This window comes from Oncorhynchus mykiss, chromosome 27, assembly GCF_057628025.1.
Source record: "Oncorhynchus mykiss isolate SJ-2025 chromosome 27, ASM5762802v1, whole genome shotgun sequence".
NCBI lineage: Eukaryota > Metazoa > Chordata > Actinopteri > Salmoniformes > Salmonidae > Oncorhynchus > Oncorhynchus mykiss.
This window is the reverse complement of record NC_143048.1, coordinates 7,292,431-7,397,825: the sequence shown is the minus strand read 5'-3', so window position 1 is coordinate 7,397,825 and position 105,395 is coordinate 7,292,431. Positions and strand designations below refer to the sequence as shown.

General features: G+C 43.3%; 4 protein-coding genes, 1 long non-coding RNA gene and 1 other non-coding gene across 18 annotated transcripts; 5 read left to right on the top strand and 1 right to left on the bottom strand.

Annotated features, from left to right (window-relative positions):
• The first annotated feature begins 6,841 nt into the window (after window positions 1-6,841).
• On the top strand, window positions 6,842-60,415 carry LOC110507413 (protein phosphatase 1 regulatory subunit 37). Of its 3 annotated transcripts, none has more exons than XM_036965562.2 (14): window positions 6,842-7,131; window positions 7,961-8,736; window positions 38,849-38,946; window positions 43,341-43,386; window positions 43,479-43,579; window positions 45,366-45,485; window positions 47,073-47,223; window positions 47,330-47,485; window positions 47,772-47,884; window positions 53,004-53,145; window positions 53,307-53,473; window positions 53,697-55,671; window positions 55,809-55,907; window positions 56,067-60,415. In XM_036965562.2, the coding sequence occupies exons 2-13, from the start codon at window positions 8,016-8,018 to the stop codon at window positions 55,895-55,897; spliced, it is 3,879 nt and encodes a 1,292-aa protein (XP_036821457.2). In that variant the 5' UTR covers window positions 6,842-7,131; window positions 7,961-8,015; the 3' UTR covers window positions 55,898-55,907; window positions 56,067-60,415. The 3 variants fall into 3 exon arrangements, with proteins under 3 accessions (XP_036821457.2, XP_036821456.2, XP_090080431.1); XM_036965561.2 differs by having other exon boundaries at window positions 6,845-7,131; window positions 7,966-8,736; XM_090224305.1 differs by lacking the exon at window positions 7,961-8,736 and having other exon boundaries at window positions 6,845-7,131.
• A 3,677-nt stretch (window positions 60,416-64,092) lies between these two features.
• Window positions 64,093-69,991, top strand: LOC110507422 (uncharacterized). The gene is made up of 5 exons (XM_036965610.2): window positions 64,093-64,364; window positions 65,236-66,045; window positions 66,181-66,552; window positions 67,962-68,418; window positions 68,523-69,991. The coding sequence occupies exons 1-5, from the start codon at window positions 64,214-64,216 to the stop codon at window positions 68,839-68,841; spliced, it is 2,109 nt and encodes a 702-aa protein (XP_036821505.2). The 5' UTR covers window positions 64,093-64,213; the 3' UTR covers window positions 68,842-69,991.
• Window positions 69,992-75,035: 5,044 nt separating this feature from the next.
• On the top strand, window positions 75,036-75,122 carry trnastop-uca (transfer RNA opal suppressor (anticodon UCA)). The gene has a single exon. It is a non-coding gene; the product is annotated as a tRNA-Sec (tRNA).
• A 380-nt stretch (window positions 75,123-75,502) lies between these two features.
• On the top strand, window positions 75,503-77,603 carry LOC110507420 (large ribosomal subunit protein bL28m). 2 transcript variants are annotated; one of them, XM_021587406.3, is made up of 6 exons: window positions 75,503-75,706; window positions 76,014-76,328; window positions 76,436-76,588; window positions 76,729-76,863; window positions 77,052-77,138; window positions 77,288-77,603. In XM_021587406.3, exons 2-6 carry the CDS (start codon window positions 76,041-76,043, stop codon window positions 77,381-77,383), a joined length of 759 nt encoding a protein of 252 aa, XP_021443081.1. In that variant the 5' UTR covers window positions 75,503-75,706; window positions 76,014-76,040; the 3' UTR covers window positions 77,384-77,603. The 2 variants fall into 2 exon arrangements, with proteins under 2 accessions (XP_021443081.1, XP_021443080.1); XM_021587405.3 differs by having other exon boundaries at window positions 75,507-75,706; window positions 77,049-77,138.
• A 7,984-nt stretch (window positions 77,604-85,587) lies between these two features.
• On the bottom strand, window positions 85,588-93,060 carry LOC110507414 (transcription factor RelB). 2 transcript variants are annotated; one of them, XM_021587397.3, is made up of 11 exons: window positions 92,885-93,060; window positions 92,358-92,369; window positions 91,947-92,134; window positions 89,979-90,311; window positions 89,107-89,273; window positions 88,813-88,904; window positions 88,572-88,703; window positions 88,294-88,398; window positions 87,830-88,045; window positions 87,654-87,725; window positions 85,588-87,457 (listed from the first exon to the last, which is right to left on the bottom strand). In XM_021587397.3, exons 1-11 carry the CDS (start codon window positions 92,916-92,918, stop codon window positions 86,970-86,972), a joined length of 1,839 nt encoding a protein of 612 aa, XP_021443072.2. In that variant the 5' UTR covers window positions 92,919-93,060; the 3' UTR covers window positions 85,588-86,969. The 2 variants fall into 2 exon arrangements, with proteins under 2 accessions (XP_021443072.2, XP_021443073.2); XM_021587398.3 differs by lacking the exons at window positions 91,947-92,134; window positions 92,358-92,369; window positions 92,885-93,060 and adding an exon at window positions 90,809-91,158.
• A 60-nt stretch (window positions 93,061-93,120) lies between these two features.
• LOC110507423 (uncharacterized) lies at window positions 93,121-96,254 on the top strand. Of its 9 annotated transcripts, none has more exons than XR_016492616.1 (5): window positions 93,121-93,447; window positions 94,240-94,744; window positions 95,030-95,071; window positions 95,190-95,327; window positions 95,424-95,789. It is a non-coding gene; the product is annotated as an uncharacterized LOC110507423 (long non-coding RNA). The 9 variants fall into 9 exon arrangements; XR_016492618.1 differs by having other exon boundaries at window positions 93,125-93,447; window positions 94,240-94,727; window positions 95,190-95,245; window positions 95,424-96,254; XR_016492614.1 differs by having other exon boundaries at window positions 93,125-93,447; window positions 94,240-94,727; window positions 95,424-96,254.
• Window positions 96,255-105,395: the final 9,141 nt, after the last annotated feature.

Sequence of the window (105,395 nt, the reverse complement as noted above, 5' to 3'; positions counted from 1 at the left end):
TCCATTCAGACAAGAGCATTAGTGAGGTCAGGCACTGATGTTGGGTGGTTAGGCCTGGCTCACAGTCGGCGTTCCAATTCATCCCAAAGATGTTAGATGGGGTTGAGGTCAGGGCTCTGTGCATGCCAGTCAAGTTCTTCCACACCGATCTCAACAAAACATTTCTGTATGGACCTCAATTTGTGCACGGGTGCATTTTCATGCTGAAACAGGAAAGGGCCCTCCCCAAACTGTTGCCACAAAGATGAAAGCACAGAATCGCCTAAAATGTCATTGTCTGCTGTAGCATTAAGATTTCCCTTTACTGGAACTAAGGGGCCTATTCCGAACCATGAAATACATCCCCAGACCATTATTCCTCTTTCACCAAACTTTACAGTTGGCACTATGCATTGGGGCAGGTAGTGTTTTCCTGGCATCTGCCAAACCAAGACCGAGCACGCCCCCATTCTCATCAACGGAACTGTAGTGGAGAAGGTTGAGAGCTTCAAGGTCCTGGGTGTCGACATCACCAACAAACTATCACGGTCCAAACACACCAAGACAGTGATGAAGAGGGCAAGACAACGCCTATTCCACCTCAGGAGACTTAAAAGATTTGGCATGGGTCCTCAGATCCTCAAAACGTTCTACAGCTGCACCATCGAGAGCATCCTGTGGTTGCATCACTGGTATGGCAACTGCTCGGCCTCCAACCGCAAGGCACAACAGAGGGTAGTGCATACGGCCCAGTCATCACTGGGGCCAATCTTCCTGCCATCCAGGACCTCTACACTAAGCGGTGTTAGAGGAAGGCCCAACAAATTTCCAAGGACTCCAGCCACCCTAGTCATAGACTGTTCTCTCTGCTACTGCACGGCAAGCGGTACCGGAGTACCAAGTCTAGGTCAAAAGGCTTCTTAACAGCTTCTACCCCTCAAGCCATAAGACTCTTGAACAGTTTCTCAAATGGCTACCCGGATTATTTGCATTGTCCCCACCCCACCCCCCATTTGTACACTGCTGCTACTCTCTGTTTATTATCCATGCATAGTCACTTTACCTCTACCTTCATGTACTTATTACCTCAATTACCTCGACTAACCGGTGTTCCCTCATCAATCAATCAATCAATCAAATTTATTTTATATAGCCCTTCGTACATCAGCTGATATCTCAAAGTGCTGTACAGAAACCCAGCCTAAAACCCCAAACAGCAAGCAATGCAGGTGAAGAAGCACATGTTGACTCTGTACCGGAACCCACTGTATATAGCCTCACTACTGTTATTTTATTGTTGCTCCTTAATTATTTGTTAGATTTCTATTTTTCTTTTTTTCTTAGAACTGCATTGTTGGTTAAGGGCTTGTAAGTCAGCATTTCACTGTAAGGTGAAATGTTGTATGTTGTATTCGGCACATGCGACAAATAACATTTGGTTTGATTTGATTTGGTGAAGCGTGATTCATCACTACAGAGAATGCGTTTCCACTGCTCGAGAGTCCAATGGAGGCGAGCTTTACAGCACTCCAGCCAACACTTTGGTATTGCGTATGGTGATTTTAGGATTGTGTGCTGTTGCTTGGCCATGGAAACCTATTTCACGAAGCTCCCAACGAACAGTTATTGTGCTGGCGTTGTTTCAAATCTGGTATTTTTTTCCATAATTGGTCTTTTGACCAATCAGATTAGCTCTGAAAAAGATCTAATATGAAAAGATCTTATGTGATTGGTCAAAATATCAATTAATATAAAAAAATGCAGAACTGAGCTGCCTGTGTAAACGCAGATGTGTGGATTTTAAGAAGACAGTGTAGAGATGCTCAGCTATTTAAAATGATTAAGTACTAATAATGTACAAGGTAGTGGAAATGTGGTCATAATTCATTGTCAAGGCGCAGCGTGGTGTGCGTACATTCTAATTTATTAAAAGAATGAACATTGAACAAACGAACAAAACGAGCGAACCGTGAAGCTAATATGAATAGTGCAGACAGGCAACTAAACATAGAACAAGAACCCACAAACACCAAAGGGAAATGGCTACCGAAATATGATCCCCAATCAGAGACAACGATAAACAGCTGCCTCTGATTGGGAACCATATCAGGCCACCATAAACATAAACATACAAATACCTAGACAATACAAAAACTAGTGTATCCACCCTAGTCACACCCCGACCTGATATCTCAGGTCAGGGCCTGACAGTACCCCCCCCCCCCCCCAAAGGTGCGGACTCCCGGCCGCAAACCTGAACCTATAGGGGAGGGTCTGGGTGGGCATCTACCCTTGGTGGAGGCTCTGGTTCTGGATGCCCCCCCCCCCCTTTACGCTGATCCCTCCGCCTTTGTAGAACCAGACCGTGGATTATCGCCGGAGGCCCCGGACTGGGGATAGTCGCCGGAGGCCCCGGACTGGGGATAGTCGCCGGAGGCCCTGGACTGGAGATCGTCACCGGAGGCTCCAGACTGGGGATTGTCGCCTGAGGCTCTGGACTGGGGATCGCCGTTGGAGGTTCCGGACTGTGGCCCGTCGTTGGAGGTTCCGGACTATGAAACGTCGCCGGAAGCTCCGGACTGGGAACTGTCACCAGAAGCTCTGGACTGGGAACTGTCGCAGAAAGCTCTGGACTGGGAACTGTCGCTGAAAGCTCTGGACTGGGAACTGTCGCCGAAAGCTCTGGACTGTGGAGGCGCACTGGAGACCTGATGCGTGGTGCCGGTACTGGTGGTACCGGGCTGAAGACACGCATCTCAGAGCTAGTGCGGGGAGGAGCTACAGGACGTACGGACTGTGGAGGCGCACCGGAAGCCTGATGCGTGGTGTTGGCACTGATGGTACCGGGCTGGTGACACACACCTCAGGGCGAATGCGGGGAGCAGGCACAGGACGTACTGGACTGTGGAGGCGCACTGGAGATCTGGAGCATAGAGCTGGCACAATGCGTCCTGGCTGGATGCTCACTTGAGCTCGGCAAGTGCGGAGCGCTGGCACAGGACGCACTGGGCTGTGCAGACGCACAGGAGACACAGTGCGCACTTGCCGGCATAGGATATCCTGTTCCAGGGAGGTGTACTGGAGATCAGGCGCACTGATCCGGCACCATCCGTCCTGGCTGGATGCCCATTCTAGCCCGGCAAATGCGAGGAGCTGGAATAGAGCGCACCGGGCTATGAATGCGAACTGGAAACACCGTGCGCATCTCTGCATAACACGGTGCCTGACCAGTCACACTCTCCCCACGGTAAGCATGAGGAGTTGGCTCAGGTCTCCAACCTGACTCGGCCAATCTCCTCGTGTGCCCCCCGAAAATAATTATTGGGGCTGCCTCCCGGGCTTCCGTGCTAACCGTGTCCCCTCGTATCGTCACCGTTCCTCCTGCGCTATCTCCACCTGCTTCCATGGCAGGGTCTTGTCCCCTACCATTGCCTCCTCCCAGGTCCAGGATGTCCTCCACTCATCTTTCTCCCGGGCCCAGGATGTCCGCTCCTCATTATCAAGCTGCTTGGTCCTTTTGTGGTGGGTTCTTCTGTCACGTTCGTCCTACGAATGAGACCAAGGCGCAGCGTGGTATGCGTACATTCTTATTTATTAAAAGAATGAACACTGAACAAAATAACAAAACGAACGAAACGTGAAGCTAATATGAATAGTGCAGACAGGCAACTAAACATAGAACAGGAACCCACAAACACCAAAGGGAAATGGCTACCTAAATATGATCCCCTAGTCACACTAGGGTGGATACGTTAGTTTTTGTATTGTCTGTAACCTCCGTTGGAGGTTCCGGACTGTGGCCCGTCGTTGGAGGTTCCGGACTATGAAACGTCGCCGGAAGCTCCGGACTGGGAACTGTCACCAGAAGCTCTGGACTGGGAACTGTCGCAGAAAGCTCTGGACTGGGAACTGTCGCTGAAAGCTCTGGACTGGGAACTGTCGCCGAAAGCTCTGGACTGTGGAGGCGCACTGGAGACCTGATGCGTGGTGCCGGTACTGGTGGTACCGGGCTGAAGACACGCATCTCAGAGCTAGTGCGGGGAGGAGCTACAGGACGTACGGACTGTGGAGGCGCACCGGAAGCCTGATGCGTGGTGTTGGCACTGATGGTACCGGGCTGGTGACACACACCTCAGGGCGAATGCGGGGAGCAGGCACAGGACGTACTGGACTGTGGAGGCGCACTGGAGATCTGGAGCATAGAGCTGGCACAATGCGTCCTGGCTGGATGCTCACTTGAGCTCGGCAAGTGCGGAGCGCTGGCACAGGACGCACTGGGCTGTGCAGACGCACAGGAGACACAGTGCGCACTTGCCGGCATAGGATATCCTGTTCCAGGGAGGTGTACTGGAGATCAGGCGCACTGATCCGGCACCATCCGTCCTGGCTGGATGCCCATTCTAGCCCGGCAAATGCGAGGAGCTGGAATAGAGCGCACCGGGCTATGAATGCGAACTGGAAACACCGTGCGCATCTCTGCATAACACGGTGCCTGACCAGTCACACTCTCCCCACGGTAAGCATGAGGAGTTGGCTCAGGTCTCCAACCTGACTCGGCCAATCTCCTCGTGTGCCCCCCGAAAATAATTATTGGGGCTGCCTCCCGGGCTTCCGTGCTAACCGTGTCCCCTCGTATCGTCACCGTTCCTCCTGCGCTATCTCCACCTGCTTCCATGGCAGGGTCTTGTCCCCTACCATTGCCTCCTCCCAGGTCCAGGATGTCCTCCACTCATCTTTCTTCCGGGCCCAGGATGTCCGCTCCTCATTATCAAGCTGCTTGGTCCTTTTGTGGTGGGTTCTTCTGTCACGTTCGTCCTACGAATGAGACCAAGGCGCAGCGTGGTATGCGTACATTCTTATTTATTAAAAGAATGAACACTGAACAAAATAACAAAACGAACGAAACGTGAAGCTAATATGAATAGTGCAGACAGGCAACTAAACATAGAACAGGAACCCACAAACACCAAAGGGAAATGGCTACCTAAATATGATCCCCTAGTCACACTAGGGTGGATACGTTAGTTTTTGTATTGTCTAGGGGGTTTTGTATTGTCCAGGGGTTTTGTATTGTCTAGGGTTTTTGTATGTCTAGGGGTTTTGTAGGTCTAGGTATTTGTATGTTTATGGTGGCCTGATATGGTTCCCAATCAGAGGCAGCTGTTAATTGTTGTCTCTGATTGGGGATCATATTTAGGTAGCCATTTCCCTTTGGTGTTTGTGGGTTCTTGTTCTATGTTTAGTTGCCTGTCTGCACGATTCATATTAGCGTCATGTTTTGTGTGACTAGGGTGGAAAATATAAAGAAAACAGATATCTCAGGTCAGGGCGTGACATTCCTGCTCAAGGGGTAATCCTACAGATTTACATCTTTCAATGAGAAACTGATTTTAATTTGATCAGTTAGGGGTATTGTACCTTGTTGTCATATAACAACATTAACATATATTGCTTAGAATGTCTGAGTAATGTGAGTACCCTAGCAGGTCTCAAACCCAGGCCACTAGCACCAATAACAGATGACCTAACCACTGTCCCAATAAGGGATATCTCTAGGGAATGTGCTTATCAGGCCAGCATAGTAAGGGCCTGTCCTGAAGCAAACACCAACCCCTTTTCCCTAGGCACTTGTGTAGATCTGAAACAACTGGATAGGTGTAAGCAACAGGGTGAATGCGCATTGAAGTAAATCTCAGCTGTTAAAAGTACTCAATAAAAATGTTTTATTGATCATGGTGATTCAGGATTAACATTAAAACAGGGTGAAATGCCCCACCAACATTAGACCACCATACAGAAAGCCTTAACATTGCTATAATAAGTGAATCACATTAATGATGAGAGAATAGTCAGATGAACTGCTAACTGATGCAGACATGGTGGCGGAGCAAAAATATTGGAATGCTGTGAACCTAGGAAGTTGTGAGTTCAAATCCCAGGTGAAGACATACTGAATAATAATTACTGTATAAATGAACATTTCCAGTCATTCTTATCCAGAGTAATTTAGGTTTAAGAGCCTTGCTCAAGGGCATATTGACAGAATTTTCACCTAGTCAGCTCAGGGATTTGAACCAACAATCTTTCGGTGACTGGCCCAACACTCTTAACTGCTGGGCTACCTGCCACCCACAATGCAATCATGTATGTTAAGTAAGTCAATTGAAAACACTATGTTAAAAGTGCTGCGTTTGTCCCTAACCTTGGCAACAGACTGAGCACTATGAATTAATCAGGGCCTTGATGGGCTCTGCAACAGTAAGAAGGTGTGATGTGTAATGAAAACATCAGGTGACGTGTTCTGAGAACATTGGCAACCATGTCCTGCATATGTTTGGTGGGAAGTTAATGGAATATTCTCCTAACCCTCAGAAAATGTTATTGTCAGACAGCACATCAGCACACAAATATTTGTAGCATATATTGTGACAGTAAATATCTATGATTCAACTGATTATGTTTTTATGCGAAAGTACTTACATCAAATGACCAGCAAGGGGCATAATAATTTTTGCATTTTATAACGCTGCAAATAGAAATAGAATATAGGCACTAGAAGTGTTCTGTGTCAAACGTATTAGCGATCCTACGACCGTTCTATGTATTACATTTCTATTTGCAGCGTCCTGCGACGTAACGTGTCCTGAACATGCCCCCCCCCCCCCCCCCCCCGGTCGTCACTAGTTACCCTGGCCACAAAGTAATAAAACCTGTCTATTTCTACAATTTGTCTTCTTAAAATCTGATGTTAAACCTAACCCTAACCACACACCTTATGCCTATCCTTAAATTAGAACCAACAATATAATTTTGGTTTCAATGTTTTTGACATAACTTTGTGGCTGTGGTAACTAGTGGAAACACCATGCCCCTGGATATGCGATGACGTATGGACAACAAATAGTTGTTGGACTCGAGTAAGCTAACGTTACGTTAGCTAGCACAAGGACGAGGAGAGAAAACAGCGTCTTTGCATTCAAGCGCTTCTCGGGGAACGTCAATAAGCGGCATGTCTTTGTTTTAAAATAACAACCAAAAAGGAGATTATTGTTCAACAGTTAAATCATTTGGGTACGAGGACGAAACATGCTCCGGACTATGACGCTTGTTTTTCTCCTTGCCTAGTCGAGGATTGTGATGCGAGGTGCTCTGGTGAGACCACGAACGACATTCGGAAATTATTTTTCTTGAACTAGAATGATTGACTCAAAAACAAAGCATTTGGGTTTACCGAAAGGTGCATAAAACTACACCGGTCTAGATGTCATTGTTGGGCAACTACTTTAGCTAGCTTCATGCACATTAAATAGTATTTTGCTAACGTAATGGAGGCACCGTGGGTACAGTTTTAGCTAGCTGGTCACCCAAAATATAGCTATAACGTTAGCTAGCTTCCACATCCACTTTTAGAGTGTGCTGACCAACAAAATACAGAATACTGTAACATAAAACGGCTATCCATGCACTTTGTCGATATCTATCGTGGTTACCTAGCGTTAAATTAGCTAGCCAAACAAGTATAAACTAGATTGAGACTAGCAGCAGAATACATTGTTTCTCGGTTAGGAGGATTTGTCACGGTCGTTTGACACGAGGTGTTGCCTTTATCTCTTGATAATTTCACAACAATTTACCGTTCCTGGACATGTGATATGGTCAATTTATCAAAGGTTTTCTGAAATTACAATTTCAGGCTATAAATATCCTGAACTGCAGGCACGCATCACGTGTCAAACCAGTCAAATTTGCTTGCTTGAAAGTTGTCAATAATGTGCGAAATTATCTCTTGAAATAGCTGTTTTGTCAATCAATTACGTTAACACTCAAAAAACACTTATATTGTCATTGACAAAGTTGTAAACATTCTTGATGAAAGCATTTATTTTACAAATTATGTTAGCTATTGGAGGATCAAAGACCAACATTCAAAGGTTAGACTGACATCTACTCAAAGGTATCACTTTAAATATCTTGTGTCAAGTACAGAGTTCTCGAATCCAGTCAATTGCCAACACTGTCTTCCTGGAAATGAAAATATGAATGTCGAGGAGCAAGCTCTGGATTTGTGCAATGTCAAAAGGAAGAATAATGTTGGTGACAATACTACCAATAACTCGGAAGAGATCATTCCCCGGCTTTCGGAACTGATGGATGGAGATTTGTGTAAACAAGGCATTGGCAACGAAGCCGCCAACACGTCCTCTCTAGCCAAGCTCACAGACAACCCGCGAAGGGAGGACAACCACCGGTCAAAAGAGACACTAGAAATCGACGAAGTGAATGGGAATAAGAACAACAGCGTCCCAGATACCTCTGCAATAGTCAGTTCTGACTTTCACGTTTATCATGACGACCAACGCCAAGATGAGAGTATCAAGGATACAACGCCATTGTCCCTCATGTTTGCTATTGAGGAAGGGGATGATGGTGGGGATATGGACATTGGTGTGGATTTGAGTCTGGATGAAAGTGGCATGTTGGAGTCAGAACCTACAGACCAGGGACCATCCCTAGCAGAGGAGGCATCCTCAAGCAGTACCAATCCAGATTCATCGACTCCAGACGCTGTCACCGACAAGGAACCTGAGAAACCCTCAGAACAGGAGGACTCGCCACCTGTCACTGCCCCAGGAGAGGTCATCTCTCCAGCCCTGGATGAGGGGGATGATAAACACAGAAATGGCAAGAGGGTGACTTTTCCTTCAGATGAGGATATTGTCTCTGGAGCAGTGGAGCCCAAGGACCCTTGGAGACATGGTAATTTCTAACACTGTTTTCTAAGCTATATCTGCTTATGTTACTCATATGTTTAGGCCTTGTATGTGTGGCGTCCTTAGCCTTGCTGTGACCTCAAGCTGGGGATGCCATACAGTGCAGACTGGTGCTCTTGAACTCTGACTGGCAAAGAGGGACACTGTCACGGTGTACCTTTCTGTTGTCCCTGGCCTAATAGAGGGTTTTGACGCTCACTAGACTTTGCATTTTTAGTGTTGGATTGTAGGGTTGGCGTGATACTCTGAAACATGAAGCAGATATAATTCATTGATGAAAACAGTCTTAATGTTAATAACAAACAGCATTATGTCGTCACCTAGAGTTACATTTGTTTATTTTGCAAGCTATAGCACCCACAGTTTGACAAAGTAGGTGTTTATAGGGCCATGGAGTTCAGTCTAATTTGGTGTTTTCTTCTGCCTTCCATAGCAACCATTAGACCCCAATCTGCAGTCACACCATTGTCAATTTCATCCCCAGGCAATACATTTCAATTTGAGTCATTTAGTAGACGCTCTTGTCCAGAGCAACTTACGGTACTGAGTACCTAGGGCCTATACAATACCTAGGATTTATATAAATCTATCAGACTCCCTTGTCAAAATGAAGAATTTAATCATCTTACACAGATGGCTTGACATATGAGAATACAAGGTGGGTAATGGTTCCGCATGGGCTTCTCCACCAGCTCAAAATGAAGTGAGTTCCCTTAGACGTCTCTGTGTCTTCTTCATGAGTCAGACCAGGCACTCCTTAAATACATGCCGTTTTAGTAGTGGGCACTGTTTATTTAGGGAAAACGCCTCAGTATTAGCCTGTGTTGTTGTATGTGGCTTGTAGTGATATTCCTTACATCTGCTATGTGGATAGAGGTGTATTAATTCTGAATGGACAATTTGTCTTTCTGTTTTGCATACAGAACAAGTCAAGTGTTTGTATGGCTGTGGGCTTATTTTTATAAGGATGCTGCAGTTTCTCTTGATTGAACATTTCCTGTAGGCACCCCAAGCACTTGCAGACCAGGTTCTTTAATGTAGGAGGGTCAGGTGTGGGTGGGGAGATTTCAGGGGATGCAAAAAAAGCAGCAAGGTTGACATACATTTTCAATCTCAATGTTCAATTGACTTGAAATGATCTGGATAGCTTCATAGTACTTTAACACCAAAACAAACCTACTCCCACCAAAAACAAACCTACTCAGACAGTTGTGTCCAATGAGGGTCAAGTGGGTGACCTTTACCATGTCACTAACTGAACACAGTTCAGTTTGTTTTACATGAGTTCCCAGATAGGAATAGAAATACCCTAATTCGTGCAATTAGATTTCACATCAAAACAGGAATTATCTCGATGGGTGGGGAAAATCCATGGCGACGTCTCTCCCCCCGTTACATCACGGCAGCTCCTGAGGTTACGGACATGGTCGCCAAGAAGTTATCGGTTTCAAAGGTCCAGTGGCCGGAGAGGGAGGGTGCCAGGGACATCACATGATTCAAGATAACATTCTGCCATCTAGGGTAGATGCATGACTGATATCTTGATTAGTGTGTGCATTCCTATATTTCTGTCAATACAATACCATCAGTCATGTCAGTTACACCGCCAACAGTAAATAGGACAAAATGGTGGTAGGGCTGGGCGACATGGACAAAATATCACACCACGATGTCTTTGACATTTATGATGGTATTTATGTTTTTAATAATAGTTGTAAATATGCTTTATGCGTAGTTCATGACCCTAGGTGGGCCTTTCTCCATTTATAGTGTTCAAGCCTACTCCAAGCAAAAATAATTTATAAATTTCTGCATTTCCTGCACTTTTAATGATAATTTCCACGCTGTGCCACAAAGTATGATATGGGCAAACAATATAGGCCTAGTTAATTGGTGAACTATTGGAATCATGGAAATATAATAATTATTCTGATTCTATAGTGTTAGGCTCTAAATAAGCAGAGTAACACTCACGGACGACGAGTAAAGCTCAGACCAAGTTTATTCACCCACTGGACCATGCAGCTGCATAAGACAGACATATTTACACAAGCACTGGTATTTAAACTTTCCTCCTATGCGGAGTCTCCTCACAAATCTGGACAGCCAATACATATCTGTTGCTAGACAGGACTTTAGCGATGCCTGTTCTTTCTCACTTCATCTGACCTGACCTCTGCCTAAATTCCTCACTCTTCCCAAACTCACGGCTGTCCTGTTGACTTGTACGAGACTGTGGCCCTTCTCCTTTCCATAGGATGTCTAACAATAACATGCTCTGACAATGTAAGTGTTCTGCATTTCCGTCTCCCACAGTAACATGAATAAGGATATTTCAAGTTTAGAAGTGAGAACCCATCAATAGTTAGAATATAGTGGTCAGCATCTTGAATTAAACCCGGGAGGAATTATTGACAGGGTAAGAACGAATGTCTTGGTCAGTGTTTCCATGTGACCCTAATTAATGTTACATGACATGTTTTCTTACTTTGTGTAGCTAGCTAACATTCATGCTTCGCCTATTCCTCTCTAAGATAAGATACCGTTGTACAACCATGCTTATCTAGGCCTACACCAGCGCTGGTACCAGACAGTATTAGTTAGCTGCGTTTGCTCTGACTCTTGGAACATTTAGCAATCTAGCAAGCCAGCTAACTAGTGATTAGCATTAGTGGCTATCACTATTTTTAGCAACACCTTGCAAAGAAAAGACAAACGAGCAGATAGTTTGCAGACCATAAGATACACAAACGTAATAGTGTATAGCAGTGGTTCCCAAACTTTTTATCGTCCTGTACCCCTTCAAACATTCAACCTCCAGCTGCATACACCCTCTAGCACCAGGGTCAGCGCACTCTCAAATGTTGTTTTTTGACAATATTTATTAAACACTAGAATGAGTGTGAGTATTTTTTTTCTCTGGAAAGTTCCTCCGTAATTGCGCACCTAGCTCACTCGGATGCTTCACTATATCACATTTGACATTGTCCGTAAGCTTGAGTTCATTTGCACACAACAAATAATACATTGATGGAAAGACCTGTGTATTGTCCTTGTTAATGCAGGCAGAGAAGAGCTCCAACTTCTTAATCAAAGCCTCAATTTTGTCCAGCACATTGAATATAGTTGCGGAGAGTCCCTGTAATCCTAGATTCTGATCATTCAGGCGAGAAAAAACATCATCCAGATAGGCCAGTTGTGTGAGAAACTCGTTATCATGCAAACAGTCGGACAAGTGAAAATGATGGTCAGTAAAGAGAACTTTAACCTCTTAGAGCTCTAGGGGCGCTATTTCATTTTTGGATAAAAAACGTTCCCGTTTTAAGCGCAATATTTTGTCACGAAAAGATGCTCGACTATGCATATTCTTGACAGTTTTGGAAAGAAAACACTCTGAAGTTTCAGAATCTGCAAAGATTTTGTCTGTAAGTGCCCCAGAACTCATTCTACAGGCGAAACCAAGATGATGCATCACCCAGGAATTAGCAGAATTTCTGAAGCTCTGTTTTCCATTCTCTCCTTATATGGCTGTGATTGCGCAACGAATGAGCCTACACTTTCTGTCGTTCGCCCAAGGTCTTAGCAGCATTGTGACGTATTTGTAGGCATATCATTGGAAGATTGACCATAAGAGACTACATTTTCCAAGTGTCCGCCTGGTGTCCTGCGTCGAATTCGGTGCGCAATTGCCAGCTGCTTCCACTTTACCATTTGATTCAGGGGAGAAAGCATGTGTCCAAGAACGAGGTATCAATGAAGAGATATGTGAAAAACACCTTGATGATTGATTCTAAACAACGTTTGCCATGTTTTCAGTCGATATTATGGAGTTAATTTGGAAAAAAGTTTGCGTTTTGAGGACTGAATTTATGGATTTTTTTTGGTAGCCAAATGTGATGTATAAAACGGAGCTATTTCTAATACACAAGGAATCTTTTTGGAAAAACTGAGCATCTGCTATCTAACTGAGAGTATCCTCATTGAAAACATCAGAAGTTCTTCAAAGGTAAATGATTTTATTTGAAGGCTTTTATGTTTTTGTTAATGTTGCGTGCTGGATGCTAACGCTAATGCTAACGCTAAATGCTAACGCGAAATGCTAACTCTAGCTAGCTACTTTTACACAAATTATTGTTTTCCTATGGTTGAGAAGCATATTTTGAAAATCTGAGATGACAGTGTTGTTTACAAAAGGCTAAGCTTGAGAGATGGCATATTTATTTCATTTAATTTGCGATTTTCATAAATAGTTAACGTTGTGTTATGCTAATGAGCTTGCTGATAGATTTACACAATCCTGGATACAGGGGTTTTTTCATAGCTAAACGTGACGCAGAAAACGGAGCGATTTGTCCTAAACAAATAATCTTTCAGGAAAAACTGAACATTTGCTATCTGAGAGTCTCCTCATTGAAAACATCTGAAGTTCTTCAAAGGTAAATGATTTTTTTGAATGCTTTTCTGTTTTTTTGTGTAAATGTTGCCAGCTGAATGCTAATGCTAAATGCTACGTTAGCCATCAATACTGTTACACAAATGCTTGTTTTGCAATGGTTGAGAAGCATATTTTGAAAATCTGAGATGACAGTGTTGTTAACAAAAGGCTAAGCTTGAGAGCTAGCATATTTATTTCATTTCATTTGCGATTTTCATGAATAGTTAACGTTGCGTTATGGTAATGAGCTTGAGTCTGTATTCACGAACCCGGATCCGGGATGGGGAGATCAGAAAGGTTAAGCTCGTCTCTCAATTAAAAAAAAAAATGTGTCAATTAAAAAAAAAAAATGTCTATTTTGCCCCTTGATAACCAGCGCACTTTTCTGTATGTTGTAAAAGTGTTACATGGTCGCTGCCCATATTATTGCATAATGCAGAAAATACACAAGTTCAGTTTTCTTGCTTTAACAAAGTTAACAATATTTTCACTAGTGTCCAAAATGTCTTTCAAGCCGCCAGGCATTCCCTTGGCAGCAAGAGCCTCTCGGTAGATGCTGCAGTATACCCAAGTGGCGTCGGGAGCAACTGCTTGCACGTGTGTTACCATTCCACTATGTCTCCCTGTCATGGCTTTTGCTCCGTCAGTACAGATACCAACGCATCTTGACCACCAAAGTCCATTTGATGTCACAAAGCTGTCCAGTACTTTAAAAATATATTATATATATCCTTGTTTGCAGAAGAGGATGTCTTCCTTAATTGACTCCACATAAATGTAACGGACATATACCAGGAGTTGTGCCAGGCCCCGCCATGTCTGTTGAGTCATCCAGCTGTAACAAATATAATTCACTGGCTTGTATGCGAAGCAGTAATTGTTTCAAAACATTTCCTGCCATGTCACTGATGCGTCGTGAAACAGTGTTGTTTGATGAAGGCATTGCCTCTAGCTTTTTTGGCCTTTCCCCTCCATCATTGTCCCAGCCTTATCTGCAGCAGCAGGAAGAATTAACTCCTCCACAATAATATGGAGCTTGCCTGTCCTAGCCACTTGGTAGCTCACCATATAAGACGCTTCTAGCCCCTTCTTATTAATGGTATGTTGCTTTTATACATGTCTTACTACTCGAAAGTTGTATTAATTCTCGCTCAAAAAAACTCCTGTGGCGTATTTTTCAAATGGGCATGTTTCCTTTCAAAATGTCGTGAGAGAGTAACGGTCAATGTGATTGGATGTTTATTGTTTGACTAGGCTACCTTACCTGTATTTGACATTGTGTTGTTATTTTGCCTAACACTAAATGGTTTAATTTTATTTTTGGCAGTGAAACGAGGCTAAAAAATCTCACTCAAATGTATAGCCCCGTTGGAAAATCTAAATGGACAGTTTGAAAATGTGAATCACGGTTTTATTTGGTGTACCCGCGACGGCATTGCCTACCCAGCTTGGGAATAGCCGGTGTATAGAACCCTTGTGGAAAGTAGCACGCCACCAACATTGTTGCATGTTTATTTTTTAATGTAACTTTTTTTTTTAAACTAGGCAAGTTAGTTAAGAACAAATTCTTATTTACAATGACGGCCAAACCCTGACAACGCTGGGCCAATTGTGTGCCGCCCTGTGGGACTCCCAATCATGGCCGGCCAATCACAGCCTGGATTCGAACCAGGGTGTTTGTAGTCACACCTCCAGGGTGTTTGTAGTCACACCTCTAGCACTGAGACACAGTGCCTTAGACGGCTGTGCCACTCGGGAGCCCGTCGGTCTGACCATGCAGAGGGAACGGCAAGAAAGTGCTCGTTACTCCGTTGTCGAGCAACTGCTCTATCCTCGAGTGACAGTGGCATGCAACAGAGGGGGAGAGATGACTGAAGTAGCAAATAGCGTAAACTATAGAAACTGACATTACACGCCAGAGCTGCGTATCACATTTAACAAACCAAACATTGAAATACCGTTATAGAAGGTAAAGTAAATACTCAAAGCTATCAGTGCATCAATACCTGTATAGTCAAATACGGTATACCACCCAGCCCTAAGTGGTAGATATCTCGGGCCAATGTTAAATGAGTTTTAATCATGATGATAACCCGTCTATCGTAAGTGCTGCAGAAGACTGAGCGATGTTGTCTACTGATGTGTTACTCCCTCAACACGTTCATAATTTCCATTTTCACCATCTGAAACATCCAGATCTAGACATCCCAGGAAGTTTGAGGCATGGGCCTAGTATTCATAACAAGCGTGCAGTGTCCTCGATCCCCATCCAGTATCCTTGTCTGCCTTTTGTCTTTCCTTCCTCTTCTTTGATATTGCATGAAGGAGTAGGCCTAGCCTAGATCTCTCTGTCTGTGCGTTTCTTGGTTCAGCTGTCTTTCCCAGGGTCATGTTCACTCATGGAGAAGTGTGTCTTGAGCGGGTGTGATGGGCAGTGACTGATCCAACCGTGGCCCAGGAAATGAAACGTATCTCCATCCCCGCCCCCCCCCCGAGCCTCTTCATGGTTCATTTGGACTCGATCATCGTCACCATGGCTCCGGCCTGGAGACTTCCTTGTCTCACAGGTCTAGGATCAGCTCTTCACTGCCCAAACATCATCTAAGCAGTCAGGAGGAACAAACTTGGCCTCAAGTGCTTAGTGCTGCTCTCTCCACCTGGTGCAGACCCAGAGACGGGATGCTTCTCCATTTTATTCACACTGTGCTAGACTAGAGGTAGGCATAAGATGAATTCACTAGGTGTGATATTTTGACATAAAAATCAATCAAACTGTAGGCTCTTATTTCCATAGTGGTTTAGGCCTGTTTGTAGTAGTAGCTACAAGTCATGAAATTGTATAGCCTTTCTTTGTTGTCTCACATGCTGACATGTTCAGAATGGTCATAGTTTATGTGGCTTCTAGGATACAAGATGCCTTACGAGATGGTGTCTGTTTAGTTTCTGCGGCGCTTGTGGATAGATGTAGGTAGATGTCACGATGTAGTTTGCCATTGAAATTAGAGGTCGACCGATTAATCGGAATGGCTGATTGATTAGGGCCGATTTCAAGTTTTCATAACAATCGGAAATTGGTATTTTTGGGTGCCGATTTAAAAAAAATATATATATATATACTATTTAACTAGGCAAGTCAGTTAAGAACACATTCTTATTTTCAATGACGGCCTAGGAACGGTGGGTTAACTGCAGTGGTGGGCCGTCAGGGCCAGCAAAGCCTTCTCTGCTGGCCTAAACATCATCAGAATATACTTTTAAAAAATATATATTTTCCCACAAATATATATACAATTATTCCCCAGAGAGTACTCTTCATTTCATAGCTTTCCTCTTGGTTGCACTGCTTCCAGCCCCAGGTTGAGATTTGGAGGGCTGGTCTTTATGTTAGATCTTTTATCCAATCATATTCAGCCATCATGTGTTGCCAGGGGTCTAAAATCTGCCCTCAGGCCTTCAGAATCAACAGTGCGGGCGCTTGTAGCTTAAAGTGTTACACAGGAGCCAGCTAGCAGGCGTAGTGCGTGCACGTCTTTTGATTGGATTACCAATATTGAGAGGCAGGTCCTTTGGGCAGGTCTATGCAGAACCTCAGAACTAGGAATCTGAATTTGATAAACAAATTAATTTGCGTACTACTAAGCTGTTTTTTCAACCCACAATGGCGGAAGGACGAGAAGATATCGATTTGGTCGAGGATATAATTATAACGCCATTCTCAAGACAAACTTTTCAAGAAAAGTTAGACATTTTAAGGAGAGGTCGGCCGACGCTACAAAGCCTGTCACAGGCGGGAAAGGGGTTTGTTTGCCACTTTCAAAGTTCCAACTACGAGCGGTATCAATGGCTCACAGGCTCCGAGAAGCACTGCAATCTGTACTGCTGGGAATGCCTATTATTACAATTGAGCGAGAGCCTGTCTGTTACGCGAATGCAATAGAAGCCAGGGTAAGTTGCTAGCTAGCATTAAACTTATCTTATAAAAAACAATCAATCAATCATAATCACTAGTTAACTACACATGGTTGATGATATTACTCGTTTATCTACCATGTCCTGCGTTGCATCGATGCAATGCAGGGGGATGATTTAACAAAAGCGCATTTGCGATAAAAGCACAATCGTTGGACGACTACCTAACCATAAACACCAATGCCTTCCTTAAAATCATATTAACCTCTTGAAGCTAGGGGGCACTATTTTTATGTTTGGAAAAACATAAAACTGTCAAAATATTGTCTGTGAGTATAACAGAACTGATATTGCAGGCGAAACCCTGAGGAAAATCTAATCAGGAAGTGCCTCTTATTTTGAAACCCTTCTGTTCCTATGCATGCCTATCCTCCATTTAAAGGGATATCAACAAGCATTTCGCTACACTCGCATTAACATCTGCTAACCATGTATGTGACAAATAAAATGTGATTTGATTTGAACCAGATTCCTTTTTCTCTGGCTTCCCTAAGGTGTCAACAGTCTTTAGACATAGTTTCAGGCTTTTATTTTGAAAAATTAGCGTGAAAGATCACGTAAGTGGATAGGTGGGGGCTCTCAGAGGGAGTTTTGCGCTACAGAGTAAAGCCGCCATTGTTCCTCCCGCTGTTATTGAAAAACCTACACACTCGGTTGATATATTATCGAATATATATTTTAAAAACTACCTGAGGAATGATTATAAAAAACGTTTGACATGTTTCTGTGGACATTATGAAGACTATTTGGAATTTCCGTCTGCGTTGTCGTGACCACTCTTTCCTGTGGATTTCTGAACATAATGCGACAAACAAACGTCGGTATTTTGGGTATAAAAATAATCTTTATGGAACAAAAGGAACATTTGTTGTGTAACTGGGAGTCTTGTGAGTGCAAACATCCGAAGATCATCAAAGGTAAACGGTTAATTTGATTGCTTTTCTGATTTTCATGACCAAGCTTCCTGATGCTAAGTGTACATAATGCTATGCTAGGCTATCGATAAACTTACACAAACGCTTGGATTGCTTTCGCTGTAAAGCATAATTTCAAAATCTGAGATGACCGGTGGATTAACAAAAGGCTAGCTGTGTTTTGCAATATTGCACTTGTGATTTCATGAATATGAATATTTTTTAGTAATATTATTTGACTGTTGCGCTATGCTATTCAGCGGTTGCTGACAAATTATCCAGCGACAGGGATGGGTAACGTCAAGAAGTTAATGACCAAAGGCTTGTTATTCTGTGTGTTATTATGTTATAATTAAGTCTATGATGTATTATTATTTTTAGTTTTTTGACCTTTTATTTAACTAGGTAAGTCAGTTAAGAACAAATTCTTATTTTCAATGACGGCCTAGGAACAGTGGGTTAACTGCCTGTTCAGGGGCAGAAGACAGATTTGTACCTTGTCAGCTCGGGGGTTTGAACTTGCAACCTTCTGGTTACTAGTCCTATAAATACTATAACTACAACCTAAAACCTCTTACCCTGGAATATTGAAGTCTCATGTTAAAAGGAACCACCAACTTTCATATGTTCTCATGTTCTGAGCAAGGAACTCAAACGTTAGCTTTCTTATAAAAAAGAAAGCTAACTTTTACTTCCCCAACACTTTGTTTTTGCATTATTTAAACCAAATTGAACATGTTTCATTATTTATTTGAGGCTAAAAATGATTTTTATTGATGCATTATATTAAGTTAAAATAAGTGTTCATTCGGTATTGTTGTAATTGTCATTAATACAAAAAAAATAAAAAATCTGCCGATTTAATTGGGATCGGCTTTAAAAAAAAAAATCATAATCGGTCAACCTCTAATTGAAATACACATCCACTGGGTGTTGTAGAGACTAGCCTCGATAATATTGAAGGGGATTTTTTAATCTGAACAAATTGATAGATGAAACTATTCCCTGCATAGTGTCACCCTGCAGTGAAATTGTACAAGGAGTCCTAGCCTCTTTTGTCCTGGAGCACTTCCCCAGTCCTGGCTGGGGATTGGATGTTGCATAATTTCCTCCAGATTCCTGAACTTCCCATCATGACTCTTAGCAGCTTTGCTTCCTCTCCTCCCTCCTTATTCCCCCTCCCTTTCCCTCTCTCATCCTTCCCCTTTCCCTCTCTCGTCCATCCTTTCTCCTTCTCTCGGGCATTCGTGGGAAAACCATGTGCTGACCCCTTACATCAGTGGTTCGTTCCCAACCTTTTTTGTTTACTGTACCACCAACTGAGTTTAGCTCTGCCCGGAGTACCCCTGACGTACACCCTCAAGTGCATTAACATTTTTACTAGTAAGCCTACGGTCTCATTAGTCTTCTCAACTACCCCTGTGGTTAGGCCAAGTACCCCCAGGAATCCCCTGGTTGGGAACCAGTGCCTTACATTATGCTAGAAGCTTGTGGGCTATTGTTGGTTCTTCCATTGACGTATCATACAAATGAGATTAGTTGATAATAGTAAATATTCTGATTCTGTTAGCTACACTGTGTTTTGTTATAAGTGAAAGCAATTTTCCCCTGAAGAAAATAATAAATTGAATGCTGGATCTCATGTCAAAACAAAGAAGGCCCACTTGGAAATTGGCACCAGTAATGAACTGACCCTTGAAGTCTGATTATCCTCTTTAGTGACGTTAGGCTATGTGATGTGCCTCTGGACCAGAGTTGGACCTGACAGGCCTAAACACTTTGTTGTTGAGCCTGGGCCAACGCTTTTACTTGGCTGCAGTTTGTAGTGTGTTTTTTGTACTGTCTGTCCTGCTCTGCCCCTGCAGCTTGAGGTCATGACATGAACCCTGCCCTTTTAACTGTGTATGTCTGAACTTCAGTCATGGATATTGGGACTGTAGCCAGTGTGCTCAGAGGCCACCATTTTGACCAGCGTGTTTACACGGGGTAGCTGCTCTCCTCCACTTATGAAAACAACGTACCTCTAGGTAGAGGTCGACCGATTAATCGGAATGGCCGATTTAATTAGGGCCGATTTCAAGTTTTCACAACAATCGGAAATCGGTATTTTTGGACACACGATTTGGCCCCCCAAAAATTACACCTTTATTTAACTAGGCAAGTCCGTTAAGAACACATTCTTATTTTCAATGATGTCCTAGGAACGGTGGGTTAACTGCCTTGTTCAGGGGCAGAATGACAGATTTTTACCTTGTCAGCTCTGGGATTCAATCTTGCAACTCTACAGTTAACTAGTCCAACGCTCTAACCACCTGCCTCTCATTGCACTCCACGAGGAGCCTGCCTGCCTGTTAAGCGAATGCAGTAAGAAGCCAAGGTAAGTTGCTAGCTAGCATTAAACTTATCTTATAAAAACAATCGATCAATCATAATCACTAGTTAACTACACATGGTATTACTAGTTTATCTAGCGTGTCCTGCGTTGCATATAATTTATTATATATGCAACGTAGGGGATGATTTAACAAAAGCGCATTTGTGAAAAAAGCACAATCGTTGCACGACTGTACCTAACCATAAACACCAATGCCTTTCCTAAAATCAATACACAGAAGTATATATTTTTAAACCTGCATATTTAGCTAAAAGAAATCCGGGTTAGCAGGCAATATTAACCAGGTGAAATTGTGTCACTTCTCTTGCGTTCATTGCACACAGAGTCAGGGTATATGCAACCGTTTGGGCCGCCTGGCTCATTGTGAACTAATTTGCCAGAATTTTACGTAATTATGACATAACATTGAAGGTTGTGCAATGTAACAGGAATATTTAGACTTAGGGTTGCCACCCGTTAGATAAAATACCGAACGGTTCCGTAGTTCACTGAAATAATAAACATTGTGTTTTCGAAATGATAGTTTCCGGATTTGACCATATTAATGACCAAAGGATCGTACTTCTGTGTGTTATTATGTTATAATTAAGTCTATGATTTGATAGAGCAGTCTGACTGAGCGGTGGTGGGCAGCAGCAGGCTCGTAAGCATTCATTCAAACAGCACTTTCGTGCGTTTTGCCAGCAGCTCTTCCCTGTGCTTCAAGCATTGCACTGTTTATAACTTCAAGCCTATCAACTCCCGATATTAGGCTGGTGTAACAGATGTGAAATGGCTAGCTAGTTAGCGGGGTGCGCTCTAATAGCGTTTCAATTGGTGACGTCACTCGATCTGAGACTTGGAGTAGTTGTTCGATGCTTCGAGGGTGGCTTTTGTGGAGCGATGGGTAATGATGCTTCGAGCGTGGCTGTTGTTGTGTTCCTGGTAAATAAATAAAAAAATCGGCAGATTAATAAATTAATCGGCATCGGCTTTTTTGGTCCTCCAATAATCGGTATCGCTGTTGAAAAATCATAATCGGTCAACCTCTACCTCTAGGAGTTTACAGTGTTTAAGCTGACAACCATGTTATTGTCCCAAAAACTGTATTCTTCAGCCACCTCCATTCAGCCACCTCCATTATTTTTACCTATTACATTGGTTGTAGTTGCTGAGGAGGACTAGCTTCCCACCTAAAACACTTATCACCCTTCTTATCTGTTTTAAACGGTGCTGGCCGGCGCTCGTCACAAAATGCCTGCTCACTTATAAATAGACAAGGTCCTGTGGCGAGCCAGTTCAGTTGTACTGTTTTAAGCCCATGATATCACAATCCCTCTGTGCCTGACAATGCCTCAGCTACAGCGTTGAGGCTCTTTGGCATCACAATTACCGTGAAGCCGTCTTTTAAATTGAAATGTCGCTTGTTGTCACCACAATTAATAACAGATCAACAAGTCACTAAGATGGAAGAAAAGGTTTCTCTTGCCTCCTCAGGAGGAGATGGCTCTTTATGACCTGTTATAATGACACATGTTAATTCACTTATAACGGATGTTATGAACTTTAAATTGATGTCAAATGCAACAGTTTGCCTGCGTCTGAAGGTGAAATCGCCCCATATGGGCACTTTCTCACTCAGGCAGTGAGAAAAACAGAAGTTTGTCCATTTCCCTAACATTAGTCTCTCCGTTAAGTGCCCTCTGTTAATTATTGACCAGCAGGCTAGCTCTGAATTAGCACGGAATCGTTTCATAATCACATTCCATGGAGCACTTGATTCCCTGCTATTGCTAGATTCACATCGCTACCAAATCCAGGACTGCTGACTTCTCAGGCCCCCCTCCAACTTTCTCCCTCCTGAGGCGTCATTGTGGTTGTGTTGGTTTCTTCTAGACAGCCTGGCCTGGACATTCTGTTCTTGTTTCTCACAGTCATGTGTCCCTGAGTGAGTGAGTGGGGCCAGACGTGGTCCAGGGGGAAAAGCAGCACTCAGAGATGGTCAGTCAGCTGCTGGCCTTGGATCAGCCCAAGCATGTCAGCCCAGGTGTGTGGGTGGGGGGGGGGGGGGGGGGGGTGTTAGAAGCTAATCTTCCTTATTGTTAAGATTGGATTAAAATAACCTAAACAAAATTATGTGTGTGTTGGGTGGGTTCCTACCCCGTATACCGGGGTATTTGGAAATAGCCACAATGTTTTTTTCAATACACGCGATACCGTTAGCTATTTAATCAATTTTTATATTTGTTGCTTCTTTTTAAGTAAATACCTTCAGTTTACTTGTGCAATACGATGAAGCAGATTGTGTTCATTTCACCTGTCACATTATTTTACGTTATGAAGCTTACCGTATTTTGTAAATAGCACAATGGGATAAAGTGGGAGCATGTGAGTCCAGCTGTTTATTGAAGGGTTGCGTTTTATATTGATTCAATTGAGTGATCAGGGACATGCAACTATAGTTTTCCTTCACAGAAAATGCATTATCGTAACACATTCGCCAGAAAATAGCTTCGTTTTCATCAGATGACAGCAGAAGTGCAATGAGTTTACAATGGAAAAACAAATATATTTTCCGCAGACCACGCGTAACCACGCCAGCCCAGGACTTCCACATCCGGCTTCTTCACTTGCAGCATTTTCTGAGACCAGCCACCCAGACAGCTGATGAAACTGTGGGTTTGCACAACCAAATAATTTTTGCAGAAACAGTCTCTGGAAAGCTCATCTGTGTGCTCGTCACCCTCACCAGGGTCTTGACCTGACTGCCGTTCGGTGTCGTAACCGCCTTCAGTGGGCAAAAGCTCACCTTTTGTGAGCCACGGGCGAACGGTTTGTTGTGAGCAGACTGCCCCATAGTGGCGGTGGGGTTACTGTATAGGCAGTCATAAGCTATGGCCAACGGTAATTTGAATGCACGGAGATACCATGACGAGATCCTAAGGCCCATTGTCGTGCCACCATCACCTCATGTTTCAGCATAATAATGCACGGCCCCATGTCGCAAGGACCTGTACACAATTCCTGGAAGCTGAAAATGTCCCAATTCTTCCATGGCCTGCATACTCACCAGATGTCACCCGTTGAGCATGTTTGGGATGCTCTGGATCGACGCGTATGACACTGTGTTTCAGTTCCCGCCGCCATCCAGCAACTTTGCACAGCTGTTGAAGAGGAGTGGGACAATATTCCACAGGCCACAATCAACAGCCTGATCAACTCTATGGGAAGGAGATGTGTCTCGCTGCATGAGGCAAATGGGGGTCACACCAGATACTAACTGGTTTTCTTGTCCACTCCCTTACCTTTAAGGTATCTGTGAACAGATGCATATCTGTATTCCCAGTCATGTGAAATCCACAGGGACATAGTGCATAATTAATTTATTTAAATTGACAGATTTCTTTATATGAACTGTAACTCAATAAAATCTTAGAAATTGTTGCCTGTTGCAGCATTTATATTTTTGTTCAGTGTACAGTTCCTATTGTTTGCCTTAAAGTTAATATTGCATTTTACTGGAGAAATGTATGCTGGCTACACCAAGAAAAGTAGCTACACCGTCAGCTGTCTGCTGATGGAATGCCGTTAGTGAATTCTCATCCGAATGGAGAGGTGCAACTGAAGCACAGAGTTTGTCTGATGTCTAGCAGAAATGACAATAAGAAGCATTTTAGATCTGCATAAGATATTTCTTGTGAGTTTTGTCTTTAAAAATAATAATAATAATTTTGCTGCGTGAAAAAAAAACTGCAGAATTCCGCATTAACATGACCCCTAAAGTTAACTTGATAGTTTTATAAGTAAGTGGCAGAATTTAATAAGGTGACGGGGCATCATTGTGCTATCTTTTCTGCAGTGTTTGAGAAGGCAATTCCCTTTTGCATGAGTTATTTGTATCTTGATTTCCTCTGTTCTCAGCCCGTCTGCTCCTCCCCCATCGTCTTCGAGCAGAGCAGACGGGCCCTTTGCCCAATCGACTCCAGACTCCACACAATCACAGCGTGTACACATGCTGCTCCAGAGCCAGTTCCTCCGTCATAAAGCATGAGTCAAAACTTTGCACGTTCACATTCACTTCTAAATGTCCTAACTCACCAAAAATGACATTCGGTAGCTCCTGCGTTTGGAAAGTATTCAGCCCCCTTTTCCACATTTTGTTACGTTACAGCCTTATTTTTTAAACAGATTTTAAAATAAAAAATCCTCATCAATCTACTCGCAGTACCCCATAATGACAGGTTTTTAGACATTTTTGCAAATTTATAAAATTGAAATACCTTATCTAAATAAGTATTCAGACCCTTTGCTATGAGACTTGAAATTAAGCTCAGGTGCATCTGGTTTCCATTGATCTTCCTTGATGTTTCTACAACTTGATTGGAGTCCATCTGTGGTAAATTCAATTGATTGGACATGATTTGTAAAGGCGCACACCTGCCTATATAAGGTCCCACAGTTGACGGTGCATGTCAGAGCAAAAACCAAGCCGTAAGGTCGAAGGAATTGTCCGTTGAGCTCCGAGACAGGATTGTGTTGAGGAACTGATCTCGGGAAGGGTACCAAAAAATGTCTGCAGCATTGAATGTCTACCTAGAGCTGGCCGCCCGGCCAAACTGAGCAATTGGGGGAGAAAGGCTTTGGTCTGGGAGATGACCAAGAATCTGATGGTTACTCTGAAAGAGTTCCAGAGTTCCTCTGTGGAGATGGGAGAACCTTCCAGAAGGTCTGAGGAAAACCTGGCACCATCCCTACGGTGAAGCATGGTGGTGGCAGCATCATGCTGTGGGGATGTTTTTCAGTGGCAGGGACTGGGTGACTAGTCAGGATTGAGGGAAAGATGAACGGAGCAAAGTACAGAGAGATCCTTGATGAGAACCTGCTCAGGACCTCAGACTGGGGAGGAGATTCACCTTCCAACAGGACAACCACCCTAAGCACACAGCCAAGACAACGCAGTAGTGGCTTCGGGACAAGTCTCTTAATGTCCTTGAGTGGCCCAGCCAGAGCCCGGACTTGAACCCAATCGAACATCTCTGGAGAGACCTGAAAATAGCTATGCAGCGACGCTCCCCATCCAACCTGACAGAGCTTGAGAGGATCTGCATAGAAGAATGGGAGAATACAGGTGTGCCAAGCTTGTAGCATCATACCCAAGAAGACTCGAGGCTGTAATTGCTGCCAAAGGTGCTTCAACAAAGTACTGAGTAAAGAGTCTGAATACTTATGTAAATGTGATATTTCTGTTTTTTTTTATACATTTGCAAACAATTCAAAATGTCATTATTTGGTATTGTGTGTAGGTTGAGGGGGGAAAAACAATACATTTTCGAATAAGGCTGTAATGTACATTTTTGGGGGATAAGGTCAAGGGGTCTGAATGCTTTCTGAATGCACTGTATGTATAACTTCATGAGTTTGATTACCTGTCTTTGTAGTTAGTTTTTAGTTTTCACCCGTTAGCATATTTCACTAGCAGCCTCATGGATTTTCGCTCTTACTTGCGTTCATTTTGTTAGCATTCTTGTAGTAGACGTCTAATGGGCTTTTTCCCTGTTTTTATGGCGCCCCCTTCTGTACTAAACGCCCCCGCTAATATCATAAACCCTACAATGAGAGGACAATATGAAAATCTGGATAAACCCAACCCTAGTTTCTATTATGTAAAATTTACTTAACTACCTCAACAGGTGTTTCAGATGGATTCAGGTATCCATCCACCTATTTTTCCTCCTATGTGGAGCTGTAGGGGGCTCCCTGCTTTGTGAGATGTTTTTTGTCCACCCTGACCCTCCCCCAGCTGTAGGGCTGACCCCATTTAGTCGGTTGTTTGGCTGTTGGGCGACGAAGATTTTATTTTAGACGAGCAGTTGCAACTATATATATTTTGTAATGCACACGAGACCTCTCTTTCATTCCTGTCTGGACTAATCCATTGCGATGACACACCACTATCACCAGTAGTACATTTACCGTTAATTCCTATAATTTCTAATCTACAGTGTTTGTTTGATTACAGTCATTTCTGTTAATGCATTCAATATTATTATTAGTCTTTTATTGTTCTCATTGTTTGAGGACCGCACAACGTAAATTGACGAGTTGTCAATTTATTTGTTGTCTTTTGTTTGTAGCCTCCTGTCAATCTTGAGTAAGGACGACAACTGATTATGCATAGAAGTAAGCCTAGGCTACCTGGCCTGCGCGCAAATCTAGGCCAATAAATGTGCCCATTTGGGGATCTTGATAGTATTTCTGATTGAGAAGCTCGGTTAGGCTATCTTTATCTCTTGCTCACTCTTGTGTCTTTAAAAAATACATTTAAAAAATACATGTTTAAAAAATTTTAAACAATAGATTGGTCGAAAAAACGGACGACTCTAGGTCGAACAAGATTTTGTTTAGTCGGGAACAGGCCTATCCAGCAGGCATCCATCCAGGCCACTGTCAGTAGAGCTCTGCCCCGTAGCATAGGCCTTTCTCTCTTTCATGGACCATGCGTTCCTTGCCCCCTGTGACCAGTCAGCTGTCATGTGTGAATGACGCTGCTGCCACCCTGTGCAGCATGGTGGTGTGAAATGGCAGGGATGGGGACGGGGGAGCAGGGCGCTATTTAAGACTCTCAACACTCAGTTGTTAAGTAGGCTGTCAGGTCCAGTCCCAGCTCCGCTCGTCCAGAGGGCTCCCCTCATTCCACACAGTCAATGGCCTGTGACTGCTGACTGATTGCTTCACCAGGCCCAGTCCTCCTGTCGCTTCCCTCTGAACCCTACGCCCAGTCCTGGGGACCTCTCAACCCTTCAAAATGGCTGCTTTGCCATTTCTACTCCTCCTTGTCCCCTCAATGCGGGAGCCGATCGATACAGGTCACAGAATGAAATGGAGTGTCTATTGAAGAACCTGTGATGTTGCATGCCGCAGTGTTGCATGGATTTTCTATGAGTGACAAGTGCAGTTCCTCATCAGGTGTGCATGGCTCTACACTTCCTCTCCTAGTCTCCTTTTCGTCTTTTGTCAACCTTGATCATTAAAGACCACCATGCCGGTTGGCATGGCGTAGCATGTCTGTGTCACCATGTCATCAACACCCTGAGTCACAGTCAGTGACCCTTCAGCCACAAATGATTAGCTCAGCTGACTTTCACTTTCCATCGTGCACTGACTATCAGTCATTCCATGATTTGTCTACCACGCTAATTTATGTCGGTCATTGCAGAACGGTAATATTAATTGACATCCGAGATCAAAGTTATTTTTCAGAAGAGATGATTTACCACAGAACATCAAAAGTAATATGCTGTTATCGTCAAAGCAGCATTCAGTTGTTCCCCCTCGCTTTCTTTCCTCCTCCTCCCTCCCATTTGATTGAAAACAACGCTATCCTCTGAAGTCTCAGTCCTACATGCGGTCCGCAGATGACTCGGATGCTCTTGCTAGTGCAGACTGTGTTCATCTGTGGTAGCTTGGCTGAGTCAGGGACACCTGGACCCAGTCCTAGTCCCTTCACAGACACCGTGCCCAGCATAGAATGAGTAGAAGGGACATGGCTCTAAAAATCTACAGGGGATTTCACTGTCTGCTCAATAGAAAAGCATTGCTCCACGTGTAGAACTCTGAGAATCAGCCCAATTCTTACAGGTGTTTGATCAACTAACATTCAAACATTGACACGGCCGGTCCACCTACCACAGAACATTGCTTTGAATCTACCAAATTTAATTCTATGGCACCCAGAGACTGTCCCTCTCAGCACTGATAAGTGTCTCCACACTCCCCTCTACGCTCCTCCCAGCCGCTGTGGTGAAAGGGGGAAAACGCAGAGGAGGAAGGAAGGGAAGGGGTGATTGACACACAGGGAGAAATTTTGGTCAGACTGCACTTGGATTCATTTAGGATGCAGCTAGCTTGCGCAGTAAACCCTTCTGAATGAGTAGTCACGTAGACGTACTCCAGAAATGCCATTTTCCCCCCTGTAAAAATATTCAGTGGGGAGCTTTAGGCTGTATCTAGAGGTAAAAGGAGGCATTACTGTCAGCTTAAAGGTCAAATTTGTTTACAGCCTGATTTAGATGACCGCTACAGTGCCATCTGAAAGCATTCACACCCTTGATTTTTTTTAAAAGCCGGAATTAAAATAGATTTAAATTGAGGTTTTGTGTCAGTGGTCTACTCACACTACCCCCATAATTTCAAAGTGGAAATATTTTTTTAATGAAATGTTTACAAATTAATTAAAAATGAAAAGTTGAAATGTCTTGAGTCAAAGTATTCAGCCCTTTGTTATGGCAAGCCTAAATATGTTCAGGAGTCAAAATTAGCTTATGTCACATAAGTTGCATGGATTGTTGAATAACTACCTCATCACTGTACCCCACACATACAATTATCTGTAAGGTCCCTCAGTCGAGCAGTGAATTTCAAACACCGGTTCAACCACAATACAAAGTGTTGTGTTTGGGGAAAATCCAACACATCACTGAGTGCCACTCTTCATATTGTCAAGCATAGTGGTGGCTGCGTCATAATATGGGTATGCCCAGAATATGGGATTACCCAGAAACACTCACAGCTGTAATCCCTGCAAAAGGTGATTCTAACGTGTTGACTAGGGTGTATTTCATGTTCAGTAAATTTGCCAAAAATAAATGAAAACATGTTTACACTTTGTATTTGTGCAGTATTGTGTGTAGATGGGTGAGAAATAATTTTGTATTTCTTTATTTTGAATTCCGGCTGTAACACAATGTGGAATAAGTCAAGGGATATGAATACTTTCCGAAGGAACTAGTTTTACTGCAGAATATAAAATGACCACATAGACTCTAATTGTTTGTCCTCTTCATATGTCAAGGATTATCCCTAGCTAAGGTGTGTGCGCGTCAGTGGATTGGCCTACTCATAAGGTAGCCCTTACAGGGCCTCCCGGGTGGCGCAGTGGTTAAGGGCGCTGTACTGCAGCGCCAGCTCTGCCCCTGGGTTCGCGCCCAGGCTCTGTCGTAACCCATCGCGCCCAGGCTCTGACGCACAATTGGCCTAGCGTCGTCCGGGTTAGGGAGGGCTTGGTCGGTAGGGATGTCCTTGTCTCATCGCGCACCAGCGACTCCTGTGGCGGGCCGGGCGCAGTGCGCGCTAGCCAAGGTTGCCAGGTGCACGGTGTAGCCTCCGACACATTGGTGCGGCTGGCTTCCGGGTTGGATGCGTGCTGTGTTAATTAAGAAGCAGTGCGGCTGGTTCAACCTTCGTCTCTCCCGAGCCCGTACGGGAGTTGTAGCGATGAGACAAGATAGTAGTAGTAGTAGTAGTAGTAGTAGTAGTAGTAGTACTACAACAATTGGATACCATGAAATTGGGGAGAAAAAAGGGGTAGCCCTTACAATATGATCGGATGGTTATGATTTGATTAGGATCCCCAGTAGCCAACGCCAATGGCGACGGCTTGTCTTACTGGCAAATAAACAGACAAAAATTATTTTCATCCATTTCAAACATGAACAGACATTTAAATATAACATTTAATTTAAAGACAAATGTTGTGGGAAAGGTTGGTTTGACCACTTGGGGTTTTACGTCAGTACAACATGACAAGCTATGTCCCATATTCGACACAGTATATTTGACTTTCAGCTTGACTCTTTGCTGTGTGCTTAATGTCTTCTCTTCAGTTGTGTTCAGAGGCACGTTTTCAAAGCCACGTTTTCCTGTGCTTGTTGAGGCCTAATCGTAAAGTAAAAGAAGAATGTTATGAGACTACTCTCCCTTTTGGCCTGTGCTTTCGTTCTAGTTCTCCCAACCTGGCTAGTTAGTGCAAAGGCAGTGGTGGAAAAAGTACCCAATTTTGTCATACTTGAGTAAAAGCTTAAGATACCTTTTTAATAGATACGGACTTAAGTGAAAGTAACCCAGTAAACTACTACTTGAGTAAAAGACTAAAAGTATTTGGTTTTAAATGTAAGTATCAAAAGTAAATATTATTGCTAAAATATACTTAAGTGTAAATAATTTAATTGTCCTTATATTCAGCATCATTTTCTTGTTTCAAAAAAGTATTTATGGATAGCCAGGGGCCCGCTCCAACATGGACATTGTTTACATCGTTTTTATTTACAAATGAAATGTGTTTAGGGAGTTTACCAGATCAGAGGCTATAGGGATGACCAGGGATGTTCTTTTGATAATTGTATAAATTAGACCATGTTATTGTCCTGCTAAGCATTTCAAAATGTAGTGAGCACTTTTGTGTGTCAGGGAAAATGTATGGTGTAAACAGTACATACTTTTCTTTAGGAATGTAGTAAAGTCAAAGTCAAAGATATAAATAGTAAATTACAGATACCTCCAAAAACTACTTAAGTAGTACTTTCAAGTATTTTTACTGAATTGCTTTCCACCACGGTGCGACGGGATCAGGGCCAAGTGTCGAACGCTTTCTAGGCTAATTCTATGCCGCACCCTCGGTAGAAATGCCGCCTTCTACCCTCTTTCTCAGTGCCCTGCCTGTATTCCCTCCATTCTTCACCCCTGCCTCACTTCCACATCTGCTTACCCTCTGTTTTCCTCCTTCCCCCTGTTTTTCTCCCCCTGAATTCTGTGTATTGACTCGGGGTTGAAGACTTAACTAATCAAGATACTTTTGTGTGTATATATAGTGTATGTGGACACCCCTTCAAATGAGTGGATTCTGCTATTTCAGCCACGCCCGTTGCTGACCGGTGTATAAAATCGAGCACACAGCCATGCTATCTCCAGAGACGAGCATTGGCAGTAGAATGGCCTTACTGAAGAGCTCAGGGACTTTCAACGTGGCACAGTCATAGGATGCCACCTTTTCACCAAGTCCGTTTGTCAAATTTCTGTCCTGCTACAGCTGCCCAGTGTAAGTGCTGTTATTGTGAAGTGGAAACATGTAGGAGAAACAACAGCTCAGATGCGAAGTGGTAGGCCACACAAGCTCACAGAACGGGACCACTGAAGCGCATAGCGTGCTTAAAACGTCTGTCCTCGGTTGCAACACTCACTACTGAGTTGTAGTGATTGCCTCTGGGAGCAACGTCAGCCCAATAACTGTCTGTCAGGAGCTTCATGAAATGCGTTTCCATGGCCAAACAGCCTAAAATCATAATGCGCAATTCCAAATGTCTGATAGAGGGGTGTAAAGCTCGCCGCCATTGGACTCTGAATCTGGGTTTGGCGGATTCCAGGATAACGCTACCTGCCCGAATGCATAGTGCCAACTGTAAAGTTTGGTGTAGGAGGAATAATGGTCGGGGGCTGTTTTTAATGCTTGAGGCTATAGGCCCCTTATTTCCAGTGAAGGGAAATCTTAACGCTACAGCATACAATGACATTCTAAATGATTCTGTGCTTCCAACTTTGTGGCAACAGTTTTGGGAATGACTTTTTCCTGTTTCAGCATGACAATGCCCCCATGCACAAAGCGAGGTCCATACAGAAATGGTTTGTTGAGATCGGTGTGGAAGAACTGACGTCAACCCCATTTGAACGCCTTTGGGATGAATTGGAACGCCGACTGCGAGCCAAACCTAATCGCCCAACATCAGTGTCCTACCTCACTAATGCTCTTGTGGCTGAATGGAAGCAAGTCCCTGCAGCAATGTTCCAACATCTAGTGGAAAGCCTTCCCAGAAGAGTAGAGGCTCTTATAGCGGGGGGGGGGGCTCCTTGTTAATACCCATGATGTTGGAATGAGATGTTCGACGAGCAGATGTCCACTTACTTTTGGTCATGTAGTGTGTTAGTGTTTTTTTTGTTTTTTTCAAGATTATTCTTCCATTTTGAGTTTTTTTCGTGTAGATAAAAAATACATCTGTTTTAATCCAAATTCGTAACACGAGCTTCATAAACACAACCAAATTATTATTTTTGCCATAGCATATATGAAATTATTTAGACTGTTTTGAATGTTGACGTCCAAAATATGTCAATGGCTTGAAGGGGTCCCTCAAGGCCTTTCTCGTGTTAATTTACGTGTTGTAGGCCTATTGATTAGAATCAGCAAGCTAAGCTCACGAGCTGGGAGAGGAGGTTTGGCAGCAAAACTTGACGGTTTTATGAAGGCTGGCCAATACCTACAGTAGTGTTGTAATCGCATAGCAGCCCCAGAGACTGACTGTACAGGTTCTCTCATATCTTTTGTTCACGCCTCGCCTGGCCACCTCACCACCGAGGTGAATTCTGTCATTTTTTAAAAACATGTATCCCAATCAGGGGCCGTCTGTTGATGAACAACGTTAGCTTGAGCTCATAAAATATGGTTCAATGGCTGAAATACCTGCATTTGTGGTGAGCATTATGGGCTACATTATTCCTGATGGCATACATTTAAATAGGCCTAACTGCGTAACAAAGAAGAATAATGAATAAGAATGCAAATAATTTATCTTTCACAACAGCGCCAACAAATCCCACAGGTATTTTCTTTTATGGCCTTTGTGCAAACAGGTTATTAATGCCGGCTATAGGTAATCCTGTTTGGGTTGTGCCTGCTGCCTGCACATTTTTTTTGTCTTTAAGGAGGGGTAAAATGGTGTATTTGGCACAGTTTGGCTTGTCCTCAGAGCTCAGACAGACAGCATCTCCCTTTTCAAGCTGTATGTTGGTTTTTGAAGTCTTGTTTAGCTCCAGGAATTGTGCAATACAGCTCACCCCCACCTTCTCCATACAGTCGGGTTAGTGCTGTAGGATTGGAGGATAGTACCATCCTAATTGGAAATCAACTGTGTTTGACAGACATCGTTGACTGCAATGAATGGAAGCAAGTCCCCGCAGCAATGTTCCAACATCATCTAGTGGTGATGTTAGAACATATCATTTTTTAAATGTTTTTTTTTTTAACACATGATCGTTTAACCTATTTAAACTAGACTGGAACTGCCAGAGTTGGGTAGCAGGCAGCATTTGGCGACATGCCAAATGGCCTACCTATTTATTTTTCTATAAATATGTAGGTAGACTTAGTCTACTATTTAATGAAATAAGTAGGCCTACAATATAGATTGTAGACAGCGGAGAGTGCCAAAAGATGCATTTTCCCTTCTTGTCGCCATTTTATTTGATTGTTGACTTGTTGGTCGAAGCATATCTTTCATGATCAACATTCAAATGAATTTGGACGACCGTAACAGAGTTTTATATCTCAGAAAGTTGTGTTTGTGAATAGGCCAAATAAAAACATGATATGGTAATAATGAGAGAGAACCAACAAAAGTTTAAACAAACGTGACAAGTTTCTGGCCTCCGCCTGACCAATGTTTTAGGAAAATCCTTGCAAACCAAACAGCCAGAATTATAAGACTAGACTACTGTCAATAAAATGTGCAGTTAACGTTACTTGTACAAGTTAAACAGATGTGGATTTATTGTGGAAGTGTTTTATTCATATCCTTCAATTATGCAACCGGCATTACATAAGCTCTCACAGCAGCGCTTATGGGAACAAAAAATAAATGTTGCCTATTAAAAATACAAAATAAAACATTTTAAGCTACAAAATAAATAAAGTTAACAAAATATGTATGACAAACTTATTTTCACTGTAATTTATTTGGTTAAGACACAACAGAATATTCTAGCCTGGCTACATTTATTTTGAATAAGACGCATCTGTGAATAGAGGCTTTGAAAATGAAACCGAAAGTGCAATAAAGAACCATTTGGACTGTTTTTCTTGTCATTTTATATTAACCTACCTAAAGGTTTCTGGCAAGGAACACAAGAATGTTCACCTTTTTCTGTCTTTAATAGACTGCGGAGTGGGGTAACAATATTACCTGCTGTGAGGTCTACTGAAAACAAGTTCAGACGGAACGCTTTTCCCACAGATGTAGATGGTATTTGAGGGCGACGCTGGCCAAGAGCGGAGAGCGACCCTCATTCCCTCACTACCCTGCCAGTGGGTCATCATCTCCTACGATTCCATTTCAGTGTAACTTTGCTTAGCTCTCCCAAGAGACTGCCCAGTTACGTCTTCTATGGTCGACATGCGCGCTCGATCTCAGTTGAAATTGTTCTTAATCACCACTGAAAGGGACTCGTATCACACTGTCGGCTTACAACGTTTGGTACCAAATCATCGTTCAAATTTATCGTTACCACATATCACCATATGATTGGTTTATTTATCTATTTGCCCACAAGAAAATACAATATTGGATAGACGATTTCCACATTGTAGTCTAATTATTTAGATTTTAATCGGTGGTTTGAGTGACAGGCTGCATTACAGATTGTTTACTGCGTTGCTAGGCAAGGACGATCAACCCCCCCCCCCCCCCCCCCCCATCAACGATGTTTGGACAGGTAGATGGGGTGACGTGTCATTCCAGGCATCAACCAACCCTATTGTGCTGCTTAAAGGTGAATTAGTGCTCCATGCTGTTTGCAGTAAAACTCTCAGATTACTGGGGGATGGGAGCAGCCCAGACTTTATGACCCTGTAGCTTTTATAGCACATCTTTACCTGCTGCTATTTACCTTGAGCAGTTTCCGGCCAGGGAAGCTGTGTGGTACACAGTGTGGCCCTGGCTCCTGGACAGAACACACTCTCCCACTCCTACTCCAGTGCCTTACTTGCTGAGAACTAGTTTTCTAGAGGACTGAGAATAGGTAACGAAGTGATTGTGTGTGAGGCGTGCACTGAGAACCAGGGGAGTTTCTCCACCTCTGGGCTGTTGGAATGTGCTACCTTCCTGCGACTCACGTCTCTTTCCCCCCTCTGGAAAGAGTGTACACTCACTCCTGCTCGACGACAACCCTGCAAGCTAGGCCTAATGCTTTCCCAAGGACACGTTGTACACCTAAGCATGCACGCACACACACACACAGAGCGTTGACAGGAGCTGACATGAGCCTCAGGGCTGTTGCAACAGGAGCCACAGGTAGAGCTGAACTGAAAGGGTTTGTGTGCAGGGTGTAATTGGGGTTAACAATTGAACATTAAAAAAAGCAGGTAGCAGTATTAAGTGTACATGAAAATGTTCACTGTCCTGACCATTTGGAGGATGTGTGATATGTCTTTGAATCTGCTGTAACAATGTTGGACACACACACGAGGAGGCTACACTTTGTAGAAGGAAAGCAAGCGACATGTTCTATGGTGAAGTTGAGTGTTTTGGGTGTGTTCTGTTTAAGTAATGGTCTTAATGTGAGGGAGAGGGATGGTGAAGGTGATTTCACAATCAGCTTCTGGATATTTGTTTTTGAAGGGAGATGCTCGATCTCCGTCAGTTTGAGGAGATCTCATAAGAGACACTGTATTGTGTTTTGGAGACGGGCGACTATTGAGCCAGGTGATTCTAATACAATACAGCCCCTCCTGGATCAACAGGTGTGTACACACACAGAGGTGGACAAGGCAAGCACACACGCGTAGCCTACACTCTTTCTTTCTCACTCTGTCACACACACAACGCACACACACTCAATCACCCTCTTTTCAGACGCATTTTGTTTTGACTGCTTTTTAAAGCCTTATCCCTCTGTCGTCTGCTCCGCCGTATCCAGATCAGTCCTGATATAGCACAGCCTGGGCCTAACAGTTGATGCCCTGAGCCTTTTTCTCAGTGTGTGAGTGAGTGGTAGGTGTGTTGCATAAGCAGCGCAGCTGTGGCTCTGTCTGTGTGCTTTCCCGGGCCCTTTTAGAGCAGCCTGCCAGGCTGTTGTTCATTCAGTCTGCGTCTGATGGCAGGCAGGGCAGAGCCTCATGATGCTGATCACTGGTTGGGCCTGTCTGGCCTGCAGGAGAGCTTTAGTTCTGCTTCTATCTGAAATGGACTATCTATTTTGAATGAATGCGTTCGAGGGAAAGCTTAACAACTGCACTACTAGGTGTCGAGAAACGTGCACACACACATAGTTGAAGTCGGACGTTTACTTACACTTAAGTTGGGGTCATTAACTCGTTTTTCAACCACTCCACAAATTTCTTGTTAACAAACTGTAGTTTTGGCAAGTCGTTTAGGATATCTACTTTGCATGACACAAGTCATTTTTCCAACAATTGTTTACAGATTATTTAACTTATAATTCACTGTATCACATTTCCAGTGTGTCAGAAGTTTACATACACTAAGTTGACTGTGCCTTTAAACAGCTTGGAAAATTCCAGAAAATTGTCATGGCTTTATAAGCTTTTGATAGGCTAATTGACATAATTTGAGTCAATTGGAGGTGTACCTGTGGATATATTTCAAGGCCTACCTTCAAACTCAGTGCCTCTTTGCTTAACATAATGAGAAAATCAAAAGAAATCAGCCAAGACCTCAGAAAAAAATATTGTAGACCTCCAGAAGTCTGGTTCATCCTTGGGAGCAATTTCCAAATGCCGGAAGGTACCATGTTCATCTGTACAAACAATAGTAATCAAGTATAAACACCATGGCACCATGCAGCCGTCATATCGTTCAGATGTGTTCTGTCTGCTAGAGATGAATGTACTTTGGTGCGAAAAGTGCAAATCAATCCCAGAACAACAGCAAGGAGGCCTACAAACCTGACTCAGTTACACCAGCTCTGTCAGGAGGAATGGGCCAAAATTCACCCAACTTATTGTGGGAAGCTTGTGGAAGGCTACCTGAAATGTTTGACCCAAATGAAACAATTTAAAGGCAATGCTACCAAATACTAATTGAGTGTATGTAAACTTCTGACCCAGTGGGAATGTGATGAAATAAATAAAAGTTTAAATAAATAATTCTCTCTACTATTATTCTGACATTTCACATTCTTAAAATATAGTGGTGATCCTAACTGACCTAAGACAGGACATTTTTACAAGGATTAAATGTCAGGAATTGTGAAACTGAGTTTAAATGTATTTGGCTAAAGTGTATGTGAACTTCCGACTTCATCTGTGTGTGTGCGTATATATATATATATATATATATATATATATATATATATATATATCTACACACACACACACACATGCACACTTACCCCAGTGCCTGTGTTTCTATCTCTGTAACACACAGCGTTGATGTCTGATGGTGCTCCCTGGTCATGAGTTATTTGGGCTGTGATTTTGAGAATATGGAGACATGCCGAATAACATGTTTGCACACATCCGTGCTCTCTAAGCCTAACTGTGGGATGTCCCCTGGAGACTCAATGCTGTTGTTCGAGTGTCACTTGACCATGGAGGGGTTAGAATGACTGATAAAATCCTCAGGTTTCTTCAAAGCCACTAAGGACAAAGAGTTATCTGTGTGATGTGGATGCGTTTCAGAGGGCTTTGATGGGTGAAGATCCCAAGCTACAAAAATACCACGGCACCGCCCTGAATGTCTATGGTTGAACCATACTGTATGGAGTCGAACCGCACGGAGTCTCTGTGTATTGAATTTCTTTCTTCAACGTTCACCGTCTTCAACAATCCTTAGCCTGGTCCCAGATCTGTTTGTGCTTTTGCGTGATCCATTGTCATTGGCAAGCTGAACATGACAATTCCATTAGGAGTTGGCAGGAGAGCAGAAACAAACTGGCACCTAGGCTAAGAGGATGACCGTCCTGCCACTCGGGAGCGGGACTAGAATGACAATGCAGGATTCAGATGAAGGGTGGGGAAGGAGAGCGGGAGGAAGGCAAGAGAGGGAGGAAGGCAAGAGAGGGGACATTTTGTCTCACCTTAGCGTAAGTAGCCAAACTGCTGATGGCAGGACAAAATATCAGACCTTTATGTCTTGTGTGCGCACACAGACTCGCAGCATATGCATATTCTTGAGACACACACACACCTGTCTCTTTGTCTGCACATCTCTCATTAGTCTATCTGAGCTGAAACAACGGGGCTGAATCTGCACCTCAGTCGTCTGAGCAGTTAGCCCTGAGAGCGAGGGTCTAGGGTGGCAGTGGGTCTCTCACACACACATACGTGTGCGCGCTGGACTCTGTAGAAAGCTGCAGTACAGAGGCACCTCGGAGGGTCTCCACGGTGTGCCCCTCTCTCCACTGATGAGCCAGATGCAGTCTGACTACTCACCAGCCATTTATAGCGAGGGGATCCGGTTGGCTTCGTTTCCTGTCCATTAGCTAAGCAGATTGCAAATCCCATATACTTACTGTGTCTCAAAATACCACATGCTCTCCTTGTGTATGACTCACTCAGCCACCAAGGGAGATGTTTGTTTTTTTATGTGTGATATCGCTGAACGTTTTTTACAGATTTTCACTCGCCAGTTGCATGTGTTTTTTAAAATAAAAAAAAATTATATAGAGGTGAGAAGGTAGCCAGGTAAATGTGAAAATGTTATGTCACCATGTTGTCAATCGTGCTGTGCTATAATGTCTGTGACGCAAACTGATGTCGTCAACAGGCCACCTTCTGAGTATCGACGTGTGTGTGTGTAATCATGTTGTCACCTTGTTGGTCTAACTCTCTCTTGTTTTTCAGCCCAGAATGTGACGGTGGATGAGATTCTCTCTGCCTACAGACAGGCCTGCGTGAAACTCAACTGTAAACCCATCCCCAAAGTGCTTAAACAGATGCAGGTAAACTTGAATGAAATACACTTACACACACACACACACACACATACACACACACACACACACACACACAGATATAGAGCTCATATCCAAAGAAGAAACCCACTCAGGTTAGCCCGAACAAAATGTAGGCTTTTAATAGTTTGTGGATCCACAGTAACACACACACACATTCTCCATGCCACTATTTCAGTAGCCTAATAACAGCACTGAAACACTAGACTTAATTCAGGCTTTCTTAGCTTTTAGTCTTGTCGTGGAGCTGGATTAAGCCTGTATCTGGACTTTTAAATCCCCAACACCATCACCACCTCATCAAAATCTGGTACCAGTGGAACCCTCTCTCACCCTGGCACCCAATCAAACACCACCTGACCTCAAACCACCCTGCTGGGGCAGCTCACTCACACCCACCGTGGGGATTGTCATGGAGCTAGCTGGGCTTTGCTGACAGCAGCAGGGGGATTTATGTGCTGTGTCTGTCTGGTTTGTTGATGTTTGTTGTTTTCCGTTTGGTCGGTCTTGTGCTCTAATCCCTAATAAAAAGTAGCTCCTGGGGTCTGATAGGGAATGCCTCGACTCCGTTTTCTTTTTTTAAATACCGGTGCCGTGTGTGTGTGTGTGTCCACACATTAACGTGTTAATGCAAGAGTGGGCATTGTTTGTTTTTCTTTCAGTTGAAAGCCTGTTATGTAGACACTTTGTCTTGGCAACAGGTATGAATGGAGAAAGGCCCTTTTCACCTCAAGTGTCTGGGCAGAACAAGGGGAGGGCTCATGGCTGTTTGTACTGGGCTTATCGCTGTCGTTCTACGGTCCAGTAGTCTTCCTTTCCGTTCGCGTGAGAGGTCGACCAATGCCGCATTGATACCATGATGTTTGCTTGTGAAGAACGAGAGAGACAATGGACAAAAATGCAATCACAGATGGAATGGAAGGGCAGATGGAAATGAAGAGCCAGACCGAGGCACAGCCATAAGTAGCATAAGAGCGGGGGTGTGTGTGTGTGTGTCTCCTACTGTAAGTTGCCGCGGTTTCCTGTCCAGCAACCACACACTCCAGCATGTCTCTGTCTGCTGTGCCATGTCATTGGAAAGTTTGAGTGTTTGCGGAAGTGCTTGGTTAAATAAAGGTTCAATTTATTTATATATTTTTAAAAATATATATTTACTCTTCAAGACCCACCCCAGAACTCTTTCCGCCCATCCACCTTCCCTTAACACACTCGCGCATACACTCACACATGCACACAGACATTCTCAAACACACACCTTTGCACAGTACACACACACACACACACACACACACACACACACACACATGCATAAGCTAAAGCAGCCTACTGTTAACATTCTATCTGGTCAATAGCCTTCTGTTGGTGGTCAATACACACCCTGTTGCTTGCGTACAGAAGTATGGGCGTGTTTTTTTTTTTTTTTTTAAATACCCACTGTAGCTTCCTGAAGTCTCCTGAGCAGGTTTGTCTTTCTCTGTTGTGTGTCTCGTCTTAGGAAGACAATGGGCGTCAGGGTGTGTGCATGTGGGATGGCGGTTTAAATCTGCAGTTGTGTGAGGATGAGCTCATAGGGAAGAGTCAGAGGGTGAGTGACAGAAGGGGCCGGCAGCGGGATGGCGAGTGCAGCTACACGTGATCAAGTGTTGTCGTATTTGTCACATGCGCCGAATACAGCAGGTGTAGACCTTACCGTGAAATGCTTACTGACAAGCCCTTATCACTGTTGAATGTTTGTGGTTCGCAAACACACACACACGTACTGTGCAAACACACATGTTCTCGTGGAAGAATTGCCTCCCTTTCCTTCTCTCTCAACCCCTTGTACTGTCTGTCGCCTGTCTACCCCTCCTGCACCTCTCTACCTCGCGCATTCCTCGCAAGAAAAACCTTTCTCAATCCGCCTCCTCTCTCTCGTGTGTGTGTGTGTGACGGAGGCTCAGGGAATCTCCCGTCACCCCACTCAGGCGGTGTTTAGTCATTGGTGAGAGAGAGGGTGACATCGCGCACACTTGTGGAAAGACTCATCACTGTGCTAAGCTGGCCTTCTGCTCGTGCCTTAAATAAAGCCCGGGTAACTTTCCACTGTGGGGTTAGCAGCCAGTGAATACAGCGTCGTCAGTGTGTTGGCTGCTGGTCTGCTCTGATCCACGGCCCGGTTTTTCTGCTTAGTCATCCTTGAAAGAAACGGCTGTATAAACATACCCGCCCCCACAAAAAATGGCTGCCAAGAAAGATGTGTTTTGTTTTTTTCCCCCCCTTTTTAAATACACTTTTTATTTAGTGTGTACTGTGCACGTGGTGTCCGGCCAGGGGCCTACAGGTTACCTACATTAAGTGTGTGTGTGTGTGTGTGTTTAAGGGGCTCTAGCCTATTTCAGCGTATGTGTGTGGAATACCTGAGCCTCAGTAGCCCCAACCAGAGCCCCTGGGCTTAGACGCTTGGCAGCACTGTGTCACATTTCTGTCTCCGCTGCTCCCCGTCGGCACGAGGACATTCAATCTCCCCCTCTGTCACACACGCACAACTATAGATGTGTACGCCCATGTGCACACACGCACAACTATAGATGTGTACGCACATGTGCACACACGCACAACTATAGATGTGTACGCACATGTGCACACACGCTCAAGAATACGCACACTCATAAGGCCACAGATGTTCACTTTGGCGTGCTCGTGACTCATTCAGGTGTATAGGACTACTCATTATTCAGGGACAGACATACCTGCGGCCACACAGTCCTATTGTATCCTATTGTGGAGGCCTGTGCAGTGCCGTATCGTGTTCCCTTTCCGTAGTTTCTCGCTCGCCCCTCTCAGAGACACACGCGCACACACACAATCACCCCACAATCACCCCAGGTAGAAGAGTGGAGGACCTGCCAATCCCAGAACGCCATGGAGGGTCACACACCATCAGCCCCAGAAAGTCGCTCACTCAGATGAATGTATCTGTACCTGAATGGGTGACACACACACACACACACACTATGCAGTACCTCAGTGGGTCTTACACGCACTCTCACATACCTGAATAGGTCTGTCTTTCCTCTCACACTGTCACATTCACATCCATCTGCTGTAGGCTTCTGGCAACATGGTATATTGTGCTAATGGCTGTGTATTCTTCATGGCAAGTGACTAAACCAGCTGTAGTTTAAAGTACAATGACTTTTTAATTTTCTCCAGAAGGGTGTGTTTGTCTGGGCTGAAGTGTCTGTCAGTATCGCCTGCAGACAGTCAAAACCACCTGAAGGCTATAGGGCCAGGGGACTATTTACTTTGGTCTGTTTTTCTGCTGTCTGTAGTTTCTCACACTCTGTCTGGCTGGCTGGGCTGTATTCAGGTCCTAGCAGAGCTTCAGAGCCTTGATCCATTCTTAGCTATCTATCGCTGCTGATCTTGGACAGACTTAGCTGTATTTCTCATCTGCAATTTTTAAGTATTGACCGTAACCTGGCCCTAATGTTGCTCTTGGTTGTGTAGATCACATACCCTGAAAATACACTTCGGTGTACTTTGCTTTTGATATGAGGAATTAGGTCTGTTTAGCTACTGTTATCAGCGGTGACTATCTGACAAGCAGCCCCCCCCCCCCCCCCCTTTGAATGCAGCGGCGTTATGACACTAACTGTGAATAGAATAGAATTGGTTGCTGTGGAGTGAGGACACTTGCGTCACGTAAACAGACTTGTGGGTCGTATAGAGATGTGATTGAGGGCAATACCCGCCACGGGCCTCTCTAACACACTGTAATCACAATGTGTCCAGCTCAGGTTTCATGGACCTGCTACATTTTAGATGGCACTATTTCCCTTTGATTTCGTGCATCTTATTGGCACAAAATGGTTGCCGTGCGTCAGCCAGGTGTGTGTGTGTGTGTGTGTGTGTGTGTGTGTGTGTGTAACAACACACACACTGAGTTTGAACGGGAAGAGTCAACCTTTACCTATGTAGGGATCTGGGACGTTCAACAGATAAAATGCTGGATATTATTATTGGCCATCCTACTATGACACTGGTTCAGATAAGAGAAGAAATGCTTTGTCTGCTATTTTCCTGTCTGTTCAGGCAGGTCTTGGCTTGATGTTGTACTCTGCTGACGCAAGAGCGGGCGCACACACACACACACACACACACACTTTAATCCCCATTGAGCAATCGTGTCCTGCCGACCTGTTCTTTGTATCAACGGTTTAGGTCTGTGTACACAGGAGTTGTTTTTTTTTCCCTTTACGTGGGTTCATATTGGTCCACTTTTTATGTGATGAAAGTCAAAGTCTGTCTCTATGGTGACATTGTCCTACTGTGTTGTCTCTCTGAGTGATTGGCTTTGTGTGTCTTACTGAGGGTTGTTCTGTTTCCCTGCGTTTTCTTAGGAGCTGAAAGACCTAACTCACCGAAATGAATGCTTGGACCTTAAAGGTAAGCGTATACTGAATACACACGCACCGCGTACAACAGACACGCGCGCACACAGGTCTGTCTTCAAGGCGTGACCTCTTGTGTCCCTCCAGGTGAGAAGCTGGACTATAAGGCGTGTGAGTCCTTGGAGGAGGTGTTCAAGCGGGTCCAGTTTAAAGTGGTGGACCTGGAGCAGACCAACCTGGATGAAGATGTACGTTTATCCACACCTCTCACTCTCCTTCCCCCTCTTCTCCCTTCCTGGTTTTCCCCTCTCATCTTCCTTTTAAACTTTTTTTACCCTCTTTCCTCTCTTCAACTCCTTTTCCTCGCTCTCATTATTTCCCTCCTCTTATTTCCCTGTCCTCTCGTTCCCCCTGTCTGTTTCCTGTCCCGCTCTCCTCTGGCAGGATGTGCAGTGTCTCCCAGGGTCGCGCGATTACTCTAAGAGCTCTGTGAATGTAAACACCATTAGATGGGGTTGGGTTGAGACGTGGACAGACAGGCGGTCAGACGCAGACAGACCAGGCGGTCAGAACCGGAGCTCTGCTGTAGGCCAGAGGGACACAAACCGACGCTGCCTAGTCTGACCACTTCTTATTTCCTCAAACACACATTTTGTAGGCTTGGCTCCATGTGCTACTCAGTCAAGTGCTGTAAATGCACACACTTTTTGTCCATGCTTGCACAGACTAAACTGTAGACCTATACGTGAGTGCACATTCATGCACGCGGAGAGGACGGTGCATGCCCCCATTTGCTATCCACATAAGCATGTTCATGCATGCAAAGATACACTGACAGTACTAAACAAATACATTGTGTATGAATGCAGGCGCCCCCCCCCCCCACACTCACTGACTGCCCTGGAAATGTCACGCTGAGCTCCCACACACTCGCTCGTTAAAGACATTCTTTTTTTAGGGGCTCTTTTAGTGGCTCTCTCACGGAGTTTCTCCCCCCACCGCAGGTCATTATAGGGGAGAGAGAGTCGAGTTTAGATGGGGACAGTGGGTTTGTCGGGCTGGCTGTCACTGGCCTGGATGTGGATGACCCTACCTGGGCGACAGAGGGAAAGGGAGCGAAGGAGTGGGTGAATGAGAGGCAGTGGTTGAGACAGAGCCATGGATCAGCCCAGTCTCTCTGTAGTGGGTTGTGTTACCCTTTTCCAGCTGCCTCACTTCATCAGGCTCTCTGTTAATGTGACTTACTGTAGCTACACCAGCCAGCCAGGGGCATCCGTCAGGACTTATTTGTTCAGTTTCTTTACTTTTGGACGGTCGTGGTTCTGGTCGGATAGAACCTGAGGTAACATCGTCTTAGCGCGACTGTTTTGTCTACTTATTTCATTCGAAGACCACGTTTTGTTTGATTTGCGTGAATTAATTCCAAAGGCACGGTATTATTTGCATGAATGATTCCACAGTTTCTAATGATTTCTGGAGGGTTGAGGAAAGGTTCCCTGTGCAGATTGTGCTGTCCTGGCCCCAGTCATGTGCTGATTCCTAGACTGAGGTCAGCATGCAGATTCTGCAGCCAGCCAGATACTTACCCACCGGGCTCATGACTTGACTATTTCTGCTGTTTCAGGCAAATGGGGCCTCTGCCTGTGTGTGTAGATTCCCTTCTACTCACAATGATCGCCTGCTCATGAGTATGCTGGGTGTATGTTTCCTGGTTAAAAATCCCAGGCCTTTTGGAGTGTTGATGTCTGAGTAGTAGTGTCAGCTTCTACCATATAGGCCTATTTCTCTATTTTCCTTTGGTCCGTCTCTCGCACCAACCAACCAGTGGTCTCACCCTTGAGGCGGTTGGCCATTTCCATAGTAGCGGAGGTTGTGCACAACACTGTCGGCCCTTCCTCCCATTTTAAAACGTATGGCAACACTAGTAGGGAATATTTATCTTTCATGATCTTATCTTAGTAGTTGGGATGTAAGGCCAGTGTAAAGTGTGGCCTAACATTTGATCCTCCTCTGTCTCTCCTCTCTTCCTCCCAGGGTGCGTCCGCTCTCTTTGACATGATTGAGTACTATGAGTCGGCCACACACCTCAACATTTCCTTCAACAAGCACATCGGCACCCGCGGCTGGCAGGCCGCAGCCCACATGATGAGAAAGGTGAGAGGTCTTGACCTCTGGGCGGGGGGGGGGGGTCGTCGAGCGATGAATTTATGGCAAAATAGTACAGGAAGGCACCATTTTATAGTCCAAAATTTAGACTTTTGGGGATTAAGGGTCAGGTGTTTAAATTGTGCAGTATTTAGCCATTAAAATATGCATGTGATGGGCGTTTTTTTTAAAGAACAATGAGTAGAATCCAGCAGCATGTTTAAATTATTGAATGCATTTCGATCGACTGGATTTGCAACGTAGTTTCATTAACACTAAACCCATGTGGGTTTAGAAAGACATCTCCCCTGGGTATGTGTGAGGATGAGACATGCCTGCGGTCTCCACTGATGCACCCCCTGGGGCTGCAATCGGGCGCTCAGGCATGCAGGAGGTTTAGTGTACGTACACAAGTGTGCTTTTTAGCTTGTGTGTTTGTGTAGCAGATGGGGATATGTGAAACTCAGTCCTCAGCCCCTTGCGCAGTTAAAAGGTCTTTTTCAATAGCGTGACGGGTAGAGACGCTTCAGGAGGACGGTCATGTGTTTACAAGGCAGAGGTCCTGAGTTCCGAGGCCTCTTTGAGCCACATCACAGGGAAGCAGTACTCTCCAAGCAAGCCGCTTGACGTCCTTTGCGTTTGCAGTGGTACTATACATTCCTGGTTGTGTGTATAGGTGTGTCTGGATATGGCTATGCATCATCGCTAGGCTGGGCGTAGCACGTATTTGTTAGAGAATAATGTCTCTTTCCAGTGACAGCAAGGTGTAATGCTCTTAACTGGCGCTGTGACGTGAGTCATCACTATCAGAGCTCCAATTACAGATTACGGGAAGTTCCTGGATTATGGAAGAGAGGTCAGGTCACAGTTAAACCCAGTGGGGGGGGGGGGGGGGGGTGTTCCCATTCCCATTCCCAGGGATGCTGGGAGGATTATCCAATATATTTTCCAAAGACATCCTCTGTACAAGTCTGTTTGTGAGCACATAGGTGTTCAGATATAATAATTTGGTGGGCACTTATAATTGTCCTATTTCACAAATGTGTATTATGTGCAAATTAGATTTTTAATTTTTTTTTGCATATCCCAACTCTCTCTGAGACACCCTTGGAGAATGGGGTCGCGGCCGGGGTCACGGCCAGCGCCACTGGAGGGCACGTTGACATATTTTTTCCCACCATGTCATCTCGGGGAGTCAAACTAGCAACCTTTTGTTTACTGGCCCAATGCGCAAACCGCTAGACTACCTGCCGTCCATATTAGCCACAGCTGACAGTACGTGGGCTGCAGATCGCAGGCCTCCCGAAGGCACAAGCAAAACTGTGTCTGCCGTTATGGGTTAGTATGTCTACACGGAGGAGACCATGTTTTTTTTCTCTCTACCCTTTTGATTGTAAGAAGAATGTGCCAGTGACTCATGATGACGTGGGTATGAGATCTAGAGAATGAGGCTCTTTTCTTTGCGCTCACAATTCATACAAATAAAGTGGTTTTAGGCTGGGTATCTGTAAAGCACTTTGACAACTGCGGATGTGAAAAGGGATTTATAAAATACATTTAACTAGAAATTTTACTGCATGTGTTTTCTGCCCCCAGACGAGCTCTCTGCAGTACCTGGATGCCCGCAACACACCCCTGCTGGATCACTCTGCCCCGTTTGTGGCACGGGCGCTCCGCATCAGCGGCAGTCTTGCTGTGCTGCACCTAGAGAACGCTGGGCTCTCTGGACGACCACTGATGCTGCTGGGTAACGCTGCTGGAAGATGTGTTAACCGAGAAGTTTTTGCCTCCATTTCCTCATCCTTCACTCATTTGCCTCTCCTTCCCTCTCTCTCATCTCTCCCTCTCTCCAGCCACGGCTCTGAAGATGAACATGAACCTACGGGAGCTGTACTTGGCCGATAACAAGCTGAACGGCCTGCAGGACTCTGCCCAGCTGGGCAACCTGCTCAAGTTCAACTGCAACATCCAGATACTGGACCTCCGCAACAACCACATACTGGACTCTGGTAGGGATACAGCTCACTGCTATCATCTCGCTCTCTCTCTCACCTTCTCTATCACGTCATGACAACCTCATAAACCAGTGTTGAGTTTTCCGTCTTGCAGTCCAAAGTACAAAATTAGTGCCTCTCCGTCTCTTGTTTCCTTGTAACAAATCATCTGGACACGTTTTAAAGAACGGAAGAACCGCATTCTCTAACCACAAATGTCATTTGAATCACAAACTAACCCCACGCTCAGCCATTACCCCTAACCTCTTTCTTTCTACCTCTCCCTCTGTGTGGTGCGCAGGTCTGGCCTACGTCTGTGAAGGCCTGAAGGAACAGAGGAAAGGCCTGGTCACTCTGGTGCTCTGGAACAACCAGCTAACACACAACGGCATGGGCTACCTCGCAGCTGCACTGGTAAACACACACGCCACAAAATGAGATGCAGCCATGGGGTTGAGGAAACTGTGGTTTGCGTGTGCTCCCTGGACTCTGCTGATTTAAGCAGTCCTGTGTTTTTGTGTCTGGAGCCGGCCTCACATCTCTCCCACAGAAACTATGTATAAAACAGACAAGGAATCCCTATGGGTTCCCTGTGGAACCATAGACATGCGTTGGCAGTTACATTGGACACCATTCTGTACATGAGGTTCATAACACTGCAAGTTGTACAGTTAATTGAACTCGCTCGGAAGAATCCCACTCGTATGGCTAATGTGACTGATGTCGAGTCAAGTTTTACTTCCAGTGATATCAGCAACTGTGCAATGTAACTCCTTGGTGTGTCCTTTCCCTCCCACTGCTATCGCCCCCTTCCCAGCCTGTCTCTGCTCGTCCTATCAGGACAGAGAAGCTGGGTACAGGCCATTATCACTGATCCGGTTGCCAGGAGAACTGGGCCTAGCTTTGAAGGCCCAGTGCAGTCAACATTCCAAGATCGAAACGGCTGCACTGGGCCTGTCTTTTAGCACTGGGCCTTTTTTAGTTAAGCGTGGTGGTGACGTCTATATCCGGGCCTGTCGGTCAGTGGGAGGGTGGCTCATGCACATAGTAGTGGTGCTCCCAACAGTCCTTTTATCCTTCACATAGAGAATGATACTGTTTTGACCGCGTGGATGACTTAGTCAGCAGGCCTGAGGGAAAGTGTTTTTAGGGCTGGGTGGATGATATTCTGAATATACTGTATATCACCCAACTAGAATGAAGCCTAGTCGGACCCCCAGGTGGACAGGTTTGGTACGACTGATACTTCCTTGTCATATCAAAATACAGAAATGAAATTGCAGCAGCTGCTCTTTAAGAACTGAGGAACCTAGAATGATGTCCCTTTTTAGATGTCCCTTTGTCGGGACGTTGAGGGGTGTTTGGAATACAGAGGCCTTCTGGGAATGTTGGCACATAGACACGAGATTCCGGGTCTTCAGAGAGGCCTGTCGGCTAGCGTTCCCATCACGGACTGGATCTAGTGGTGCAGAACACACGCTCTGGACATTCATCTAACGCTCATGCACGAGATCCCATGACTGCCTCCGCTACATTCTCATAATGGGATAGACATATACATATAGGCACCACGTACAATACATTTGTTTTTACTGATATATATTTTTTATATATATATATATATATATATATATATATATATATATATATATATTTATATATTATATATATTTTATATAATATATATTTTATATATTATATATATTTTATATAATATATATTTTATATATATATTATATATAATATATATATAAAATATATATTATATATATATTATATATAATATATATATAAAATATATATTATATATATTTTATATAATATATATATTATATATAATATATATATATATTATATATAATATATTATATATATTATATATAATATATTATATATATTATATATATTATATATATATATATATATATATATTATATATGATATAATATATATATATATATATATATATATATATTATATATGATATATATATATATATTATATATGATATAATATATATATATATATATATATATAATATATATAATATATATATATATATATATATATATTATATATGATATATACATATATATATATATTATACATGTGTCCAAATTTTGACTGATACTAATATACAGTATATAATATATATATTATATATATTATATATATTATATATATATATATATTATATATATATATATATATATATATATATATATATATATATATATATATATATATATATATATATATATATATATTATATACTGTATATATATATATATATATATATATATATATATATATTATATACTGTATATATATATATATATATATATATATATATATATATATATATATTATATACTGTATATTAGTATCAGTCAAAATTTGGACACCTACTCATTCTGGGTTTTTCTTTTATTTGTACTATTTTCTACATTGTAGAATAATAGTGAAGACCTCAAAGCTATGAAATAACACATGGAATCATGTAGTAACCAAAGAAGTGTTAAAACAAAAATCTAAATATATTTTATGTAACCACCCTTTGCCTTGATGACAGCTTTGCACACTCTTGGCATTCTCTCAACCAGCTTCATGAGGTAGTCACCTGGAATGCATTTCAATTAACAGGTATGCCTTGTTAAACGTACATTTGTGGAATTTCTTTCCTCAATGTGTTTGAGCCAATCAGTTGTGTTGTGACAAGGTAGTGGTGGTATACAGAAGATAGCCCTATTTGGTAAAAGACTAAGTCCATATTATGGCAAGAAAAGCTCAAATAAGCAAAGAGAAATGACAGTCCATCATTATTTTAAGACATGAAGGTCAGTCAATCCGGAATATGTCAAGAACTTCAAGTGTAGCCACAAAAAGCATCAAGCGCTCTCATGAGGACCACTACAGGAAAGGAAGACTCAGACTTACTTCTGCTGCAGAGGATAAGTTCATTAGAGTTACCAGCCTTAGAAATTGCAGCCCATATAAATGTATCACAGGGTTCAAGAAACACACATCTCAACATCAACTGTTGAAATGGAGGCTGCTTGAATCAGGCCTTCATGGTTGAATTGCTGCAAAGAAACCACTACTAAAGGACACCAATAAGAAGAAGAGACTTGCTTGGGCCAAGAAACACGAGCAATGGACATTAGACCGGTGGAAATCTGTCCTTTTGTCTGATGAATCCAAATTTGAGCATTTTGGTTCCAACCGCCGTGTCTTTGTGAGACGCAGAGAGTAGTTGAACGTTCCCACTGTGAAGCATAGAGGAGATGGTGTGGGGGTGCTTTGCTGGTGACACTGTCTGATTTATTTACAGCATTCTGCAGCGATAAGCCATCCTGTCTGGTTTGGGCTTAGTGGGACTACCATTTGTTTTTCAACAGGACAATGACCCAACACACCTTCAGGCTGTGTAAGGGCTATTTGACCAAGATGGAGAGTGATGGAGTGCTGCCTCAGATGACCTGGCCTCCGCAATCACCTGACCTCAACCCAATTGAGATGGTTTGGGATGAGTTGGGCCGCAGAGTGAAGGAAAAGCAGCCAACAAGTGCTCAGCATATGTGGGAACTCCTTCAAGAATGTTGGAAAATAATTGCAGGTGAAGCTGGTTGAGAGAATGGCAAAGCTGTCAAGGCAAAGGGTGGCTACTTTGAAGAATCTAACATTTAAAATATATTTTTATTTGTTTAGCACTTTTTGTGGTTATTCTGTGATTCCGTAATGTTGATGTCTTCACTACTACTATATGAATGAGTAGGTGTCCAAACTTTTGACTGGTACTATATATACACACACACGCACACACGCACACACACACACATACAATGCCTTCGGAAAGTATTCTGACCCCTCAACTTTTTCCACATTTTATTTTGAAATTAAAAAGTTTTTTTCCCCCCTCATCAATCTACACGCAATACCCCATAATGACAAAAGGAAAACAGATTTGGTGAAATATTTGCAAATTCATGAAAAATATTAAACTGAAATATTACATTTACGTAAGTATTCAGACCCTTTACTCAGTACTTTGTTAAAGCACCGTTGGAAGCGATTACAGCATCGAGACTTGGGCATGACGCTACAAGCTTGGCACACCTGTATTTGGGGGGTTTCTCCCATTCTTCTCTGCAGATACTCTCAAGCTCTGTCGGGTTGGATGGGGAGCGTTGCTGCACAGATATTTTCAGGTGTCTTCAGAGATGTTTGATCAGGTTAAGTTCGGGCTCTGGCTGGGCCACTCAAGGACATTCAGAGACTTGTCCCGAAGCCACTCCTGTGTTGTCTTGGCTGTGTGCTTAGGGTCGTTGTCCTGTTTGAAGGTGAACCCTCGCCCCAGTCTGATGTCCCGAGCGGTTTGGAGCAGGTTTTCATCAAGGATCTCTGTGCTTTGCTCCGTTCATCTTTCCCTCGGTCCTAACTAGTCTCCCAGTCCCTGCCCCTGAAAAACATTCCCAAAGCATGATGTTGTCACCACCATGCTTCACCGTGGGGATGTTGCCAGGTTTCCTCCAGACGTGACGCTTGGCATTCAGGCAAAAGAGTTCGCTCTTGATTTCATCAGACCAGAGAATCTTGTTTCTCATGGTCTGAGAGTCCTTTAGGTGCCTTTTGGCAAACTCCAATTGGGCTGTCGTGTGCCTTTTACTGAGGAGTGGATTCCGTCTGGCCACTCTACCATAAAGGCCCGATTGGTGAGTGCTACAGAGATGGGAGACTCTTCCAGAAGGACAACCATCTCCACAGAGGAACTCTGGAGCCATGTCAGAGTGACCATTGGGTTCTTGGTCACCTCCCTGACCAAGGCCGTTCTCCCGTGATTGCTCAGTTTGGATGGTCGGGTCTTGGTGGTTCCAAACTTCTTCCATTTAAGAAAGATGAAGGCCACTGTGTTCTTGGGGACCTTAAATGGTGCAAAATGTATTTTGTGGTACCCTTCCCCAGATCTGTGCCTCGACACAATCCTGTCTCGGAGCTCTACGGACAATTCCTTCAACTTCATGACTTGGTTTTTGCTCTGAAATGCACTGTCAACTGTGGGACCTTATATAGACAGATGTGTGCCTTTCCAAATCATGTCCAATCAATTGAATTTACCACAGGTGGACTCCAAGTTGTATAAACATCTCAAGGATGATCAATGGAGAAAGGATGCACCTGAGCTTCATTTTGAGTCTTATGGCAAACGGTCTGAATACTTATGTAAATAAGGTATTTCTGTTCATTTTTTTTAATACATTTGCAAAAAAATAGCTTTATCATTATGGGGTATTGTGTGTAGATATTTGTTTTTATTCAATACATTTTAGAAAATTGGCTGTAACGTAACAAAATGTGGAAACAGGAAGGGTTTTGAATTCTTTCCGACTGCGCTGTGTACACATACATTTTCAAGGGAATGGATACAGCCCTCTGTTTGTAGTGTGTTGTACTTTGCATCATACGTCACAGTATATTTGCTGCCCCCTATCCCATGCTATGTGTAAAATCTGTTCCTCTCTCTCTCCCTCTTTAGCCCTGTACCCAGAGTTTGGAGACCCTAAATCTGGGCCATAACTCTGTGGGGAACGAGGGGGTCCACAAGCTGAAGGACAGTCTGATCGCCAACCGCTCGGTGCTCCGGCTGGGCCTGGCATCCACCAAGCTGTCTTGCGAGGGTGTGTGTGTGTCCTTATTTAGCTATTTACAGCTATTTAAAATAAAAACCCTCATTGTCTATGTAAACGGAGCTGTTAGTGTGTGAAAGGGCATTGAGCTGAGCCCTGTACCACCACCTCTCCTCCTGTACCACCACCTCTCCCCCTGTACTGTATGTCAGGTGCCGTGGCGGTGGCTGAGTTCATCGCCGAGAGCCCCCGGCTGCTGCGTCTGGACCTGAGGGAGAACGAGATCAAGACGGGGGGCCTCATGGCCCTCTCCCTGGCCCTCAAAGTCAACACCTCCCTCCTACGCCTCGACCTGGACCGAGAGCCCAAGAAAGAGACTGTGAGAGAGAGGGGGGAAATGGGGAAAGGGAGATGTACAGAGATAAGTGGGGACTGTATGCAAGTTGTCCTTTGTAATACATTGTCAAGATGAGTTGTGTTGTCCAAGAGGGAAAAAATTGTCAAATTAATTTGTAGGGAAGGGTTGGAGTAGACAGGGAACATCAATATAGAAAGCCCTGATCTCACCTAGTTCTCATTCCTGTTTTCCTTCTGCCTCCCAGGTGAAGAGCTTCATCGATACGCAGCGTTCCCTGCTGGCTGAGATCCAGAACGGCTGCAAGCGGAACTTCATCCTAGCCAAGGAGAAGGAGGAGACCGAGCAGCAGATGCATTCGGCCTCCATGGCCGAGATCGCCACCGAGGACAGAACCATAGAGGAGGATGGAGCTGATTCCGGCGAGCTTGTTGATAACGATGGGAAAGACAGTGAGTGTGAGGGAGGAGAGGAAGGAGTGAAAGACACTGAGCGCCTGACTGAAAGCCAATTGGCAGCGAGCTCTGAGGGAGTGGTGTTGCCTTTGCTTTTGGAGTCCGACTCGGACACGGACGAAGAAGAGGATGAAGAGGTGGTTCTCTCTAAAGCTCCCTCCGTCTCCCCCGCCCCCAAACACACTGGTCCTTCACTCCGGGCCGCGACAACTCAGCACCCCCTCAATGCCTCACAGACACCCCCCGTCCCCTCTGCCTCACCAGCTACGGGGTCTATCATTTCAGGGATCACCGTCACAGAGTCCACGGGGGCCCCCGGTACGCCCCCCTCTCCGGGCCGCTGTATCTCTGTGTCGAGCCCCGGGAGGGGCCACAAGATCTTCATGGTGACCAGAGTAGAGAGCCCATCTGACCAACAGCAGTTCCAGGTCCTGGGGAAGATTGGCCTGACCAAGCCCCAGGTCTCCAAAGAGTCAGTGGTGTCACTAGTGAAGGAAACCACACAGCAACCACATCCTGGTTCACAACCCCCACAGGAGGAGGTGAGAACACAACCCCAGGCCACGCCCACACCACTGACACAGGAGCTGGTCCAGAGTTCAGACGACCCACAGACAGTCAACCCTAAACCGATGGAGCAGAGTCCTGTTGCGCCAGAGCAACCCCCTTCAGAGGAGACCGTAGTAGAGACTCCTAATAACCCGTCGGAGACGCTAGAACTACCATCCAACCTCCTAACCCAGCCCGCTGAGGAGGAAGTGGAGGACGTTCTAGACAGTTCTCAACCTGTACTGGCGGAGCAGAGCTCATTAACAGCAGCCCAGACATCACACTCACCCTCCCTTCCTACAGAAATAGCAGCAGCAACACTAGCATCACCCCAACAGACAGAGCAGATGGTAGAGACAACTACAGAGCCCCGGCTAGAACAGTCTGCTGTTGAGCAGCAGTCCACTGAAGCTGCGCTGGAAGGAGAGGAGGGGGAGGAGGTGGTTGTGGAAAAGGAGGAGAGTCAGGACCCAGTAGAAGAGACACTTTGTGAACAGGCGGAGTCTCAAACCGACACAGAGGAGGAAGATGACATGCAGTCAGAACGGCTTCCACAGCAGGACCAGAGTCCGGAACAGGCTCGTGACACAGTTCAGCAACCGTTAGCGCCACAACAGTTAGCACCTCAGCTAGCTACACAGACTAACACGAAGCCCCTGGGGAGTCTGCTTCTAACAGCACTGCTCCAGTCACAGCCTGAAACAGTGCAGCCAGACTCTGAGCTTCTGCCCCCACAACAGGAACCGGCAGAGACACTTCCACGGGCACAGCAACAGGTGGCGCCAGAGAGTCCGCCGGAGCAGGGAGCAACGGAGAGTGTAGCAGAAGCAGAAACTGAACAAGAACTGTATCTGTGGGAGGAACAGCAGCAACTAGCACAACAGGCACTTCCTGTGCAGGTGGAACTGCAACAACAACATCCTGTTCTAGAGGAACTACAGAAGCAGCAGCTTCAACCAGAGGGGCAATCACAGACCACTCTTCCCGCTGAGCCCTCACCTGTTCCAGCCGAGACAGACACTTCCCTGGAGGTGGAGGGCCGTAGCTCCCCTCAAAAGGGAGAGGAGTCCCCAGACGAGAGCTCCACGGACGAGGGGGAGAGCGTGGAGGAGGTGGTGGGCTCGGCCCTTCCCAACGGCCTGAAGCCAGAGTTCGCCCTTCACCTGCTGGACCCCGAGGGCCCCAAGCCTGGGCCTGGCAGCTGTGTGATGGAGCACGGTGAGTCACAGGCTCTGAGGGAACACCCTGACTGTAGTGGGACAACGGGTGTGACCAACACATGCATACGGTATACACGTGGTACACTTGCAGACACGCACACAGTCTGACAGAATGTGTTTGTGTGTATTTTGCAGTGAGTGTCACAGCAGAGCTGAGCTGTGGTCAGGACCTGGAGGAGCTGTTGCTGGAGGCCAGCCTGGAGACTGGGAGAGACGCACCATAGCTGTGTCATGGTACACCCACACTTACTAAATCTCCTGGATCTCTTTACAATGTACAGTCCACACACGCTAGACACATTTGTGGTAACACACCCCAAAAATAGATTGGCCGATCTATATCAAGTAATGCAATGTGTGCTCTAATGTCGGTCTTATCTGTTTGTTCTGCAGTGGTTCTGTAGGAGAGAGGAACACAGGACTCGTCTCGGTGACTCGGCGTGTTGCTCCTCCGATTTTGTTGTCGTTACCACGAACTCCTCACCACCCCCTCTCTATGAAAACAGAGGACCAGTTGTCATCTAAGTAAAAAGAAAAAAAGACCCAAAACAACAATCATTGAGCTTCGTCACAGCATATAAGGAATTCACTTCAACTGAAACGCGCGCACACTGTATTGTAAAGAAAGTTTAACAAAATAAACAAGAATGGACACTAAGAAAATCACACTAACCTTTTGCCTGTCACTACATTCCGTCAATCAGGAAACCATGCTCATGCTTGGGGGGGGGGGGGGGGTGAGAAAGAGAGAGAGAGAGGGACGGAGGGGGTTTATCACTGCGCTAACCAAAGACACAGGACACACTCTGCTCACCCCCAGCTCCACCCCGACGTGTGTTCTTCATAGGATTGTGGGTTTGCACACTGACACAAAACCATGCTATTGCCCTCTGCTGGACGAAAGTGTGTGCACAGCTGTGTGGGAGTCAGACAAGAGGACCCACTGGCTTTGTGTGTCATTCTCTGACAATGACAGCGGGGCACAGATGGTTTTATAACCAAGGAATGTGTGTGTTACAGTTTTATCTGTCCCCCACCACCACCTCGTAAGGGATCTCTGCCAAAGTGATCGCTTTCTTTTCTGTTCCTTCCCCTCCGTTGGCTTTGGCCCCCTCAGGAATCGTCCCCTCCAGTGTCTCTCCAGCAACGCCCTGGGAACACCCAAACCATCTGTCATCTGCCAAAAGCACACGGTCTCAGTCACAAATTATGTTGGGTTTCCTTTAAGAATAAGATAGCGGAGTTACTCCAATCTAAAGCTTTCTGGAAACCTCTGTAAATGTTGGAAAACAAAATGTCTGCCTTGACGGAGTAATGCCGTTCATTACGGAGGAAGTCTACCCTTTTTTCTCTTCTCTTTTTTTCTCTCTCGACTGGACAGTTATCAGACGTTCTTTTCCAGACTGATTTAATTTTTTTTTGGTCTCCGACCAGAGTGATTTAAATGTAGTGTGACACTCAATAGGAGTATAAATAAAAAGCAGGTCTGACCGTCTCTCTCCTTCAAGTTCTCCCTCTTTCTTTGTATTTTGCGGGTACAACACTGTGCCATCTCATTTCCCAACTCAACACAGGATACATGTTGCCTTCGACTCGACTAGGTTTAATTCCATCTCTTTTTGTTTTGCTGCTTGGAGAAATCAGTCGTTTTTGTATTTATTTTATAGTTGTATGAGCCTTTTCTTTGTGTGATTTATTTTCCTCCCCTTCTCTTCCTCATTTTATTAGTTATTTTCCGTGGGGTTTGCTTTTAAAGATTTCCCCATTTTGGTGTATATTTCAGATTCAAATTAGAGCAATTATTACGTTTAGTTTTTTTTTTTTGGGGGGGGGGTAGATAAGAGTATGCTGGGTGGCGGGATCAACGGATATGGCAATAAGGAAGGGGGGAGAGTGCAGTTATGAAAATGAACGTTTTCCTAAGGAGGAGCTACGTGAGGGATGGTTTACTGAGAGACTTCCTGTGCTGACTGAGAGACTTCCTGTGTTGAAACTTGACATCTTAAACACCACTGTGCTAAGGCCACCTGGGAGCGCTGGGGATATTGGTGTTTTCCTTGTAGGCCAGGAGGACATTGATATGAACACAAACAGGTGGGTAAAAGTTTTGAGTGAACACAGGGGTACTCTGTCTTATACCATCCTGGGACATATGTGAGCCTGAATGCCCACCACTGTGAACCTATGGGCCAGGTACCAATGGCCCTATTCAACCGGTATCTAGAAGGTTCCAGGGTAAGGCAAAAAAAAAGGTGCTTTCTTACAGTGCAAGAAGAAGACAGGTTTGTCTCAGCTGCGGGATCCTCTGTATATAGGTTTTGGTTGAATAGAGCCCCTTGTCTCAATCCCACTGTTCTGCCTTCCCTGGTCAACCAGGTTGTTTCTCAGCCCGGGTAATCATGTCTGTGCTGCCCCTGCTGTTTGTAAATGCTTTCATTTTTAGTCATTTTTAATTATTTGTTAAATTAATCGAAATGTGCTGGTAATCACATATGTATGGCAAATCACTTTTTGTTCCTCTCTCAAATAAATGCATGTACTGACTAATGAAGTGACGGAGTGTTTCACTGGAAATACTCTTTGGGAACTGCATTTGGATGTTCTGCGTGGAAATGATTTGGAATTTTCTGAAAATATTGCATTTGACGGACCATCATATTTAGGACAAAGTACTGTAGGTCTGTAGGTTTGCACTGCTATTCTGCTGGTTAGTACCATCCCATCAACAAGCAAGTTAAATGCTGCTAGTGTTTCCATGTTTCTCTTCTTTTTTCTTTTGTATGTTTAAGCAAATTAGCCAATGGCCATATTCCAGTTATTCAGATGTAGAGAAGAAGAATTTATTGGTCAAGGTGACATGGACCTAAAATGGCTTTCTATATGAGGAAGGAAATGGTATGGCTTTAACTGACAATGTCACAGCACATCAGTTTTAGAGACTCAAGTTTTTTTTTTAAAGGTCTTTGTAGGAGGCCTTTGGTAGTGTTTCATAAGCCTGCTCCAAGAGTGTTCTAACCCACATTTTAACAAGTTCTGGAGCTTTGAGACATTAGAACCAGACTAGAGCGAGGAAGGAAGGCAGGGATGGATGGAGTGAGAGACTGCCTATGCAAAATGACTATCACCTTTGTTGGTATCAGGTTGGCGTGATGATCTCTGGTGCGTCAGAGATATGGAATAAGAATACTGTGTATCTCAATGGGTGTTGTCCTGTCGTCTTTCGTTCGGATGGGATGTGACCTGGTCTGAGTTGTATTAGGCAAGGTGATACTGCTTTGTATTGAAGGAATTAAGAGGCTTAATGTAAGAGGGTACCATGTTACCTGTCTGAGTTCTAAAAGACAAAAGTAGTAATCCACTTCACACAGAATCCACGGACACAATGTGGAACTACAAATAACAATAGTGGAAATCTGATTCGCATACCAGGTCCAAGGCCCAGTACAAGAGCTGACCGATAGCTTGGCCAGACTAGTGACCCCTCTTTCAAGAGAGGTATTGAGAGAACAGGATCTGTTTGATGCTTGCCATTGTTTTATCTATTTTCAATGTATTCTATGGATTTCTATCATATATTTTCTCCTTTTTTTTGCCAATAGGACATGTGTACTGATATAGAGATGGTTCTTTAAAAAAATAACATTTAGACCACTCGGATCAGCGATCGCGTCCTACTATGACATGGCATACTTGAAGTATGAAGTGGCATCTTGGCCAAGCATTCAGTACTATTCTGGTATGGATGTTATTCCCTACTATGTCTAGACTCAAAAAGGTCTGTCTTTTCTCCAGATTTCTTGGGATGGCATGGCTCAATCTGAACTTTCCAAAAATGTGACCAAACTTTAAGTTGTCCCTGAGGCGGTTCACCGCCCCCCTCAGAGACAGGCTCATGGGGCGTGGGGGATTGTGTGTGTGTGGGGGGGTAATTTTTTTTTTTTTTTCATTACTAATCTGGTTCTGAAGGAATTCCAGCCAATACTAATCCAACCCCCCCCCCCCCCCAGCTGCTTATATGAATAAAGATCATGAGAAAGAGGAGAGGGGGCTAGAGAAAGCCTTAAACATAGACTTCATAAGCGAAACTCAGCATCTCCAAAGCTCCCTGATTTACAGAGGGTAAAAATACATTTAAGGGCCATTCTCTTTCTGTACAGTAGACACGCGGGATCTGGATTGGATAGAGAGACTAAGGGCAGGACCTTCTGGAATCGATTTAACTCAACACCCATGCGAACATTAACATGTAATAGCTCTTTTTCCTTCATGTTTCTTCCCTTCCCTACTGTATCTATGCAATTATTTATTTTTGTTCTACTTTTCCCCAGCCCAAACTGCCACCCATGAAAAGGCTTAAATCCACAAGGAAAGCAACACTGAAAACAAATTAAAAGTGACCTTCAGTTCTAAGTCTGCTTTTCTCAGCTTCCTCGTTCACCTTTTACTTTCAGTACATTTAGAAGTTGTGCAGTGGGTTTCTGCTCTCAGTACACCTCACCTGAAATACATTAGTGTTGTCTTTAGAGTACAGGCAGACTTATGAGGTAGAATCATATAAGCAATGATATTGTGCAATATTGTGACCTGTGGTGTTTTTGTAGATTCACCTACATCTCATAATGTGTTCTTCTAAACTATCTATGAAGGTACAATGTCTTGTTTTTGTTTATTTGGGTTCAAGTTTTACTGCATTTATGGATTTTGTGTATAATCTTGGTTGAAATAAAGGGTTTCCTAATTTCTCATGTCTCTTGGTTTCATGTTTGTTGCCTTGCCCTTTGAGCTAGGATCTTATACACGTCTCCAAACTATGGGGGACCGAGCCTCCATGCTGCCTTGTCCCTCGCCTATGGAATGCTCTCCCTGACCATCCGAGAGCCGCTCCATCCATGAGAACTTAAAAGGGCCTTAAAACCTACTTCTACAGACTGTCATTTTCATAGCCTAGATTGCTGGCCCATATGTATATTGCATCTATATTTATTTTCCCTGATTAGAGTTTCTGTAATGAAAAGCGTTATACATATTTCAATGTATTCATTATATGTTCTGTATATGCCCCAGTTGTGTTGAGGAATAGTGTAGCATTTGTAAGACCAAAACCCAATTGACCACCAGCACAGTGTCGACCGTGTCTCTCAGCTGTGTTTAGTACAATTGTTGTGGTTGACGCTGCTGTAGTTTTCTGTCCCAGCACACTAAGTGAAACCGGAGGTCGGACAGAGGAGTGCCATAACAATAAGTCAACAATCTGGTGTCTAGTTGATCAACTAATGTGGTTGTCTTGGAAAGTTAAGGGTCAGCAGTGTTAGCTATTAAACTATTTGAGTGTCAGTGGACAGGCCAAACTCATTCAGTCTCGTGTGTCCCTTCTGGCAAATGTTTCCCTTTGGCAACCAGTGGTGTAAAGTACTTAAGTAGTACTTTAAAGTATTTTTTTTACTTAAGTTGTTTTTTGGGGGGGAGGGGTATCTGTACTTAACTATTTATATTTTTGACAACTTTTACTTCACTACATTCCTGAAGAAAATAATAGATACAGCATGGTTTGTAAATTATGTTGGTGTGCCCCTGGCTATGCTTAAATAAATAAAAACAAGAAAATGGTGTTGTCTGGTTTGCTTAATATAAGGAATTTGAAGTGATTTACACTTATATTTTGATACTTTAGTATATTTGAGCAATTACGTTTACTTTTGATATTTAAGTATATTTAAAAACAAATACTTTTAGACTTAGTCATGTAGTATTTTACTGCGTGACTTTTACTTGTCATTTTCTATTAAAGTATCTTAACCTTTACTTAAGTGTGACAATTGGGTACATTTTCCACCACTGCAGACAACATACCCAAACAGCACTGTCATATCTGTGATGACATGCAGAGTAAGCACAAGACGTTGAAAAGAGGGTAGAGGGAAATTTTGCACATCCACAGATGTCCCATAGAATCGACAGGTGCTGGGAAGGCTATGTGGAGTATTATAGGTTTATTATAGGTTATTAGATGATTATTATAGGTTTATAGATGAACAAATACTCCACGTTGTTCATATGATATATTATGCTATGTCTTGTATTATGTAATATTTTGCAAGTTGTCAGTCAGCCAACCTCTGGACACAGATTCAGTTTGTGTTTTTGCAAAGATTGGATTGAGTGTGACTGCAATGCTGAAAGAGCAGCTGTAACCTGAGAAGGTATGTGAGGGATAACATGCTACCTAATTACCTGCTGCTCTGGCTGTTGCCACGCATACCTTATTCTCTTTTATTAAAGGGTCATAAAATCTGTAGGATCCAACTATTCAACCTTTATAAGGAGTTTCTTTTCTAAGGACAGTGGCAAGTGATCAAGTGTTTCCTCGCCAGGCCTTTCCCTGGGCCTGAGGAATGTGCAGGCGTGTTGGTCTAAGAGTGAAAGAGACTTTTCTGTGGTGTCAACCCTCATCTAGCCTGTTGGCTCACTGGACTGCACCAAGCTCCTGGCAGGGAGGAGCTGTCTGAGATGGGGCCCTGGCACCGCTGCATCTACACTGGCATGGATGGAGGGGAAGAAAAGGGCTGTGAGTTCGCACCCAGTTCGGGTTGGAATTCTCACTCTGTTACAGAGGGATAGGTTTGTGTTTTTCAGTACGTGGTGCTCATGTGGGTTAATATGTATCCAGTATCCAGGGGCACTCATGGGATGGTGAGTTGATCTTCTCAATCTAAGGGTTCTCCTTTGTTTGTAATAGCATAATATGTCCAGGGCACGACTAAGCCTCCTATTTGTGTATCATGGGATGATGGCATGTCAGCATGACCATCACAAGACAAACCTGGACAATCCTGTATGAAGTTCATAGGCTGAGACCAAGGAAAGTCCCTAGCTTGCTGAATGTAAGATGTCATCTAACATGTATTTTGAATATTGTATGCTATTCATATGCTTCTCTTGCTGACCGGTTGTCAATAAATCTTGAGTTGGACTCGGGCTCCCGAGTGGCGCAGCAGTCTCAGGCACTGCATCTCAGTGCTAGAGGCATCACTGCAGACACCCTGGTTCGATTCCAGGCTGTATCACAACCGGCCGTGATTGGGAGTCCCATAGGGCGGCGCACAATTGGCCCAGCATCGTCCGGTGTAGGCCGTCATTGTAAATAAGAATTTGAACGAGCTGTCTGTCGTTCTGCCCCTGAACAGGCAGGTATAACCCACTGTTCCTAGGCTGTCATTGAAAATAAGAATTTGTTCTTAACTGACTTGCCTGGTTAAATAAAGGTCAAATAAAAAAATGTTTGAAGTGTCTATTGTTTATTCTCTGTCTCATCACAACTTGCCATTTGGGTGGCCACAGGAATCCGCTCAGGTCTTGGAGACCAAGATGTGGTCGCTCAAGCATGACAATGAGTTTTTGTCAAGTATGACAATGAGTTTTTATGATGAATATGACATTATTAGGAACTTTCCCCCTGACGTTATGACACAGCTTTATTCTTATTGATACTATATATACTGAACAAAAATATAAACGCAACATGTAAAGTGTTGGTTTCATGAGCTCAAATATAAGATCCCAGAAATGTTCCATGCGCACAAAAAAAGCTTATTTCTCTCAAATTCTGTGCACAAATTTGTTTTCATCCCTGTTAGTGAGCATTTCTCCTTTGCCAAGATAATCCATCCACCTGACAGGTGTGGCATATCAAGAAGCTGATTTAACAGCATGACCATTACACAGGTGCACCTTGTGCTGTAGACAATAAAAGTTCACTCTAAAATGTGCAGTTTTGTCACAGAACGCAATGCCACAGACGGCTCAAGTTTTGAGGGAGTGTGCAATTGGCATGCTGACTACAGGAATGTCCACCGGAGCTGTTGCCAGAGAATGTAATGTTCATTTCTTTACCATAAGCCGCCTGCAACATTGTTTTAGACAATTTGGCAGTACGTTTAACCGGCCTCACAACCATAGACCATGTGTAACCACGCCAGTTCAGGACCTCCACGTCCGACTTGTTCACCTGCAGGATTGTCTGTGACCAGCCACCCGGACAGCTGATGAAACTGAGGAGTATTTCTCTGTGAAAAAGCCCTTTTGTGGGGAAAAAAATAATTCTGATTGGCTGGGCCTGGCTGCCCTGTGGGTGGGCCTGGCTCCCAAGTGGGAGGGCCTACCCATTGCCAGTCATGTGAAATCCATAGATTAGGGTCGAATTAATTCATTTAAATTGACTGATCTCCTTATATGAACTGTAACTAAACAAAATCGTTGAAATTGTTGCATGTTGCGTTTATATTTTTGTTCACTATAGTATAACCTTTGCTCAGGTTTAAATTACTTTCACTCAGCATGACCTTTTCTTGATGTGTGGGTAGTAACGGGTTAAATGGGTGGGTGGGCTTTCCTCTTAACCCACACAAGGGAACGGGACAGCAGATTGGGGATAATGAAGGATGATGAGAGCGAATCCCCTCACATGACAGCGATTATAACCTGGGAGTTTGGTGGGCGTGGGAGAGAGGAGGGAGAGAGAGAGAGAAAGAGGAGAGAGAGAGATGAGAGATGAGAGAGGAGAGGAGAGGAGAGGAGAGGAGAGGAGAGGAGAGGAGAGGAGAGGAGAGAGCAGAACAGAACACACAAGGAAACATTTTAATTCGGCACGCAGAAGCGCGAATGTGGACGTATTACCTCGCCACCATTTACCAGGTGATTATTTGACGCTTGTGATCTACCGCGCGTCAAAGGTAAAGAAACTCTAAAACAATAATATAAATATTAATTCACACTATTTAAAAGTGATAGTGGCAAACCATTTGTCAGGGATTTTTTTGTCGTCAGACTAGCCTAATTTTAATTGCTCTGATTTAGAAGCACATCATTGCATTAGGCTACCACCGGTAATTGTTTTTCACTTTTTGATTTAGTCAGATTTCAGTCAGAGCACGTGTGTGTGTGTGTGTGTGTGTGTGTGTGTGTGTGTGTGTGTGTGTGCTCCAAGCAGGTTATTCATGCTGTGAAACTAATTCCTATATGACTTTTTAGGATCAGCTAGGCTAGAGTGTTATTAAGTTTGGTTTGGACCATTGCAAGGTAACACATTCCACTGAACAAGAGACGTGCTAAAGCTCCTTTGAAACATTTCAAATCAAATTTGTCAATTTATAGCACAGGGCAGATTAGCTAGAACTAAAGGTTACAGGATTTGCCTGGTCTGTAACTTTGTTTCTAACAGTACAGTCTTAGATAAAAGGGTGCTATCTAGACCCTAAATGCGTTATTCTGCTGTCCCCATTGGAGAAATGGAGAACCCTTTTTGGTTCCGGGTGGAACATTTTTCACAGAGAGTTCTACATGGAAGCCAAAAAGGGATCTACTATGGGGACAGCCGAAGAACCCTTTAGGAACCCATTTTTTAAAGAGTATATGTTGTACTTTGGGTAACCAAATTACCTTTGCAGTAGTGAACATTGATAGAAAATGCTATACAATTATTACATTAACTTGCATCTGATGGGCTGCTCCATCAATATTGAGCGAGAAATGTTACTTTTTGTCATGTGTCTGTATCCTCTGACAGGTGAGATGGCAAGCAGGTTGGGGCTCCCCCACGGCAGTTCCCTGCACAGAGGTATGCTGGTCCTGACCTTCCTGCTCCTGCTGTGTGAGATTGTTGTCAGCCGCCTCTGTGACTCCCTAATCACCACGGTGGACGTCTTCCACACCCTCTTCATCCTCATGCACATGGCTCTTCCTCTTGGTCAACCCACCCTGGGCAGAGGCCCCCCAAAACCGCCACCTGCCTCTCCTCTCTCCACCTCCATCACCTCCACCACCACTCAGTCACCTGTCAAATCTCCCCCATATGCCTTAACCATCTCCTGTGTCTCCCCCATCCCTTCCAGCTCAGCTTCCTGTCCCTCTCCTCCCCTCTCAACCCCTGTCCTCACCACCACCTCCCAGTTTCCCTCCAAACCTCTCACCCCTACAACAACCCATTGTTTCTCCCCTGACCACTCTGAGTCCAACCAGCTAACCTCTTATCCCCATCCCACCCTGTCTGTTCCAGCCAACCCTTTTCCCCGACGCCTCCCCCCTCAGGCCTCCCTGTGTGGCCTGTCCTACAGCGAAGCGAGGGTCCAGCCCCTGGGGGCTCTAATCTCAGCTCTCCTGCTGGCTGCCCTGTGTGTCACTGTCTCTCTGGATATCCTCAGCCACACCCTGCAGCCCCACCCTATACAGCGCCCTCTTTTGGCCACAGTGATGGGGGCTGTCAGCCTGCTCTACAACCTCCTGTTGCTGGGGCTCAGCTGGGGCAACTGGCTTGGGACCAAGACTAGAGCTGCCTGGGAGGGGGAGGAGAGATCTGTCCTTGGTGTGAATGCAAAAGGCACAGAGCATTCTTTGCTTTTATTATTAATGTCAGTGTGGGAGGGAATTGTGTACACGTTCTGCATTATTCTAGCAGGTTAACTGGAATTTAAGCAATGAACATCTGTTTGTTTTTCATTCCAACACACCACAGTCAAGGCTGAGGTCCAGACCAAAGACAGCACTGGAGTGGGTGGAGAGAATGACCTCAGTAACCTCACTACATCTCTGGATGGTGCCTTCCAAGATGGAACACTTGTACTCTGTAACCCTGGAACCTCCAGTGTCCTGAACCCTGACAGTGACTCTCAGCACCCACCCCAGACATCCCTACTCCATACCGTGGCCCCTCAAGGTCCCCTTTCAGACCACTGCCATGGAGCACACACACACCCTGCATACTCACACACACTCCCTGCAGGCTGCAGAACTGCAGAGACACCAAACAACTTCCCAAATCCATTGGCCAGTGGCTGTCATCCAAGGTACCCCAAATCTGAGGTGTCTAAGTGTGTGGGACACAGAGGTGAGAAATTTTATTTGACCTTCATGTTGTTGCATTTTGTGTTCTTAGCCGCTCTAGTCTGGAATTTAACAGCAAATCAAAAGGACTAGGGTGTAGATCAACTTTAATTTTGCAGATAGATTTTGGGTTCTATCAATTTAATTGTTTGCATCATTTCTAATCGCCTTTTATTATGGTTTTATTTAACCCTACACTCATCCCCTGATTGGAGTAAACTAACACGCAACAATACTTGTACTGCTACTTACAGCTATTTTCACTCATGTACGGTACATGTAGTTAAAGGATTATACATACTTGTATGTCCCTAATTTCCTGGATTTTCAATCACAGCGGCCAATCCACCATTCATTCTGATTTGAACTCCAACCCACTGGTGTCCACAGATTAACCATCTTTCCAAGTATATTACCATTTTGCTATTTCCTTTTGCAAAACATCCCTCTATTTTACTGCGACGTCTTACGAGGCTTCTGAACCTTACCGATATTGCCCTATAAGATAAATACTTTACCGAAGACTACAATGGTATTACCCATTGACTGATTGTAATTTTTCAGATCCACCCCCCCCCCCCCCAACAATATTTTGGTCCATCTGAACCCTGATATTATGACATAATCATTCCTGGACCTGACTCCATAAGCCAGCCACCGATGGACAGTGCTAGAATGTGCTCTATTGCTTATGTTTCCTCCAGGCTGCACCGGTCAGACAATGTTGTGTACATATTGAGCATTCTTTTTGTAGCAAGTATAAAATATCTTAAGATTGCAGTGAACGGATGAATGTGTGTCAATTGTTGTTTTACATATCAGTTCATAGATCCGATGCCAAGGTACTGGGACATCAAAGACCTGTTCCCAACTGACTTTCATTTGATGGCATTGCTGTCAAATGTTTTGACCTTAGAGACATGGTCCAGAACTTTGGCTAAGTATTTTTTACTAGTGGGCTGGAAGTATCAATGTGTAGTTCACACATGCATAATCTATGAGCAGAATGACTGTTTTACCTCAATTAGCCACAAAATCCCTAGTTTGAAAGCATATTTTTTTCTGGAAGCTGTGCTGCACCATTCTCCCCCCACCTGGGCCAACCCCCCACTAATTCGAGTTCAACCAATGAGCTTTCGCCATATGAGTGACAGCTAGCAAGATGCACATGATGCACACGCACAGCAGCACGACAGAGGGAGCAATGACGTGGCGCACATATTCGTGAACACAACTTTCAAAACTACTGGGTACTGGGTATACAAAAGTGAAATCTTTTTAAGTGAAACTGAGACATTTTTCAAATGTTCTATACTAATAATCTTAAGCCATTTAATGAGTGGCAGACAGACTAACTATTTCAGTTTTGTCTAGTTCTTCCTGCCTTACCCCCTTTTTATCCTGTCTCCTCAGATAATCAGACAGACCCCACCACAGTCTCAGCCCTAAAGTCAGAAAGCCCCACAAGGCTCAGGGTTCAACTTCCCGCCTTTCTCCCATCCCTCATCACCCTCACCCAGGCACTGCTGGGCTCCATCCTGGCCCTCACCAATGGGCTTACCCTGCTACTCCTGGGCCCAGACTGTCTGCATGGCTCTGGGGCCTGTGGCCCCTTCATCTACCTGGACCCTGGCTTCTCCATGGTGGCTGTGGTGGTGCTGCTGGCCACCGCTCTGTCCCAGGTGTGCCGTTACGGTTGGCTGCTGCTCCAGGCCGTCCCGCCCCAGGTGTGTGTGTCTGATCTGGTCCGGCGAATCGCCAGTGTGCCAGGGGTGCAGGCGGTGCACGACCTCCACGTGTGGCAGCTGACAGAGAGCTGCCTGGTGGCATCTGTACATGTCCACTGCCACGCTGGGTTCCAGATACACAGGTTTTTATCTGTTTTTATAGTACAAAACAATGAATGTTGATGTTGGGGAGATGGTGTTGAAAGGTCCGTAATACAGTTACCTCAATATGCATCTATTCCCACAGGTGTGGTGATCTGATGTCGGGGGTCACCAAGGTGTTACAGAGTGTAGGTGTGAGCTGCTGTACCGTACAACCAGAGTTCCTCCTCTCCACTCCCTCAGCCAACGGCAACATGGACAACAACAACACCAACCGCACCATCATCCATAGGGAGATTCCCCCACTGCCCTCACACCTGGCCTGTAGCCTGGCCTGTGGGAAGGGCTGTGTTGGGAGGATGTGCTGTGCTCCTCTGGAGGAAGGGTCTACAGAGCCACTGGCACCCCCTGCTGGGGAAACTGAGGAGCCTCACGTGCTGATCATAGAGAACGCCTTTCTTTGAGGGAAGGACCTTTGCCCTAGGATGTATCTCAGTAATGAAGAGTGGGCTCCTTGCCTTCTTTCCTTCATATTCATGTGATGTGAGATGTAGAGGACTGAAGGGGAGTAAACCACTTTGGGAAATTAAGATGCAGCCTGGGGAATTAATATAATAGATTATTATTGTCAGAATATTCTGAAAGACTTCGTCCCCATGTCATTGAGGTAATTTTAGAGAGCTAGATAGCCTAATGTAAGAATTAGGCTCTCAGGTAAAGAGTAGAAATCACAGTAGTCATTATGCTTGTGTGTGTGTCTTGTTTTGGGATGGGATATTTAACATCATTCCTATGGGTGCTCAGAAAGTGCCTGTATGTTTACTGTATATAATGTATTATCTATCCATGTAGTACATCATTATGCCGGTATTGTATTTTATTGTATTAACACGGTGCCATACCAAAGACACAGTGGGTTGTAAAGTCAAGTCACTCACCCTATGAAGAATTTATTCAATAATGCCACTTCAAACATATTTTCACTTCCATTATTGCGCATTGATGACGTAGTTCTGTCTTGTCATTCACATTTTGTTTACATTGAACGTTTAGGTGCTGTCAAACGATCACAGGAATGAATCGAGTTAATGGCATCAGAATTTTTTGGGAGTATTTTCACCATAAACAACAGAAGTCACGGAAACATACAGCTAGCTATTAATGCTCCCAATGTTTAAGTAGGCCTTTTAAGTGCTTTTAAGTACTCCCTCTTATCAATGTTCTAGAAGTTTAACACTTTCTCACACACAGACACACACACACAGCTTTAAGTGCTGTTAGTTTTTTTTTTTTTATCGCTTTGAATATGTAATGAGTACATTGGTATAATCACCGTAACACAACATCATTATATCTTTTCAATGTAGTCGTTTTAACTACCAGCTAATCCAATAGCAAACAATGCAAAGTACATGTTTCAAATCGCCCTTAGAAGTGCTGAAAGTAATATGCTACAGTACTGTAAAATACAGTAGATTACACCGTTTTCACATTAGGTAATACACTTACGTTACCCAACGAAATTGACAGAAACTCTATAATTTCCGTAATACAGTATCTATCCAATGTGTGATCAATGAAGACATCCTCTACAATCATTCATGCAAAAGAAAATATTAAAAATATAATACCAACATAGGTGTACTATCTGTAAGATATTAAATTAAACAAATTAAATGAATGAAAATAAAACATAACGTTTAGCACACATTCATTTGCATCAAGCCTGTCTTAAGCATTTAGCCATAAATTATCATCCACATCACAGTGAATGTCCTCGTTCTTCATGCACCGTGGGAAAAACCTTTTGGCATGGAGAATCCAAGCTTGACATTGGTCTGTATTGATGCCGCATGCCTCATCCATGGCTAATACTAACATAGGGTGTAATCATTAGTCCAACAGTTGCAAACAAGAGTTTCTATTGGACAAATTCAGGTATGTTTAACACCGTTTTGTTTGCTTCCCTTCAAGAAATGTAATTCAAAAGAATCAGACGAATGAATACACCCTTGATCACGTGTAAACGCAGTTCACGCTCTCCTCTTCGTACCTTTTCCCTTTGCTTGTGGACTTCAATGTACAACACATCAGCTATATGTGATCAGGCAAAAAAAACTTTCCAAGCCAAACCATATCATAACCACTATACACAGCCTACATCGTTGTCACCATATTTGCTAAAGTAACATCATAGTCAACATAGGTAATAGAACTAAAGTGTTAGGTAACCCGCTACAATCATGCAGTAACGTTACAGTGTACAGTCAGTATGCAGTTTAGCACTTACACTGGCAGGCCCTGGTGGCAATACATTTATCAAACCAAAAGCTTACCTTGAGTTGGAAGAGTTCCAGTGTTGTGTTGGAAAGTCAGCAGGCTAGCTAACGTAGCATCCTTCTGTTTGAGCAAGGTGTTTGAGTAGGCTAAACTAGCTAGCTGCATTTGCTAGCTGAGTACTGTTAGTGCTGAGTACTGTAAGTGCTGTGACCGACCACCTTGATTCATTTTTATGTAGGAAAATTTGAAATTGTGTTTTTTTACATTGGATTAAAGCAGAGACACAGAACTACAACATTGTGAATCATACACTGCATTTGAGGAACAATTGGAAAGTAATTGTACTTTGAAAATTGATAAACTTGTAACCTCACTTTTGAGAAAATGGCCTTTGTATGTTTTGGTACCTACTTGAGAGCTATTCTTTGTCTACACCCATTCAGCATTGTTCACGCCCTCTTAAGCTTTAGCCCAACCCATCTCTTTAAGGGGTGATCTGAGCGTTCTGCTCTAAGAACAGCAGTCAAGTACCCAAGCTAACTGGTTAACGTTGGCTAGCTACTTCTAGACACAAATGAGAGAACAGCTCACTGACCAGTTTACTCACCCTAGCAGAGCTGGTTCGTAAATTTGTCAGTTATTCTGCGCTCTGACACACTCAGACGAGAGTGCTCTGACATCAGAGTAGATAACGAGAGCTAATTTACCAGCTATGTCTATCAACAGTTGTCGCAATGACATTCTATTGAAATGGTTACTTGCATAGTGGAGTCTTGTTAAGAAATGTGCTAGCTAGCTAAACAATGAACCATAATCCCAACTCATGACGTTACTACCCTGCATGAATCTGCAGGTAGCTAACCCACCAGGTTCAATGTTAGCTAAATAACATTAGGCTATAACTAGAAAAGCAAATGGCTCTGAGATACGAATAATAAGATCATACACATAACTTTCTGTCAAAATTAGAAATGTGTCATATCTGAAAATGTAGCTAGCTAGACTAGACCTTATATATCATGGATGGATGCTTCTCCCTGTCACGGATGCCATGGTTGCCTTGAGTTTGAAGATGTAATCCAGAGACAGGTGTTTTCTCCATCTCCTCAGCTATCGTACTCTAATTCCACTGATTTCAAAACTGTCCTCCAGAAAAGTGGAGAGCAACACTTATGCAGTTCTACTACGAGATATATATATATATTTTTAAAGCTGAATTAGACACATACTGACCAGCTCAAATAGACAGAAGCGTGCTTTATGGCAGACCAATCCAAACTCATATTTCGACATGTCGACTCATTATCTCAGCTAAACATGGATAGCGGGAAGGATGCTGCCTTTTCTGTGGCTAAACCAATTAGGCTCATAATTTAACAATTTTATTCATATTTACATACAAGTTTGTTATTAAGGCACATTAAAGTTCACATGTTTCAGAAGGCATTTCTGCCCAAAAAAATGCGTTTTGATTTTTAAAAAAACTGTTTATGTTCAAATGGCTCTCCTGTGGAGTAGTGACCCCGACATATGCCTAGTTTCCTGAAACAAGTCATAATTACGAATTCTCTCTCTCTATCACTCTTTTGATTGTCCTTCATTTTGTAAGAAATTAATTTGTTAAAAACTGTTAAACTATTGTCTTTCTCTCTTTGAGTCAGCTACTCGCCGCATGTTATGCACTGCAATGCTAGCTAGCTGTAGTTTATGCATTCAGTACTAGATTAATAATCTGATCCTTTGATTTGGTGGACATGTCAGTTCATGCTGCAAGAGCTCTGATAGGTTGGAAGACGTTCTCTGGAAATTGTCATAACTACTGTGTAAGACTTTGGAAGGGGGTGAGAACCACGAGCCTCCTAGGTTTTGTACTGAAGTCAATGCACCCAGAGGAGGACGGAAGCTAGCTTTCCTCCGGCTATACCATGGTGCTACCCTATAGAGTGCTGTTGATGCTACTGTAGACCTTAATTGCAAAATAGTGTGTTTTAATAAATTATTTGGTGACATGATTATATTTAGAATAGTATAAAGGATAACTTTTGAAATGTTAAAATTTTTTCATTTTTATGAAACTCACTGAGGAGGATGGTTCTCCCCCTCCTCCTCTGAGGAGTCTCCACTGGGAAGAATACTGTAACATGTTGTGTGAATTTACATGCATTACAATATGAAATTGACTGTACATGTAATAGTAAAGCATAGTGCATATCCTGCAGACTTTACGGTTTTCTTGGCAAAATGTTCTCATGATCGAATTGACAGTTGATCTTTTCAGATTGGGCTGAACTAATCTGCAGCCTCTGCCATGGTAAGGCCTCTGTTTACCACATGGTCAATGACAGTGGCCCGGACTTCATTAGACACAACAGTTCCCTGCCATCTGCCTCCCTCTCTCTGATGTCCACCTCTTTGACAGGACCCATGCCCACCTCTTTGATGGGGCCCATGCCCACCTCTTTGACCTCTTTGATGGGGCCCATGCCCACCTCTTTGACAAGGCCCATGCCCACCTCTTTGACAGGGCCCATGCCCACCTCTTTGACCTCTTTGATGGGGCCCATGCCCACCTCTCTGACAGCCCCATGTCCGCAAACTCTTTGATTTCTTCCTCTCCCTTGCTGTCTATCCTGCTCCATGTTGAAATCAATTAGCAATAACGAGTAATCATTATGTATGGTTATCATGTATCATACATGTCATTTAGATGTTTATACTTTACAAACACACTTTTTATTTCTGTAGTTCTCAAAAGCCATATATAGTAGACAAACCAGTTTAAAATCTATAGGTTTACAAAACGGTTAAGTGGTTAACCATCAAGTGCAGTGATGATCAAATGTATTTAAACATGAGAAGAGAATCATATGAAAAGTATTGTGAGCATTGCATTGTGAAAGGAATATACTTTGTATGAAAGTTATTTCTAGATGAAACACTGATTAGGTTTGGTGAAAAAAGTTACCCTGTGATTTTGTGTTGGTGTACTTATTCAATCGTAAATATGCTTAAAGTTTTTTGTTTTTTTTATGCTCTGTTTTGAGTTTTGTACTAAGAGTTGTGAAATTGTACCACATACTTGTGAAAATAGTACTAAAGCGATAACAACAATGTTTCTTAATTCCCAGTTCCTAGTTCCCAGTAGGTTTGAACGCGGCATAAGATGCTACAACGCGACATACTCATCTCATTGGTGGTGGTGAGATAAGAGATAGTATGTCAGACTAAATTGCAATTGACTATCATAGCCCCACATTAAAATGTCTGTGATGGTGAGATGAGAAGGCAATCAGAAATAATGTTAAAATGTTTTTCAATTGACTGCCATAGCCCCAAATAAAAGAGTAAAAATTGGTTGTTAATTAGGCTACATCATTTCTTTCACATTGTTGGGGTCACAAGATTTTTCAGATATCAAAATTGGGTGTTGGCGGGCCAAAACAGTTTGGGAACCCCTGTTTAGTATATACAAATATACATGCATGATCCTGAAATATCATATGGATTGCTTTTATAAGGTTGTGTGCCTATCTTCACCAAAGGCGCTGGAATAAAATCATTTTAACCAAAGACATTCTGCTTCCTTTGTGCGCAAAACATGTCTGAAATGAATGAACCCACAAATGAGAAAACCAATTTCATGTTCTTCCTACGTTAGAGACACTGATTACACAGCCTAATGTATTTTTATTTTTTATTTTATAAGTCAGTTAAGAACAAAAGTTAAGGACAAATTCTTATTTACAATGACGGCCTACCCCGGCCAAACATGGACGACACTTGGCCAATTGTGCGGCGCCTTATGGAACTCCCAATCACAGCCGGATGTGATACAGCCTGGATTCAAACCAGGGACTTGTGCATTTTGTCAAAATGTCTCTTTATGATGGGCAATTCTACCTTCAGTGTCCTGCCAACCATATACAGTAATAGGCTTACATTTACAGTATTTTTCCATAAGATACCTCACTACAGAGATAATAAAGTAAGATAATTAGGTGGGTGCTTACATTGGTCCTATTTTACACATGAGACACCCTTGGGGAGTTGGGTCAGAGCCAGGGATCAGACATTATTTGACGGTGACCCTGGATTCAGACTATAGAAACTCCACCCCTTTTGTTATCAACCAGCCAATAAAATCTGAGCTATTTTGCATTATTTCGAAAAATCCTCCTTTAACAACAAACTTCGTTTAATATTTGTATTTCTTTCATTATAGAGTCAGCAAAACGCTTGTTATTTTCAATTGAGCAAATCCTTACATTTCCTTATACTAAACAGTATGGTTGCTTTCGACACAAAATTTGGAAACCGAGACTGAAACACTTATGTAGACTGTCAGGTATAAATTGTCACTGGAAACTCCCTTTTAAATGCCCGGATGAGCCTCGGTGGTCCGAGGTGCAGGCTTCAAACCTGTAGCTGCTTAGCGGCAGAGTGGTTCAATTCCACCTTTCGGGCGTGATTTCTGACCGCGAAATTGTGTTGTCTTTGACCCCCCCCCCCCACTTATAATATTCATCGCAGTTCGCTGATAGAGAATTCTACGCAACAACAAAAATCCGTTCCTTGTAGAGCTCTTGAAATTAAATGGCTACAGTTGTTTCGTTGGAAGGTTTTATTTCAACATAGTCATACAGTCTTGATGAAAGGTAGCCTAGCTGTCACATTAGAGCTTTCGGTCAGTTACTGAAAGGCCGTGGGTTCGAATCCTCGACCCTTGATCAAAGCACTTGACTGCTTCTGCTAAATGACTAAAAGGAGATGAAAAGATGACCTGTCAATCAAAAGTCAGGTGCTGCGCGCGCCGCGGCCCATGTGGTTTGCATCCTTCAACGAACCAGACCGGATGTACATAATGACTGGCAAGCCCGGTAAACCAATCACCACTTCAACGTATTTTTTCTTAACCAATCGATGTTCTTGTTAGGGTGAGTGGGCGGAACCATCTTTTACGGAAATGTGTGCATGTCCTTGATTATGAAGTAACGTGGAGAGGAATACGCTTCATTTGATGGTGTAATTTGTCGCTTATCCAATTAAAAGGTAAATTGCTATTTGAGCTGAGTAGAAACTAGTATTTGGCAACAATTTTGGAATTCTATTATAAATGGCTTCATTGCTGTCCTATCTAGCTAGCTAGCAACGTGTGGTATTGTTCGCCGTTGACTGCCGGACAATCCAGCAGCAACATATATAGCTAAATTAGATAGCTACACCGACCTTACCTTGATGTTGTCTAACAACGAGTTTAACACAAGCACATTTAAATGCAACGATATTCCTTTAACGAAATAAGACTGTAAATAAGACTAATCTTTTCCCTATGATATTTTTATGTTTCCCTAACTAGGCGTGTGTCAACACCAGCTCAGTGACCATGCCTCTCCACAAGTACCCCCCAAAAATCTGGGAAGCCATGAAACTGAAGCAGGGGATCTATGCCCGCCTCCCCAAACACTACCTCCGCTCTCTGGAGGAGACCACGCAGCCCACCCCGGTCCACTGGAAGGCCCTGGGAATCAAGTACAGGGCCAACCCCAAAACAGGGCACAAGGAGCGGGTACAAGACGTCCCCATCCCCATCTACTACCCCCCAGAGTCCCAGGATGGCCTATGGGGAGGTGAGGGATGGATATCAGGCTTCAGATATGCCAACAATGACAAAGTGAGTACTATGCAGGGCGTTAATTAACATTTGTTTTGTTCCCTGTATTCACATACATGCTCAGATATAGAATAAAGTGTGTATCATAACAATGTCTCTTTCTTCAGCTCTCCACCAGGCTGGAAAGAGTCTGGAAGCCACAGCTGTTCACCAGAGAGTTGTACAGTGAGATCCTCAACCACAAGTTCACCATCACCGTAACGGCTCGCGCACTAGACCTCATTGATGCTGCCTACGGCTTTGACTACTACATCCTGAGGGTGAGAGAGAGGAGGCTGCATGTTGTCATCTTTAGCTATTGTGTGTGAATATATGTAAATCCCCCAACGTGCAGTGTTTTGAGAAGATGACACTTAACATGGGTTTCATCATCCAGTGACTTGATTTGATTCTCTTCCAGACACCAAAGGAGGACCTGAACTCCAAGCTAGGAATGGACCTGAGGCGGGCCATGCTCCTGAGGCTGGCCTTTAAAGACACCCAGCTCTACCCAGAGGACCCTGCCAAGAGGGAGAACATCTACACCAAGTACAAAGTGGGTTCGTTATGTTTTGGACCATGACAGTTTGAAGTATCAACAGACTTTTTTTTGTTTTGACCGTTCATCAAGTTGCTATAGGAGATGATGCAGGAGTTCATAAAGTCAGTTTGTAGTTAAAAGATCTCATTACATTATCTCTCCCTCCTATTCTGTCCTCGCCCCTCTTCCCTTGCCCCCAGCAGCAGTTTGAGATCCCTGCAGAGGAGGCTGAGTGGGTTGGCCTGAGTGTGGATGAGGCTGTGGAGAAACAGAGACAACTGGAGCACAAGGTAACTGCATCGTTTCAGTCAATAAGAACAGGTGTCACTCAGTAATCACCCTGCCAGGGTAAACATACACGGTCGATATCGACACATTTTTTAGATTGTATCTACTCTGTCCCATACTCTCTCTCACTGGACTCTGTTTTGTGTCCCAGGAGCCGGAGCCTCTGTTCAAGAGCTGTGTGGAGAACCTGGTGAAGGAGCTGGCCATCCAGAAACTCTCTGAACCACAGCTGGTGGAGAAGAAGTAAGGGTCATTTTCTGAGGAGCACTAAGGTCACTTCCTGTTGACAGTGACACTTCGTCCCATTGAAAGACACTTATTTATTCAGGTTCTATTTTTCAGCAGCACATTTGGACATATCTCCATCTGGGTTGTTACGATGTAAATATTCCCCATTCCTGTTTGATAGTGAGACTTTCCTTGATCAGTGATATCTCATTTGTCTGAGGAATAAAATATTCACATTTCTTGATTTGTTTTTATTGACAATATGATGCCTAATCTAGACTGTCATACTCCAGTTTATCCTCTAGATGGAAGTGTTTTTCAGTATCAGAATTTAAGAATGATAGAAGACAGCCAGGAAGGAGCCTCTTTTATCAAAGGTGCTTGCGCACGGAAAAATACTCTAAACCGTGCTTGTGGCAGTTTTCCCGTATTGATAAATGTTGAACTTAATGGGGAAGTGTGCGTATCGCAGGTACAGTTCATACCATATGCAGAAGATTCACATTTTCTAGTGGTTGACCAATTGTATTGCAAGCAAATATTGTTATTTTTGGAGGAAGTGGAGGTGTTTGATTCATGTGTATTGTAATAATGGTAGGCTAATAAAAACATGTAGGTCTAATTGTAAAATGGATACATCAGGAGATCAGATAGCAGCAGGAATCCTAATATGTTTATTTTGCTTTAAAAAAAAAAATGTATAGGCCTAAATTATTGTCATGTTGCAGGACGTGTCTCTCCTTTTCAACCATGACTGGTTTATTCCTGCTACACAACAAATAGGTAGTTCCACGAAAAGGGTGCCTTTTTGCATCCCTTTGATATTTGAAGTGGAAATTGTGCACCAATATTGAATTTTAAAAGCCTGTTATTAAATGAAGTGCCCTTTTAATATAGACCGCATGGAGAAGTCAATACATCTGAATAAAAGCTTGCTAGTGTCCCACCGTCAATCCCTCCGTCATTGTAAAGCCCTAGATATTTTGTTGCTTTGGCAAATTCATTTCTGAAGATAATTATTTAGTTATTCATTTACGTCTCTCCCTCATTTTAAGGTCAACCCTGTTGCGTTAACTGAACTCACTTTTTAATATGATGAAACTATTCTTTTAAAATATTTATTTCAAAAGAAACATTGAATATCTATTAGTCAAATCATAGTGTAAAAGCAGGTGAGCTGGTTCTAGTCTTTTTGGCAATTCTGTGTTGGAAAAGTGAGCGGGTCGAGCATACAACGTTTTTGTGAAGCTTGGATTCAATTGCCACTCCCTGTTGCACACAAGGTTCCAAATCATCAACCGTGTTACTTTATTTGGCACCTAGTAATGTTTTTATATTTAACCACTTGCGTGTTCCAGGTGGAGTTGTAATCCTCATTCACAAGAGCACAAATATACACTGAACAAAAATAGGAATGCAACATGTAAAGTGTTGGTCCCATGTTTCATGAGCTGAAATAAAAGAGCCCTGAAATTTTCCATATGAACAAAAAGCTTATTTCTCAATGTTGTGCTAAAATTTGTTTACATCCTTTTTAGTGAGCATTTCTCCTTTGCCAAAATAATCCATCCACCTGACAAGTGAGGCATAACAAAAAGCTGATTAAACAGCATTACACAGGTGTACCTTGTGCTGGGGTCAATAAAATGCCACTAAAATGTGCAGTTTTATCACACAACACAATGCCCCAGATGTTTCAAGTTTTGAGGGAGTGTGCAATTGGCATGCTGACTGCAGGAATGTCCACCAGAGCTGTTGACAGATAATTGAAAAAATTGAATATTAATTTCTTTACCATAAGCCATTTTAGAGAATTTGGTAGTACGTCCAACCGGCTTCACGACCGCAGACCACTCGTAAGCACTCCAGCCCTGGAGCTCCCTATCTGGCTTCTTCACCTGTGGGATCGTCTGAGACCAGTCACCCGGACAGCTGATGAAACTGTGGGTTTGCACAAGCGAATAATTTCTGCACAAACTATCAAAAGGCATCTCAGGAAATTTCATTTGTGTGCTCATCGTCCTCACCAGGGTCTTGACCTGACTGCAGTTCAGCGTCGTAGACAACTTCAGTGGGCAAATTCTCACATTCGATCGCCACTGGCACACTGGAGAAGAATCCCAGTTTCAACTGTACCGGCAGACAGCATGTATGGCGTTGTGTGGGAGAGCGGTTTGCTGAGGTCAACGTTGTGAACAGAGTGCCCCATGGTGGGGTTATGGTATGGGCAGGCATAAGCTACGGACAACGAACACAATTGTATTTTATCCATGGCAATTTGAATGCACAGAGATACTGTGACGAGATCCTTAGGCCCGTTGTCGTGCCATTTATCCGCCGCCATCACCTCATGTTTCAGCATGAGATCCATGTTGCAAGGATCTGTACACAATTCCTGGAAGCTGAAAATGTACCAGTTCTTCCATGGACTGCATACTTACCCGACATTTCACCCATTGAGCATGTTTGGGATGTTCTGGATCATCGTGTTCCAGTTCCCACCAATATCCAGCAACTTCGCACAGCCATTGAAGAGGAGTGGGACAACATTCCACAATCAAAAGCCTGATCAACTCTATGCCCTTACCTTTTGTCAAGGTATCTGTGACCAACAGTAGCATATCTGTATTCCCAGTCATGTGAATAGGTTAGAGCCTAATGACTTTATTTGACTGATTTCCTTATATAAACTGTAAGTCAGTAAAATCTTTGAAATTGTGGCACGTTGCGTTTATATTTTTGTTCAGTGTAGTATGGCTCTAATTTATCTATAAAAACATGCATATGCAGTAGAGGTCTTAACTGATAAACCTGTACCGAATACCTGAGACCCGAACCGGGACGTGAGCGGGCCCGGATCCAGAATTGAAGTAATGTCACACGTCTGGGTCGGATCTGATGTGATCGTCATGGGCCGTAAGTAAGTGTAATTTTAACTGATTTGTCCAGAAGGGCCGGTAAAGATTTTCTCAAACTCTCGTTAAGTTAGATGGGGAGCGGTGGTGAACAGCAATTTTCAAGTCTTTCCATTTTGAATTCAGGTTGTAAGGCAACAAAATGCGGAAATAAGTCAAGAGGTATGAATACTTTCTGAAGGCCCTGTATGTTCCATGCCACAGTTTGATAAATCCCACTCATTTGTTGCGCACGCATATCCTACAATCTCCACCTATGCCAGATTTTAGTACGAAATGTACTCACGGCTGATAAATGAGGCCCCATGTCATTAATCTAAACACAACAGGCAATAGCCTACAGTAATTGAGTCTTAAACAAATAAGCTCATTTTTCTCATTACAATTTGTATTTAACAATTTGTGTTTTGTCCCACTCTCTGTCTGTTTGTGCTTTTTGGGAGATTACGAGGACCATAAGGCAAGATGGACTTCGTCTTATTTACACCACACACCCCTTAACTCACTTAAATGGCAGATAGACCACATACACCCTGGTAAATTAATTCCCTTATATGGAACCAATGATATTATTGAAAAATAAGCTGCTTGGGTCTTCAGTAAACACAGTTTATTTTGTGGCTTTCGCTTTCGACTCCTTCAGTGTGCCTGCACAGGTCCGCTGTAACGGTTTCCATTACAAAATGGTGTGTGGTTAAGACACTTGTAGGGCGGGGAGTCCCTGTTAGTTGGGGGACTCCCGTGGGTGGAGTTACCTAGCAACAAAGTAGGAGTTCGCAACAATTATCTGTCTACAGGTTCATCCTTACCTTATAAGGATAGGCGATGTTGTATGCCAAAGACTTAAATTACCCTTACTGTAAATCTAATGTATGATAGCACTTGTTTTCCCCATAGGCCCATACTTAAAAAAAAAACCTGTCTTTATGCCATTACGCAGGCAGAGTCTACGATGTGAATGCACAGTATGCAAACTAAGCAATAAACAGTGAAATATACTATGTGTGGAGCATCGTTCAGGGAATCATCCATCGTTCAGTGTCTTTAGTTATTTGATTTGATTGTAGAGCTAGTGAATGGAATGACAGTGTAGTATACTATAGATTTGAATATGGACATGTGACTTGAGAGCTTCTCAACTACTTTGAACTTGACGAGATGTGAGAATTGAGTGCTTTGTTCCATTCCCTTATGATTATATGCATACGCTACTGTTCAAAACTACTATTCTACTTATAGCTAGTTTGTTCTGTGAAGGGAGCATTGTACGAGATCTTCAGTTTCTTGGCAATTTCTCACATGGAATAGCCTTCATTTCTCAGAACAAGAATAGACTGGCGAGTTTCAGAAGAAAGTTCTTTGTTTGTCCGTTTTTAGCCTGTAATCAAACCCACAAATACTGATGCTCCAGATTCTCAACTAGTCTAAAGAAGGCCAGTTTTATTGCTACTTTAATGAGATCAACAGTTTTCATCTGTGCTAACATAATTGTAAAAGGGTTTTCTAATGATCAATTAGCCTTTTAAAATTATAAACTTGGATTAGCTAACACAATGTGCCATTGGAACACAGGAGTGATGCTTGCTGATAACGGGCCTCTGTAGATAGTCCATAAAAAATCTGCCGTTTCCAACTACAATAGTCATTTACAACATTAACAATGTCTACACTGTATTTCTGATCAATTTAATGTTATTTTAATGGACAAAAAAAAAAAGTGATTTTCTTTCAAAAACAAGGACATTTCTAAGTGACCTCAAACTTTTTCATTATGTGTTTCCATTATGTCATTGACTGACAATTGGGTCGGTGAGTCGGTTTATAGATTTCTAGTTTTACTTGATAGACCTAAAATAAATTGTAATCAAACAGTCAACAGGTGATGACATACATTGAGTATACTAAACACTAAGGACACCTGCTCTTTCCATGACATAGACTGACCAGGTGAATCCAGGTGAAAGCTATGATCACTTGTTAAATCCACGTCAATCGGTGTAGATGAAGGGGAGACAGGTTAAAGAAGGATTTTTAAGCTTTGAGACAATTGAGACATGGATTGTGTGTGTGCCATTCAGAGGGTGAATCGGGAAGACAAAATATTTAAGTGCCTTTGAACGGGTATGGTAGTAGGTTCCAGGCGCACTGGTTTGTGTCAAGAACTGCAACACTGCTCACACTCAACACTTTCATGCGTGTATCAAGAATGGTCTACCACCCAAAGGACATCCAGGCAACTTGACACAACTGTGGGAAGCATTGGAGTGAAAATGGGCCAGCATTACTGTGGATTGCTTTCGACACCTTGCAGAGTCCACTCCCCGAAAAGTTGAGGCTGTTCTAAAGGAAAATAAAATCTATATTAGGAAGGTGTTCCCAATGTTTGGTTAACATGTTCTAGAGGGACTGTTCATTATGAAGGTTGAGTCATTTTGCATTCACACGTTTCCCCTATTGTTACCATTGTGGTTCAGGGGGAGACAACACTATCAGCTAAATTCAGAAGATAGCATCTTGTTTGCTAATTTTTTCCACACAACGATCAGCCAGTCAGCCTACCAGGCCAAAATCCCCCTGAATCCCCCAGAGAAACAGCTATGTAGGCCATCTCTAAACCACAACAACACCATAGACTGCATTTATACAGCCAGCCCAATTCTGATATTTTGCCACTAATTGGTCTTTTGAACAATCAGATTGTTAATTTGGCAATAATTGGGCAACCTGTGTAGATGCAGCCTTTGTGACTGGTTGTGTTCATGTGGCCCATGATCAATTACAGCTGCTAAGTCCCATTGTGTAGGGCCATCAACATTCAGTGATCCCAAACCAAGGTTGGGTAAGGTACCTATAAATGTAATCTGTTTGACCAGTTACCTGTCCAAAATTGTAATCAGTTACGTCACTTTTGGATTACCTAAACTCAGCAACGTAATCTGATTACTTTCAGTTACTTTTGGATTACTTTCCCTTTAAGAGGCATTAGAAGAAGACAAAAAGGACCCATCATAGTGGTCTTTGACTTGTGGTCAGACTTGCTCAGGTGGAACAAAGTTGGGCCTTTTTTCAATGTTGAATTGAATGTCATTGAGAAAAAAAGAAAGGCGTCCATGTATTTGTTTCGCAAACATCCTATCGGAATGTAGAAGTCATCCATGAAGTAGTCTAGTTTTTTAAAAGTATATGTAATCTGATTACAATATTTTTTCTGATAACCTGACAGATTACAGTTAGTTGTTTGTAATCAGATTACATTTAATGGATCACATGCAATCAGTTTCTCCCCAACCCTGTCTGAAACCAATAGGAGGCAGTAGAGAGTCTGCTAAAATGGAGTGCAAAGGAAACTGTCAAGTTTTACCACTTCCAGGCTTAATCATGGCTCGTCCTTATAGCAAACTCCACTCCTATAATTCTGTTATACGGTAATTAAGTTTCATCCTTCAACATGATTTAATCATTCCACATTTAGGACAATCTAGTTTAAATTAATTCTATAATATGTCACAAAGATTCAAATTGTCTCACACACACAGGTTACATTTTAACACTAGAAAAGGTGGAGAGAGGAAAGGTTAAACGTTGACTTTGTTATGTCACACATTCTCATTTGCATTCAAACACATTTGCAGGACATACAGTAAGTGATGTGTGAGTAAGACGAGGAGATATGGGGATTGTTGTATGGCCACACAGGACATTTCAACTACCTCAATCAGCATTTTTATAGATGGGAACTTTCAATATCCAAGCCCCTAACTAGCTGCCAATGCTTTGTACTCGCTCACTCACTTCCCACCATTGTCCTTATATTACAGGGAATAACCACACTGAGAGGGTAGCTGCAGGTGACTCTCTACAAGGTAACCTCATGTCTATGCTTTCTTATGACTAACCGAAATACTTGAAAAGCTCTTCAGCATGAATCTGTAGAAATTTTACGTTACAAAATCCCTAAGTTAATTTCTGGCCAAGTATGCAAATTCTCCTAAAGCTGCTGAGCTAGTTTTAAAGTGAATTCAGACCAAAGCAGGATAAACTTGAGCATGTACAGTAGGCCTAAAGAAATAAAAACCATTCATGTGAGTGTGTATACTTTAGTCAAGTATGAAATGTACTATAGTCAAGTTTGAAATGTGTATTGATTTTACCTCTAGTAATACTCATCAGGGTGTGACTAACTGTGTGTACATGCGGGAATGAAACTTTTGGCTGTGAGCCCAGTGTGGGGTTTCCCTGTGGCTTCATGCCACGCTTTTTCCAGTGTTGGTCAACAGTGAAAAGCACATTTTGAGATACACCTGCTCAGACTGGGCCTGTACGTCTATGGGAGGAGTAAAGAGACCATTTAACTGGGAAATCCAGCTTCTATGTTATTATTGAGCTTATTAAACAAATGTACGTTGTCATATTGTTCCCCGTGGACCTGTAAAGAGAGATCCATTGAGGCTTGTGCCGTTCAGCAGATAAGGGCGGTGTGAATTGTGCCTCTCTTTCACTGGGTTGCGTTCAGTAGGCATAAAAAAAGCTTCTCTCCTGTAAAAACATTTGAAGACGTTGTTACTGTTTGTGCCTAATAAACAGAACCTGGGTGAAAGCTTGAACTGCTGCCAAGATTGGGATTTTACAGTGGACTTAGAACTTCCCATAATGGTCCTCTGACTCAGCAAAAAACTGAACACGGGGGATTAAACTATGACGGTTTAATAAATACATCCAAATAGAAATGCTTCAAGATAAACCAGAACAAGTTTCAGCGGTACAACACACAAGCTGTATGGGAGAATGAGTCATTGTTGACTCAGTGAAGCGCCTCATCAAAGCGCTTCCCAAGAAACTGATGAGCTAACATAAGAGCATTTCTGCTTTTTCATTGGGTAAAACACCCAGTTACAAACAATTCAAATAATATATTTCTGTGTATTACAATAATTGTCAAGTCACAACAGTCAAGTCAGGTCCCATGTACACGACTGGGCAGGTTGTGTGGGTGAGGTTAGGGGAAGTCACGTTGTTTTTGGAGTAAATGTGAGTGAGGCATTAGGAATGTGAGGGGGATGGACTCTGACCGGGCAAGAAAAGCTGGCTGCTAAAAATAGGATTGCATTAAAAGCAGCCGAGCCTGAACACAACAACGGACCCAGGAGGGGACACACTCGTTCTCCCACAGCCGTTGTGTCTCTTTTTCACTCTCCTTTCTGTTATTGGACAGTTTGCTTTTTACATTTAGTAAAAACCTGACGTCAATTATATTAAATATGAAATAGCCTATACAACCAACAACAAAACGCACTTGAAGTGACCAGAGTTTAAGATGAAGACTTGCAATCATTTTATTTTTGAAATACTAATGGCAACAATCAAAACGCTAGTGTGCAGGGAGGAGTCTGGCATACAGTATACAAAGAAGCTGTGGATCTGTTAAGAATCTGAACATACACTGAACATGTTTAACTGAATAGGACTTACAGCAACACGACAGAGGTAGACACTAGGAAGGACAGCGCATAGGACTATGGTCGTTTCTACTGTACATGAATATTGGTTATTACAACAAACAGAGTCAACAGGTGAACCAGAGGTTAAAACTGATGTCAACGTTCAAAAAACGACAGATAACAGACAATGACTGACTACACAATAAAGAATATATCACATATGGAAAGTGAAAAATAAACAGCCTTTGATAGATGGTCCCTTTTACTTAACAATTTCTCCACAGAGGGGTCGTTTTCAGGTTGTCTTGCACCGACAGTTAAATGCTTAGGGCTCGATTCAATCTGTCGTGCTGAAGATCCACGCTACAGCACAACATACATTTAAAGGCAATGATGGCACATTCGCAGAGACTGTATTCATGGTAAACGGTGCATATGTCGGCTCAATTGGAAATTACCTTTCATGTTCAATCACGCTATAGCGCTGAACATCCGCGATATGGATTGAATCGAGCCCTTAGTTATGCTTTCCTTTAGTTGAATCCTCAATTCAGGGATTTCCTGCAGGTCCTTGTCGAAGTCTGCCTCAACCACAATATATACACAGACGGAGCCTGACAAGGAAAACTGACAAGGCAGACAAGAGTTGAGTTTAAGTGTCCATTTTGTATTTGGTCAGAGTACTGGATGGTCCTCTAATCACCACAGGTAGTATTGACAATGGGTAGGTAGGAACCATTTTTAACATCCATGGCTAGCCTATTGGAAGGGCAACTCGCCTCCACCAGTATCACTCTGGTCCCCCCGGAGGCGCTAAAGCTACATGTCATCTGTGAGTGCTGTGCTGATCACGGCTATTAGCCTTAGGCTAACGTTAGCAGCATGGTGAAGGCAACACATTACACTCAAAGGCTTGGGTCTGGACAGACTTTTTGAAATGTATTATTTTAGGGTCTGGTAGTGGTCGTGTGTGGGAAGGAGAGACAGGGTCTGGATTATAGCCTCGTCCAGCAAGGCCTTTGGGGGAAAGGGGTAACCACACCATTAGGGTACAAGGTGCCTCAGCTACTGCTATTGCCAGTGTGTGTCCAAACTCTCATACCGTACTATGTTTGGGTGAGAGGACTGTCACAGGGTACAGAGTTAGGTCCCTACACACCCTAAACTTCTAGTTTGAGGAGCAACACAACAACAAAAAAACTTAAAAGTTCAGGGGTTACCACATTCAGTCTTATGGGGGTATGTTTTGCTCTCATAGGTCCCCCTCTGTCTTCACCTGGACCAAATCACACCCCTCGTTATCACACTGACCCTGAGGGGCGGAGCCAGGGAGTGACAGTGGGAAGGGCTGCATCAGAGAGGCCTGATTCTCGTTGACTAGCTGGTTGAACTGCTGGTCGTTATAGTAGCCCAAGTCCTGCCCAGACTCACACTGGTTGGGGTTAAAGTTCATGTCCATGCCACCTGGGACAAAGAGGGAGTTGACCCCCTGGCCAAAGCCAAGGAGGGCAGGGTCATGGAACAGAGGCTCCAGAAGTAGAGAGAGAACACTGATGTCCTCTGGGCTTATGCACTCGTTCAAGAAGCTGTCCTCCTGGGTGTCACTGTAGTGGATCTCCCCCATGGTGGAGGTCCCAGACTGGGTAGGAGGATGCAACTCCTCTGGGACCAGCCAGTTATCTGCTGGGGTGAAGGTGAATGGCTCGGGTGGCTGCGATTCTGCTGCAGCCACATTCTGTGCTGTGGGCGGTAGAAAGGACTTGTGTTAGAACACCTTACTGACACTCAGCTGTGCAGTCATTTGTTTTTGTGAGGCTGCTGTGTAAGCAGCCTTCATTGTTCTCTCTTTCACTTTCCTTTTTACTTTCTGTCCTGAAATAGGTCGCAGAAATTGAAGCTGGAAAGAGAGAGAGAGAGAGCCGAGGCCAATCCTCACCTGCCACACAGGATCTCTCTGTGAAGCTGATGTCCGTCTTTATCTTTCTCTTCCGCTTCACCTCATAGGGATCTGAACACGGCATCAAAACAGAACAGAAGAAGAAAAATAAATCACCTAACATGTTATAACACAGCATTTATGATATCATATATAACATCAGAAGTTGTATCAACCTGTGTTGTTGGGCTGGTAGGTAAACGTGACGGGGTCACTGTCCATGTGGTCAGAGAGACGGCGCAGGAAGACTTTTACTTCCACTTCCTCCCCCACGTCCTGTTCCCGGTAGGACGGGGTCTTGAACACGATAGCGATCTGCCGGTGGACGTCCGTCTGGGCAAACTCCGCCTTGGCCTCCCAAGACCCCCTCTTGAAGATGATCTCTATGTCGTCTGAGCGGGCAGCACGCACACGCACACGCACACACACACACACACACACACACACACACACACACACACACACACACACACACACACACACACCAATCAGCTTGTATCGTTCTCCAAGCTGTTTGACTTCAACAGTGTATTTCCTGAGATGTGTCATCACACGTCATGTGTCACTTCCATTTAGTTGTTTTAACAGGAGTTTACTTCCCCGTTGTATATTACAACTTGGGAGTCTGGCTGCATCTCACCTTTCTGGACTTTGTCGCAGAGCATGTAGATCTCAGTCTTGCCGGTGCATGGCCCTTTAACAATGTTCAGACGGTTGATCCTCAACTCAGATGTGGTGGTCGCCTCTGTGAACACGCACACATACGCACACTGAACACCTGCTGGATCGTTCAGGAAGTACATTTACATAGCTGTGGTCTTACAGTGCTGTGTCGCATCCCGTTAGAGGACTATGTAAAGGCAGTCATGTGTAGGTGGTTGTGTCAGTGTCAGGAGGATGTTTGGGAGGGGATCTTACTCTTGTCATAGACGGGGTTGGACACTATGGGGTTCAGAAAGTCCCTCTTTCCATCCACCCACTCCAGCTCACACTGGAAACACAGCCGCACCACGTTCATGTCCATGTCCTCGATGCTTTTAGAGTGGCCCGCTGGGAGGACAATACAACTTTATTGTACAATAATATTGGATGTGTATAATTGGATACATTCTGCGTGTGCTTGCGATGTGCTTAATGTGCGTGTCAGGGCTCTGCTCACTTTTAAAGGGGTCGATCTTCTGATTCCGTCTCTTCTCTAGAGAGGCATCCAGCTCCTTCCGCCTGACACACTGGATGCCCAGGTTAGCGAAACTGCAAGGTGCACACAAAACATGGTTGGTTACCAACCCTTAAAAACAGACATGTTTACACTAACCCAGTGCACTTTCCTAGCAAAGCACCCCAAAAACGGTGAAGGAGGAATGAGAAAGGAGGAGGATATGGGCCTCTGGTGGACAAAGGGAGAAACTTAAGAAAAGAGAGTGATGAATAGAGGAGAGAAAGAGAGGGGTACCTGTGACGTCGGTTGCTGTGGGGGTTAAAGCAGACGACACAGATTCCGGTACCATCCGCACAGTCTTTACCCACAAGGCAGTGGGGGTGTGGGCGGTACGGGTAGTCTTTGGTCACCAGGGAAACAGTGACCATCACTTTTTTTATGTTCTGAATGGGACCCTGGAGCTGAAAGAGGGAGGAGAAAGGGGGAAGAGTGTGAAGAAGAGAAAGAAATGGGGAGAGGGACAAAGAAAGAGGAGGAGGAGAGAGATACTGTATGCATCAATCAAAGCGAGATATGCATCAATCAAACCGTCTTTCTTCCTCCGACACAAGTGAGAGCATGATTAAAACTGAGTAAATGTAAGGTGAACAACCAAAACGGATTCAGTGCCTCTCCCTTTCAAATGTCAAGCGTCAAACTTCGCACTTGTCTGATAGTCTTAGAGAGATGCGGTCTGAATTGTAGTATGTGGGTGGGGATCAACAGTGTTTAAATCAGACAAAGATGTGGATTTGTGGGGTACTTTCTATTTCAGTTACAATCAATTCCTCTCCCTCTGCCCCTGATCCTTATACTTGAAAGGCTCTATGTGTTGAGGGCAGCCAAACCAACAAGGGGGGAATTCTGGGATAGATGGTACATTCCGTTAACCCTTCCACTTCCCACACAGACATACACATCCAGTTCATGTTAGGGATGACATTGGGAACACAATTTGCAGTAAACAAATATAAGGACTAGGTTCTATTCTAATAAGACGTTATAGCAAGGTTCTGACTGAGGGGTCACGAAGATGTAACTTATCACAAGAGTAAGGGTGTTAACTGCAACTGCTAAATTGTTGTAAATTAAAATACAGCCAAATACAATATGGATCTATTGGGTACCTCTATAGCAGGCAGGGTCTTGTTGGAGTCCCCACTGGAGGCCCCTAGGATGCTCCCGGCCGAGCGGCCCTCACACTCATAGCGGAACCTCATGCCTCTCTCCTTGGGCTGCTCCACCACAGCCAGGGTGGGCCTCTCCAGGATCTGCTCCAGCAGATCAGTGTCTGTCTGGGCCTGTCGAGAGGGACCCGCTGGCCCCCTGGAAGTCCCTGAACCAGAGGATCCCCGTCCTCGTCGGTTTGAGCCCGAATGAGAGACCCCACGAGTGGGGTGAGGTGCTGCCATATCTCTGGTGCTAGAGGGGTGCTGGGGCTGAGGGAAGAAGCAGGGTGCCTGCGGAGAGACATAATTTAAAGACAATGGCCATGTTTAAAAATCCATGTAAAGAACACAGCCTGACAACAAACAGTTAACTTTGTATCCAAAACATCATCATGACGGTACTGAGAATAAAACGGTTGAGGGCGTTTTCAAAGATAACCTGCATTGTTATCGTTTATCTACATACTCCCTCTCAGTACACCACTTTCTATGTCCTCATTTGACACATTCTGTTGCCATGCCCCCCTCTCAACCGTTAAACTAGAGAGCATCTCTCTTCCGTTTTTGGTTAACCCCTCTATACTTCCGTCCTCTCAGGCGACTGTTTTTCATCCTTCATGCCTCCCTCTCTCTTGCTCTCTCTCTCGGTCTGCCCATTTCTCCTGGTTTCTCTTATACGTCAAAGTGGTATACTTATATCAGTAAAAAAACGGCCTGTGGTCATTATAGACAGAAGCAATCTCTCTCACACACACTTTGCCCTTAACTCTCCAAGTTCAACCACATACCTTCTAATTAACAGCCCGTTTGAAGAATCCCTAGAGACTAGCAACAGGAAAAGCGATTCGCCAAAAACAAACCGGAACAAAGAAAAACAAGCTGACCGACTTAAGGGATCGCCTTAAACTCTTTGTTATTACAAGCCGTCCTACAACTCAAGTCTGTCTAAACAAACCACCAGAAGTGGATAAGGCTGTATGAACAAAAAGAGGTGTGTGTGATCAATATGCTCCACTTCAAAGTAGCGTCTACAGGCGGTTTGTGTGTGTGTGTGTGTGTAAGAGTGATATTATGGGCATGCCTTAAAGCCTCTACACAAAAGCAGCTTGGATCGAGCCAATCGAGCCAGGAGCAGCATGCTCAGGAAACAGGAAGTTGACATAATCTACAGCAGATCGACCAATTAGAAAAGCAGAAAAGCCTCAGAATGTGAACTTCCACCCTGAAAGGGTTGGCCCCCGGAAGGAAGGGAACTCAAAAACGAAAGTTGGAATCAGATGACACTCTTTCTCTCCTTTTCTGCCACCTCCCCCATGAGAGGAAACAACATGCAGACGGGGGTGTGTCAACTCAGCTCACAGTCTATTCCAAGGCACCACTTTGACACACAAACACACACAGACCACAATTGTCTCACTGTGAGTTCCAGACTATTTGAGAACAGCAACCCAAGGCATAACAACAAGGTGCTCAAGGACGCCTTTAGACGTCAAGCACCAGTGAATCGAGGCACCACGCTATGTGCCGTTGTGCACATTCCTTATCCATGGAAACTGTCAGTAGTTGAGTTTCACTTAGCCCCGAGGTGTGTCTGTCTGCCTTGGAAAAAGCGATAGCACACATCCCTGATAAGACTATACTTCAGATCAACCCATTAGCTGTTTTCTTGACTTTATCTCCCAGCTATTACAACAAACTGAGATACCAAACATTAACAGTGTGAACTGATGTGACCATAAAGAGTACCTGAGAGGCTGCAGAAACAAATCAAATCACTAACTAACCACTACAAGTCGACCTCTCGGTTTTACCTATTGAACTCTATGAATCAATGGCCTAACAAAAACAACAATTTATTGTACATATTTTCCTTCAAGAGTGGCTGAATATATTTTTGCATTAGATCCCGAAAGGCTTGGTACTCACCCTGGAGGTCGTGCCCCTTGGCACCAGTACTGGGGGCGTTGAGGAGGGTGTCTGCCTGGGCATGACCCTGTGGTTCTGGGCCTGGAGGTCAGAGTCTACGGGGGGATGAGGAGGTCCAGGGAGGCAGAAACCAGACTGGACATGACAGGGAAACCCCCGGTCTGCAGAGATTACCTCCTGAATGATGTCTAAAAGTAGAGGGAGTGGGATGAGGAGCCTGCAAAGGGAGCTGGTGTGAAGGCCATGGTGTGATCTATGTCTGTTTGTGTGCAGTAGCAGCTACATCAAACCACGAGCATGATGCATAGGCCAAAAAGGCCCTATATATGTAGACTATAGGCCTACTAGATATATATATATATATTTTTTAAGTATTTCAAACTGTACATTAATAATAAATAGCCTACTCACCCAAGTCGATTGCTGGTGTACAAAGCAGGAGAAGAAAAGTGAGTTAACTCATGAATAATTACTTTGTGACAATGTTATACTATAGGTGTAACAGGCGAGACTAACTACATGTATGACAATGACTGTAATAGTATAACAGGTATTACAATGTAATAGTATATGTTTAACAGGTAGAATAAGACTCGTGCCCAAGACTAGTGTGATATCTCAGAAGTGGGTGTTGGCCCCTCTACTCAACTGTCAGTCACGCTTGGGAAGACAGAATGACAACACAAACTGCCAATTGAATAGCATGGCAGTGTGCCGTTTAAACTGTAGGTTCACTTGTCAAGGCGCCTGCAGTCAGTCCCCTTTTTGACACAGACCCATGACAATGCGTTTCCTTTACACTATTCTGTATATCTGTATAAAATATGTATGAAAATTATACTACTGTCCATGCCAATGTGAATGTCGTGGGACAACACACATCAGACACCGTAGATGCATAACTCCGATTTAGTTTACGTAAAAGAAAAGTCACTTACTTGAAGTGCCATTTTGAACACTCATGTTTCTCATGGCACGTTACGACGTTTGTCCTGGAGGTGGAAAGCTTGTTCGAGTAGTTTAAAAAACCCAGACACAAACACAATTCTGTCCTATTTCCCCAGACCAATCATTTCGTGGCAACCGTAGGCTACAGCGATCCAAAAATCGCTCTCCGATTTGCTTCAATTGGCCTTTCGTTTTTAAGAAGCATGCGACGTCTGGGTGGAAATCCCCTTACATCACCAGTTGGGGAAACCCCCCAGGGGCAGTGTTGTGCTGGCTGTAGCCATGTACAAACGTCAAATAACGGCTCATTCCATCACCTATATTTAGCAAACTACTGTAGCACAATAGCCGCCAGTGCAATGTCTCGAGTGGGATTATTGTTTTTATCTAATACATTTGCAAACATTTCTAAAAACCTGTTTTAAACTTTGACATATGGCTGCTACTAAAGGGGTAGATAGTTCAATAGTAATATCCTCTAAAACGCTCCGGTGACAAACAAACTCTGCTGCCCTGTTTCCAATCGTCCACATGGCTGGGAGAACCTATTCAAGTAAGTAAGTAAATACATTTCGAAAATAACTATGTATTATTAGCTAATTTTCTACAGTGCAGGCTAACTCAAATGAGCTAGCCAGTCGGTTAGCTACCTAGCCATCTTCACATACTGTATAGAAAGCTAGCTAAGTGAATGAAATATCACCATCTACCTAACGTCATATTAGCTAGCTATCTTGATGTATTTATCGCTGTAAAAAAAAAACTCAAAATGCATTCGTAGGTAGCTAGCTAACAGCCATGGAGGACGGTGAAAGGATAGCAGCCCCAACTGTCAGTGAAAGTAACGTTAGGCTATTCTGAATAGGACATGTACTTTTGTGTAGTTCCTGTCCCTATAAGTGAGGATGGATATAATAGCAACGTAATATTCAGTGTGGTGTAATTTGACTACAATGAAGTTTGTTTCTTGTGAGGTTTTCTGTCCTCGGGTAAAGAGAGCTATGAAAGCCTGTCTACATATGACGAGGTCCCAAATGAAGAGCAGTGGTTCTCAGTCCTTGGGGACTCAAAGCGGGGCACATTTTTGTTTTTGCCTTAGCACTGCACAGCTGATTCAAATGATCAACTCATCATCAAGCTTTAAATGGTATTCATGTATTCGTTTGTGATGCTATCCTTGATATGATCCTGTTATTGTTATATGCTACACATGCATATATGTGCCCATGCATCTTTCAATCCAATGTTATCATGATTTGGTATCAGGGATATTATACTTTAGTAATCCACAATGACCTGGTGATGTAAAAGTCTAATAATGACATTATCTTCCATATTCCTACAGATACCTTGTAACTGGAGATTCCTTCAAAACGATTGCCTACAGTTAATGTGTAGGGCACAGCAAGGTTGGGTGACTATGGCCATCTGGGACTGCCTGCTGGAGGAATTCAGGTGTGTGAAGGAGCAATTCAGGTGTGTGAAGGCTACCTGTGTCCTGCATAACTTCATGAGGATATACACAAGGACCAGGAGGGGATCTGCAGCTCCCCGCCGTGTGCCAGAGGAAAAGTCTGCTGCTCTGCAGGATGTTTTAAGGATGGGGTCCAACAATGCAGCAAGAGAGGCAATCTGTGTGCGGGAGATCTTCACCTCCTACTTCTTTCGAAGAGGGGGCTGTTCCCTGGCAACACCATAGACTACACTATGCACAACCAAAGGCTCTTTTAAGAGCCATTCACATTGCAATAAGAGTATTCTTCCATTTACTTAGCTATGTCAACTGCAGTTATTCAATTCCCAGTTTCTCTCCCTTTGATTTCTACTTCTCAGGTGAGGATGCTGTTTAGGTAAGGGTGTGATGTTTGTACAAAAACAAAACAGGCTATTTTAAATCACCCATATTGAAAAAATGTAGAACAATTAGACACCCTATAACCCACACCTACACACTCATGTATCAATCTGATTGATGGATTATGTTGTGCAGTAAGAAGGCTCAGGTGTATAACTGTGGCTCCTTCCACCTTCAAAGAATAGGCAAGAGTGCCAACTATGGAGAATAATAAGACACTTAATTATTTCTATAACTACGCTATATTGTTTGTTCTTGTGTTTCCGTTCATGTGTTTCAGCATAAAGTACTCTCCAGCCACTTAGTGTGGTGTGGACACCAGGTGAGGCCACACACACAGATTCCTGTTGAACACTGTCACTTTAACTACCTTATTTTCTCAATAAATAGTCTCTCTCCTTCACTTCATCCCTCTCTCCTCTTCTCCCTAAATCCTCTAGGTTATCGGTGAACACCTCCCGCATCTGAACTGGCTACATAGAGGGCACTTGGTCAGGTCAACAAGAAGTATTATTAAAGAGATGTTTTACATTGAAATACAGATAGAGATGTAGTTGTCCCAGAGTTAATGATCCAAGGTCAGTTTTGCATTTAACCAGATGATTATGAGGACTAACAATGTTAGTATAAAAAATAAAAACAAGGCTTAAACATGCTCTCTCTCTCGTCTGCAGATATGTTTTGATGTGAGAGAGGATGCCAACTCCCAGTCCCATCATCACCACCTCATCCGCTCTTAAGATAACCTTCGGGCCGACTAGAGACACTTATGCAATTGTGATGAACTGAGAGAATATTTGGGTAGCAATGATTCATTAATCTTACCTCTTTCCCTTTGTCTTTTACACCTCTCACCACCTCTTTCTTCCTCTGTTTTATAATGTACAACAGATGTACATTGAAGTACAGATTGAACTTGCATTTATAATATTACAAATAATTTATGCATGTATTTATAACACTTGGATAATTCACTTCTTTCAATATAGTGTCACATTCTCTACTGGTTGAAATTAAATCTCTCATTTGATGAAATACTACACCTATCCTGTGTTCATCAGATCAATGCAGATGAAGGGCATTAGATATCGAGATGAACCGGTTTTAGAGTATTTACATGATGCATAGGAAGTGTAGTGTACTGTTTCTTAAATTATATTTCTGTATGAATTATATATGAATTACAAATCAGCATTTAACTAGTTAAATCCTGTTTCTAGTCTATTAGTTACAATGTGTAACCATTGATGCCACAGGACCAAGATTGGTAAACACTGTAGAAGTGTATAATTGTAATACATACATGCAGACACAGTGTCATTCAAAGACTGGAATTTGATACTCCTGGTATTGGATATGACTGGATAATGATCTAAAAGGCAGAGTACGTGATCAGTGAATATATTAAATGTACAGGCTACAATGTGGGGATCTCATGCTTGGTAATAACTACATGTATATACGACTTTCATCCTTGGTACAAAAATATATTATATTCTACTCAATCCATAGGCTTCATTAATGTCATTTAGAGTGTTTTGAAGTTGATACAACTGGCTATGATAGCTGAGGATCATAGCTAGGTTCTGAACTAATATGTATACCAAATGTTTGGGTCCATACACAGATCGGCTAGTTGGCTAGCTACACATCCATAGGCATACAGTTATTTTTATAATCCAGTGCACACTAAGAAAGAACATACAGTTGAAGTTGGAAGTTTACATACACTTAGGTTGGAGTCATTAAAACTCATTTTTCAACCACTACACAAAGTTCTTGTTAATCTATAGTTTTGGCAATTCTGTCAGGGCATCTACTTTGTGCATGACAAGTAATTTTTCCAACAATTGTTTATAGACAGATTATTTCACTCATAATTCACTGTATCACAATTCCAGTGGGTCAGACATTTACATACACTAAATTGACTGTGCCTTTAAACAGCTTGGAAAATTCTAGAAAATTATGTCATGGCTTTTGAAGCTTCTGATAGGTTAATTGACATAATGTGAGTCAATTGGGGTGTACCTGTGTATGTATTTCAAGGCCTACCTTCAAACTCAGTGTCTCATTGCTTGATATCATGGGAAAATCAAAAGAAATCAGCCAAGACCTCAGAAAAAAATTGTAGACCTCCACAAGTTTGGTTCACCCTTGGGAGCGATTTCCAAACGCCTGAAGGTACCACATTCATCTGTACAAACAATTGTATGCAAGTATAAACACCATGGGACCACGCAGCCGTCATACCGCTCAGGAAGGAGACGCGTTCTGTCTCCTAGAGATGAACGTACTTTGGTGTGAAAAGTGCAAATCAATCCCAGAACAACAGCAAAGGACCTTGTGAAGATGCTGGAGGAAACAGGTACAAAAGTATCTATATCCACAGTAAAACGAGTCCTATGTCGACATAACCTGAAATGCCGCTCAGCAAGAAAGAAGCCACTGCTCCAAAACCGCCATAAAAAAGCCAGACTACAGTTTGCAACTGCACATGGGGTCAAAGATCATACTTTTTGGAGAAATGTCCTCTGGTGTGATGAAACAAAAATAGAACTGTTTGATCATAATGACCATCGTTATGTTTGGAGAAAAAAGGAGGCTTGCAAGCCGAAGAACACCATCCCAGCTGTGAAGCACAAAAGTGTCAGAATCATGTTGTTGGGGTGCTTTGCTGCAGGAGGGTCTGGTGCACTTCACAAAATAGATGGCAACATGAGGAAGAAGAATTATGTGGATATATTGAAGCAACATCTCAAGACATCAGTCAGGAAGTTAAAGCTTGGTCGCAAATGGGTCTTCCAAATGGACAATGACCCCAAGCATACTTCCAAAGTTGGGGCAAATGGCTTAAGGACAACAAAGTCAAGTCAACAAAGTGATTTGTCGTTTGCCTGCCCCCCTGTTTTTGTAATAAACTTATGTTACTTTGAAACTGCCTGCAAGTGGGTCTTCTCCTGAGCCTTGCCAGTATCATTATTATAGGGCTGTGAAACCCATAGCTGTATGGCTTCAGTCTGGCAACCCTCAGAAAATTTGACATAGCCTTGTATAAAATGCATTAAGAAAGAAATGGTGTAATGTACACAAACAATTGTAGCCTTGTATTAAATGCATTATGAAGAAAATGGTGTAATGTAGGCTCCACAAAATGCGTTATGAATAAAATTGTGTACTGTTGCCTACATGAAAAAAGGGCCATTCTGACTACATGCATCAGTATCCCAAAGTATTAAGTGAAAACAAGCATAGAAAACAATATTGGTGTTAATTTTTTTTAAACAACGACGTAAGGCTACAATTATATTATAATTATTTCGGTGACAAACTGGTTGATGAAGAATATTGGGTTGTTAATACACACACATATATATAGCAAAAAAGGCACCATTGCCCATCATGCATTGCTCTAATAACTTCAAAAGTTTGTTCCAAAGTCTGCCTCCCAAAAATGTATTTTCCGATGGATTAATTCACACAGAAATGTATTTTCCTTAAAATTAAGTCAAACAAAATGTGTCTTTTCACACGAATTAAGCGACACAAAAACACACCGTAAATGCATAAAATCTGCTGAAATACTAATTCATATTTGCACGAATTGAGTGTGAGATTGTGTTGCCTCACACAGTTGCCACCCGCCTCCGCCGTGTTATTCAACAATAGTTTAAATCAATATAGCTAACTGTTTTCTAGAAATCTGGGTTTTTTCCCGGGTTCAGTCTCATTTAAATTCTGTGATGTCGGACCAGGCCAGGGCTCAGGCTTCAGCTCACCGGGCTTGAGTAGGATAGGGATCTAATTTTCAGTTCTGAGGAGAACTCTAAACTGCATTTGGGTCTCAGGTCTCGTGTGCAGTCCGGCAGTGTCAATTATGCGTGTGCTTAGAAATTATGGAGACTTTGTGTGAAGTAAATACGCTAGGCTAAAGGCTTCCATGCAACAACCTGTTTGGATAACTTGGCATTTTATTTTTGACAATCTGCTGCCCCGTATGTTTTGTCTTTTGTGTAATTGCATTAATGCGACATTGCCACCATTCGCAGTTTGCATCAGGGGCGTAGACATGGATGGGCCTGGGTGGACAGAGGCCCACCCACTGGGGAACTAGGCCCTCAGGCCCACCCAATCAGATTAAAATGGTTTAAGCATTGTTGTGGACTTAGACCATCAAAAAAAAATAAATTAAGTGTGATTTTGAGTGTGAAAATCTGAAAAATTAAAATCTCATTAAAACCCCCATAGGAAAACAGGATTTTTCACACAGGGTTTCCTTAGCTGGGTGGGTCATTTGAGTATTGAGTATAAATTAGAGTATACACTTCTCCAGACACCACTACACCACTGCATAGGGCCGATGGAAAGACAGTAGTCACACACAGCATGATGTTAAAGGATAAGCAGTCCATAATCTGACAGTAGGGCCCAATCATAAGAATACAAAAACACTACCATTAAGCATTTCCCATATCGAAATGTACAACTATTACTTACAATTGCAAAAAATATTTCACGTTTAGCACACAAAGTAACCGGTGACCTGCAGTTTAAAGAGGAACTGACAGCATTTTAAATACTTTGCAGGTATAAAACAAACAGACAATCATAATATCAGTAAAAATATCAAATTCCAAGTTTATGCTACAAAACCAACTTTAAAAAGGTTTTAAAAATAGGTTATATATTTGACTCAACGTTCCATGATGTACACTAAGGCATTGTTGTGTTAGGTTCTTATTTTTCAGAATAAATAACTCACGGACTCTAGAGAAGCTTTAACCAAGTTTAATTCTGCCCGAAGGGTCTGTACAGCTGTAATTCAGACATCCAAACATTTCTCTCCATCACTGATATATATATATATATATATATATATCTCACTTAAGACACTCCTCCTTCTCTCCAATCCTTACATCTTATGGTGCCACAGGAAGAGGGTAGTAAACCTTTATTACTCCCTTCAGGGGATCTGACCTCACCTCCTGACCTCAACCCCTCCTTCGCCTAGTCCACAGATGTCCATCTGTCTCCCTATAGCACATATGTCAGAGTCAAGGCCCGCGGGCCACATCCGGCCCGCAATAAGGTTTTTTACGGCCCCTGGGATGATCTTGATTTATTATTAGAACCGGCCCGCAGCAAGCCGGCAGCCCGCAGATCTTTTACACGCACCAATACTACATTTCCCACAATGCAAAGGTGACGCACCGGGCAGTAGGCTGCTTCATTTCAATATTTATTGGCACAGCAGTCGTCAGCATCACAGTAAAATTAACTTTCAGATACCCATCAAAAATGGCAAAACGGAAGGTGGATACTGAGAACCGGGGGTTTCAAACAAGGTGGGAGTCGGAGTATATGTTCACGAAGGTAGCTGGAAAACCTGTGTGTCTTCTGTGTGGAGAAAGTGTGGCGGTACTGAAAGAGTATAATCTGAGACGACATTATGAAACGAAACACGCGGACAAAAACAAGAATATGGACATGGAACAAAGGCTACAAAAGGCAGAGGAATTAAAACGAGGCCTCAAATCTCGACAGGCTCTGTTCAAAAAAGCCAAATCACAAGGCCAGGCTGCTGTCAAGGCCAGTTTTATTTTGGCAGAAGAGATCGCTAAATCAGCCCGGCCATTTACGGAGGGGGATTTCATCAAAAACTGCATGATTAAAGTTTGTGACGAAGTTTGCCCAGAAAAAAGGCAACTCTTTTTAAATGTGAGTCTGAGCAGAAACACCATTGCCGAGAGAGTAGACCAGTTGTCCATCAATCTAAAAGAGCAGCTTGTGAAAAAGGGAAAAGATTTTATTGCATATTCCTTGGCTGTGGATGAGAGCACCGACATTTCTGACATTGCCCAGTTGTCAATTTTCATCCGCGGAGTGGACTCCAACCTAAGCGTGACAGAGGAGTTTTTGGCTTTACGTCCTATGCATGGCACAACTACGGGGCATGATTTGTATGAAGAGGTGTCAAGATGTGTAAATGAGATGGAGCTGCCTTGGGAAAAACTCGTGGGTTTGACAACCGACGGAGCACCTGCGATGTGTGGACACAGGAGCGGACTGGTGGCGAAGATACGGGAAAAGATGCAAGAGGAAAACGCGACAGGTGAGCTGACAGCTTATCATTGTATCATACACCAGGAAGCGTTGTGCGGTAAAGCCTTGAAAATGGAGCATGTAATGAGCATCATCACGCGCACAGTTAACTTTATCAGAGCCAAAGGTTTGAATCACCGCCAGTTCAAGGCATTTCTGACGGAGTTAGAAACGGAGCATGGTGATTTGCCTTATCACACAGAGGTGCGATGGCTAAGCCAGGGAAAGGTGCTTCAAAGATGTTTCGAGCTTCGTGAGGAGATTTGTCTGTTCTTGGACAGCAAAGGGAAAGACACAACACAACTCCGAGACGAAATGTTTCTGTGTGAAATGGCTTTTCTGTGTGACATTACGAGTCATCTGAATGCAATAAACTTGCAGCTGCAGGGTCGGGATCGTGTCATCTCTGATATGTACAGTACAGTGAAGGCATTTAAAACCAAACTGACTCTGTGGGAGACGCAGATGCGGAAAGAAAATTTGAGCCACTTTCCCAGCTGCCAGACCATGAAAGAGAAGCTCTCTACCAGTGCGTTCCCGAGCACACAGTTGGCTGATAAAATAGGTATGCTTGCCGCTGACTTTCGACGCCGATTTGCTGACTTTGAAGCACAAAAAAGCAGGTTGGAACTGCTCGGTAACCCATTTGCTGTTGACGTGGAAAGCTCACCACCAAACCTCCAAATGGAGTTGATTGACCTCCAATGCAATGATGCACTGAGGGCAAAATATGCGGCAGTGGGTGCTGCGGAGTTCGCCCGTTTCCTCCCCGGCACAATGCCCCAGCTGCGCATCCAGGCTGCTCAAACGTTGTCTATGTTTGGCAGCACATACCTGTGTGAACAACTGTTTTCTTTGATGAACCTGAACAAAACATCACACAGAAGTCGACTTACTGCTGAACACCTCCACTCAATTCTGAGGATTTCTTCAGCTCAGAGCCTTACCCCGAACATTGATGAACTTGTGGAAAAGATGGGACACCACCAAGTATCACCCTCAACCTCAAACAAGTGAACATTACTGTGCAATCACATATTTAGAGTTTTTACTCAGTTCAAGTTTAAAAGTTAAAATTTAATATTTGTTTTCACTGCATGTTACTTCTCCTTAAACAAAGTGTTGTTTTTGATTAATAGATTTTTGCACTTTATTTTTTTGTATTTCAATCCAATTATATTTTAAAAATATTTCAGTTGAGTGGATGATAGAAAATTGCTATTATTGTTTTTTCTTTGAAGTAAATTTAGCCCACTTTTGCTAAAATAGAAAATATAGTCTACTGATGGTGCCTTGAATACCGGTTTCTTTCATTTAATGTTCATGTTATGGGGATATTTATATAAAGGAAATTTGTCTTTTGTGTCTGTTGAAAATTAAAGATTACTGACAGAGCCATAAGAAAATATTGCTTTATTTATCTGATCATATTGTAATATATTTGTTAGGTTTTCAGTAGGTTCAATTAGGTTCACTAGACTATATGCGTCATTTAAAAAATTTTCAATGAACATTCGAACAGTCCGGCCCTCGTCTTGTAGCTGATTTTTTTATTTGGCCCTCCGTCCATTTGACTTTGACACCCCTGCCCTATAGCAATCCTTTGAGCTCCTCCCGTCCACCCAGCACATTCCACAGCCACTCAGTATTTTTACAGATCTCACTCCTTAATATACTATGCGTCTGATCTATCATGTCTTTAATATCTCAATGTTCAAAATTCCGAATCCAACAGTTGGCAGAATAGATGGATGCAGTTCAATGCATTATTAATATAATTCACCAATACATTTCTTGGTAGTCCAAAAAATATTGCTATCGCGTTGTAAAATCACAGCTGGCCTGGTACATTATTTTGAACTGTTTTTTGAACATTAAACTGTTTCAGTTTCAATGACTCAATAATCTGGACAAATGTAACTAAGGCTGGGAATGTCAATACAAACTAGCAAGGGCAATAATCACAAATCAATCATAACGTGGCTAATAGACTAGCGTATCTATTTATGTAGAAAGCTAAAAACACGGAGCTTAACGTTAGCTAGCTAGATAGCCAGCTAGCTAGCTGCTAGGAGGATGTCATGTCATGACATTGGAGGAGTGGGTGAGTGACTGACATTTTCCCCTCATATCATTTTCGGTGGCTACACACAGCTAGAGATGCACGTGTCATTTGGTTAGCTAACAAGAACTTGAATGACTGTTATACAGTTAGCATATCTCTTGCGTTTGCAAATTCACTCTAGCTATCTAAGTTACTTTGATTTCAGAGCAGTCTCTTTTGAGTGTGCCAGAGCGCAGAACAACTGATGCATTTACGAACGCAACACCTACTGAATATGGTCGGTGTCAGTAAACGTAGGCAAAACAAGTAATAGTTTTTTTATTTAACCTTTACTTAAACAGGTCAAACCCATTGAGGCTAAAAACCTATTTGTGAGGGCGACCTTGCAAGAAGGCAAAACAGGGAAATGGCAAGGTGTCCATAAAACACAGACAAATAAGGAATACACACAAAATACAAAGTGTCACAAGTTAAAGATACAATTGAAGATTAGAAACAACTGCAGTCTTCACAAACAGTGTTGTCGATCAGAGTCTTAAAAACAGACAAGGGCACTAACTCCTTTAACTTTAAAATCTTCTGAAGCATGTTCCAAGATGACGGGGCATTATGGGGAAAATATGTTTTCCCCATTTCAGTTCTAGCCTTAGGAACAGACAAGGACAGCAGCGATTGTGAATGAAGACTATATTGAGTGACTGATCTGGTCAGTAAAGAACAGCGATACAAATGCTTTGTACTCAAAAGTGTACCAGAGCTTTAGCCTCCTGGTGGAGAGAGAGTTCCATTGCACCATAGCATACAAATCACAGTGATGGGTAAGTGATCTAGCGTTTGAAATGCATTTTAAAGCACCATAATACACTGTAATCCACCATAATCCAGTGTTTAAGGTACTTGCTGAGGCATATAGACAATATCACCATAATCCAGCACTGATATAAAAAAAAGTGCCTTGAACAATAACTTTTCTGACTAACTTTGAAAAGCAAGATTTGTTCCTGAAATAGAGACAATTTCAACTTCAGTTTCTTGGTCAAGTTATTATACCCTAACCAAAAACCGTGGATAGATGGCGGCATTCACGCAAAACTGAAAGCGCGAAGCACAGCACTCAACCATGGAAAGATATCGGGGAATGTGTAGTTATTCCCTCCGGAAGGCAATCAAACAAGCAAAATGTCGGTATAGGGACAAAGTGGAGTTTCAATTCAAGGGCTCAGACACGAGACATGTCTCTTCCCCTTCATCTACGCTGATTGAAAATGATTTTAAAAATGACATCACCTGGGTTTACCTAGTCAATCTATCATAGAAAGAGCAGGTTTTCAATGTTTTGTACACAATGTATGAGGGATAACATAAAGCAGTGTTTCCCAAACTTGGCCCTTGATTTTTGCCCTTGCACTTCACAGCTGATTCAAATATTCAACTAATCCTCAAGCTTTGATTATTTGATAACTGTGTAAATCTCTGTGGTACTCTAATTAAGACAAAACATTTTCATTAACCTAGCACCATTAAAACACAACCTGTAAAGTGTTGGTCCCATGTTCCGGGAGCTGAAATAAAAGATCCCAGAAATGTTCTATATGCACAAAAAGCGTATTTTGTTCAATTGTTTTAAACAAATGTGTTTACATTCACATTTCAGTCATTTACAGTAGAGAGTGCATTAATATTTTTTTATGTACCTGCTCAGCCCACAACCCTTGCACTGAGCTACATGGGACCACATCCCTAAATCCCCATTAGTGAGCATATCTCTTTTGCCAATATAGTCCATCCACCTGACAGGTGTGGCATATCAAGAAGCTGATTAAACAGCATTATCATTACACAGGTGCACTTTGTGCTGGGGACAATAAAAGGCCACTCTAAAATGTGCAGTTGTCACACACCACAATGCCAGAGATGTTTCAAGTTTTGATGGAGCGTGGAATTGGCATGCTGACTGCAGGGATGTCCACCAGAGCTGTTGCCAGATAATTGAATGTTCATTTCTCTACCATAAGCCGCCTACAAACGTCGTTTTAGAGAGTTTGGCAGTAAGTCCAACCAGCCTCACGACAGACCACGTGTATGGCGCCATATGGGCGAGCAGTTTGCTAATGTCAACGTTGTGAACAGAGTGCCCCATGGTGGCAGTGTTGTTATGGTATGGGCAGTCATAAGCTACGGACAACAAACGCAATTGCATTTTATCGATGGTAATTTGAATGCATAGATACCGTGAAGAGATCCTGAGGCCCATTGTCATGCTATTCATCCGGCCCCATCACCTCATGTTTCAGCATAATAAGGCAGCACGGCCCCATGTTGTAAGGATCTGTACACAATTCCCTGGGAAGCTGAAAATGTCCCAGTAGTTCCATGGCCTGCATACTCACCAGACATGTCACCCATTGAGCACATGTAGGATGCTCTGGATCGAGATGTACGACAGCGTGCTCCAGTTCCGGACAATATCCAGCAACTT

Excerpts from the sequence above, each read along its gene's own strand:
- LOC110507413 (XM_036965562.2), top strand. The coding sequence starts at position 8,016 with ATGAATGTCGAGGAGCAAGCTCTGGATTTGTGCAATGTCAAAAGGAAG. Across the intron at positions 8,737-38,848 it reads CAAGGACCCTTGGAGACATG|CCCAGAATGTGACGGTGGAT; the intron begins GTAATTTCTAAC and ends CTTGTTTTTCAG. Across the intron at positions 38,947-43,340 it reads AAGTGCTTAAACAGATGCAG|GAGCTGAAAGACCTAACTCA; the intron begins GTAAACTTGAAT and ends GCGTTTTCTTAG.
- LOC110507422 (XM_036965610.2), top strand. The coding sequence starts at position 64,214 with ATGAGAGATGAGAGAGGAGAGGAGAGGAGAGGAGAGGAGAGGAGAGGA. Across the intron at positions 64,365-65,235 it reads ACCTCGCCACCATTTACCAG|GTGAGATGGCAAGCAGGTTG; the intron begins GTGATTATTTGA and ends ATCCTCTGACAG. Across the intron at positions 66,046-66,180 it reads CCTTGGTGTGAATGCAAAAG|TCAAGGCTGAGGTCCAGACC; the intron begins GCACAGAGCATT and ends AACACACCACAG.
- LOC110507420 (XM_021587405.3), top strand. The coding sequence starts at position 76,041 with ATGCCTCTCCACAAGTACCCCCCAAAAATCTGGGAAGCCATGAAACTG. Across the intron at positions 76,329-76,435 it reads GATATGCCAACAATGACAAA|CTCTCCACCAGGCTGGAAAG; the intron begins GTGAGTACTATG and ends CTCTTTCTTCAG. Across the intron at positions 76,589-76,728 it reads TTGACTACTACATCCTGAGG|ACACCAAAGGAGGACCTGAA; the intron begins GTGAGAGAGAGG and ends ATTCTCTTCCAG.
- LOC110507414 (XM_021587397.3), bottom strand. The coding sequence starts at position 92,918 with ATGAGAAACATGAGTGTTCAAAATGGCACTTCAA. Across the intron at positions 88,905-89,106 it reads CACAGCAACCGACGTCACAG|TTTCGCTAACCTGGGCATCC; the intron begins GTACCCCTCTCT and ends TGCACCTTGCAG. Across the intron at positions 87,458-87,653 it reads AGAGAGATCCTGTGTGGCAG|CACAGAATGTGGCTGCAGCA; the intron begins GTGAGGATTGGC and ends TACCGCCCACAG.